The sequence below is a fragment of the Solenopsis invicta genome, chromosome 6, assembly GCF_016802725.1.
Source record: "Solenopsis invicta isolate M01_SB chromosome 6, UNIL_Sinv_3.0, whole genome shotgun sequence".
NCBI lineage: Eukaryota > Metazoa > Arthropoda > Insecta > Hymenoptera > Formicidae > Solenopsis > Solenopsis invicta.
Genome location: NC_052669.1, coordinates 10,380,556 through 10,524,734, shown reverse-complemented (window position 1 = coordinate 10,524,734; position 144,179 = coordinate 10,380,556). Strand labels below are relative to the sequence as shown.

At 30.8% G+C, this 144,179-nt stretch overlaps 11 protein-coding genes, 2 long non-coding RNA genes and 1 pseudogene across 24 annotated transcripts; 9 read left to right on the top strand and 5 right to left on the bottom strand.

The window, feature by feature from the left end:
* Positions 1 to 13,221: 13,221 nt before the first annotated feature.
* On the top strand, positions 13,222 to 15,265 carry LOC105206117. 2 transcript variants are annotated; one of them, XR_005575071.1, is made up of 5 exons: positions 13,222 to 13,339; positions 13,452 to 13,726; positions 14,273 to 14,504; positions 14,576 to 14,764; positions 14,873 to 15,265. It is a non-coding gene; the product is annotated as an uncharacterized LOC105206117 (long non-coding RNA). The 2 variants fall into 2 exon arrangements; XR_005575070.1 differs by having other exon boundaries at positions 14,241 to 14,504.
* On the bottom strand, positions 14,574 to 15,958 carry LOC120358138. Its single transcript, XR_005575072.1, has 2 exons — positions 15,911 to 15,958; positions 14,574 to 15,480 (listed from the first exon to the last, which is right to left on the bottom strand). It is a non-coding gene; the product is annotated as an uncharacterized LOC120358138 (long non-coding RNA).
* A 6,474-nt stretch (positions 15,959 to 22,432) lies between these two features.
* LOC105194504 (ATP-binding cassette sub-family B member 6, mitochondrial) lies at positions 22,433 to 30,595 on the top strand. Of its 2 annotated transcripts, XM_026140636.2 has the most exons (12): positions 22,433 to 22,810; positions 22,978 to 23,477; positions 23,721 to 23,920; positions 24,051 to 24,213; positions 25,688 to 25,896; positions 25,977 to 26,123; positions 26,325 to 26,548; positions 26,672 to 26,952; positions 27,050 to 27,150; positions 27,664 to 28,007; positions 28,503 to 28,660; positions 29,382 to 29,783. In XM_026140636.2, exons 2-12 carry the CDS (start codon positions 23,172 to 23,174, stop codon positions 29,781 to 29,783), a joined length of 2,535 nt encoding a protein of 844 aa, XP_025996421.1. In that variant the 5' UTR covers positions 22,433 to 22,810; positions 22,978 to 23,171. The 2 variants fall into 2 exon arrangements, with proteins under 2 accessions (XP_025996421.1, XP_039306201.1); XM_039450267.1 differs by lacking the exon at positions 22,433 to 22,810 and having other exon boundaries at positions 23,172 to 23,477; positions 29,382 to 30,595.
* A 1,198-nt stretch (positions 30,596 to 31,793) lies between these two features.
* LOC105194503 (26S proteasome non-ATPase regulatory subunit 12) lies at positions 31,794 to 37,150 on the top strand. Of its 2 annotated transcripts, none has more exons than XM_011159447.3 (8): positions 31,794 to 31,917; positions 32,318 to 32,504; positions 33,608 to 33,844; positions 34,490 to 34,594; positions 34,717 to 34,898; positions 35,120 to 35,344; positions 35,426 to 35,582; positions 36,635 to 37,150. In XM_011159447.3, exons 2-8 carry the CDS (start codon positions 32,340 to 32,342, stop codon positions 36,923 to 36,925), a joined length of 1,362 nt encoding a protein of 453 aa, XP_011157749.1. In that variant the 5' UTR covers positions 31,794 to 31,917; positions 32,318 to 32,339; the 3' UTR covers positions 36,926 to 37,150. The 2 variants fall into 2 exon arrangements, with proteins under 2 accessions (XP_011157749.1, XP_039306200.1); XM_039450266.1 differs by lacking the exon at positions 31,794 to 31,917 and adding an exon at positions 32,064 to 32,083.
* Positions 37,151 to 37,295: 145 nt separating this feature from the next.
* LOC105193679 (kinesin-like protein KIF20B) lies at positions 37,296 to 45,038 on the top strand. The gene is made up of 4 exons (XM_026140635.2): positions 37,296 to 38,059; positions 38,810 to 39,311; positions 40,033 to 40,651; positions 41,248 to 45,038. Exons 2-4 carry the CDS (start codon positions 38,810 to 38,812, stop codon positions 44,525 to 44,527), a joined length of 4,401 nt encoding a protein of 1,466 aa, XP_025996420.1. The 5' UTR covers positions 37,296 to 38,059; the 3' UTR covers positions 44,528 to 45,038.
* A 254-nt stretch (positions 45,039 to 45,292) lies between these two features.
* On the top strand, positions 45,293 to 54,961 carry LOC105194502 (calcium channel flower). 3 transcript variants are annotated; one of them, XR_003269422.2, is made up of 7 exons: positions 45,293 to 45,427; positions 45,526 to 45,646; positions 46,796 to 47,003; positions 47,122 to 47,229; positions 49,291 to 49,450; positions 51,506 to 51,576; positions 51,754 to 51,894. XR_003269422.2 is itself a non-coding variant. In XM_011159446.3 (6 exons), the coding sequence occupies exons 1-5, from the start codon at positions 45,425 to 45,427 to the stop codon at positions 49,412 to 49,414; spliced, it is 564 nt and encodes a 187-aa protein (XP_011157748.1). In that variant the 5' UTR covers positions 45,293 to 45,424; the 3' UTR covers positions 49,415 to 49,450; positions 51,754 to 54,961. The 3 variants fall into 3 exon arrangements, 2 of the variants coding, with proteins under 2 accessions (XP_011157748.1, XP_011157747.1); XM_011159446.3 differs by lacking the exon at positions 51,506 to 51,576 and having other exon boundaries at positions 51,754 to 54,961; XM_011159445.3 differs by lacking the exons at positions 49,291 to 49,450; positions 51,506 to 51,576 and having other exon boundaries at positions 51,754 to 54,961.
* Positions 54,962 to 63,784: 8,823 nt separating this feature from the next.
* Positions 63,785 to 74,101, top strand: LOC105194500 (cullin-1). 3 transcript variants are annotated; one of them, XM_011159444.3, is made up of 13 exons: positions 63,785 to 64,088; positions 65,085 to 65,299; positions 65,956 to 66,118; positions 66,268 to 66,486; positions 66,952 to 67,206; positions 67,298 to 67,591; positions 67,674 to 67,937; positions 68,024 to 68,203; positions 68,961 to 69,110; positions 69,447 to 69,686; positions 69,751 to 69,854; positions 70,488 to 70,707; positions 71,759 to 71,839. In XM_011159444.3, the coding sequence occupies exons 2-13, from the start codon at positions 65,136 to 65,138 to the stop codon at positions 71,837 to 71,839; spliced, it is 2,334 nt and encodes a 777-aa protein (XP_011157746.1). In that variant the 5' UTR covers positions 63,785 to 64,088; positions 65,085 to 65,135. The 3 variants fall into 3 exon arrangements, with proteins under 3 accessions (XP_011157746.1, XP_039306262.1, XP_039306261.1); XM_039450328.1 differs by having other exon boundaries at positions 63,785 to 64,540; XM_039450327.1 differs by lacking the exon at positions 63,785 to 64,088 and having other exon boundaries at positions 65,136 to 65,299; positions 71,759 to 74,101.
* A 1,291-nt stretch (positions 74,102 to 75,392) lies between these two features.
* LOC105194498 (testis-expressed protein 9) lies at positions 75,393 to 78,644 on the bottom strand. Its single transcript, XM_026140634.2, has 7 exons — positions 78,424 to 78,644; positions 77,698 to 78,097; positions 76,950 to 77,123; positions 76,128 to 76,262; positions 75,920 to 76,054; positions 75,735 to 75,834; positions 75,393 to 75,639 (listed from the first exon to the last, which is right to left on the bottom strand). Exons 2-6 carry the CDS (start codon positions 78,091 to 78,093, stop codon positions 75,739 to 75,741), a joined length of 936 nt encoding a protein of 311 aa, XP_025996419.1. The 5' UTR covers positions 78,094 to 78,097; positions 78,424 to 78,644; the 3' UTR covers positions 75,393 to 75,639; positions 75,735 to 75,738.
* A 352-nt stretch (positions 78,645 to 78,996) lies between these two features.
* LOC105194499 (NAD-dependent protein deacetylase sirtuin-7) lies at positions 78,997 to 84,975 on the top strand. Its single transcript, XM_011159443.3, has 4 exons — positions 78,997 to 79,183; positions 79,346 to 79,443; positions 79,934 to 80,149; positions 81,047 to 84,975. The coding sequence occupies exons 1-4, from the start codon at positions 79,085 to 79,087 to the stop codon at positions 82,200 to 82,202; spliced, it is 1,569 nt and encodes a 522-aa protein (XP_011157745.1). The 5' UTR covers positions 78,997 to 79,084; the 3' UTR covers positions 82,203 to 84,975.
* A 1,904-nt stretch (positions 84,976 to 86,879) lies between these two features.
* On the bottom strand, positions 86,880 to 88,314 carry LOC120357994. 2 transcript variants are annotated; one of them, XM_039450253.1, is made up of 2 exons: positions 87,923 to 88,314; positions 86,880 to 87,614 (listed from the first exon to the last, which is right to left on the bottom strand). In XM_039450253.1, exon 2 carries the CDS (start codon positions 87,310 to 87,312, stop codon positions 86,917 to 86,919), a length of 396 nt encoding a protein of 131 aa, XP_039306187.1. In that variant the 5' UTR covers positions 87,313 to 87,614; positions 87,923 to 88,314; the 3' UTR covers positions 86,880 to 86,916. The 2 variants fall into 2 exon arrangements, with proteins under 2 accessions (XP_039306187.1, XP_039306188.1); XM_039450254.1 differs by having other exon boundaries at positions 88,006 to 88,314.
* Positions 87,121 to 104,731, top strand: LOC105194497 (caskin-1). Of its 4 annotated transcripts, none has more exons than XM_011159441.3 (7): positions 87,121 to 87,314; positions 96,527 to 96,805; positions 97,892 to 98,215; positions 98,347 to 98,684; positions 98,794 to 99,180; positions 99,305 to 99,757; positions 100,338 to 104,731. In XM_011159441.3, the coding sequence occupies exons 2-7, from the start codon at positions 96,535 to 96,537 to the stop codon at positions 100,593 to 100,595; spliced, it is 2,031 nt and encodes a 676-aa protein (XP_011157743.1). In that variant the 5' UTR covers positions 87,121 to 87,314; positions 96,527 to 96,534; the 3' UTR covers positions 100,596 to 104,731. The 4 variants fall into 4 exon arrangements, with proteins under 4 accessions (XP_011157743.1, XP_039306184.1, XP_011157742.1 ...); XM_039450250.1 differs by lacking the exon at positions 87,121 to 87,314 and adding an exon at positions 87,352 to 87,400; XM_011159440.3 differs by lacking the exon at positions 87,121 to 87,314 and adding an exon at positions 88,605 to 89,177.
* Positions 104,732 to 106,635: 1,904 nt separating this feature from the next.
* Positions 106,636 to 114,980, top strand: LOC105194496. The gene is made up of 5 exons (XM_039450252.1): positions 106,636 to 108,632; positions 110,733 to 111,082; positions 112,113 to 112,273; positions 113,335 to 113,519; positions 114,173 to 114,980. The coding sequence occupies exons 1-5, from the start codon at positions 108,537 to 108,539 to the stop codon at positions 114,467 to 114,469; spliced, it is 1,089 nt and encodes a 362-aa protein (XP_039306186.1). The 5' UTR covers positions 106,636 to 108,536; the 3' UTR covers positions 114,470 to 114,980.
* On the bottom strand, positions 114,970 to 119,445 carry LOC105197933 (general transcription factor 3C polypeptide 5). The gene is made up of 7 exons (XM_011164539.3): positions 118,399 to 119,445; positions 117,629 to 117,784; positions 116,976 to 117,549; positions 116,311 to 116,886; positions 116,002 to 116,210; positions 115,223 to 115,406; positions 114,970 to 115,151 (listed from the first exon to the last, which is right to left on the bottom strand). The coding sequence occupies exons 1-7, from the start codon at positions 118,543 to 118,545 to the stop codon at positions 114,994 to 114,996; spliced, it is 2,004 nt and encodes a 667-aa protein (XP_011162841.1). The 5' UTR covers positions 118,546 to 119,445; the 3' UTR covers positions 114,970 to 114,993.
* Positions 119,446 to 125,789: 6,344 nt separating this feature from the next.
* Positions 125,790 to 136,873, bottom strand: LOC113002807 (annotated as a pseudogene).
* Positions 136,874 to 144,179: the final 7,306 nt, after the last annotated feature.

Genomic DNA, 144,179 nt, shown 5'->3' with positions numbered 1-144,179 from the left:
AATATCAAAATGTCCGCGAAAACGAATCACAGTAATATTACTGTGATATTTCATAGTAATATTACTGTGATATTTCACAATATTTCTGTGATGTTTATGTGATATTTAAATAATATTGCAAAAAATTAAATAAATAAATTATTTCAATTTATTTTATTTTTATTGTTATTCTTAATATTATTTTCATATCGTTACATGTAATATATATTAAACATAAAAAAAATAATTATATTTATTAAAACAAAATACAATAATGTAAACGTAATAAATGTTTAATTTACAAAAAAAATCTCTTGTATCCTTTTTCATTTTTGTTAAAAAAGATTCAATTTGAATTATAATTTTAATTTATGTTCAAGATTAAATAACAATACAAAATATTATTTACATGTAAAAATATAAAATTTTATATGGAACAGCATTCCACACGTACCCCTTAAAAAAAAATTGATAAACTTGTTTCAATAAACTGATTACTGATCAGTAACTGACAAAATATAATCAGTTACTGATCAGTAATCAGTTTATTGAAACAAGTTTATCAACTTTTTTTTCAAGGGACGTTACATTGGAAAAAAATTAGAACAAGTATTCGTTTCCAAATTACAAGAAGCAACAATTTTCTTTAAAATCTCACTGAAGTGTGAGCTAGTGAGTGAGTCGGTCCGGTCGGCCGCAGTGGCGTCTAGATATAACACCTGAGGCTGCACTTGACTCACGAGAAAATCTCCAGCGGCGCGGCTACCTAGCGGTGGTGCCAGCACTCACTTGTTTGCGTGGAGTCTTATACACACGGCGGGACCGCATAGCGGCTGTGTACGCGCTCGCTTGTTTCGTCGTATGTTGTGACGGTCGGTGACCGAGCCGCAACATTATATACATACATATAATTAATGAACATTGTAAAATACCTAATTAATGATAGAATATATATAATCATATTTTTTAATAGAGTTGAAAAAAAGTGAAATCTAAAGAAAAATTTGTTGGAAATTTAATATTTTAATTAACTTGAAAAACCTTTTACTGTGGTGTATAATAGTCTAATCAATATTAATGAATAAACTATTTCACAAAATAATGTACCGAGCAGTAAATATTAAATGACGTAAAAATGTATATTTTTTTAAAAACTTCTTAATATACTTTGAAATATTTATTGCCAAGTGAATAATAAATGTGTATTAACAAAACTTTTTGTAAACATTTTTTTTTAAATTCCTCATGATAAAAATGTTTAAAAATTAAAATCAATTTTGTGCTCCTGTAAAAATTATAAATGACAATAAGATAAATACAAAGGTTTTTCTGTAATTTTTTAATAAAATCATTATTGATCGAGTTGTAAAGCAACAATTAAATTGATAGATTACATAGAAGAGCGTACATTATAGTTTATACATATATACAGTTTAAGGAATAAACTAAGTAAATATCTGAACTAATAATAAAGTTAATTAATTTTTTTTCTTAACATTTACTTTTATTCCACGAAAGGGGAAAGACATAATTATTTTATTTGTAAGTTGATTTCTTCTACAGGATACCGAAATTACCAAGAATATTAAGGATACTAAAAATATCGAAATTAATCAAAGAGATAGTGACGTTGCATTAATAAGACATAATAAAAACGTGGTTTGACATTACCTTGTTCTTTGAAATTAAATATTGCAACAATATATTGCAATGATATCATTGGAATATTTTAATGTTATTATCACCGTGTAATATCACAATAATATTTCTGTGATATTTCTGTGATATCAGTGGAATATTTCAATGTCATTATCACTGTGTAATATCACAGTAATATTTCTGTGATATTTCACAGTAATATGTAATATTTCTGTGATATTGCAATGATTCTGTGATATCACAGAAATATTACGTGCTATGTGGGAAGTTATCGAAAAAATGAAATATTTATAATTAAAGCACAATATTTATATAAACAAATATAAAATTATAGTTTTTTTTACTAATTTTGCAAATGCAGAATAGCATCTGAAATAACTTTTCTGTTATTTGTTTAAATAAGATGCAATTAGAAAATATATATTAATATAATACAATAATTAAATTAAATAAAAAAAATTTTATTAAAAAAACAATTAAAAAATATTATTTGTTCATTGGGCTGTAGATCGAGATTTCTTCATATATGGACCTATTTCATCTATTGATATAAATATTTATATTTCTTAACAATACTATGATGCACACAGCACCACGGAACCGCATGCCTTTTTCTAGACGTCTTAGGCTGGTATTCATAGTCGAGTCTTATTTTGAGATTGTCTTAAGCAACGTCCTAAGATGCTAATACGGCTCTCTGATTGGTTTATGGCATCTTAAGGTGATACTTAAGACGATCTTAAATATAAGAATCGACTATGAATACCGGCCTTAGAGTCAACATTTGAAAGGTGTCTGCAGACGTCTATGTAAAGTCGATTTGAAAGCCTGACTTGGATGAGTCGATCTACAGTCGATATATGGACGGTTGTATTCTTAGGGAATGTTGAGATTCAGCGGAAAATTTAGTAACGTCGCCCGACCTTAGTTTTCTAAATACGGATGAATAATTATGGATGAATTAAATTAATATATTATTATACGCAAATATTTTACTTTGGCTTTTTATTGCCACTACTTTATTAAAAAATTATGATATTGCAATGTTTCCAGAATATTACTGGCATATGCCATGCGATGTTGCAGGCATATTGTTAATTTATGTTTTTGCAATGTCTTTGTAATATTGCATTGCAATCTGCAACATTGCAACGTTGCTGCAATGTTGCTGGAATTTTCTGTGCTGTATGGGTATATCACACATTTCTGTTCTGTACAAAACTATGTTTGATAAATTATGTTATTTGACTTAAAATTGTCATTTAGGTTTCAATATTTTCTACTTATTTGCGGTGCAAACTTTGCAAACTGTGTTTGTGAAACAAACTCTGCAAACTGAGTTTGGGGTGCAAACCCTGTAAATTGAGTTTGCGAAACAAACTTTGCAAACTCAATTGGCAAAGCAAACTCTGCAAATAAGTTTGCAATGCAAATTCTGTAAACAGATTTTTTGAAGCAAACTCTGCAAACTAAGTTTGCGATGCAAACTCTGCAAACTGAGTTTCCGATGCAAACTCTGCAAACTGTGTTTGCAATGCAAACTTTGCAAACTGTGTTTGCAAAGCAAACTGAACCCATACAACACAAAAAATTCCAGCAACATTGCAGCAACGTTGCAATATTGCAGATTGCAACGCAATATTACGGAGACATTGCAGAAACATAAATTAACAATATGCCTGCAACATCGCATGGCATATGTCAGTAATATTCTGGAAACATTGCAATATCATAATTTTTTAATAAAGTAGTGGCAATAAAGAGCCAAAGCAGAATATTTGTGTATAATAATATATTAATTTAACTCATCCATAATTATTTATCCGCATTTAGCAAACTGAAGTCAGGCGACGTTACTAAATTTTCCGCTGAATCTCTACATTCCCTAACAGTACAACCGTCCATATATTGACCGTAAGTCGACTCATTCAAGTCAGGTTTTCAAAGTTGACTGCAATTGACTTTACATAGACGTCTACAGACATCTTTTGACTCTAAAACGTCTAGAAAAAGGCATGCAGTCCCATAGTGCTGTGTGCATCATAGTATTGTTAGGAAACATAAACATTTATATCAATAGATGAAATAGGTCCATATATGAAGAAACCTCGATCTACAGCCCAAACAATATTTTTTAATTGTTTTTTTAATAAAAATTTTTTCATATTTAATTTAATTATTGTATTATATTAATATACATTTTCTAATTGCATCTTATTTAAACAAATAACAGAAAAGTTATTTCAGATGCTATTCTGCATTTGCAAAATTAGTAAAAAGAAATTATAATTTTATATTTGTTTATATAAATATTGTGCTTTAATTATACATATTTCATTTTTTATAACGTATATTGACCTGATCTACCAGTTATATACACATATCAGCATAAAGGGTGTTTACGATAACTGATCGGATCTCGGATTGAATTGAAAAATGGTACTCAACCTAAGTATAGAAAACTTCCCTAGACTAATCGGATTGACAATCGCTGTCTCAAATGTAATCCGATTGATAACGAAAACGTGGAGACACAGAAGCACGCTTGAAAAGTAAATCTCTTTAGCTTTTTAAATAATAACACGAAAGATACAAGATAAAGTTAAAAGGAATGATTTAAATTTAGATTTATTGCAATATTTTTTGTCTAAACACCGGATTTTGTTTAAATTTCTGTTCGTAAAAATTAATTACCTCAGTGAAGTTAGCCGGGCAACTTCAACGTATCGAACTTTAATTAATTGCATTTGTTTGGTGGTCGTTTGGTGGTCTTTGGTAGTCTAGTCCGATCGTTTGGTGGTTAGTCGTTTTCCTGTAAAATAAAGAAGTAATTTTCGGTGTGAAGTTAACCGGACAATTTTTATTTTTCAACCGATTTAACTCAAACAAGACTCATTTGACGCGGAATCGTTTGGTGGTCAACTGTTTTGTTGAAAAATATATGTACAAAACCCATATGCCCACTTTTTTGTTCAAATCGTTTATGAACAAAAAAGTGGACATATGGGTTTTGTACATATATTTTTCAACAAAACAGTTGACCACCAAACGATTCCGCGTCGAATGAGCCCCGTTTGAGTTAAATCGGTTGAAAAATAATATTTATCCACCAAATTACACAGCTTAGGTCACGTTTTCATGCAACCCATGGCGTGAGCGTACGGTTTTTTCTATTTTCCGGGAAAACGATTGACCACCAAACGTTTTCATCGCGATATTCGTGACCACCAAACGCTTCCGCGTCGAAGGAGCCCTGTTTGAGTTAAATCGGTTGAAAAATAATATTTATCCACCAAATTAGACAGCTTAGGTCACGTTTTCATGCAACCCATGGCATGAGCGTGCGGTTTTTTCTATTTTCCGGGAAAATGATTGACCACCAAACGTTTTCATCGCGATATTCGTGACCACCAAACGATTCCGCATCGAATGAGCCCTGTTTGAGTTAAATCGGTTGAAAAATAAAAATTGTCCGGCTAATTTCACACCGAAAATTACTTCTTTATTTTACAGGAAAACGACTAACCACCAAACGATCGGACTAGACTACCAAAGACCACCAAACGACCACCAAACGAATGCAATTAATTAAAGTTCGATACGTTGAAATTGCCCGGCTAACTTCACTGAGGTTAATTAATTAATCTATTCTTAAATTTGTGGTTATATCAGAAACGAATCAAAATTAATTAAACAATTATTAATTGTTAGATATAAATTAAAGCGTATCATATAATATTTCAAGCATATTATATGGAATTCCTGTTTACTCTTACGAAACGTCTTTACGCACGGACTGGAAATTGTAATCTAAAGCCTGCCGCAGACGATACGTTTTTTCTTACTGGATTTCTAACTGGATTTTCTTACTTACTACCGTACGGGCAATGGTACTGGCAGTGCTACTGGCCGTGGCTTCACACGGTGTGAGTTTTCGTACGGGCTGAGCAACTGAAATTTGTTTCATAGAAGCGGCACGCTTAAATATGGATGAGATAGATGTGATGGATGAAATTATTGCAACAGTTGTACAGTCGCTTTCATTATAGTTGCGACACTTTTTTTTAGATGCATTTCTGAACGCGCAACTATAACGAGAGATGAGAACGACTGTAATTGCGGAGGTTAGCGCGAAATGTCAAACGTTGATATACAAGGTGTCACAAAGAAAATTTGGGCACCTTGGAGGAAATATAAGATAAGTATACTTGCAAATATTTTTCAAATAGAGTTTATAAAAAAATATTCGCACATTTTTCGTATAGGATCGGCTTTGGTCTAATTGAGCTTTATATATTCGTCATTACAGCAACGATGAGCTGAGATGCTTAGATGTAGTTAAATAAATTATAACTACAATAAATATAAAAAATTAAAATTTTAAATATTTGTTACAGTTATAATTATAATTTATTTAACTACATCTAAGCATCTCAGATCATCGTTGTTGTAACAACGAATTTATAAAGCTCAATTAGACCAAAGTCGATACGGAAAATGTGTTATTTATTAATTAAAGCTAACTTTTTCTTATTTTTAGAAGAAGTAGAAGATACAAGGATGATATTGAAAGAAAGGTAAATAAGATTTTAGTTTAATTACGTAAGACGTAAGAAAAATTTTGTAATAAATATACAATTTATTATTTGCATAGGTATCACTTTAATTCTGGTCCATTGATGCAACAAGCACGCAACATTTTGAAACAGATGGATGGTAAAGTGATGAAGAATGAATTTGATATTCAAATTCTTGATTTATTGGCGAGTTCTTGGCCAGACAGACCACCAGTTGAGAAAAGCTGGAACTATTGAAGGTAATATTATTTTAAAGTATGCGGCTCTTTATATTTTATTATAATATTTATCTATTGCATTATTTCTTAAAAGGATATGAAGACTGGTTTATTAGAAGAAGAGAAAGCTATCTTACTCACGAAAATGTCTTTGGAAGAAGGGAAGCCAGATCCTGTCACATAGAGGATAAAATATTCGTTGCACCACCGAACTTATGACAAGTGATTTATTTATTCCAATTATGTTTGTACCCATTGCTTGTGCGACAGCATTGAAAATATTACATTCTCCATGGAGGTAAAAAATGATTATTTCAGTGTAATTTTTAGCTTTATATATGTATACATAAATCTTTTCCATAACAATAACTGTATTACGTCCATTTGGTATTAAATCTCGCACATTGTTGAAGCCAAATTAATTCATCTAGAAACAACGCATGTATTAAGTTAGAAAAATATATATAAACCAGTCTTCATATCCTTTTAAGAAATAATGCAATAGATAAATATTATAATAAAATATAAAGAGCCGCATACTTTAAAATAATATTACCTTCAATAGTTCCAGCTTTTCTCAACTGGTGGTCTGTCTGGCCAAGAACTCGCCAATAAATCAAGAATTTGAATATCAAATTCATTCTTCATCACTTTACCATCCATCTGTTTCAAAATGTTGCGTGCTTGTTGCATCAATGGACCAGAAAGTGATACCTATGCAAATAATAAATTGTATATTTATTACAAAATTTTTCTTACGTCTTACGTAATTAAACTAAAATCTTATTTACCTTTCTTACAATATCATCCTTGTATCTTCTACTTCTTCTAAAAATAAGAAAAAGTTAGCTTTAATTAATAAATACATTTCCGTATCGACTTTGGTCTAATTGAGCTTTATAAATTCGTTGTTACAACAACGATGATCTGAGATGCTTAGATGTAGTTAAATAAATTATAATTATAACTGTAACAAATATTTAAAATTTTAATTTTTTATATTTATTGTAGTTATAATTTATTTAACTACATCTAAGCATCTCAGCTCATCGTTGCTGTAATGACGAATATGTAAAGCTCAATTAGACCAAAGCCGATCCTATACGAAAAATGTGCGAATATTTTTTTATAAACTCTATTTGAAAAATATTTGCGAGTATACTTATCTTATATTTCCTCCAAGGTGCCCAAATTTTCTTTGTGACACCTTGTATATCAACATTTGACATTTCGCGCTAACCTCCGCAATTACAGTCGTTCTCATCTCTTGTTATAGTTGTGCGTTCAGAAATGCATCCAAAAAAAAGTGTCGCAACTATAATGAAAACGACTGTACATTATCGTAAAATTGCTGTTGCATTATTTTTAATTATTGAAAAATTGCGACAACAAAATAAATATCGCCGACGTTTATGGAGTCGACAGTCAATACATTCTTTAATGCCTTACTTTTACTGTGCTTATTATGGTAATTTGGTGTGTTTATCGCATATAAACATGGTTCCTATTAGTAGGCCTCTATTAAACATAAAATACTTTTTTTGGACTATTTTGAAGTTTTTTCATTTTTGCACGACGTCATGTTTGCGAAGTGAATTCACGTTTGAACTTTGACAACACTTCGACAGTATAACCTGGTATAACCCAGTATAATCTATACAGACTGCGTCCTGATTGACTTTCACAATAAACCAGTACAGAATCACGTAAGAAAAATAGGACATGATCTATTACGAAAATCCAGTACGCGAGCCAGTAGCGTAGCCCGTAAGCTACCCATTTCCAGTACGGGAGCACGTAAGACTGCCAGTATAGGAGCACGTAAGCAATCCCGTAAGAAAAAACGTATCGTCTGCGGCAGGCTTTATATTACAATGACTACAGAAAAATACTACAATAACCACACACAAATATTACAATAACGTGTTAATATTACAATAAACTTGTGTGGTTTTTTCGTATTACGAATGGATCACAGGAAAATATTACAATAATCACAGAGATTACAATTTCTAGTCCGTGCGTCTTTTTTGTAAGGGTAAACTTAGTAAAAATAACTTTGAAATCATTCAACTACATTAATCAATATTAATTCAACTACACATTAATCAATATTAATTTATATGTTAAAAATCACCCACATAGCACGTAATATTTCTGTGATATCACAGAATCATTGCAATATCATAGAAATATTACATATTACTAAAATATCACAGAAATATTATTGTGATATTACACAGTGATAATGACATTGAAATATTCCACTGATATCACAGAAATATCACAGAAATATTATTGTGATATTACACAGTGATAATAACATTAAAATATTCCAATGATATCATTGCAATATATTGTTGCAATATTTAATTTCAAAGAACAAGGTAATGTCAAACCACGTTTTTATTATGTCTTATTAATGCAACGTCACTATCTCTTTGATTAATTTCGATATTTTTAGTATCCTTAATATTCTTGGTAATTTCGGTATCCTATAGAAGAAATCAACTTACAAATAAAATAATTATGTCTTTGCCCTTTCGTGGAATAAAAGTAAATGTTAAGAAAAAAAATTAATTAACTTTATTATTAGTTCAGATATTTACTTAGTTTATTCCTTAAACTGTATATATGTATAAACTATAATGTACGCTCTTCTATGTAATCTATCAATTTAATTGTTGCTTTACAACTCGATTAATAACGATTTTATTAAAAAATTATAGAAAAACCTTTGTATTTATCTTATTGTCATTTATAATTTTTACAGGAGCACAAAATTGATTTTAATTTTTAAAAATTTTTATCATGAGGAATTTAAAAAAAAAATGTTTACAAAAAGTTTTGTTAATACACATTTATTATTCACTTGGCAATAAATATTTCAAAGTATATTAAGATGTTTTTAAAAAAATATACATTTTTACGTCATTTAATATTTACTGCTTGGTACATTATTTTGTGAAATAGTTTATTCATTAATATTGATTAGACTATTATACACCACAGTAAAAGGTTTTTCAAGTTAATTAAAATATTAAATTTCCAACAAATTTTTCTTTAGATTTCACTTTTTTTCAACTCTATTAAAAAATATGATTATATATATTCTATCATTAATTAGGTATTTTACAATGTTCATTAATTATATGTATGTATATAATGTTGCGGCTCGGTCACCGACCGTCACAACATACGACGAAACAAGCAAGCGCGTACACAGCCGCTATGCGGTCCCGCCGTGTGTATAAGACTCCACGCAAACAAGTGAGTGCTGGCACCACCGCTAGGTGGCCGCGCCGCTGGAGACCTTCTCGTGAGTCAAGTGCAGCCTCAGGTGTTATATCTAGACGCCACTGCGGCCGACCGGGCCGACTCACCACGACTTACTAGCTCACACTTCAGTGAGATTTTAAAGAAAATTGTTGCTTGTTGTAATTTGGAAACGAGTAACTTGTTCTAATTTTTTTCCAATGTAACGTCCCTTGAAAAAAAAGTTGATAAACATGTTTCAATAAACTGATTACTGATCAGTAACTGATTATATTTTGTCAGTTACTGATCAGTAATCAGTTTATTGAAACAAGTTTATCAATTTTTTTTTAAGGGGCACGTGTGGAACGCTGTTCCATATAAAATTTTATATTTTTACATGTAAATAATATTTTGTATTGTTATTTAATCTTGAACATAAATTAAAATTATAATTCAAATTGAATCTTTTTTAACAAAAATGAAAAAGGATACAAGAGATTTTTTTTGTAAATTAAACATTTATTACGTTTACATTATTGTATTCTGTTTTAATAAATATAATTATTTTTTTTATGTTTAATATATATTACATGTGACGATATGAAAATAATATTAAGAATAATAATAAAAATAAAATAAATTGAAATAATTTATTTATTTAATTTTTTGCAATATTATTTAAATATCACATAAACATCACAGAAATATTGTGAAATATCACAGTAATATTACTATGAAATATCACAGTAATATTTCTGTGATGCGTTTTCGCGGACATTTTGATATTACTGTGATATCACAGTAATATTTCGTGATATTTCTGCAATATTTCATTTGTAATATTGCAATGTAAAAATGATATTGCTACGATATCACTACAATATTACGTGCTATGTGGGCAATAACGTTTCTGGAAATGTTCTTTTTATTCTTTTGCAGATTGTAAATAAACTTCAATTCCATGAATAAATAAAAATTACTGGAAAATGGATTTATATGAAGAGCGCAATATTGAACAATATCAATTTATGCTAACTTAAAATTTGTAAAATCTGCTTTTCTTTGTTAGCTGTTTATTAGAAAGTAATAATATAAAAACGGAATATACACAAATAAAATTCAAATAATTGTATATGACTTTTATTGTAACCATAACATATCAGTCATTCATAACAAAAATAAAAATTTTATGTAAATTTTAACATTAATATTGATTAATGTGTAATGTAGTTGAATAATTTCAAAGTTATTTTTACTAAGTTTATAATAAACAGGAATTCTATATGATATGCTTGAAATATTATATCCTTAATATGTTGTACCTAACAATTAATAATTGTTTTATTAATTTTGATTTGTTTCCACAAACCATAATATATGGATATAACCACAAACTTTAGAAAAGATTAATTAATTTTTACAAACAGAAATTTAAACGAAATCCAGTATTTAGACAAAAAAAAATTACAATAAATCTAAATTCAAATCATTCTTTTTAACTTTATCTTTGATTTTTTGTGTTATTATTTAAAAAAATAAAGAGACTTACTTTTCAAGCATGCTTCTTGGTCTCCACGCTTTCGTCATCAATCGGATTACATTTGAGACAGCAATCGTCAATCCGATTAGTCTAGGGAAATTTTCTATACCTACGTTGAGTACCATTGTTCAATCCAATCCGAGATCCGATTAGTTATCGTAAAGACCCAAAGTGTTCACAGGTCATCATGAGGGATCAGTTCGGCAGCGATGGCAGCGATCACGGAGGTCAAGCAACGTTCACCGGAGTCGCGACTTGAATGGGTGACCACTTGGAAATTTCCAAAAAAATATTTCCGAGATTTTTTTTTGCGAAAAATATTTTTTTTTAATGTTACACAAATATTATTTTGTTCATTGGAATTATGTGATGCAATAATATTTATGTAAATATTTTGGAAAAATGGAACGTTTCAATGCAATATTTCAAAAACCGCACATCTTTATGTTGCTGCAATCTTCCAGCAATGTTGCAGCAATGTTTTGCAATTAAAATGCAATATTACAATGTTTCAATGAAATCATTCTGCAATGTTCCTGCAATCTCTCTGTGCTGTATGGAAATTTGGAATGCAAACCCTGCAAACTGAGTTTGCGATGCAAACTGAGTTTGCGAAGCAAACTCTGCAAACTGAGTTTGCGATGCAATTTCTGCAAACTGAGTTTGCGATGCAATTTCTGCAACCAACTTTGCAATGCAAACTCTGTAAACAAGTTTGTAATGCAAACTTTGCAAACTCTGAAAACTGCGGGTACGCTCATATGGGATGCAGAATTGCAGAACTGCGGAACTACGGAACGTTCGTAATTGGTATGTATGCATGTACAGTCGCTTTCATTATAGTTGCGACACTTTTTTTTAGATGCATTTCTGAACACGCAACTATAACGAGAGATGAGAACGACTGCAGTTGTGGAGGTTAGCGCGAAATGTCAAATGTTGATATACAAGGTGTCACAAAGAAAATTTGGACACCTTGGAGGAAATATAAAATATGTATACTCGCAAATATTTTTCAAATAGAGTTTATAAAAAAATATTCGCACATTTTTCGTATAGGATCGGCTTTGGTCTAATTGAGCTTTATATATTCGTCATTACAGCAACGATGAGCTGAGATGCTTAGATGTAGTTAAATAAATTATAACTACAATAAATATAAAAAATTAAAATTTTAAATATTTGTTACAGTTATAATTATAATTTATTTAACTACATCTAAGCATCTCAGATCATCGTTGTTGTAACAACGAATTTATAAAGCTCAATTAGACCAAAGTCGATACGGAAAATGTGTTATTTATTAATTAAAGCTAACTTTTTCTTATTTTTAGAAGAAGTAGAAGACACAAGGATGATATTGAAAGAAAGGTAAATAAGATTTTAGTTTAATTACATAAGACGTAAGAAAAATTTTTTAATAAATATACAATTTATTATTTGCATAGGTATCACTTTAATTCTGGTCCATTGATGCAACAAGCACGCAACATTTTGAAACAGATGGATGGTAAAGTGATGAAGAATGAATTTGATATTCAAATTCTTGATTTATTGGCAAGTTCTTGGCCAGACAGACCACCAGTTGAGAAAAGCTGGAACTATTGAAGGTAATATTATTTTAAAGTATGCGGCTCTTTATATTTTATTATAATATTTATCTATTGCATTATTTCTTAAAAGGATATGAAGACTGGTTTATTAGAAGAAGGGAAAGTTACCTTACTCACGAAAATGTCTTTGGAAGAAGGGAAGCCAGATCCTGTCACATAGAGAATAAAATATTCGTTGCACCACCGAACTTATGACAAGTGATTTATTTATTCCAATTATATTTGCACCCATTGCTTGTGCGACAGCATTGAAAATATTACATTCTCCATGGAGGTAAAAAATGATTATTTCAGTGTAATCTTTAGCTTTATATATATTTGTTTTTTTTTCCTAACTTAATACATGCGTTGTTTCTAGGTGAATTAATTTGGCGTCAACAATGTGCGAGATTTAATACCAAATGGACGTAATACAGTTATTGTTATGGAAAAGACCAAACTTGAATATATTAGCCTTATGTGTCAAATGAAAATGACTGGAGCAATTTGTAAGCAGTAAGTAAATTTTCCAAAATTAAGTAGAAAGATATTGTTTGCTTTAACTATTGGTTTAATTACGTTTTCACATTCTACTTTATTTTTATATTTTAAATCTTTCTAACTACAGGTCTATTCTTGAAAGGATTTTATGATATTATGCTTAACCCTTACGAGGTAACGTCGGGTCACTCGTGCCTCGGCAAAAGTGACTCTCATTGGTAGCTCGGGGAGGAGGAAAGGGAGCCCGACAGAACTGTGCTGGAAAAAATTGTATAGTAGTAGGCTACTAGATTTCCAAGTGCCGACTCCGCAGTACCTTACCAGCAGTCGTGAGAGCCAGACATATTTTGGAAAAGGCACGAGTGATCCGACGTTACCGACAACGAGTGCAAATAGTGCAAGGTAAGAAATTTAGTTTTTTCGATTTTTTGCTATTTTTTGACTACAAAAGTGTGTTTTTACAAAAGGATACATAAATCTAAACGAAAAGAGTTATCTAAACGAAAGAGAAACATTGAGTATTCTAATGTAATTCATTGTGTGTAATTGTAATATTTTATATTTTTATACTTAATAACATAAAATTACACATAAATGTTATTTTCATTAATACATTAATTAAAAAATAAGGAAATGTCTACTTTATTGTAAATTTTATACATTTACGCATTTTCTAAAAAATCGATTTTTCATGCTCAAAACTTAAGCATTCTCTAAATTTGTTGAGCAATTTGAGTTTTTCTTCTTCAAAGTACAACTCTTAAGCTTTCATTTTCCGTTAAAATCATTACAAAATATTAATTTTATCAAAAGTTATTTAAAAAAAAAAATTTTTTAAACATTTTCATTTGTTTATTTAATTATACAAAAAAAAAAAATAATAAATTGCCAAAATGGTTAATCGTCTTCATTCTAGGATAGTAAATGAGTCACCAAGAATTTTTTCAGATTTTTTAAAGCATTTTTAAGCAAAATTTTAATCATCGGACACGAGTGACCCGACGTTACCGTGTAAAGGTAGTAAAAATTACGTTACCTCGTAAGGGTTAAACGACCAATTTTCATATTTAATGAACAAGAACTTGAACTATTGATCAGTGGCTTGCCTACTGTAAATATCTTAAAGGAGGATCTTAAAGCAAATATTGAGTATCATAAATACACTGCTACGTTTTTATAGGTACATTTTGATATTTTGTATTAGCTCAAGTTTGAAAGATTTGAATTATACCATCTTTTTTCCACTCACAGATTCAATGGTTCTGCTGCATTGCGAGGTTTTAATCAAGCGGATTGTTCGAAGTTCTTACAATTCATCACTAGTACATCTAAAGTGTCGTTACAAGGTTTTGCTGCGTTAAAAGGCATGAACGGCATACAAAAGTTCCAAATTCACAGAAAAGACAAGTTGACAGACAGGCTTTCATTTGCACATATTTGGTAAATATATGAAAAAAGAAATTGTTTTAATACCTTGTCATATGTGTGTATAAGTTAAAATTAAATTGATATAAAATTACAAGACTAAAATTGTATTTTTTAATTTAGTTTCAATCAACTGGATTTGCCAGTGTACGAGACGTTTGATAAACTCTGAACAAATCTACTCAAGGCGACTTACGAATGCACCAAAGAATTTGGATTTGCATAAGCTTACCAGAATTTGCTCCTGTACAATTTCCTGCGTTCAATCGATGATATTCTAGAGACCAAACTTATGGTTGGATCTTTACAGCCAGTGATAACATTCCGGACGTGCAATGGCCTATTGCTTGCAAAATTTTTAACGTACATACAAAAATTGTTATACGCAATGCTATATGTAAAACTATCTTGTGAACGTAGCGAATCACAGTGCTCTAATTGCTATAATATGTATTATTACACTTATACGACTTTATAAATACGAAATATATATTTTCATTTTATCATACACATTAACTCTCATGTAATTAATGGACAATAATTTATTTGTTAATATATACGCTAATAAATACGCTGATTTTAAAATGCAGTATATTACATTTCTTTTCATCCTTTTTATTTCTTACAATAAATTAATTAACTATTACAGTTATGTGTATGAATCTTATCTTTAAAAGAAATCGGAGCTACCTTGTGCATCAAAGTGACTTTGGAAGAAGAGAAGCAAGATCCTGCAAACACAAATATTAAATTACATGGTTCCTATTTATGAATCATGTATGATGAATTAATAGGTAGAAAATGATAATCTTTTTTTAAGGTGCTTGAAATATTATATGCTTTAATATGTACCTAATAATTAATAATTGTTTTATTAATTTTGATTTGTTTCCGATATAACCACAAACTTTAGAATAGATTAATTAATTTTTACAAACAGAAATTTAAACGAAATCCAGTGTTTAGACAAAAAAAATTACAATAAATCTAAATTCAAATCATTCTTTTTAACTTTATCTTTGATTTTTTGTGTTATTATTTAAAAAAATAAAGAAACTTTTCAAGCATGCTTCTCGGTCTCCACGCTTTCGTCATCAATCGGATTACATTTGAGACAGCAATCGTCAATCCGATTAGCCTAGGGAACTTTTCTATACCTACGTTGAGTACCATTGTTCAATCCAATCCGAGATACGATTAGTTATCGTAAACACCCACGGTATGTATGAATAATGCGCGGAAGTTTATTTTGCGTTCCGAAATTCACCATTAAAGGCTCTGTCATTGCAACTATCAAGCGATCGTGAAAAAGGTTTCTACCTGCTTTTACAGTATAAAGCCTGCCGCAGACGATACGTTTTTTCTTACGGGATTGCTTACGTGCTCCTATACTGGCAGTCTTACGTGCTCCCGTACTGGAAATGGGTAGCTTACGGGCTACGCTACTGGCTCGCGTACTGGATTTTCGTAATAGATCATGTCCTATTTTTCTTACGTGATTCTGTACTGGTTTATTGTGAAAGCCAATCAGGACGCAGTCTGTATAGATTATACTGGGTTATACCAGGTTATACTGTCGAAGTGTTGTCAAAGTTCAAACGTGAATTCACTTCGCAAACATGACGTCGTGCAAAAATGAAAAAACTTCAAAATAGTCCAAAAAAAGTATTTTATGTTTAATAGAGGCCTACTAATAGGAACCATGTTTATATGCGATAAACACACCAAATTACCATAATAAGCACAGTAAAAGTAAGGCATTAAAGAATGTATTGACTGTCGACTCCATAAACGTCGGCGATATTTATTTTGTTGTCGCAATTTTTCAATAATTAAAAATAATGCAATAGCAATTTTACGACAATGTACAACTGTTGCAATAATTTCATCCATCTCATCTATCTCATCCATATTTAAGCGTGCCGCTTCTATGAAACAAATTTCAGTTGCTCAGCCCGTACGAAAACTCACACCGTGTGAAGCCACGGCCAGTAGCACTGCCAGTACCATTGCCCGTACGGTAGCAAGTAAGAAAATCCAGTTAGAAATCCAGTAAGAAAAAACGTATCGTCTGCGGCAGGCTTAACTTTTACTGTAAAAATTTTATTATATAAAAAAAATTGTAAAAAATTCATAAATAAATAGCAATATTTCTTAGTTATATTGCATAAACTTAATTTACAAATATAATATATATTACATTTATTTTTAATAATCCATATATTGTAACAACTATTTTATTATGTAGTAATCTAATACTCAAAATTACATTGTAATTTAATTCAAACATTGTTTTTCAAAATTAATTTTAATTAGTTTTTTATGTGTGCAAATTTTAAAGTAAATTAATTTTATTAGTCATTAAATTTAACTTTGTTTAATTAAAAAATATTGAATAATTTAGAATACGGACCTTGATCAAAACTGAATTCTCCGCTCACACATGTATTTTCCAAATTTATAAGTTATAAACACTTACATGATTGATTAATATTCTATTTCACAAGACGCACCTTTCTTATATCATTGTGTATCAAAACGCGTTTAAAGTATATTTTTATCTAAATTTGCATTTGATGAAACCTCATTCTATATAATTATCAAAATATCAATTTGTCAAATATAAATATCAAACCTAATTACATCACAAAAGCATTATTTTTATTTATGTATGTATTACTTTATCCTATCAACGCAATGCAATACCAAAAAGGTTAACCTCGTCAATAATACCTCTTCAAACTTACCACACTGTTACCACACTTTCATTCTTATTTCAAAATACATACAATTTATTAATTCCCTAAATTTTCACCTTTTCGCCATCACGGCTGATGGCGAAAAAGTTCACGTGAAAAAGTTCATATTTCCGCTCATGAGTGAGTTACATGATTCCGTGGAATCGTACACCCAAGGACTTTGATTCTGTCCATGGGGAAATTTTCTAAACTAAAAAGTCGCTATCTTTCTACATACTTACAGTTTATGATTAACGTAACGACCAATAAGCTCTAGTCATTTTATTAATCATGAACTGCAAGTATGTAGAAAGTGGTGACTTCTCAGTTTGAAAAATTTTCCCATGGACAGAATCAAAGTCCTTGGGTGTACAGTCGTGTTCATTATAGTTGCGACACTTTTTCTTCGATGGTTTTTGGAATGTAGCCTTGCTCATCAAGCGGCGAACGTAATTGGCTGGATTCACAAATAAGAACCAATCAAGTCCTCAGCTCTTGTTATAGTTGCGTGTTCAGAGACGCATCTAAGAAAAAGTGTCGCAACTATAATGAACACGACTGTACAGTCACTTTCATTATAGTTGCGACACTTTTTTTTAGATGCATTTCTGAACGCGCAACTATAACGAGAGATGAGAACGACTGCAGTTGTGGAGGTTAGCGCGAAATGTCAAACGTTGATATACAAGGTGTCACAAAGAAAATTTGGGCACCTTGGAGGAAATATAAGATAAGTATACTCGCAAATATTTTTCAAATAGAGTTTATAAAAAAATATTCGCACATTTTTCGTATAGGATCGGCTTTGGTCTAATTGAGCTTTATATATTCGTCATTACAGCAACGATGAGCTGAGATGCTTAGATGTAGTTAAATAAATTATAACTACAATAAATATAAAAAATTAAAATTTTAAATATTTGTTACAGTTATAATTATAATTTATTTAACTACATCTAAGCATCTCAGATCATCGTTGTTGTAACAACGAATTTATAAAGCTCAATTAGACCAAAGTCGATACGGAAAATGTGTTATTTATTAATTAAAGCTAACTTTTTCTTATTTTTAGAAGAAGTAGAAGATACAAGGATGATATTGAAAGAAAGGTAAATAAGATGTTAGTTTAATTACGTAAGACGTAAGAAAAATTTTGTAATAAATATACAATTTATTATTTGCATAGGTATCACTTTCTGGTCCATTGATGCAACAAGCACGCAACATTTTGAAACAGATGGATGGTAAAGTGATGAAGAATGAATTTGATATTCAAATTCTTGATTTATTGGCGAGTTCTTGGCCAGACAGACCACCAGTTGAGAAAAGCTGGAACTATTGAAGGTAATATTATTTTAAAGTATGCGGCTCTTTATATTTTATTATAATATTTATCTATTGCATTATTTCTTAAAAGGATATGAAGACTGGTTTATTAGAAGAAGGGAAAGCTACCTTACTCACGAAAATGTCTTTGGAAGAAGGGAAGCCAGATCCTGTCACATAGAGGATAAAATATTCGTTGCACCACCGAACTTATGACAAGTGATTTATTTATTCCAAATATGTTTGCACCCATTGCTTGTGCGACAGCATTGAAAATATTACATTCTCCATGGAGGTAAAAAATGATTATTTCAGTGTAATCTTTAGCTTTATATATGTATACATAAATCTTTTCCATAACAATAACTGTATTACGTCCATTTGGTATTAAATCTCGCACATTGTTGACGCCAAATTAATTCACCTAGAAACAACGCATGTATTAAGTTAGAAAAAAAATATATATATATATATATTTTTCTAACTTAATATTTAAAGATTTATGCATACATATATAAAGCTAAAGTTATTAAAAGATTTATGTATACATATATAAAGCTAAAGATTACACTGAAATAATCATTTTTTACCTCCATGGAGAATGTAATATTTTCAATGCTGTCGCACAAGCAATGGGTGCAAACATAATTGGAATAAATATATCACTTGTCATAAGTTCGGTGGTGCAACGAATATTTTATCCTCTATGTGACAGGATCTGGCTTCCCTTCTTCCAAAGACATTTTCGTGAGTAAGGTAGCTTTCCCTTCTTCTAATAAACCAGTCTTCATATCCTTTTAAGAAATAATGCAATAGATAAATATTATAATAAAATATAAAGAGCCGCATACTTTAAAATAATATTACCTTCAATAGTTCCAGCTTTTCTCAACTGGTGGTCTGTCTGGCCAAGAACTCGCCAATAAATCAAGAATTTGAATATCAAATTCATTCTTCATCACTTTACCATCCATCTGTTTCAAAATGTTGCGTGCTTGTTGCATCAATGGACCAGAAAGTGATACCTATGCAAATAATAAATTGTATATTACAAAATTTTTCTTACGTCTTACGTAATTAAACTAACATCTTATTTACCTTTCTTTCAATATCATCCTTGTATCTTCTACTTCTTCTAAAAATAAGAAAAAGTTAGCTTTAATTAATAAATAACACATTTTCCGTATCGACTTTGGTCTAATTGAGCTTTATAAATTCGTTGTTACAACAACGATGATCTGAGATGCTTAGATGTAGTTAAATAAATTATAATTATAACTGTAACAAATATTTAAAATTTTAATTTTTTATATTTATTGTAGTTATAATTTATTTAACTACATCTAAGCATCTCAGCTCATCGTTGCTGTAATGACGAATATGTAAAGCTCAATTAGACCAAAGCCGATCCTATACGAAAAATGTGCGAATATTTTTTTATAAACTCTATTTGAAAAATATTTGCGAGTATACTTATCTTATATTTCCTCCAAGGTGCCCAAATTTTCTTTGTGACACCTTGTATATCAACATTTGACATTTCGCGCTAACCTCCGCAATTACAGTCGTTCTCATCTCTCGTTATAGTTGCGCGTTCAGAAATGCATCCAAAAAAAAGTGTCGCAACTATAATGAAAACGACTGTACATGCCGTTTGTTTTCTGTTCCTGAACTCCCTGAATTAGTGTGCACTTAAAATGAAATAGATATATATTTGAAAGTTAGTGAAAGCAAGAAGAAACGTTCCAGTGCAGTTTAGTGCAGGAATAGAAAACAAGCCTATGATCGTGCAGTTCACATGAAACTTTTCACTTTTCACGTTTCCGCCCTAGAGGAAATGTTACATGATAGACCCCCTGGCCAATCTTCTAGTTCAATTAATAATGGAGTGTTAGTTACTATAGTTACTACATAAAACAATAACTCGATTTATCAAATTTCAACTAAGAAAAAGTTGTCAGCCAGGACGATTAAATAAACCCATTTTTAACAACAAAACTATAGCTACGCACTCATTGATTTAATAGACATTTTATTTATATTATTTCATTTTATTGAAAGATATGTCACATCATATTACATTTCATAAAGTAAATATATTTATGTTTATTATTTATCAATATATTGAATGTTTATGTTGAATGTTTATTTGTACGAGTCTGTTGAATGTTCATGAATAGTTTAATGATTAATGTAATATTATTGTATGTTTTGTATTATTGTATATTGTTAATGTAATATAGTTCAATAAATCATACTATATTTTATTTGTTTTTAATTTTTCATTTTATCAATAAATGTTATCTTCTTATTACGTATTTTGCATATTTAATGATTAATCTTTCTTATAATTCTTTTATTTTTTTTTTAATAATCTTTTTTCCTATTTTAATTAATGGCTCATGATATTGTTTTCAATTTATTTTCTTGACCGAAAATACAAACCACTCGTCATATGTAGAGTCCTATATAAAGAGAGAAGCGACATTGATGTCCGAAGCTCTGATTGGTAATCTGATTGATACTTGATTGGCTAAGCGAGCAGCCATTTTGTGACCACAGCTATTTGTAGAATGATACGAATGGTGTTTGATGACGTTAGAGCGGTCCCAAAATGGTGGTGGAGGACTCATTTGGATACTGAAGGTTGTGGTGGGGGTTCGATGTCGCTTCTCTCTTTATATAGGACTCTACTTGGGCTGTGTTCCGATATAACTGCCAGTACTGGCAGTGGTGAAAAATCCGTTCCGTTATTGGTACGCAGCGCACTGCGACAGCATCTAGTAACATCAATGACGTCATGAATGGTAGCCATATTGCCACTGTGACTACTGCAGCTTCCAAGGTGAGGTAGCTACAGTGCAATATGGCTACTATGCTGTTCCGAAATACGATGCTATAGCAGTGCTGGCAGTAATGCAGTAATATTGGAACAGTTGTGACAGTGTACTGTCATGACGTCACATTTACTGCACTGCCAGTAAAAACGGAACACAGCCTTGATACACGTACTAACTAGTAATTTTCTATTAAGACCTAGTTTACACCAAACACTTGACACGCATACTAACAAGTAACTTTCTATTAAATTGTCTTAATTTCGACAATACGTGTAAATGCATACGTGATATCTATATTTAATTAATTATCTTGATTCATATTGTACCAGCTTAATATAATATTCATTAAATTCATTACTGAAATTAAGATAATTGAATAGAAAGTTACTAAATATTACGAGTATCAAGTATTCGGTGTAAACAAAGCCATATATGATTAATTTTTGCTTCTGTGAGCAAATAACTTGCCTATCTTCGCTAGGTTGTAACAAAATATATTCTTATATTTATTTTTCACTCTTCGGCTTTTAAATTGTTCCGCGTACTCAGTCATCACTCATTGGTTCCACCATTTTTTATCGAACCAATTAAAAACAGGACAAGATTGACCAGACTCTTACTTCTAGGGACTCTAAACGCTCGCTCTAACTGCACTCTTACGTGATCTACTTTAAATTCTGATTGGATGATTTTCACATAAGCGTCATTTAACCCGATTCAGATTGGGTTAAAATCTACTACCCTCGAAACTCTTGAAAGCGCTATTAAGGCTACGGTCCACTTGATGCTACAAATGCTTCTAAGTTTTTTCGATTGGTCAATTTGTAAAATTCATTGTTCCGATTGGTTAATCAAACGCTTCGAAGCATTTGTAGCGTTAAGTGGACCGCAGCCTAAATAAGTTTGGAGAGGAGTGGAGGAGACCAATAAGCAATTAAGAATGACAGTACAATTTCTTTACAAAAAAATCCGAACCATAAAATTGAGATTAGTATAAATCGATAAATTTTTACGTAATCAACATTGTTATTGAACCTTTATAATTTCTCTTTTTTTTATACCTATTGCGATTGTATCAAACTTGCGATAAATACCAAATGTTCTTTACATGTGTGTGACACAGGCATCAGTTAATCGTAAATAACACCGGAATTAAGGTAAATGTATAATTTCGATCGAATCTTAAATTTACAAATTTAATAATTTGCTAAAGCATGCACACCATGCACACAAATGGCTTCTTATTGTAAATTTATATAAATTTTAAATACAGTATGTAGATATTAATATGTATTTACCAATGATTACCAATGCTATGTTTCAGATGTGTTAATTTAAATTCTGTTAAGTATATGAGCTTTGATGCATACATATATTATACATATATATATATATATATATATATATGTAGCATCTTTGAACTATACAAAGACTCATGATGCATGTTGTGGGAGAAAAAAGTGCTGAATGATGCAACGATATTAAATACTTGAGACTGGTAACAAAATATTCATCAATATGGATACAATGAGATATTGCCCACCAAATATAACTTTCAACGATATCTGGATTAATCATGGTGTGTCCAAATGTTTCATGGATACTGTTTGCACCACTATAATTTCTTTGTACTTGATTATATTTGGGTCTGTCCAACTTTGGATATACCGCAAGTATGGAACAGAAACTGATGAGAGCACATTGCCAAGAAGCAATTTGTATAATTTACAAAAGTTTGTGTTGTATCTCGTTCCTGTTTTAAGTGTGATCAGAATAATTTTACAAGCCACAGTTTTGGACGATGGAATGGTCTATGGGTATATGGTAAGAATTGTTGTACATTATAAGTCTTTATTTCAAATTGAGTTTTCCATTTATTATGTATAGGGTAATTTTGAGTCATTTACTTTTCCAACTTTTGCTTATTATAAAAAATATTTGAACAAACATTTTTTTAATGAAAGATTTTTTTTATTTATGCTTTTACTTCATTAAAAATAAAAAATAGTTGACAATAAATTTGTTTTATAAATTATTACAATAGCGTGAAAGTTAATATTTTTGCAGATACTAACAACAGTATTGACAGTGATTGTTTATCCATACTCAATCTATATACTGAAAATTGAAAGACACAAATTGTTACCAAGTGTGCCACCGCATGGTCATGGATTGGTGCTACTTGGTTTTTGGACATTAGCGTTTGTTGCTGAAAATCTTGTTTTAATTAATATTGGAAAACTTGAATGGTGGTTTCACTTGAATTCGTAAGTTTCTATTAAAAATAAAAGGATTTTACAAAATGTGTGAACAAAAAAACTTTTTTTTAATCAATCTTTTCAAAATAATTACTTATAATTCCAAAATTAATTTATTTAATTCTGATATTTTTTGTAGCTTGACAGATCAAATTGAAATGGCTCTATTCATTTTGCGATATGTTAGTAACTTGTTGATTTTTGCGCTTGGTTTACGAGCTCCCGGCATTGCTAGCAATTTTGACTCCGATTATCGCACACTTCATGATGACACAATTATACGATCACGATATTATCAAAGAGTAAGTAATATATAAAAGTAAACTATTTCTACCTGGCAGAAAAAATTTGATAAAATCTCAATGAACTTGATTTTTCATTAAATTTGATGAAATTTATTGAAATTTATTAATGAAATGGATGACAGATTTTCTGCCTTTAATAAAACATAGATGATATTTTAATAAGAATTTAATGAAAATGTAATAAAATTTTAATGAAAAATTATTATTGAGTATTTAATAGAAAAGTAAGATTTTATAAAAATTGAGAATTTTTAAAGAAATTGCAATAAAAAATTCAGATATTTTGTAATGATAATGACATTTTATTGAAACTAATGAATTTATGATAAAATTTTGATGAAATTACTGGTCAAAATGTTCTAAAATAAACATGAAATTTAACAAAATGTCATCAAGATTTTATCAAAAGAGCATCAGTAAATTTGGTCTATTTCTTGGACCTCAAATTTCAAACTTTTTTTTATGCCAAATAGTACTATATAATGGAACATTAATCCCAAAGAAATTTTAAGATGAGCATAAGCATGATTTCGGAGATATAAAGGGTTGAAAGTGATGGTTTCTTATAATACAGGGCACCGTTTGTAGATCTCTTTTTTGTTGTTTGAATAAAAGTTACCATTTCCCATTATATTTTTGAACGCTGAACATGAATGTGGTACGCAAATTGTTCTATCATGTCAGATTTCTTAGAAAAGTATCAAAAATGATCACTTTTACTTCACCATGGAGTTAAAAAAAAATCTATTTCTATCTATCTAAAAATCTATCACTTACATTAAAAAAGCACCCCAATCTGTGAGAGACAAGGGGACTCTCAGTAGAAAAGCATCTCAATCCATGAAAGGCAGTGTCACGTGTCACTTCAACTCCATCTATCTCAAGGAGTTTTCATATTAGATGAAAACTAAGGTCATATTTCAATCCGAGATAAAAATTCATAAGAAACAGTGTTTCACTTTGTTATATATATATATATATATATATATATGTGTGTGTGTGTATATATATATATATATATATATATATATATTAGATTGATTTTTAGATAGAAATAGATTTTTTTTAAAGCCATGGTGAAGTAAAAATGATCATTTTTGACACTTTTTTAAGAAATTGACATGGTAGAGCAATTTACTTACCAGATTCGTATTCAGCGCGCAAAAATACAATGGGAAATAGTAATTTTTATTTAAACAATAGAAAAGAAATCTAAAAATGGTGTTCTATGTTATGAAAAACCATCACTTTTAATTCTTTATATCTCCGGAACCGCGCTTATACTCATCTTAAAACTTCTCTGGGATTAATGTTCCATTATATAGTACTATTTGGCATAAAGAAAAGTTTAAAATTCAAGATCCAAGAAATGGGCCAAAAAAAAGGTCTTTTTACTGATGTTCTTTATTAAAATTTTTCTACCAAGGATGCTGCAGTGAGAAAATGTTAATTTATACAAAAATATTTGTAGAGATCAGATAATGTTTCCACGTGGGCAAATTTGTGGTACAAGACTAAGATTTTAGCACCATTTTTATGGCCAAAGTCAGATTTCCTACTTCAATTAAGAGTGATATTTTGCTTTATGTTGCTGCTGTGTGGACGTTTGATAAATCTTTATGTACCAATTTACAATAAAAAAATTGTGGACAGTGTAACGATTGCTCCTGTAGAATTTAGGTGCGCGTGGATGAGTATCTCGTCGTTTATTCATCACATGTCACAAAAACATTGCCAATAATTGCAATTTCTTGTTGTAGATGGGATATAGTATTGATATATGTAACATTTAAATTTCTGCAAGGCGGTGGTACAGGAGGTATGGGTTTGTTAAATAATTTAAGATCCTTTCTCTGGATCCGTATACAACAATACACCACTCGTGAGGTAGAAATAGAATTATTCAGGTGAGTTAAAGTTACATCACTTCTCAAATATCAAGATTATTTACTTTGAAAAAAAAAATCTGCCATTGCATTATTTTTGCCATTGCAGTACTTATTAAACAGAGAATTTGTTTTTATAGAATTTTATTTAATAGAATTTCTTTTTATAATTATAACAATTATAATTATATTATGATAATTATTATTATATTCTTTCTCTAGACATTTGCATGGATTGAGTTTGCGTTGGCATCTTGGAAGAAAAACTGGCGAAGTATTAAGAGTCATGGATCGTGGTACAGATTCCATCAATAATTTACTTAATTATATCCTCTTTTCAATTGTACCAACCATTATTGATATTCTCGTAGCAGTTTTGTTTTTTGTCAGCGCATTTAACAAATGGTTTGGTCTGATTGTTTTTACAACTATGGTTCTTTATATTGGTAAGCATAATAACAATAATAATATTGATAATAACAATAACTTATATTAATATGTAGTCAGAATTGTGTTCAAATCTTTCAATTCAAGTCTTTGCCTGTTTAACATTTTGTCTATTGATGTAGCTGCTACGATTGCGGTCACGGAATGGCGTACAAAATTCCAAAGACGAATGAACTTGGCCGACAATGCACAGAAAGCACGTAGCGTCGATAGTTTACTGAACTTTGAAACGGTCAAGTATTACAATGCCGAAGCGTATGAGGTGGAAAGCTATAGAAAGGCAATTTTAGAGTTCCAAATACAAGAGTGGAAGTCTATGATTACACTGAATATCTTGAATACTTTGCAAAACATAATTGTCTGTGGTGGTCTATTATCTGGATCGCTACTGTGTTTACACATGGTTAGTGCTTTCATAAAAATTATGTAGCTATTATAAACACAATAATTTTTATTTGCAGTGACGAATTATATACAATGATAAATTCATTTTCTTGTAGGTTGTCTCCCATCAAGGTTTAACAATTGGCGATTACGTCTTGTTCGCTAGTTATATAATACAACTTTATGTTCCATTGAATTGGTTTGGTACATATTACAGGTAATATCAATCATTTACTACACTTTGCTCAACAATGACATAACTAAAAAAAAAAGTAACAAGGTTTGAATGTAACACTTTGATTTGGTCTAACAATTATAAAGAAATTAAAATATCATTAGCTATTTACTCAGTGTATTAAATTCTTATCAGAATTCTCTTTTTTGCAAACTTATAAATGACACTTAAAATAACAATTTTTAAGTTATGCTATTATAGCAAAGAGATATTTAAAAACAGACGTATTTATAGTATATATGAACAATAAAAAATGTACAAAAATGTTTACACAAAGTGTCCTAGAAATAATGAATAATCTTATGAGTATGCAGATTAAGTAAAAATAACCTGGTGGAAAATTTGATTGAAAATGAGTGTTAAAATTTATTAAGCGAAACAAAGATTGTCCACTTTCTCTGGGACACTATACATACATGTTATCGATTGACCATTGCTTTGTAAGTTGTTAAACAACTTTATTTCTTTTATTTACATGATTTTTTTTGTCTAAAGGGCTATTCAAAAAAATTTTGTCGATATGGAAAATATGTTCGACCTACTTAGAGAAGAGCAAGAGGTGATAGATGCACCAGGAGCTGAATTATTGGACGTCAAGCGTGGACAAGTGGAATTTTCGAATGTTTCATTTGGCTATACTCCCGAGAAACTCGTGCTTAGAAATGTCAGCTTTGTCGCACCCGCGGGAAAAACTATAGCGCTAGTTGGTCCGTCCGGTGCTGGAAAAAGTACCGTAATGCGACTACTATTTCGCTTTTACGACGTTGAGCAAGGCGCAGTTTTAATTGATGGACAAAATGTAAAGACCGTTAAACAGGAGTCTCTAAGAAATAGCATTGGTAACTTGAGGCATTTTGTTTCTGGTGGAAAATTTTTTAATGAAATGTTGATGAAATTTCGATGACATTTTGTATTTTACGCTCATTTTAGAATAATAATAATTTTAATCAATGATTTTATTAAAATTTTATTAAAAATTGTATGTATTACTTTCGATAAAATATTTGTTTTTACGAAACATCTGCGATTTTTTATTGCAATTTTGTTAAATTTACTATAATTTCAATGAAACTTACTTTTTCATTAAATAGTATTAATAATTTTTAGAATTTTATTACATTGTCATTGAATTACAATCTCATTAAAATATCTGTCTTTTACTAAATGCAGAAAATAATTTTTTTAGCGAAAAATAATTAACACTTGCATATTCATTAAAATTATATCAAATTTAATTAAACGTTAAGTTCATCAAAATTTCATTATAATTTTTTTACTTTATCAAACTGAATGTTCAATAAACAGTTATTTTGAGAAAATTTTACGATTTGTAGGTGTTGTACCGCAAGATACAGTCCTGTTTAACAACACTATAAAATATAATATTCAGTACGGTCGTATCGATGCGCCAGAGGCGGATGTAATTGCTGCTGCGAAATACGCGGATATTCATGAGAAGATTCTCACATTTCCAAATGGTTACGAAACACAGGTTTGTAAAAATATTACTACCTTATGTAAATTTGATTCTTTTTAAGATAATTTTAGTGTAATTTTTAAATTTAGTTAGACTCTAGGTACCCCTTTTGTTATTATTTTTCTTGCTGGCTGGTTTCATAAACTTCAATATTTTACACATAAATACTGCAAGTATAAGTTTATTTGCAGTATTTATGTGTAAAATATTGCTACTACAAAAAGAATAAATTTGTCTTACAATTATGTTTGTATTAATATTACATGAAGGATTGAATAGTAATTGATTAAAAAGTAATTGATTAACTTTTAACTTAGTTTAATTAATTTTAAAAGACTTAGCGTTTAATTTCAACTAATTATGTGAAGCACTTAGACTTATTAGCTTACTAAATTATTAACTTTTTTTTTAAGTTTACTTATGTAAAAAAATACATTTCCATATAAATGATAAAATCTTTCTTATTTTGTGTAAACTTTATTTAATAAATAAAATATTAAATTTTGTTGGTAATCCATATTATAACTGTTTTATTATTTAGAATAATGTTTAAGAATTATCATATTCTAATTAAATATAAATATATTTTTTAGCATTAATTTTTAATTTGACTTTAACACGACACTTTTAACATAGTTAAATTAATTTTATAAGTCATTAACTTTAACTTGGTTTAAAAAATATTAACGTATTCAGTCCTGATTATTTGTTTGCTTATATATAATTTTATTTTTAGGTTGGCGAAAGAGGACTTAGGCTAAGCGGTGGTGAGAAGCAACGCGTAGCAATTGCACGTACAATATTAAAGGCGCCAAAAATAGTATTGCTCGATGAAGCCACGAGTGCTTTAGACACACAGACAGAGCGTAATATACAAGCGGCATTGAACAGGGTGTGTGCTGGACGAACGACTATCATTATAGCGCATAGATTATCCACGATAATTCACGCAGATGAAATCCTTGTTTTGAAAGACGGTGAGATAATTGAGAGAGGTAAACACGAAGAATTAATTTCGCATGGTACCGTTTATCATACAATGTGGCAAGCGCAGCTTCAAAATAATCAAGAAAACATCAAGAATGAACAAAATTTTATCCACGAAAATGATGTTTTAATTAATAGTAAAACTGAATAATAGAATTGTGTGCGTGTGCGTGTGCGTGTGCGTGTGCGTGTGCGTGTGCGTGTGCGTGTGCGTGCGTGTGCGTGTATGTATCTCTGTACAAATATATACAATGTATCCATAAATATATAAATAGTTATTAATGAAATTATTCATTTCGCGTGCGTGCGTGTGCGTGTATAGGATTACTGCATCAATCGTCATTAAAAGCTTACTATCTCACTATCTCTGATTAACTTAATAAGCTGATTAAATTAAAAATGGCCAACTGTAAAATTTAAAATTGATTGTTACTTTGTATTTCTTGACTATTTTCTATAAATTAGAATTTATTTATGTAAAATATAATACTTTTATAAGTAATTGGCTAATCAAGCTAATCGGAAATGATGAGATCTTAAATATGAATCTTTTTAAACTGTTTAAGAAAAACAATAAAACAATAAAGCTTTAAAATAATAAATAGAAAAATGTTTTTTTAGATCTGATTTTTATACAGATTTGATTAAAATATTATTTTTTTTACTTGTAAAATGTAATTATGTTAAGTTGTTATTTGTTCATTGGTGCAGCGATTCTATTGTCTTTGATGAAAGAAAAATGTAAAAAGGAAAATGAAATGATAGTTGTGTATTAATATATAATTATTGTACATTACATGGTTGAGGACTGCATAGAAGTATTTATTTATATATTAGATTTTATGCGAGAATCCTTATTGAAATTATAATTAATCTCTGTTACCATAAGTGATTGGAAATGGAAAACAAATACACAATAAAGTTATCATATAAAATTTAATTTAGTTTCCAACTATAAAAAGATATAATGTTTTTTGAAAGTTTTTTAATCCTTTCTCTCATTGTAGTGTTGTTCCTTGACGTGTTATCTCGTTAGCCAAAATTTCATCCGTAATCCAACCAGATTCGTCTATAGACACAACAGCTACGCTTGGCTCATTACTACCCCATGCAAAATAATAGCTCGCGACAAACATCCATGCTAATATATAAAATACCTATATAAATAGTTTTTATTAGTATTAATTCACGTATTTTTATATTTTTATAATGTCATAAAAACCCTTTAAGTTTTTTTTTACATTTTTTACATTTTCCAGATCTATATATCTTCTGAATAATTTAATAAAAATAATTTTAAGATATAATTGTATAAGGAAATAATTTTACCTTGGCTGCAATTGTACCTTGTGCATCCATATGTATAATTTATATATTTTTATTTTTGATCAAATCTTTTTTTATGATTTCTTAAAACAATGCATTAATTTATTTTTTGTTTTTAAACGCTTACATTCAATAAAATAGTGATTTTTGAATTTTGTAATTTTTTTCTTAGAAAACAAAAAATGTCAATTTTGTAAGTTTGACAATTTTATAATGGTTTTGTATGTGTATGTGTGTGTGTGTGTGTGTGAGTGTGTGTATGTATGTGTACATAGGAAGTTCATCATAATGTTGTTCTTTTTTTTTTTCAATTTATGATACGACAATTTTCACTGAAAATTAATCAATTTTCAGCTGATGATAAAACGCAGTAATAACAATTTTTAGCTTTCTTTTTCTCAGATTAAGATTGCATTGACTTTTTTAAATGGAACTACGTGGTTTCTTTCACATAATATAATTTCTCTTATTATTCTGTATATAAGTTTTTATATAATTGGCTTTTATAATTTTTTTTATTATTTAAAGTTACAACATCAAACGATTATTTCAAAATAACTTAACTAGGATGTATTAATTGCACTTATTTTTCTTTTTAAAACTGAGTTACGATTAAAATTTTGTAACAAATCTATAAAAATACTTTTGGAAAAATTGCGTGATTATAGAATTTGTAGTTAATGTTTTATATCAATATTTTTAAAATATAATTTAAGAAACGGGCGCTAATTCTATGTTAATTCCATGGTGGAAAAATATATTTTTCCACCATAGTTAATTCTATCTTGAAATTTGGCGCTTTTCTAAATCAATATGGCGCTTTTTGCAACCAATATGGCGATATGTCACGTGATCGTAAAAAAGCTCACAAGTGTGAATTCTCCTTACTCCATTCTCATTGATTCTCATCCATGTCATCCATTCTCATTGTGGCTGATCGTGACCGACAATTTAGCTGGGTATATTTCATTATACTTCAACCTAAATTATTCAGTTAACAATACCTACACAAAGCAATAATAAAAATTATATTGTGACGTATATATAATTTATTTTATAAATATTTTTTTCTTTAAAATGAGAAATAATGTGTTTGATTTTTTAATGTGTCATTTACTATTGTAGGTTAGTTATCAAACACAAATGTTTTTGTTAGTTATTTTGTGATTAAATTCTTGCATTTTTATATCTTTGATTATTTATCTTTTACCTGTACTTAATACCTGCATCTACAATTGTGTTTTTCAAATCTGACGTTTTAACCTCAAAATATATTAAAATATAAAATATTAATATGTATTTATAAATAACGATAGTTTCTTATCGTGTCTGTTTCCACGTGAAATTAAACATTGTTAGGTACATTGCATAAACGGTTGAAATGGCAGAGGCAGCAATGGATAACTCTGGCAAGCTAATAAAGATGGAGGTGGATTACAGCAGCACTTGTGATGTAAAGATTCCAGAATGCAAGAAACTGGCTACCGAAGGAAAGCTACACGACGCTTTGGATCAATTATTAGCTTTAGAGAAACTTACGAGAACCGTTAAGTATCAATACTGTAAAATAAGAAATGTTTACATCCTACTATACAGGCTGTGCAAAAAGTGTGGAAACCCCTAAATATTTTCGTTCCTTTGCATTTCACAAGAAAATGTTTCAGACAAAAGTTGTAATGTTTCAAAAGATCTGTTTACTGATTTTATCAATTTGACCTTGGATGGCGTCGCCAAGGTCAGATTGAAATCACATTAACTTTTTTAAATGGAACATCCTATTTTTGATTCCAGAATCTAATAGCTGGTGTCAAGACCTTTCCAAAACATTACAAGAAAATGTATTTTTGTTGAATACTTTCCTAGTTGTGAGGCTTGAAAGCTACGATGTACTGTAACTTTCAAGCGTCATAACTCTGAAAGTCCTTAACGAAAATAAACTTATTTATAGTGTTTTGGAAAGCTTTTGAAATCGACTACAAGAAAATGCAATAAAAAATATAGAATGTTAGGGAAGTACCGATACCCTTTAATTAGAAAACTATCGATACTCTAACATTATATCTTTTATTGCATTTTCTTGTAGCTTATTTTAAGATTTTTCCAAAAACTACAAGAATGTTTATTTTTATTAAGTACTTCCGAGTTGTAACGTTTGAAATTTACAGTACACCATAGCTTTCAAGCCTCACAACTCGGAAAGTACTCAACGAAAATAAACTTTCTTGTAGTGTTTTGGAAAGGTCTTGACACCAGCTAGTAGATTATTGAATCAAAAATAGGGTGTTTTATTTAAAAAAGTTAATGTGATTTCGATCTGACCTTGGCGACGCCATCCAAGGTCAAACTGATAAGATCAGTAAATAGATCTTTTGAAACACTACAACTTTTGTCTGAAACATTTTTTTATGAAATGCAAGGAAATGGAAATATTTAAGGGTTTCCACACTTTTTGCATACCCTGTATAAGTGATTATTTTTTATCTTGTAAAAAGAAAGATAGACCTAATGAATCTTGTGTTAAATGGTTAAAAAATAAATTTTATTTTGAGTATAATAACATGCAAAAATGATGTATGTTAAAGAACAGAGTGGTACACATGATTTTTTTCACAATAACATGGATAATCCTTTAAACTTTTTTTTTTACAGGCTGCTGATATGCCATCAACTTCTAGACTTCTTATAGCCATAGTTGAAATTTGTTTGGAGGCAAAAAATTGGTCAGCACTTAACGAACATATAATTTTATTGTCTAAGAGACGCTCTCAACTTAAGCAAGCTGTTACAAAGATGGTTCAAGAATGCTGTACTTACATAGACAAAATGCCTAATAAAGAAACCATGGTTAAGCTAATAGAAACTCTTCGTTCGGTTACAGAAGGAAAGGTATGCATGTGTGCGCGCAAAGTGTGTGTGATGTGTGTATACATTTATGCTACACACACACACACACACACAAACGCATTTTTTAACAAAAGAGGTTTTGACATTGCCATCTTCGAAATAATCAAGAAAACTTATGCAATAAAAATAATAATTTATTATTTAACAATATTGTCTTTGTAATACTGATGAAGAAAGAATCGAAGATTGTTTATAATAATAATTTAAATATAATAATACAAGCGCTGTTGTCACACTTTCACTCATTAATGAATTATTTAAATATAACGTTACATTTAATGTTATATTAAAATAGTACATAAAATTTATTTTTTTAAATTTAATAATATTCTTTAAACTCTATTTTTTTTATAAATATAATTTTTCGAAATTCTTACACTTTGTTTGCATTTAAATTGTTAAAATCTCTTCTATAACACTCAATATTATTTTAGAAAATTATTTAAAGAAAACTATGATGAAACAATTTTAATGAAATTCAGGAATGTTTATATGGATTTATAGCAATCAAAAGTTTATTCTCAAAATCAAGTTTTTATGTTTATGTGAAAAGATGAGAAGAGACTCATTAATGTATATTAATTAAAAATTTTATGATTTACACTAAATGAGATTTTTTTTACACAGATATATGTGGAAGTGGAAAGAGCAAGGCTTACACATCGTTTAGCCAAAATAAAAGAAGCAGAGGGAGACATTGCAGGCGCTGCAACTGTAATGCTTGAATTACAGGTATTTGTAATTTATAATTTATTTATAGTTTAAAGCAATAATAAACGCGTTACTTCAGTAAAACTTAATTATATTATATAAATTTATAAAGAGAATAATACTAACTAGAGCACATTGCATAGGTGGAAACATATGGCAGTATGTCACGTCGAGAGAAAGCTTCACTTATTTTAGAACAAATGCGACTTTGTTTGGCAAAACAAGATTTTATGAGAACTCAAATTATAGCGAAGAAAATTAACGTTAAATTTTTCAGCGATGAAAATGATGAAGAAACTCAGACGTTGAAATTAAAGTATTATGAGTACGTATATACCTATATTTTATACCTCAATTTATTATAAGAGTTTTAAGAGAGTAATTGATAAGTTGATATTTTTTAAACTAAATTAAGTTAAAGGCTTATGAAATTAAGTTGATTATGTCAAAAGTTGCATTAAGATTAAATCAAGTTAAATTAAAAGTTAATTTTAAAAAAATATTAAAATGTAATTTTTTTTTTAATTAATCATATTTTATATTTAGTTTGATGATGGAACTTGCACGTCATGAGGGTTGGCATTTGGAGTTGTGTCGACATAATCGAGCGGTATTGGAAACTCCGGCAATTCGAGACGATTCAGAGAAAAGACATATCGCGCTTTCTCGAGCAGTACTTTACCTTGTACTCGCACCACACGAACCTGAGCAGGCTGATTTAACTCATAGGTTACTTGCTGATAAGCTCCTCGACGAGATACCGACTTACAAGTAATGATTGATTATTTTAAAAGTATTTAAAGTATCTGTTTATGATTCTCTGTGAAAGTAATGAACTAAAACAATCCGTAGAGAATTATTGCGCTTATTTGTCAATCCCGAATTGATAAAGTGGTCAGGATTATGCGAAATTTATGAGAGAGATCTCAGATTAACTGAGGTTTTTTCGTCTTCGACTGAAGAAGGATGCAAACGATGGGCAGATCTGCGAAATCGCGTTGTAGAACATGTAAGTTTATATCATTCAAAACATGTATATTTATAGGATAACTAGAACATAAGCATATTGAAACTTTTAAACGATAGTGTATAATAGGTTGTACCATACAAAATTGCTAATATTTGAACAATGGAATTAGAAATTGAGTGTAATTATTAAAATTGAAATAAAACATTCTTCAGTTTGTGTTATTCCAATTTATAATAATATTGTGCTTTTAAATTTTTTAAATTATTTTCTGAAATTATAAATGTAAGCTAGCATAGCACAACTAGGTCAAGCAGGAATATTAATTTGATTTTTAGAGAAAGTTGTATTACTGAAAGAATTATGTTCAATGTCCAGAAAATTTTATTCTGCATCTTTAAAAAATGAACATAGAGGCTTTAATATTGTCAGTACAAATTATGATTGAAATAATACTTTTTTTCCAAAAAAATATTTTATTTTAATTTATATAAATGACTTTGTATGGTACAACTTGATAATGACATACTTTCATTAGGTTCTTTTTTATTATGAATGTTTTGTCTATTTTAAGTTTATCTTCCTTCAGCAATGTAAATTATTGCTATATTTTAGTTTTCAAAATTATAAATATTTACTACTATTTCACTAGATAAGATCTATTTAAAATTAATCAGAGCTTCTTTGTTTAATCTGTTTTTCTAATATTTAATTATAAAAAAAAATTTTTAATTTTTGAGCATTCAAGGATTTTACTTCAAAAGATGCTTTGATAGTTTCTTAACAAAAATTGAATCCAAAGTCATCATGTTTGCAATATGTTTATTCACAATACTAACATTTATAAGAATAGGATTTTTAAAAATAAAACTGACTTAATTTTTTTATCTTCTTTATTTCTTTCTATTAATTTCTTTTTTAGAATATTTCAAACTTTTTTTCCAAAAATTTTCTGTATAAAAGAAAATCTACATCATAAAATTTATGAAATATTTTACACTAGACATGTTTTATAAAATTTGTCGATAATTTTGTTTTACTTGTTTGTGTATGAAATGTATATACAAAGAACTTGGTTTTTTTTTTATTTTTAGAATATAAGGATTATGGCTAAATATTACACCAAAATTACATTAACTCGCATGGCTGAGTTACTGGATCTTTCGACCGAAGAAACAGAATCCTGTCTTTGCAATTTAGTAGAGACTGGAGTAATTAGTGCACGTACGGATCGTCCAGCTGGTGTAGTTCGTTTTACTGGTACACAAGAACCAGCTGCTCTTTTAGATACATGGGCTGCATCATTGTCGAAATTGATGGGCCTCGTGAATCATACTACACATTTAATTCATCAAGAAGAGATGTTGGCTGTTGCGCAATCTTAAAATTAACACATGTACACACGCGCGCGCGCGCGCGCGCACGTACACACACACACACACACATACACACAGAGCTACTGTAAGTAAACAATGATTGAAAATGTAATTCATTTAACATTGAATTCACATTCTCTCTATGGAAATGTAATTTATATGCATTGCAAATAATTTTTTCTATTCATTCATTTTAATGTAATACAATAAAAATAGAAAATTTATATGTATATACTAAATAACTCTTTACACTATATTCTAATTTGGATAATATAAATTAAAAAAATACTAGAATTTTAATTTTATTAAAAATCCAATAAATTTAACATTTTATTAAATTTGATGAAATTCCATAAATGCAACGAAATTTTAATTATTAATCCTCTTTCTATCTCTGAACTCTAATAATACTGGAACGTGTACTGCAATGTACTGACAGTCAGAATGCGAATGACGGAAAAGGGTAAATCTGGAGGATCACTTCTTTTTTCCCCGGCGGACAAATTTTACTGAAATTTTGCAAAAATTTTGCTGAAAGTGATATTTTAATTACTACGTTTATACGTCACCATGTTAATCGGGTTTAATAATATTCATAGTTATGAAACTAGTCAATCACAATCGGAGGACCAATTTTTTTGTTATGTAGCAGAATGATTTTTCAAGGTCCTTTTTTTACAATGCATCGTTGAAATTAATTTTGATCAAACTGAATTACTGCTAAACTTTTTGGACAAAGAATATTTTATTGAATATGGCGACATTATGCTGGATGCTCATTGGTCGAGAACATGTCACGACTATGTTGTATGTATTTTATGGTTATCTTTTCATTGATCCATTGCGATTCGTCTACGTTGAATGACGTTGCTAAACTATCGAGCCAATCAACGACATGGGTAGGTTGACAACCAATCCGACGAAAGTTTCATCTCCAAACAAAATTCAAGAATTAAATGACCGTTTGTCGTGAGAGAACAAGTATACAGTACGGACAAGTGTACGAAATATTGTTTTTGTGTTTTTACATCCAACTTTTTATATGTTAATCATTGAACTCTGCTGGGCTCGCACGTTCGGTGACACATTAATCACTTGTGTTCCCTTTTAGCGAGGAAAGTGTCTTCTAGTTGATCTAACAAGGTATGTATTTGAATGAGAGTAAGCTATAAATATTTGTTTTAAACTGGATTAAAAACTCGAGAACTTTTGAATTAGATGCGTATTTCTCTAAAAATGTGTATTATAAGTGCATAAATAGTAAGTTTACTGATTAATTTATTTTCTTATAAAATCATTTATGAATATGTGATATGAAAAGCTTATTAAAACTTACATGTTTTACTTATTTTGAGACATGAAAATAGAAGGTTTAAAAGAAAATTTAATAGCAAAATTTCCACCACTTACGACTTATGTCTATATATACATATGTGAATAAATATTTGAAACACTTTATTTAAAAACAATAAGAAGAGAGAAAAAGGAAGAGGCTGACACTCAAGCATATATAAATCTTAAGATGCCAAATAAAAAATAGTAATGTAAAAAATTTATTTAAAATATATTAATATTTGAGCATACTTGAACATTTTGAGTTGAATTTGACCTATCTTTAAAAAAATAATAATTATTAGAAATGGAGAAATATAAATAGTTTATATTATTAATTTATTTGGTACATTAAGATTCAGGTTTAACTTTTAGTAGCTCTCTTGTCTTATTACTGTCTTTTGAAAGCTTAAAAATTCTGTGTACTATTATTATAATTTATCAATTGTTTTATAATACTTTGAATGACGTTATCATTTGTATTAGTATAAAAATTATATTGTCAATTGTTAAATTAAGGAATGTAATATTATAATTATATACTTATTTGAATTTGTGTAGATGGAGAATACATTGGATTCAATTCGTCCATCGGAAAATCCACGAGAAGACATGTCATATCTATTTGGTAGAGATCCAAGTATTCTGGCATATAGTCAAAGACCATTTCCCTCAAAGGATACGAAGAAGAATTTGCTTTCATTATATGAAACAGAAGAAAATTCCACTAATGAGAATGTATCTGAACATTCAGACTTGCAGACTTTACAAACTATCAAGGTGTATCTTAGACTTAAGCCATTTCCCAAAAAACTAAAGTTGACTGAGGAACAGCAAGAAGCGTACAATATCATAAATTCCACTACATTGGTCACGAAGCTACCAATACTGGATAATAGTGGAAGTATCAAGCAGTCCAAAAGTAATGAAATAGTATGTCGTAAATTTACTTTTTCACAAACGTTTAGACCAGAGACCACTCAATTGGAATTATTTGAGCAAACGGTACAGCAGCAGATGATAGATTTTTTAGCTGGACAAAATTGTACTATAATGACATACGGTAAGAAAAATTCTTTAGTACTGGTTATTAAAAAAAATATATATTAAAAACTTTTGGAATTTATAATATTTATTTAAATAAACAAAATAATTAACACATTGATAAAAATTAATGTTTGACAAAGTATTTATATTTATAAATTAATATCTATTAAAATTCATAGATATTTATTGAGATATAGAGACATTTTCTATATTATTTCTATAATAATAATTCTAGACAATTATTCTTTTTAATATATATATTTCAATTTTTTGTTTCAAAAAAATGTATAACTTTTCAAAAATTCTTAAATTTATCCATGTCTTGTAACTCTATTTATAAATATTGCAAATCAATTATTAATCTAAATGTATTAAATATTTTAGATGTGCTTAAAATAAAAAAATGTTGCAATAAATCTTAACGATTGATAAAAAAATATAATAGTAAATACTACAAGGTTACATGTTACTATACTATATCATAGTAAATCAAATACAAATAAAAAGATACAAATATAATGATTTTTAATTTTTTCCCAATTTTTGTTTATAAATGTTGATATGCTAATAATACAGAAATTCTTTACTGTTTTATATATATATATATATATATATATATATATATATATATATGTATATGTATAAATATATATATATATATATATAAAACGCGCGCACATGTACACACACACACACACACACACAAAATGTTTAGTGGCAATAATTTAATTTTATAGGTACTACAAATTCAGGAAAGTCATACACATTGCAAGGGACTACTACTTCTCCTGGACTTATACCACGTGCCCTGGAGTTTGTGTTTAACAATATTACAACGAGACCAAATCCATTTTACAAACCCTTACATTATAACGATGTAGTCAATCTCAACGCCCTCGAACGTGCGCAGGAACTTGAGGCAAAGTCCAAACTACTAACATTTATTTCCGTGGATAAACATCAGTACATGAACACTTACAAACAAATGCAGAAATTGTTGCAAGAGGAATCAATTCGCCCCAGTCAATGCTACGATGCTCATTATTCAGTTTGGATCTCGTTTGCAGAAATCTATAACGAAATCGTATATGATTTACTATCGAGTGAATGCCAGAAAAAAAGAATACCCTTAAAGTTGGGAGCAGATTCCAATGGCAGAGCGTTTATCAAAGGTTTAAAAACTATCTGTGTTAATTCAGCAGCGGAAGCTTATCAGATCTTGATGGCGGGACAATACAATTTAAAAGTAGCCGCAACTGCGTTAAACGCAAAAAGTTCGAGGTCTCATTGTATATTCACAATAATATTGTTGAAATATTATGCGGAAAATGTACCCGATACAGTTGAACTGAGCACGTATGTATTTTTTTTCAACTTTTAATTAATATAAGATATTTTCTTTGTTTTTGTTCTGAACAAAATATTAAAGTTTAACAATATATTTTATATAATTACATAAAATTATGGATAGTAACTAGTTAAAAAGTTAAATAAAGTTTGAAGAGTTAATAACTTTGTTAAATTTAAATTAATTAATTTTTAACTAATCATTTTTAAAACAAACTTCTCATTATTTTTTTCTCAAGTTAAAAATTTACTTGAGTGTGCGTGTGGGTGTGTAAAAGAAAAAATAATTTTAATATAAAAAACTATTTTTTATTGTTCAGTAAATAATTTCCAAATAAAGTATTAAATTTATTTGATGATCCATATTGCCATTGTTTTGCTATTTAAAATAATGTAAATTTAAAAAGTTACATCCTAATTATTTATATACATATAATGCTTTTCAAAATTAACTTCTAATTAATTTTATAAGTTATTAACTTTAACTTGATTTAGTTTTTAAAAAATATAATATGCAATTTTGTATGATTATTTAAAAAAAGCTCAGATTTATTATATTAATTTTTCTACATCATCAGAATACTGATACTTAAATATTTGTATAGGTTTTCCTTTTGTGATTTGGCGGGTTCGGAACGTTTAAAGAAGACATTGAATATTGGGGACAGATTAAAAGAAGCGCAAAATATTAACACTAGTCTACTGGTCTTAGGCAGATGCTTGAAATCCATTCACGAAGGACAATTAACTAGAACAAAGACAGATACCGTGGGACCATTTAGAGAATCCAAGTTAACCAGATTATTCCAACGAGCGTTATCGGGAAAGGAGCATCTAGCTTTGATAGTTAATGTTAATCCTCTACCAAATCTTTATGTAGAGACTCAGAATGTTCTAAATTTTGCCGCTATTGCAAAGAAAATTGTTATAGAGAGGAAAAAGCAAATACAGAAGAAATTGAAATCGAGATTTTCGCAAATAGTCACGCAGAGTATACAAACGGTGACCGATTGGGACACAGAATTGGAAAGTGTGGATTGGCAACGTACAAATAGCGTGGAAGAGAACGAATCTGACTACATTACTTCGGAAGAATATATGGATATTGCAAATGAAAATGAAAAACTGAAAAAGGAGATTGCTCTTTTAAAGAATTCAGCGTTAATTCGAGATTTTCAAACTCGGCAAGAAATGGCTGAGAAATACATTGCGATGATCAATGAGCTTGAAGTTGATTGGAAGCAACGTATAAACGATGTTGAAACCCAACACGAAGACGCTCTGGAATGGACTGTGAAACAAGTTGAAGAATATTACAAAAAACAGTTAAATCAACTGAATAAGAAGAGGAGAAGATATAGTGAGTGCACTGATAGCGATGAAGAAGATGACAATCTTAATGTAACTGTGAAAGAATTAATTAAAGAAAATACACAGTTGAGAGAGAAAAATGAAAGTTTAAAGAAAACGTTAACTGAAGTGAAAGTAACGAACGAAACTTTAATTGTGGAAAAAAACAAAGCTTCTTTCGAGTTGGGTTTGTCTAAGGAGGATTTGAAAGTTGCAAGAGGTCTTCTAGAAACTGCTCAAAAAGATATTTGCTCTACTCAAGACGGTAAAATTTATATAAAAGAATTGACATCGCAATTACTTGTTAAAGATGAACAGATCAAAACTCTAAAAGAGATTCTCAATGAAGCAAAAGAAGAATATATTACAATTACGTCTGATTTGAAAAAAAGGGAACTTGAGATTGACGAGCAGGCAAAAGTTATAGTAGAAAATGAAGAAAAAATTGAAGATTTAGAATTGCAGCTCGAGGATGTTAATATTTGTTTGATGGAAAAAACGAGAATGGTAGAGCTTTTGGAAGAAAAATTGGAACACCACAATGAAAACCAAATTTTACAATTGCAAGAAGAAATTAATAAATTAAAGAACGAAAACTTAGCGTTGATTAAATCTCGTGAGGTAGAATCGACCAGTCAAAATGAATATGAAGAGGTTATTATAAAAGAAGAACTGATTTCCGATGAGACATCAGAAGATTCAAGAACAGATAATGCAAAAGCATCTAATGATACTAATTTTAATGAAATTAAAGAGATCAATTTGAATAATTTGAATCCCGTAGAAAAGACACTTCTTAAACAGGTGGACACAGGTTGTCAGGTAGATATAAAAAATGATAAGGATTACAACGATGTTAAAGATAAGTTGGAAGAAAATACTCAGGCGACTGTAACAATATCAAAAGATATTCAAACTAGTAACGAGTTGTTGAAAGAAGAAGCTGTTCAGACTGACGAGGTTGTGGATGCCAATGCAAAATTACAATTGGACACATTGACTAAGCAACTTGATGATATTCAAGTACAATACGAACAGAAATGTTCACAAATTAACAAATTAACTGAAGAATTGAACGATATGAAAAAGACACTACAGATTTTAAAGAAAGAAAATTGTTCGCATAAAACTATCGTAGACGAATATAAGAATTCTACGGAGGTACTTAAGAAACAACTAGAACTTGCTGCGGAAGAGAAACAAAGGATGGAAGAAATTTTACTGAGCTCCGATATGACTTCCAAACAGAAAATTGCAGACTATGAATGTGAAATTGATCGATTGGAAAAGAATCTCTTAGGTGCAAAGGATAACGCCCAACAGTATTTAGAGAAACTGGAAACGGCTCAAAAAGACTTAGATGATTATAAGTTAAAGTATAAAAAAGAAGAAGAAGAAGCGACAAACAAATTAGACAACGTTTTTGTTTCAGTGAAAACAGAAGATGACGATACAAATAATGCGAGTGTAAATCAGTTAGATGAGCACGCGGAAAAGATATCGCAGTTGGAAAGCAATTTTGAAACTATAGAGAAGCTGAAACGTGATATCGATCAATTGAACAGAAACTTGGAAACGTGTCAGGTAGAGAAGAATTCTATACAAGAGATGCTCAATGAGAATAACAAGAAATTGTTGGAACTTGAGAATCGATTGGAAGAAACAACTCTTAAGGAGCAAGAGAAAGATACTGAAATTACGACCTTGCAAAAAGAACTGAAGCGTATGATACAGATTAATGAAGCTGCCGAGAGAAACGACAACATGATGGAAGCAGAATTGAAAAGTTCTATAAGTGAATTAACGCAGACGAAGGAATCGCTTCTTCAACAGCAGCAGCATATAAAAGAATTGAAGATACGTTTGGAGAACTCCGAGAGAAGTGCGAAGATATTTAACTTGCTCGAGCAGAACGCGAAGGAGCGGCAAGTCGAAAACGAGCGCCTGCGAAATATTAATGACGAGCTGAGAACCAACTTAACGCAGAAGGAACGCGAGATGGACGCGTTTATGAAGAATCGAGACGAGACGGTGACCAAGTACGAAAGTCTGGTTAAAAATCAGCAGGAAGAGCTGGACATGCAGAAAAGGGAAGTGATGAGGTACCAAGAATTATTTCGTCGGCAAATCACACCGACGCCAAACAAGGACGATACGAAGAAGTTGCAGAATCGCATAGAGGTGCTTCAAAACAAACTGCGCAAGTACGAAGGCAATGCAAAGGGTAAAAACGATTACGACAGCACATCGGAGGAAGAGGAGGAGGTCTCGTCGGCTCCGCGTCAACCTAAACGCCGCGGAAAGAAGGCAATCTTGTCCGCCAAGCAGGAAAATATACCGGTCATCGAATTGTCTGGGTCCGAGTCGAAGCGCAGCACGAGAAATAATACCACTTTGCCACCACCGGAAACATCGACCGAGAAGAGGCGCACTCGTAGGAAAAAACTATTTCTCGAGAACGATTCATTTGCGGAGGTCGAACCTATCGCAACGCCGCTTCTACCAACTCGAAATTTGAGGAATCGAAAAAAATGAACAAAATACAAGACACAAATACTTTGTAAATACTTTGTAAGAAACTCTGACAAGAGATAAGATACAGAAACGTGTAATGTAAATCACAAAACGAGTGATTCACACAGCTTTTTCTGTGATACTCATCGATAAATTCCCTCTTTTTTTTTTTTTAATATCATGCATTGTATTTTATATTAAAGACTTGTTACACTAATAATATTAAAGTGATTTACATACACATTTAATTGGAATTAAAGGACAGTACAATCTGTATTATTAATGTTACGTTATCATTATACAATCACAAAAATCGATCAGAATTTGAGGACACTTCTGTATATTTATCTTCGCAATCTTCAAACGCAATTTATTTTGCATTTTACGTGTTTATATTTTTTAATGATTTATATCGAATAATCTCAAATAATAAATTCGCGCTTAAACATCAATTTATCAATTGAATTGAAATTGTATGTGTGTGCGTGTGTGTAATACCTAAAATAAAATTTTTACCAATAGAAGAACAATATATTCCAATTTTGATGCTTTGATCTATCCTTTGTTAATTAATATTTAAATAAATTTTCTGTGTAAGTACGAAAAAGCCAAAGATTCAAAATTAGCGCCAAAAAATGAAAGTATAGTATTAAAACAAAAGAGATTGATTCGCCTCATTTTATTATCTCTAATCACTAAATTTTCTGCCACCTTATTGCCGAACACCATGTATGCAGATTTATTTACCGGAACTTATGAATTTTTTTAAACATCCTGTATGTAAGGCGTACGATGCGCCCTCATGGTCGCACAGACGAAAGCAGTGGGTCGATTTTCCAATTCCGTACATCAACAGAGATATATCAGTGACTGTCAGCGTTCTCAGCTGACGTACGAAAGGATAATAAAATATCGAAAATGGTAAAAAATACACGCCTTTAAATATACATCGATTAACAATGCGCGTTACCATTAACGTATTCGCGATATCGAGCGTGCATATTTTTCTTTTTTTTTAGTCGTTCGGCGAAAAAATAGCATCGATCATGCAGAGACCTGGACAAGATCCTGTTGCCAAGGACGATGTGCCCTGGTGGATGAAGTACGGGGGTCGCGGGCTCGGCACCGTTGGTAGCATAAGTAAGTTTACGAGAATAATAATACTATTTCGCTCTCGTAGCTCTTCTACATCGTACGCTTTTGCGCTCTCTTTCTGTCTCCTTTTTGCGCGCGCGCGCGCGCGCGCATGTATATATGTTTCTGCTTGCCTGTTAAATATTTTTTTATCATCCAACTCGCAATCTAAAAATCATCATTTTACCTGATTTCCAGGCAATTAGTCTTTTGTCATTTTATATGTACGTATATATAGGAATACATACCGAGTAATTGAAAAGGTTATTACCAATAACTCAAACTTCCAATTGCAGTAGCTTTGTGTTGACAAGTACTAAGACCCTTATAATTCAAGGCGAAGATTGGTTTCTGGAAAGTGCAATCTTTCGATAATTTAGCTTCTAGAAGAAAAAAGCATGTGATTAATGAGTTTTTGCATGAAATCTACTCTGGAGCTAATTCGTGTTGTCAAAGTCGAGGAGCGCATAGAAGGATCAAAGTGGAACAATTTTTGAGTAGGACATCTTTAAGGCTTTAAAGTAATTTTGAAACAGTACTAGCTTTTGAATATAAAAAACTCTAATAATATATTACTAAAGTAATCATACTTTGAGCAGAAGCACGTGGTTATTTATGAATCGACGTAATGATCTTTGCTCATTACTATATCACTTTTACATATTCTTGTTATTCGTGAACTTGAGAGATTGTGGATGATTTATGTTTTTTAAGTTAAAAGTAATTGATGTTTTGGTTGCTTTTATAATTTGTTTAACCCTCGAGTGCGATTGTTGATAAATTTTTACTCAGAGTAGTATTAATATAAGAAAAATTTTTAATATTTCTTGTATCTTAATAAAAACAAACTAAATTAAGTACAAGAGTAGCAAACTACTTTTGCATTGTTTCATTATTGTTCCAGATTTTCTCCATTCAAAGACTTGAATCAGGATTACTTTAAACAGCACAGATTTCTATTCAAAAGTTGTTCTATTACAATTATACATTTTTTAACTTTAATAATAATCTTTTGAATTATACTCTATATACATGTGTGTGTATAATTTATATATGATCTTATAATACTAGGTATTGAAGTCAATTATGATTTCAGAATATAAGTCTTTTCAAATGAAATGTAATTTATATAGAAATTGTTTCTTTTACTTGCAGTTGCAATTTTTCTCGGAGCATGGAATTGCGCGTCGATAATTCTCGGTAATATCGATTGCTTAATTAGCGGTATGTGGCAGATGATAATTGGTTTTGTGGTTGTAATGATCGAAGCGCCTTGCTGCTGTTTGTTCATCGATTTTGTACAGAATTTAAGCGATTGGGTGGAGAAGAAGCCATATTGGAATAGAGCCGCTGCTTATTGTTTGTAAGTTTTATTTCTTCTCTATAGTTTATATAAATTGTAGATCATAGAAGACTCGTATACCTTTGTACATGTATATGTTACAATAAATTAAATTATGTCATGTTTTTTTTTTATTTAGAATGGCATTGCCATCAGTCTTCCTATGTCCAGGAATGGGTAGTATATTTGGCAATGGTTTAATATTTACAACGGGTATAATATATGGATTGATGTCCCTAGGCAAAAAGTAAGTATATCTCTCGAAAATTTAACGAGATGTGTCTATAAAATAACCCAATATGAGTTTTAGTGACAATAAATATCTGAACCAATTAGAAATGTAGATATTTATACATTTATGTTCTATTTATGATCAGTATAATTAGGTTTCCTACAAAAACCAAACAAGTTCAACAAGTTAAATTTTATAGAAGCACAAAACTTTTATTTATTTAACAAACCATTCATTGCATAAATATAGTAATTTTTCTAGACATATAACAAGTATACGAACAAAATTGTAAGTTTTAATTGATATTTGGAGAATCCATTTAAAAGAAAAAAATCCCTAGATCTGCTCGGTTTTTGCGAAAATTTTATATTTACTATGCACCTATATTTACATTTTTCGATCTTTGTTCTTGTTGAAACAAAATTCTTCACGATGTAATGCTATTGATAGAGAACGATTTGGCGACAAAATTTATATTATATATATATATACATATATATTTTTTTTATAGAAAAAGCAATCGAAATGAATTGTTGCAAATATGAAAAAATTAATTGGTATTGTTTCTTCGTATAAAATCTTTTGCATTATTAATTGTATTTTTCCCTATTTTTCCAGCTTTGGTAATTGGTAATTGGTAATTGATGTATTTTTAATAATTCCATGGTTTTTTTGAACACATCAGTTTGATGGAAAGTTGAAAGTGCATGTTACAAAGTTACGATCGATTCAATTGTAATTTTGTAGACGAAAAGTCGCTAATGTGCTGAAAATCGCAAGAAAGTTTAACCATTTATTATTTCATTCTTATCGAAATTGTAATTTTTAATGAAGTTAGAGTTATGAACCAATTACCTATTTATTCATTTCATCTATTTCTATTTTTGATTAACAGAATACTTGTGATAGTCTCACATCTGGATAACATTGCTTGTAATTAATGTAAAACTACATAACTTGTGCTTTTTCCCTTGCCTTTTGTTTTCTTTTTTCGCTTTAAGGTGGAAGGGCGATTTTTATGTGATATTGTATTTGTATATTTAATCCTCTTGTGCTTTGGTTTACGAGAAAATATTTTTACAAGATAATCTTACGAGAAATTACATTTATTACGAGACAATATATTAGAAGCGCCGGAATATTTTGAAGAGAACTTCATGTTGGCTCGAGATAGAAACAACAGTTTGGAAAATAATAACATTTTGTTTTGTTTTTAATTATATACGTTACGTATCGTTACGACCGTCATTAAATATCTGTTTGTAGAGTTAAGGCGGATTTTTTACTTTGTTTGTCGCATTGATTTCTCTTTTTAGGAATTTTTTTAGGGAAAGTAGGTAAATGTTTTTCAAAATTATTTTTTGTCTTTTATCATTGTTTGAAGATTAGTTTTTTCTTTTTTTTTCAAATAAAATGTATGGACAATAATTTATTAACAATAAATCTATTTAATTTCTGCACTGTTTATCGGTAACTATGGATCTGAATTTCCCAGTAGATTGAAATTAAAAACCTTAAACGTCATTTTCAATATCAGAACACTTGCAGCTATTGTCGGAATTAAAATTATTTTAATAACTTAGTTGTTTATATTTTTTAAGACTAAAATGTAAAAAATTAAATAAAAATCAAATTTTCTTTTAAACAAATGCAATTTATTTATTGGGCGAAATAAAAATTCCAATTTTGAGGATAACCGGATTTTGATTAAAATAATGTTTTACTTTCTAATTTTTATTCCATTCGGATTAAATCACATATAATCTAGAATTATGGTCACCAACGAACCGGGCAGAGGTTAATGGCTCTAATGGATGTATTATTAATAAATTATTTCTATATTTTAATAAAAAAAAGAAAATTGATCTTAATTAATAATAAAAAGTAGTTTTGAAAAAAAATTTATAATTATTTTCTCTTAAAAATTTTTAAGAGATTTTAAAAAAAATCCAGTGTGACAAAGTATAAAATCTTCTTAATATGAGATTGGAGAATAATTGTGTGGCGTAAAATGACTTTATCTTGTTTTTAATATGATCTCTGCAAAGTGTTTACTAATATATAACATAATAACAGAGGATCCAGGCCCGACCCAGCAGGAATGACGTCGGGCATGGGTTCCCCACAGGGTACAATGCCTCCTACTACAGATCACCATACTACTCTCATGGAGGATCCTGACGTCTGGAGGCCTACATAAATCATCAAACATTCATTGCACCACTTCACTAACCAGGCAATAATATACAAGATTCAATGTTACTATAACATCTAAGTGCAATGCTTTGCTGCAAATATTCATTTGTGTTCTCAACATACACCTTTTATTGTTATTTTTTCATTATATACTTGCTTTGATTCGATATATTTTTGAATATAATACAGTTGGAGAAACTTTGATAATTTTAATAAGATTTGATATAAAATGATCTGATATTGATATAAAATAAGACCTTACCCACAATGGAGAATTATTAGATATTAGGAATAAGAATTAAAATTTTTTAATCAGTTACTTCAATAAATGTAACGCACAATGGATATTTAGAAGATATAATATATAAATGTGTTATACGAAACACAATATAACTGATTATTTATTTATAATGTTTATTAAGAAAACTGATTTTAAAACTCTAATTCTTATTCCTAATATCTAATATTCTTTTATTGTGCATAAGACCCAACATTTTTCATTAATAAATAGCTAGTTTTTTTATTAAAATATCTTTAAATAACAAGATTTTGAAAATATTTCAAATCTAAATTTAATTTCTTTTTTTTTTCTAAAAGAAATTTTTAGATTTGAAATATTTCAAAATTCTGTTATTTAAAGACATAATATTGAATTAGAGTGACTTTGTCCGTTTAATTGTTATATAGTTATTTACATTTCAACTTTCTGTTACAAGCATTTTTTAGTTGCAAATATTATGTATACTGTATATCCACATTCAATTATGTTTCAATTAATTCCCCGATTATCATGCGATTAATACATCTATATTTCATTGTGTTGAAATTTTTATTATTATCTCATCACAAAATTATGACAATGGAATTTTTGCTTTTATTTACACTTTGGATATAAATCGATGCTAAGTGTGCGGTGGTAAATTAATTAATTAAGAACTCGAATGAGCTTTCAATCGGTTTACTATTTAATGTTAAGTTTAATTTCAAGATACCCGAGTTAGAAGATACGATACGTGTTGAGGCTAGAGAATACTTGGCGAGAGAGTGCGTTTCTTTTCTCGCCCGCTTTATATAAGCTCCGAATGACCGTTTGGTCCGCAAATTTGAAGCTGTTTATTATTTCTCTTGTTTACGAATCTTCTCTACTTTGTATATTCTTCTGCCGTGTTGCTTGCTATCTAAGCATGTTTATCTTAACTGCCGAATAAGTTATTTGTTTCGGTGAATAATATGATTTTCGAATTTTCGGTTGGGCATGTGGCAAACGGTCGCCACAACACTTCTAATTTATTTGTCTACATCTACATTAATTAGCAATAAGTAGTTATTAAATATAATTGTGTTTTTCTGCACTTGCCTGCATGCAGTTTTGCGGAAAGGAATTAATTGCGAAATGCAGTCATCAAAAATAAAATTGTCTTTTTACGTAAACAGTGTGATGTAATACGTATATGACAATTGGTTCCATCATGCACTACATTTCATAATACACTAGAAATATTCAGCTTAGCAATAGCGAAAAATCAAACGATTGGCAATTGATTTCTTTCCATAGTTATACCCAATTAATTAAAAGTCATACAGCTATTTTATGTTAATTTTGAAAGAAAGGTTTAGTAATGAAAAATCGCCAATATTGGCGGTACCCCAGTTTGTTTTTGGATAATATTTCTTAAACGAAAACTAAAAATAAAAACTTTAAAAACATAAATACAAATTAGAGAGTGTCTTCTATCAGATGATACAGTAATTTTTATAATACTATTTCGTATTTTGTAATAATTAATGTTTTTGCACAATAATCCGAAAAGAACGTCTGAGAAATTGGGCCCTAAAACTGATACCTTAGGCAGTAATAATGAAATTCAAACACGACTCTGTAGGGGAGAAGTTAACTATAAAATAATTTAAAATAATAAAATATATTTTTATATAATAAATAGCAAAATTTATAAAATTAAAAGGCTAGAGTTGACCTTTCTCCCTTTAGTCTCCATTTTTTGGGAGGGAGTTTTTATTTCTTTAATTATCTAAGCAGATCTTGTTTTTATCGTAATATTAATACAGTGCAATGTTTAATTTCCAAAAAATACAGTATGCCGCTTTAGAAAAAGTAAACCAATATTGGCAACTTTCCTCTGAGCGCATATCAACATTATGAATTATGTAAGATATTACAAACTTAATAATACTCTAGATACTTTATAAATGGAAACACTCTTTATACATATATAGAGAGCAATAAGCTGAAAACAATAAATACAAACTTATATCTAAACGTTTCATCTTCTTGATAGTAAAAGACATACATTTCTGAAAAGATCAATATGACTTTTTTTTTAGGGCACCTTTTGGCGAAATGAGAACATCAGCAATGGATATTCAAGCTCCATCATCGAGCATGCGATCCACACTAGTTGAAAATACTCAGCCAATCGGTGTTAGCAGTACCCCAGCTAGTATTGTTTGATCATTAGGATTTAATTGGGTGAGCAATCGAATTTTTTTGTACGAATGATCACAAGTGATAATTAATCGTTTAAATGATCAAGTAGCTCGAATAAGTACGTCGAATGAGCGTACGCGCCTCGTTTTACTTTAGCTCTGTCGCTGATACAGATACATTAAAGTGTCCCAGTAGTGTCTCTAATAAATGTTTATTAGAGCTTTGGGACAAAGCCGAATGCAAATCCTTGTATCACAGATCTACAAAACAGATCTGTAAACCTGTTATGATCTAAAAAGAAATCTAGAGAAAAATTTCTTGAATGCAATACTTAATGGGATTTTTTTATTTTAATCTATTTTCGTTTTACTGTTTGTGAGATACATTATCATAAGATTCGTATGCGCTTGTTATATCTTACGTTTGTATGAAATGTGTATGTAAAGTGGAGTGGAATATATTGCGAAGACAGACACTAGAATGACACTAGAAAGTAAGTGAAAAGAAGGATTTGTTGCTTTATTTTAATAATGCCAAAGTTAAAGACTGTCATAGAAGTGAATGTTCTTATGGGCCTAGCTATTCATAGGTCCATTTGTCCATTGTACGTCGTGAAATGTTAACAAGCGGAACGGTAGAAAATTGTACATGATGTCACTTGTTTTAACATAGTAATATTAAAGCGCTTTTATTTTGCAAGCAATTAGTTAATAAGTACTCAACACAGATAAAACTGAATAATACTTCCGCGATAATTTCGCATTTGAATTGTAAAATACATTGTTTTCATAATATCATGTAAGAAGCGAGAGAGTCATAATATATTAATTTGCTATTTTTTTTATATATATTATATCTATAGATAAGTTCTCTCTGCCAAATAAACTATATGCATAAAATTTAAATGTGTATTTGAAACAGCGCGTTATTTGTATATTTATATAGTATTATAATTTTTACTGTAACACTCTAAATTTAATCATATAGTAATCTGCTAAAGTCATGAATACGTACGCAGTGAGTTAATTACTTTAGAATTTAGTTTCCATAATTGTAATGTGAGAGAGAGAGGGGGGGGGGGAGATGGAGAATTAAGATGAAAAATTCTATTTTATTTTATTTTGTTGCATATGTATTGAAGTACTTTTACTTTTTTGCAGCGAAATAAACAGAAGAACAAATGTATTATATTTATATTAAAGACAGTGTGTGTGTGTGGTGTGTGTGTATATATATACACACACACACACACACAGGGTGTTTTGCAATCACCGAGCAATATTTATATTTACACACGCACGTGCGCGCGCACACACAACACACACACACACACACACATATGTGCGCGCGCGTGCACACACACACACACGTATATATGTATAAATTAACTATCTTATTGTGCGATATGGCAGAGGGATATAATAATGTTTATTACTGACACATTTTTTCATATCAAAAGAAATCTGTATAATCGTAAATATATTACATACATGTAGATTGTGTCATTTGTTGTATTAAATTTTAATAATGAGCTTTTTTATCTTTCTTTTTATTAAGATAAAATCAGATTAAAGCGCTAGAATGAAATTAAAAGAGAAGTAGATTTCAAGATATCTACATGACTATGTGACACATATCTTATGTATACACATATATTCTTACAGATTTACCTGCTGCATTTCTAGTTTATAAACGATTAAACGATTAAAAATGTAAATTTCATAAGTATAATTTTAAACCATGCAAATGTTAAAACTTATGAGAGCAAGACACTTAGGGCACTTAGTATGAATATTTTATTTCAATATTGTTCTATTTGCATTGTTTTTTCACTAAATTACTGATATTAGATGTGCCAAAAGTGCTTGTTAATCATAGTCGTTCCGCTAAATCTTTATTCGTATTTGCGACGATATATAAACTTTTTCGATATCGTATACATTTTTTTTGTACGCTAAACATTTAAATTTCTATTACAAATTGTTCTCTCATTGTTCTCTCCCACACATTCCAATATGTTACTTAATTTATTTAAGGAGAATAACTTGTTTTATTATTGTCTGGCTCTTGCTCGATAATTTATAATGATTTATATTTAGAAAAATGATTGCTCATAATAAAATAAATTCTTGTGATTGACGCAGTCATGTGTGTGTATGTGTATGTGTTTGTGCGCGCGTGCGCTTGTGTGGATGTGTGTACATATACACATAATAGAAGAATATCAACAACTCGAAAGCATGTACGTGCATGTCTGGTGTGTTGTTTAATTATACAAGATATTTCACTTTTACGGAATGAACTGTTAAAACAATAGATCTTTTAATTTAAAAATTGAAAACGTTAAATTAAATTTTAATGTTAAAATATCGAAGCATCAATAGCTTTTAAATGATAAGTAATTAAAAGTAAATTTTTTTCTAGGTAAGAAATTAGGAAGATAGAACAGTTTTAATCTATATTTAATTTTAAATAGATGATCATTGAAGATTTTTTTTTATTTAGTTTTAATGTTAGAAGATTTTTAACGTTAAAGTTTAAATAATTTTATGTTGAACTAAAAAATATGTTTATCGATATCTTTTATTCGAAGAAAAGTCGATCAAATTCATTACAGATTTTGTTATTAATGATTGTTTTGGCGAAAGTGGAATATTTTGTATATGCTACGTATTTACATTTGCTGAGTATTTTTGACTTAAATTCTCAAGATTAATCATCGTATATTAGAATAATCGAATGTAATGTCCTCGCAATTAACAAATATATGGAAAGTAAAAATGTCCTAGCTTTGATGCAATGATTAGAATTGCACTTGTATCAAATTTTTTCGTCTAGCGCAATTCTTGTAGCGCCTGTTTTTCAGTAGTTCGTCGGATGATCGACAGCGTTAGAAGCGAGGGCAAAACTTTGTGCAAATATATTTCGACCACATTATACTCGAGCAGGATATTTTTGCTCTCCATTTGTAATAATTGAAGGATATATGATTATTATTCTATTAATGATTCCGCAATTGCTGTATTTGCTGAGAAAAAGGAATGATTATGTTCTTTAAGTAAATATAACTCCTTTAAAATATAGAAAACAATATTCTCTGTGCAAGTAAAAATTGAAGATATATATTACATAGCAATGTATGTGGGTTTAATTCAAATGGTTAAAAGCGGCAAACACATACTTGTATTGCTGTATAACCATATGTATAAGGAAATTGATTGGTCCATTTCCTTAAGCATGTGCTAATGGACCAATCAATTTCCTTATGCACACACATGGTTATGCAGATATGCAAAAATATGTGCTTTCGCCTTTAATAGGCTTTCTACAATAAGCTATTAGTCGGTATCATAAGTCATAAGCCATAAAAATTGACCAATCACAATCAAATATGAAGAGACTATTCGACTGGGATTGATCAATTCTTATGACTTGTGATACCGACTAAAGCCTATTCTACAATGACCTAGTTTACATCGTTAGGGGCCAGTTTCACAACTTAGTTTAACCGGAGTTTAAACCTTTAAACTTGGTTTACGGTAAATATTGTGTCCCACAACTGTCTTAAACCTCGGTTAACGTTGTTAAACTGCGGTTAAAGTTGAACGGCGAAATTCGGGCGTTTAAGGTAGATAACCGAGGTTTAATACTGCAGCGCCACTGCTTTCAGTAATCTTTCGAGTATTGTACTTCATGGCTGATATCTCCACGGAATCGTAAAAAGGTTATGTTGCAAGATATGGCTCTGGAATATATGTTATCGTCATCTGACGATGAAGATTTTGTGCAAATAATAAATCGACGCCCGAGAATAATTAGAAGACGACCGTCATATTTTGAAGAATTTGATGACATTGATTTTTATGCTCGATTTCGCTTAACCAAGGAATCTGTTACTGCAGTCTTAAGAAAAAATCAAAGAAGAAATTTCTTATAAAACAGAACAGTAAAAATAGTTTTGTAATATTATTAAATTAGTACTTATAGATTACATACTATAATTACGATGACCATATATGTGTTTTTCCAAAGAACAGTTTTTTTTTATTTCGAGTGGCTGTCTTTTAGATTTATTTATTTTTTTCAAAACTCAATTTTGTCTTTCGTTCTAATCTGTTGTTCTTTATTTTATGAGAAATTTTTTTCTAATTAGTGTTCCAATGTTTAATGTACTTAATAAAGTGTAAATTTTTACAGTAACAATTGAATTTAATTGTTTAGTTCAAACTGATTTGGAAACATGTAAGAAGAAAACTTTAAAACTTTTAAATTTGTTCATTATTTTTTGCCTTGGTGTATAGAACCTGTAATATCTCATTCCCTACTCTTCGATAACAACCAATCACACTACTTGTTCTAGAAGAAAGATAAGTCTGTTGAAGTTTCTTCGCATAGATTATAGGTTTACGTAACCTAGAGTTAAAATCTGGTTGTGAAACGCGATAGAAGTTTAACCGTGGCGTTAAACTTGACGGTAGTTCAACTAAGCTCGGGTTAAACCCAAAGTTGTGAAACTGGGCCTAAAACTTTGGTATTCGTATTAAGTTTGGTGTGCACCAATGCTTTAATACAGGCTCGTTTACATCGAACGTACTAAACGTTTCTTACACATTTTTTAATATGTTATCGTTTCAGAAAGACCAAATAAGATTACTTATCATAAGACCGGTCAATTAAGGTTATATTCAATAGGCCTAATCCGCTACGAAATACGTTTCAGTGTTTACATCGCCATTTGTATCATTTGGTGCGCGTATCAGTTTGGTACAGTGTGTTGCATTGATGCCTGGGGTACCGATTTTAGGGACCACGTTTCTTTCTTGGTTATTTCTATATTTATGACTGAATGCTGCGGTGATTGTTGACGGCAGCATTCGGTCATAAACGTAAAAATAACTAAGAAAGAAACGTGGTCCTTAAAATCGGTACCCCAGGCATCAATGCAACTCACTGTACACGCAAAAGGCCTGTTCGTGTTGCTGCCCTTTTTGAATTAAATTCTTTGTCGTCTCTCTCTTTCTTACATCAAATATGTATTTATCTCATCTTGAGTGCAAAAATTTTTGGGGATTTCAAGCAACTCGAACAAACCTAAGGACTTTGATTCTGTCCATGGGGAAATTTTCCAAACTGAGAAGTCGCTATCTTTCTACATACAGTTCATGATTAACGTAACGACCAATAAGCTCTAGTCGTTTCATTAATCATGAACTGCGAGTATGTAGAAAGATAGCGACTTTTCAGTTTGGAAAATTTCCCCATGGATAGAATCAAAGGGTGTTTACGATAACTAATCGGATCTCGGATTGGATTGAACAATGGTACTCAACGTAGGTATAGAAAATTTCCCTAGGCTAATCGGATTGACAATTGCTGTCTCAAATGTAATCCGATTAATGACGAAAGCGTGGAGACCGATAAGCATGCTTGAAAAGTAAGTCTCTTTATTTTTTTAAATAATAACACAAAAAATCAAAGATAAAGTTAAAAAGAATGATTTGAATTTAGATTTATTGTAATTTTTTTTGTCTAAACACTGGATTTCATTTAAATTTCTTTGTAAAAATTAATTAATCTATTCTAAAGTTTGTGGTTATATCGGAAACAAATCAAAATTAATAAAACAATTATTAATTGTTAGGTACATATTAAAGCATATAATATTTCAAGCATGTCATATAGAATTCCTGTTTATTATAAACTTAGTAAAAATAACTTTGAAATTATTCAACTACATTACACATTAATCAATATTAATTTATATGTTAAAAATCAATAATGTTTCTAAAAATGTTCTTTTTATTCTTTTCCAGATCGTAAATAAACTTCAATTCCATGAATAAATAAAAATTACTGGAAAACGGATTTATATGAAGAGGGCATTATTGAACAATATCAATTTATGCTAACTTAAAATTTGTAAAATCTACTTTTCTTTATTAGTTGTTTATTAGAGAGTAATAATATAAAAATGGAATATACGCATCATATATGCATACAATTATTTTAATTTTATTTATGTATATTCCGTTCTTATATTATTACTCTCTAATGAACAACTAACCAAGAATAGCAAATTTTACAAATTTTAAGTTAGCACAAATTGATATTGTTCAATAATGCTCTTTTCATGTCAATCCATTTTCCAGTAATTTTTATTTATTCTTGGAGTTGAAGTTTATTTACGATCTGGAAAAGAATAAAAAAAACATTTTCAGAGACATTATTGATTTTTAACATATAAATTAATATTGATTAATGTATAATGTAGTTGAATAACTTCAAAGTTATTTTTACTGAGTTTATAATAAACAGGAATTCTATATGATATGCTTGAAATATTATATGCTTTAATATGTACCTAATAATTAATAATTGTTTTATTAATTTTGATTTGTTTCCGATATAACCACAAACTTTAGAATAGATTAATTAATTTTTACAAACAGAAATTTAAACGAAATCCAGTGTTTAGACAAAAAAATTACAATAAATCTAAATTCAAATCATTCTTTTTAACTTTATCTTTGATTTTTTGTGTTATTATTTAAAAAAATAAAGAGACTTTTCAAGCATGCTTCTCGGTCTCCACGCTTTCGTCATCAATCGGATTACATTTGAGACAGCAATCGTCAATCCGATTAGCCTAGGGAAATTTTCTATACCTACGTTGAGTACCATTGTTCAATCCAATCCGAGATCCGATTAGTTATCGTAAACACCCTGGTTGTGAAACACGATAGAAGTTTAACCGTGGCGTTAAACTTGACGGTAGTTCAACTAAGCTCGGGTTAAACCCAAAGTTGTGAAACTGGGCCTAAGTGGCACGAGATATTTTGACCGTGCTAATTCAGTGCACTGGATGCATGCAAGCATCAGTGCATTATTGTAAGCAATAACAAAGTTTCAAATTTGAAAAAATGAGCAATCCGGATTTGGATCTTTTTGATATTTTGGAGACATTTTTGGAATCTTCTAGTTCAAGCAAGGAAGGAGAAATAATTGCAATCTTCCAAACTAGAAGAATGATTCCAAAAACTGTAAATTATGTAGCACGTGTAAAAAAAATGGATAATGACACCGTAAGTGTTATATCTTTTATACAAGTATAGTCGTGAGCTAAAAGGTTGCAACACATTTTCTTTGATGGTAGATAGTTTGATGCTTAATTGGTTGGATCCACAGGTAAGAACCAATGACGTTCGCCGTTTGATGAGCAAGTCTACATTTCAAAAACAATCAAAGAAAATGTGTTGCAACCTTTTAGCTCACGACTATACATCAATTTTATACCTTTTTTAAAATATAATTAATTACTTGATGTATTATAATAACATTTTTTTAATGATTATATACTATTTAATTACATATAGTAAAAATCGGAGTGCGTACGATTGGACACCGCACGATTGGACACCACCACTCACAGCGGCCGATGCCTAGAGTTTTTCCTTTGGTTTGGTTAGATAAGTCAAGATGATTGGTTGGTGTCCAATCGTGTTGTGTCCAAAAGAGTGTCACCCGTAAAAATCATTACTTACTGAGCACGAGATTACTTTTTCGAGGTTACTTTTTTCTTTTTTGCGTGATCTATTATAATTAACTTAATAGCGTTTTTTATTGGGAAAACTAGTGCGCACTGAGTGTGTACTCGTCGCTGGCAATTGGATGTTTTGGTTTGCGCGATGACGGTGCCAACAGAAACGCCCAATTACCTGCAGCAAGTGCACGTTCAGTGCGCACTAGAGGCTTGTTTTCTATTCCTGCACTAGACTGCACTGGAACGTTCCTTCTTGCTTTCGCTAACTTTGAAACATCTATCTATTTCATTTTAAGTGTACACTTATTTAGAGAGTTCAGGAACAGAAAACAAACGGTAGTTTTCTCAATGAAAAACGCTATAAGTGACACTTGCACTGAAGATTTGGGCGTGTTCTTTTTCATTTGCACTATTCAGTGCAACTCATAAAACTTGTCCAGTGTTGGCGTGAACTGAGTGCGCACTGGTGCACACTAGAGTCCTATATAAAGCGAGAAGCGACATCGAACCCCCACCACAACCTTCAGTATCCAATTGAGTCCTCCACCACCATTTTGGGACCGCTCTAACGTCATCAAACACCATTCGTATCATTCTACAAACAGCTGTGGTCACAATATGGTTGCTCGCTTAGCCAATCAAGTATCAATCAGATTACCAATCAGAGCTTTGGACATCAATGTCGCTTCTCTCTTTATATAGGACTCTAGTGCACACTAATAGCGTTTTCGATTGAGATGCACTGACTGCACTCAGTGTCAGGCGCGTTTTCGATTGGCAGTGCCAATGCGCACTTGGCTAGTGTCACGTGTTCGTTTGAACGCACGACACTCGCATAGTGCGCACTCAGTGCGCACTAAGTGGCACAAGATATTTTGACCGTGCCAGTTCAGGGCACGTATTACGCATTTGTTCGGAATCGATTCCGATCGGAATGATTCCGTTTTCCCTAGAAAACACAATAGAAATTTAGGGAAAAACGGAATAATTCCGATCGGAATCGATTCCGAACAAATGCATAATACGTACCCAGTGCACTGGATGCATGCAAGCGTCAGTGCATTATTGTAAGCAATAACGAACGAAGTTTCAAATTTGAAAAAATGAGCAATCCGGATTTAGATCTTTTTAATATTTTGGAGACATATTTGGAATCTTCTTCTAATTCAAGCGAGGAAGAAGAAATAATTGCAATCTTCCGAACTAGAAGAATGATTCCAAAAACTGTAAATCATGTAGCATGTGTGAAAAAAATGGATAATGACACCGTAAGTGTTATATCTTTTATACAAGTACATCGATTTTATACCTTTTTTAAAATATAATTAATTACTTGATGTAATAAAATAGCATTTTTTTAATGATTATATACTATTTAATTACATATAGTAAGAATCATTACTTACCGAGCACGAGATTACTTTTTCGAGGTTACTTTTTTCTTTTTCGCATGATCTTTATAATTAAAGCCTGCCGCAGACGATACATTTTTTCTTACGGGATTGCTTACGTGCTCCTATACTGGCAGTCTTACGTGTTCCCGTACTGGAAATGGGTAGCTTACGGGCTACGCTACTGGCTCGCGTACTGGATTTTCGTAATAGATCATGGGGTCAATTGTGTATCATGTAACTAGAGTGAAAATTACAAAAGTGAGCGAATTCACTAGGTATTGACCAATAAAATAATAAATACTCTAGTAAATTTGTTCACTTTTGTCATTTTCACTCTAGTTACATGATACACAATCGACTCCCATGTCCTATTTTTCTTACGTGATTCTGTACTGGTTTATTGTGAAAGCCAATCAGGACGCAGTCTTATAGGTTATACTGGGTTATACCAGGTTATACTGGCTGTGTTCCGTTTTTACTGGCAGTGCAGTAAATGTGACGTCATGACAGTACACTGTCACAACTGTTCCAATATTACTGCATTACTGCCAGCACTGCTATAGCATCGTATTTCGGAACAGCATTGCAGTAGCCATATTGCACTGTAGCTACCTCACCTTGGGCTGCGTTCAGATTCCCCACCCGAGTGCACCCAGGCACCTAAAGAGCGTTCAGATTCCTTTAGAGTGCCCCTACCGGACATTAGGTGGGTCGTTCACTTTATCACTCTGTCTATCCCGAGAGAGTGGAAAAACCACATGGGTCCTTGAGCCGGGTGAAACGGGTGGGTGACGTAAAGGTGCGTTCCAAAATGTATTGCTATAAAAATTTCTATATATTTGTGATAAAGCTCGTATATTTAAAACAAATTTAAAATAAAAAAATAAATTTAATTTAAAACATTATAGTAAATAAAAATTAAAATGTATAAATATAATAAAGAAAAACGTTAATAACCAAGTAAAGTTTAAACGTTTTGTTTATTATTCTGTTTATGTAATTACAGATTAATAAATATTAATCTTTTATTCTATTAATGTAAGGTTTCTTGGTCTACAGTCTCACAAAATCGTTATATAAATATTTATATTTGAGATTAGTATGTTAAAGATTTTTAGTATTATTAAATATTTTCTGATACTAATAAAATATACTGTTTGTTTTCTGTTCCTGAACTCCCTGAATTAGTGTGCACTTAAAGTGAAATAGATATATATTTGAAAGTTAGTGAAAACAAGAAGGAACGTTCCAGTGCAGTCTAGTGCAGGAATAGAAAACAAGCCTATACATATAATAGATGATATGCGCAATATATATCTTCATCTAATTTGTTAAAATAAAAATTTATTTTCATTGTTTAAATTGATTCGTCCTATTCTACTAACATTTAATTTTCATCTACTTTAGTTATATTGATAAAAATATTCATAGTAAAATATTTATGTATTATCTTTATCGTTTATCTTAATTTATTATGTAATTTATTCTGAATCTGAGATATTTATGTTACTATTTCTCAGCGTTATTTGCTAAACACACCCAATGTTTGAGAGTGCGTTCAGATTCCATAAACCACTAGGGAGCTTTTCATTAGCTCCGCCCATTTACCCAGTCACCCAGAGATCACTCACCGGGTGGAGAATCTGAACGCAGCCTTGGAAGCTGCAGTAGTCACAGTGGCAATATGGCTACCATTCATGACGTCATTGATGTTACTAGATGCTGTCGCAGTGCGCTGCGTACAGTCATGTTCATTATAGTTGCGACACTTTTTCTTTGATGGTTTTTGGAATGTAGCCTTGCTCATCGAGCGGCAAACGTAATTGGTTGGATCTATAAGTAAGAACCAATCATGTTCTCAGCTCTCGTTATAGTTCCGCGTTCAGAAACGCATCGAAAAAAAAGTGTCGCAACTATAATGCAGGCGACTGTACCAATAACGGAACGGATTTTTCACCACTGCCAGTACTGGCAGTTATATCGGAACACAGCCACTGTCGAAGTGTTGCCAAAGTTCAAACGTGAATTCACTTCGCAAACATGACGTCGTGCAAAAATGAAAAGACTTCAAAATAGTCCAAAAAAAATATTTTATGTTTAATAGAGGCCTACTAATAGGAACCATGTTTATATGCGATAAACACACCAAATTACCATAATAAGCACAGTAAAAGTAAGGCATTAAAGAATGTATTGACTGTCGACTCCATAAACGTCGGCGATACTTATTTTGTTGTCGCAATTTTTCAATAATTAAAAATAATGCAATAGCAATTTTACGACAATGTACAACTGTTGCAATAATTTCATCCATCTCATCTATCTCATCCATATTTAAGCGTGCCGCTTCTATGAAACAAATTTCAGTTGCTCAGCCCGTACGAAAACTCACACCGTGTGAAGCCACGGCCAGTAGCACTGCCAGTACCATTGCCCGTACGGTAGCAAGTAAGAAAATCCAGTAAGAAAAAACGTATCGTCTGCGGCAGGCTTAAGAAAATCCAATTAGAAATCCAGGGGGTCGATCATGAAACTTTTTCCCTAAGGCGGAAACGTGAAAAGTGAAAAATTTCTCCATTAACTTCAATGGTAAAGATTTTCACTTTTCACGTTTCCGCCCTAGGGAAAAAGTTTCATGATTGTCCCCCAGTAAGAAAAAACGTATCGTCTGCGGCAGGCTTAACTCAACTTGACACTTGCACTGAAAATTTGGGCGTGTTCTTTTGCATTTGCACTATTCAGTGCAACTCATGGAACTTGTCCAGTATTGGCGTAAACTGAGTGCGCACTGGTGCGCACTAACTTTTTCCCAATCGAAAACGCTATAACTTTTTCCCAATCGAAAACGCTATAACTTTTTCCCAATCGAAAACGCTATAAACTGTGTCGTGGCTGTATTCGTATATAGAAGGCTTAAAAGAATTCACGCTCGGCTCTCTATGTATTCCTATGTTCACGGAATACGTTGGTTAAATTATGCGTTGCAGTTGGTAATATCGCAGCCTAACCTGTCAGAACCGAAGCAGCGGATCCGCGGTCGTAAGTAATTTTTGGAGCACACGTACGTTGGTTTGCTCCACAGTGGTATTGCCGCGCTCGTTGTCGCACAGGACAGATTGTACGTGTAGGCTCGTGCGGAGAATTTCATCGATAAATTTCCTGTGAGAAAAAGTTTAACTTCGACATCGTCCATCTCGACGCATTCACGGGACAAAGCGGGCCAGCTAGCGCCGCGTTTTCATATACGAAAATCGTCCCTTGGTCGTTGTTCCTGTTATGCAGTGGTGAACGTGAACAGGTGAGCGCGTGTTTCACTCGAGGCGACGACGCTTTTTCCTCCTTCTCCTCCTCCTCTCTTTCTCTTGACGGAATCGTTTTTTTACTACGAAAGAGAAAAAAATATGGTGTACACGAACGCGAGTAAATCTCTGTTTCGACATCTCTCTCTTTTCATCACACTCGCTCGCTCTTTCTTCGTGCGTCTATGTGTCTCTCTCTCTCTCTCTCTCTCTCTCTCTCTATCTATCTCTATCTATCTTAGTCTCTTCAAAGGAATGAATCGTGCATCACACAATGTAACGGAATACCCATCGTCGATTAACCTTTCCCTTTCACAAAGTTCTTTTCTCCGAAGAATCTCGAATTTGTACGACCAGTCCGACTTGGGACACGTTGTGATAATGCCTTTCAATTATCTGGGCTTGTTTCGTTTTTTATATCTCGAATTAAAAGATATACTCCATTTAAAAGGTATACTCCACGTAAATAATTCAGAAATATTTGGATTTCGTAATTGCTCTTTATCTGGATATACGATATTGGAGTAAACAAATATTTTTTTTCAACTTAAATTTTATTGTATTATACTTTAATAATCATTCCTTTGCATTGCAACGTATGATTCTAGTATTCAACTGCGTGCCTTATTCTTGGTCAACTAGTTGTATCGTAACATATCACTCATTTGCTGTAACACTGACAAAAATTTTAAAAACCAAAGTTCGAATAATTTAAATTATTAAAATTTTGTAATATACGCATTATTTTTAAATATGATTTTGATGCAACAATTTTGTGTGCTGTGGAGGAATAAGAGTATTATTAGCTCTTCAATATAATAAATTCTTATCAAAATTTAATATACTAAATGAAAATTTCTCTTTTTTTGCAGGCAACTCAATAGTGACAATTTTTTAGTTATTTTGTTATTGTAGCAAATATGTCATATAAGTGTATTTAATTAAATATTGTTGGGAGAAGATATCCAATGTTAATTTCATGTTTATTCCTATAGAAATAGCTTATAGGAACGGTGACGCTCACTTGACAGGCACATAGAAACAGAATGTCGGGGCACAGGGGTGGTGGAGGGGCTGGGAGTCATCAAGGTGGTCCCCCAGGCCTCAAGCAGATCGATTTGGATCAAATTTGGGGTGACTTGCGTGAGGGTATAGAACAAGTTTACAACAGGCAGTGCATGTCGAAGCCTAGATACATCGAGTTGTACACGTATCCTTTATATGGAAGATGCACACACCAATCTTCGTTTTCACTTTTTCTTTTTGGTAAAGATTGCTCAGTCTTTTCACACAATAGAACTTGATCAAATTTTAAGAATGAGCTTATGATTAATACATAGACATTTTTGAATTTTTTCTATTTTTTTGGCCACAGTTTTCAAATAATACTTTAAAATCAATCAAGTTTTGTGAGAAAAAGAATTTTAACTATGAAAGCTTAAATTGTAAACAATATATAATAATTTTGAAAAACTTGATAAGAAAAAATGGAATTTAAAGAATATTTTAGAATTACAAAAATAAAGTTTTACTGTATCATTTTAGTGTAAGCGTATCAAATGTTTGTGAATTATACAATTCTGTTTACTCTTTATGTCACTTGTTACATTTCAATTATTATTGTAAATAACAATTAGTATACATTTTTTTTTTACTTTTTTCATCAATATTTATTGTTAACATAAAGAAAATACTTTGAAATTTTATTTATTATTAATCATTTTTATGACAGTAGTGCTAAAAACTTCTATGTTAAAAGATATATATGAATAAAAAATCATGTAACTCTTCTATATTTTTTAAAACTAAAGAACCTCTTTAAATCAATCGTCACATATTTCCTTACTACATTGTAAATTTCTATAGACATGTATATAATTATTGTACAAGCGTTCATCAACAACTGACCAGAACGTCAACCAAAAGTAAAAAAGGTCAAATTCAACAAGGAGGCGCACAGCTAGTGGGTTTGGAGCTATACAAACGTCTACGCGATTTTCTTAGGACTTACCTTATTAATTTACTCAAAGTAAATATGTGTGTGTGTGCGTGCGTGCGTGCGTGCGTGCGTGCGTGTGTGTGTGTGTGTGTGCGCGCGCGCGCGCGCGTGTGTATGTGTATGTGTGTACACATTGCAAATATAAGTAAAAGTGTTGCAATATATGTATAATATTACAGCATGGTATTGACTTGATGGACGAGGATGTGCTGCAATTCTACACGAGACAATGGGAGGAATATCAATTCAGTAGTAAAGTGTTAAATGGTGTATGTGCATATCTCAATCGCCATTGGGTACGGAGAGAGTGCGAGGAAGGCCGCAAAGGAATTTATGAAATTTATCAATTAGCTCTGGTTACCTGGCGAGATAATTTATTTAAACATTTAAATAGACAGGTAAATAATATTCTTGCAAGTATCATATATATTTAAAAGGATTTTCTACAAGAACTAAACAAATCCACAAAGTATTTTATATATAAATTTTTACGAAAAACTTCTTATCTTTAAAGTGCTTATTGTAGACATATAATAATTTTTCTCCGGATATATAATAGAAATAAGAGTAAAATTTTAGGTTTTGATTAATATTTTTAGGATTATTAAAAATAAAACTCTGGATTTATTTTGGTTCTTGCAAAATTTTATATTTACTATTTATTTATATTTTTCGTTTTTTGCTTCTTGAGTCTTGCCGAAACAAAATTGTTTACAATCTAGCGTTACTGATAGTAATGATTTAGCGCCATAACATCGAGTTTTATTAAAAAAACGAAAACCTGCTAGTTTTTTGTGAACTTGCTAATGAAGGAAACCCTTCATTTGTCATGTGATCGATGTAAAATCTATGCTTTCTTCCAGGTTACTAATGCGGTGCTTAAATTAATTGAAAGAGAACGTAACGGTGAAACGATAAATACCCGATTAGTTAGCGGTGTCATCAATTGTTACGTAGAATTGGGTTTAAACGAAGAAGACCCAGGTGCAAAAGGACAAAACCTAACAGTGTATAAAGATTCATTTGAAAATATCTTTCTCGAGGATACGGAACGATTCTACAATCGCGAAAGTTCCGAATTTCTTAGACAAAATCCTGTAACGGAATATATGAAAAAAGTATATATCCCTGAAAAATAATATCAATAAATATACATCTAAAGAATAAATAATATACTTTATTTTCTTTTACATTTTTTTCTATGTGCAGGCGGAACAGAGATTATTGGAAGAGCAGAAGCGAGTACGTGTTTATCTGCATCAAACGACTCACGAGCGACTGGCAAAAACATGCGAGAGAGTACTTATCGAAAAGCATCTGGACATATTCCATGCTGAATTTCAAAATCTTCTGGATTCTGATAAGAATACAGATCTGGGTAGAATGTATCAGTTAGTAGCAAGAATACCAAATGGTCTTGGAGAATTGAGAAATCTTTTAGAGAGTCATATCGCTAATCAAGGTCTCGCAGCTATAGATAAATGCGGAGACTCGGCAGCTAATGTATGACTTTTTTTAGTGTAATTATAGTTGCGTATCAAATATTGCGAATTGATTGAGCATTGACAGTCCATTTTATTTACAGGATCCGAAAATTTATGTGAACACAATTTTAGAAGTACATAAAAAATATAACGCTTTAGTGTTGGTTGCATTCAATAACGACAGCGGCTTTGTCGCTGCCTTGGATAAGGCTTGCGGACGATTTATTAATAGCAATTCCGTCACGAGGGCGGCAAATAGCAGCAGCAAGTCACCGGAATTATTAGCAAAATATTGCGATTTACTGCTTAAAAAGAGTAGTAAAAATCCGGAAGAGGCGGAACTTGAAGATACTCTTAATCAAGTTGTAAGTATATTTACGATAAATTTATTTCTTTCATCTGAATCTCGTGAAGAAATTACATTAATTATATTTATTATTTTTTTTTACAGATGGTAGTGTTTAAATATATTGAAGACAAAGATGTATTTCAAAAGTTCTATAGTAAGATGTTAGCGAAACGATTGGTGCAGCATATGTCTGCTAGCGACGACGCTGAGGCTTCCATGATCTCTAAGTTGAAACAAGCTTGTGGATTTGAATATACTTCGAAGTTACAACGCATGTTTCAGGTAATATAATTTATTATTTAATTACACTATCATTCAAAAGTTTCAACACGTTTGCTATTTTCTCGCATTTCACGAAAAATTTAGTATAAAAGAAGTTTTAAAAAATTTTTGAAAAATGAAGCATATAAAATATATTTTTCTTTTTTTTTTATTCCATAAATTCTTTACTTTCAAAGTTAGAACACCCATTTTATAAGAAATGAATTTTTATACAAAAAGTCCTCGCGATATCGCGAGAAATCATCATACCGTTTTTAATTTAAATTTTAAAACTTGGACTATTTTTTAATAATTTTTTCTTAACTTTTACTTAATGATATTTCATGAAGCTACAGCGTTTCAAAATAAAAAAAACATTAAAAAAAATTTTTAATTTTTATTTTTCTAGAGGTTTTTTTTGAGGAGATATTTAATTTTCCGTGAAATGCGTGCTAAAACTTTTCCATTCTACACGCTGCACTGATTAAAAATTGTGTAAACAGTATGATGTACATACATGCCTGCAAATAGTTAATATTAGCTAAAATATTTTTATAAATTTTACATTAAAGAAATTATTTAAAATGTTTTTTCCAAGTAAGAATGAGCTTTGCAGAAACATACTTTTGTAATTTATCAAAAGTTGTTTCTTTATTTTAAGAATATTCTATAGATTGCATGTAACTTTATTAGAAATTTTATCAATAAGTAACATATTTTGTTATTAAAAATCAGAAAAATATAATAGTAATATATAATTGCAACAATTTTTCTCCAGGACATTGGCGTATCGAAAGATCTAAATGAACAGTTCAGGAGGCACCTGACAAATTCTGCCGAGCCTTTAGATATAGATTTCAGTATACAAGTTTTATCCTCTGGTTCATGGCCATTCCAACAATCCTTCACGTTTTCTTTGCCAACCGAGGTAGAGCATACCAAAAATATCAAATCTTAACCCTTCGGAGCTGACCGCAAAATTTATAATTATAGCTACCGACGTTAGATTTATGGAACTCATTCAATTTACATTGACTAAAAGACATTAATTAATTTCAAAGAATCATAACGTATAATTCGTATAAAAAAAAATGAATACTAAATTTGTTTTAATAACAATAGTTCAAGATTCATAATTGATAATAGATCCAATAGATTTATCAACTGATCAGATCCAACAGACCGTCAGCTCTAAAGTATTAATTTTCTTTTGAGAAAATTCTTTTTTGCTCATCGATTACTTACTCGTAATTTTTATTTGCAGCTAGAAAGATCTGTACATAGATTTACAACTTTCTATAGTTCACAGCATAGTGGCAGAAAGTTAAATTGGCTGTATAATATGTCTAAGGGGGAGCTGCATACAAATTGTTTTAAAAACAGATACACGTTGCAAGCGTCGACCTTCCAAATGGCAGTTTTATTGGCGTACAATGGATCTACGTCGTGGACAATACAACAACTGCAATATGCAACACAAATAAAGATGGATTTTTTACTACAGGTAATTGATATAATGGTGGTGAGTGTGATTTCGCAATATGAAATACTAAAAGTTTTTTCTCTAGGTTATTCAAATACTTTTGAAGGCAAAGCTTTTAACTGCAGCTAGCGACGATGTAACTGAACTGACCCCGTTATCAACGGTAGAACTTTTTACAGGCTACAAAAAGTATGCCATTTTTATGTTTAATTTACGTATATCTAACTACGATTTATACCGCTCAAAAGTTTCAGCTTGAGATTTTCTTGTATCTTACAAAAAGTTAAATATCTCGATGAAAAAGTATCGTTGAGAAGTTTTCAAATACATTTTAAAGAGGAAAGATAGAACTTTGAATATATCTTTTAGTATTATCTCTATGATATTTTGTTTTTAAATTATATGAAATAAATTAATACTTAAAAAATTTTTTTTTACTTTGAAACACTGTAGCTTGATGAAACATTAACGGAAATTAACAAAAAGTTATTTTAAAATAGACTTTCTAAGTTTTAAATATATCGAAAAATTCGTGCATTGATTTCTCGTGATAATATCGAACGTTTCGCGTAAAAACTCATTTCTTATAAAATATATATTTTTTTTATTTTGATATTAAAGAATTTACAGAAAAAAAGTGAAAAAAATGTATATTATAATATGCATGAATCTCATAAATTTAAAAAAAAATTTTCAGACTTTTTATTCTAAACTCTTAAAATTTTTCGTGAGACGGGAGACGTGAAAAACTTTCATGTTGAAACTTTGAGCAGCAATGTATAATAATTGTATGATATAATAATATATTTACTCGTTTAACAGCAAAAAATTAAGGGTAAATATTAATATACCGATGAAGACGGAATTGAAAGTTGAACAAGAGACTACGCACAAACACATAGAGGAAGATAGGAAACTTTTAATTCAAGCAGCAATTGTCAGAATTATGAAAATGCGGAAAGTATTAAAACATCAACAGTTGGTAGCCGAAGTATTGAATCAATTGAGCTCTAGATTCAAACCGAGAGTACATGTCATTAAGGTAAGTTTTTAAAAAAATTATTACAAAAAGGATCCTATTTTTAATATTATCTTTTATATAAAAATTATTTAAAAATCTATTTACATACACACACGCGCGCGCGCGCACACACACACACACACATATTTGTACATATATACATACACTCACACAACACGCATACACACACTCACACAACACGCATACACACACTCACACAACACGCATACACACACTCACACAACATGCATACACACACACTCACACAACACGCATACACACATGTATATAGGGTGTTCATTAATGGTTGTCCCCACGTCTTACCATAGGAGCACGCATGTGTTATTTCTAATATAAGAATAAGTTAGAAATACATATCCGTCGGTAAATCATGCTCCTATAATAAAAAGTGAGTACAACCATTAATGAACATCCTGTATATGCATGTATCAGTATTAGGTAATATTTAGTTAAAATAGTTAAATAAAATAAATTAAAAGCGTTTATATAACTTTTTAACTAATTTTTAACCTCAATTATTTTGAAAACACATAAATTTTATTAATTTTTTAAAGTTAAATTAAAAATTTAACTTTATGTAAAAGAAAAAAATTTGCATATAAAAATATTTCTTTTGGTTTCATATAAATTTACAACTAAAGTTTACAGCTAAATTTACAAATAAAATATTAAATTTTTTTTTTTACGATCTATATTGTAATTGCTTTGTTAAAAGAATCTTATTTGTAAAAATTACGATTACATATTCTATTTTAATAGAAATTTTATATTAATATATATATTTTTTTTTAATTAACTTTTAATTTAATTTGATCTTATCGCGATTTTTAATCGAGTTTATATAACAACTTTTAATGTATCCAAATTAATTTTGTAAGCTAACTTTAATTTAGTTTTGAAGGAATATTAAGTTATTCAACTCTGATATAAATATACATATATATTGCCATATTTTTTAAAAATTTATAAGCAAAATATTATTAATTTAAGCAAGTATAAAAATTATGCAATAATACCAATATTTCAATAAGACTTAACACTTTTCTTGCAGAAATGTATAGATATTTTAATTGAAAAAGAATATTTGGAGCGCACGGAAGGTCAAAAGGACACTTATAGCTACCTGGCATGATCAGGGCAACGATACAGCAAGAAAAACAAAATAAAAAACATACACACACTCTCATTTTCATTGATATATATATATAATATACGTATCAGACTATTTATTTAAGGTCTTGAATGTAATTCCCTATTTTTATTCTGTACATGAATACCTTTGTACCATACTGTCATTCTGGTCGCATTTAGAGAGTCCAGCTTTTTATATATCTTTTAAAAGATATATGGATATAGCATAAAAGATGTTAATAAAATTATTTCGTAATCATTAGCCAATGCTAGATGTGTTACTGTCTGTGTTGGTTTTTAAGACGAGGTATGTCGCCTCGGTATAATAAACATCATTTAAGATATTAGATAATCTATAGAGAATTATATAAAATGATAAAAACAAAAGTACGTATTTTCATTGCATTATTGATATCGCCAATAGTTTATGTCTTGTAACTGAAAATATTAAGAACAATTTATTTTTTACAAACTAAAGGAAATATTGTAAATGTGAAGGAAGTAAAAGATATATTATGTCCACTATATTATATATAGAAAAAGATCATTATAAATTGTAATTGGTTATGCAAAAAGAAATGAATTTTGCACACATATACGCGACAAGATGTATTGTATAATAAAAAGCAGAATGTACAAAATTTTTGAGCACATAGATAGTAATGCATTTTAGCAAACATTTAACTTTTACAGTAGAATACATATATAAGTCAGAAAATTTTATAACAATACATGTAAAATTCTATCATAATCATAGCAATTCAAGTGTTTTTGCGCGATAACATAATTATGTCAACTCTGCGTGTTCTAGGTAGAATATTTAAAATTACAAAAAATTATAAAATTTACTGATTTCTTTTTGAGACTAACACCAATTTGCGCGATTAACGACGCTAAAAAAAATCAATATTTTACAAGATTAAATTTAATAGTATAATTTTTTCTATGCAAAATCTAGAGGCTTTGACCTCGACGGTCTTTGTGCTTGTGCAGGATTTAAAGATTCACATACTGATTAACTTAATGATGTTTAATTAATTGAATAAATTTGTTTATGTTTGTAAAATTTTTTGCTGTGGTAAAAAAGTCGAGAGAGAGAGAGAGAGAGAGAGAGTGAGTGAGTGAGTGAGTGAGTGAGTGAGGGAGAAGTGGGTGTGTGTGAGAGAGAGACACTTGATGTTCGTGCAATACGGAAGCAGTAAGAATGTTTATGGTAATAGGATTTATAAAATATATATACACACGCATACACACACGCACACACACATACATACATACATACACACAAATGAATAATAAGCGTAAGCTCTAAAAGTGGTGCTTATGTGAATCTTAATTTTAGCGCCCTTGACAGGAGTCAGGAGTTGTAAATCCTGTAATTGTAAGCGCTCACAAAGGTCATCTTAATAATCATCTTGAAATTGAGTTTTAAACTCAATATGTATAAAAATGAATGAGAGAGAGAGAGAGAGCAAGGCAGAAAGAAGTTTAGAATTTTTAAGTATATGTATGATTCTAGGTACTCGAATATTAATTACATTTTTTCATGGCATATTGTCGATGATAAAATCTAAAGAGCGAGAAAAATAAACTGCGAATTATTGTAATTAAATCTTATTAACGTATTTGCCCACGTAGGGTAACAACAAATCTACATTTAACTACAGAAACGTTAACTTAATTTTATTAAAGTGTACTGTGCAAATTTTTTTTTTCTTTTTCAAATTATAACAGCGTTAACATGTTTGAGCTGTAGGTTGTGCAGAGGGATACTGACTATATCATACAGTCTTTATCCATATACTTGTGATATTTGCTATTATTTAATATTTCTATGTAAAAGAAGTAATTTCGACGAATTGTTTACGAAAACAAGTTTGTTTGCTTTTTGTAAGTTTAGATATGTATTATGGCTATACATCATTTAGGTCAAGGATTTACAATCCTTTACTGTGAAAGAAATGCTAATATTCATTCTACATCACCCAGTGAAATATCATTGATGTTTTTGATGAGCAACATTTTTTTATATCCATATGGCTCGTCACACGTGACACAATTTCTGATTGTCGCGATTATAAAGGTAAATAATGAATATTTATATTCGCGCGCGTTGATACGCGGCAAAATCTAATGCTTCGAATTTTTGTATACTCAGAGTTTGTTATTGTCAGTTATTATTCCTTGCACTAAATGCAGAAGTTATGTAAATAAACTGAACGAGACATTTGACATTGTCAAATATAAAATGATTTGAACTTGATACGAGTCACTATGAAAATCACATTTTTTTAACAGCGATTTTTTTATTATTACTGTTTACTTTCTGAAGGAGATTCTCCACTTTAAAAAAACTAATTTGAGGAGAGTAATTTTATTTATATGTATATATTCTTTTAACATAGAAACCTTTATCATTGCCATCTTTAAAGTACTAAATAAATATATAATGAACAAACTTTAAGCAATAAGAATGATAACATATTATTTAAAAATATTTCCTTTTTAATATTGATACATGTTATAAACATTTTGTACTGTTATAAGAAGATGGCGCAAACTCTAATTTTTTTTTAATACAAAAATGTCTTTAATTGTTATAAATATTCTTATATATTTTCAAAATTCTTTCATTTTGTTTGCGGTAACTCTTCCATAAGAATCAATGTTATTTTAGAAAGTTATTTAACCTTTGGTGAACTAGATGGGATGACATACTCCAACAAGATTTAAACTCATTAACTTTTCATTTTTTTTTTGTTTTAAGCATGAGTAGCCTGGGGTATGAGATATCCTACATGATTTGCAGTAGAAAAAGCTACATAATTATAATATAAAAAGTAAAAGAGCTATATAGTAAAATAGTTTGAAAAAATTCAGGGGAGGATGGGAAAATGCATATGCATATACATATATGTATGTATGTATATATATTTCAAACTTGATCTTAAAATTTGATCAAGTTCTTATATATATCATGTGAAAAAACTGGAAAATCTCCTTGAATATGCAGAAAAAATTGAAAAATAATTATCAAGCATTAAATATATTCGAAAAAGGTATGATTTTCATAGCGATTGCAAACGTCGTTTTTTTTTTTCCTGGATAACCGAGATCGTCGACAACAGATTTTACAAAGTGTTCACTACACATTTGTAAATTTAAGGCTGCAGATTTACAGGACTTGTACGCAATGTTGTTGGTATCATAGTACATTAGCAAAATTTGCAAAATATAACAACAGCCAAATAAAATCTGTGGCATGCGGATGTATCGTTATTATTCGTAAAAAATATTTAATGCGAATACATTTGATATCTATCTGCTGCAATTTCTTACCTGAATCTGCTGCCTATCTACCGATATACTATTAATTTATTGGATATATTAAAAAAAACTGTAAATCCTTTTAAAATCTATTTAGTCAGATGTGCATTTGCTATTTTATATAAAATTAATAGAGTGCTACAAACACACACATATGCATATGGAATGAAACAAAAACAAAATATAAATATTCGCAAAATGATTAATAAAAAAATAACAATATCCGATGAATCACACATGTAAATCTTTATTGGAAAGGTATGGAATATTTTAATTCGCTAATGCTTGATTTTGATATATAAATACACAAAAAGGTTTCTGTGAAAAGATATATATCAAATATAATTTTTTTGTGCTGTAATATATAATACTGTAAAATATAAATAACTATAAAATGGAATTACTTTTATCTTTTATACAATACATAAATTACACAAGTTACACCATTCAACAAATGTTTTATACGAAATGCCCCTGAAAAAGATATTTTTCTTAAGAAAGGTTTAGACGATTAAATGTGGAAAAATAATCCTGGAAATACAGATTTATTAGAAATACTATTATCTTACGCTATTATGATACGTCAGAGATATTTTGAGGTTTCCATTCTAATAATTTTGCAAAATCTTCTTTCGTTAAACTGATTTGTCCATTTGCCATCAAATGTATCTGCAAAATTATAAAGTTGTATAAAAATTCATATTATGTAATGCTGCACAAATAGAAGAAATTAATGATGAGATACAATGCATACGTTTTGTTTCTTCAAATTATCTACGAGTAACGTCTGTTTTTTGAACGCTTGCACTAATTCTGATCGCTGTTTTTCCAAACTTTTTATTATTAATTTCTTATCTTCTTGTAATTTTCTAATTTGATTTCTTAATTCCTACAAAGTATGGATAATACAACAAGTGTTACAGACTTGAACTATATTTCGATTTAAGTACACTTTATTAAACCTTTTCTTCTGTATGACTACATTTTAACGCATTTCTAAGTTTCTCGTTACTTTCCAGAGATCTATTTAATCTTATGTCAAGATTAGTTGATTGTTGATTTAATATCCTAATCTCTTTTCGAAGACCTTCTGAGTCCTAAAACAGAATATTTTAAATAAAAACTAATGTTATTATAAGATGTATACTATAATTAGGATTACCAAATATCACAGCAACAAAAAGACAATTTCTATAAACGAATAAAGGACACACCTAAAAAAGATTAAATCTCTTACGCTAAAATTTTAATCATGTAATTGTTTTTATTAAAATATATAGATAACATTTCTTTCATTTACTTGTCAAATTTCCTTCATATAAAATGTGTTTAATTATTTTACTCTTATCCTAATTTTATATAACAAAACAGACTGAACTGCTAACATATTAATGACATTTTATTGAAAATAATAAATTTTTGAAGAAATTTTAACGAAATTGGTCAAAATGTACAAGATAAACGTGCAATTCATCAAAATTTATAATAATTTGTCTACCAGAGTTAAGTTTCTTTTCTAAAATTACAAAAATTGAATTTTACAATTATGAAACTTTTTACAGTTTCAATCAATATTTTGTTTTGTTCATCGTAAACTGATGATCAGATACTGTGTTCTACCTCACACAAAACTGAAAGTTAAAATTAAAAATTGTAAAAATAGGACATTTACGTTTTTGTTCAAAAAAGAAGGCTGGAGGACCAAAGATCAAATTGTGAAACGTGTTCTGTTAAAGTAAAGACGTTTGGTAATTCTAATTATAACAAAACGAATTTAAAAGTACCTTCTTCAAAACAATATTTTCATTGCTTAGAGCTTGAAAATCTGAGAGTGTATCTGAATTTGCACGTTCCAACTTTGTAATTGTATCGTTTAACGCTTCTATCTGGTTCCATAATTTAATTTGAGTATCATCAAGTTTCTTCTTTTCCCCCTCTAATTCTTTACAGTAATCGTTCTATTTATAAATACAATTACTTTATAGATTTTTTTTCACTATTTAATAATTTTTCATAAAAGCACTTTTTCCAAATGCTCCTAACTGGAGCAAATATTGTGGAAAAAAAATATACCAGTTTCGTTAAGAGAAGGTTGTTCAGCTTAAAAAAACTGAAAACAAGACTCGCGACTTTTTCATTTACAGAAAATGATATGATAAAACTTCGTTTTTTTTTTAATTTTAAAATATTCTTCAATATAAACTTCACTCTTTCTTATGAATATAATTTTACAAAATTTTCACATATCTTATTTGCTATTAAATTAAAATTTTAAATTAATTTTAAATTAATTTTAAATAAATTTTAAATTAACTAAATTTTAAATTAAAATTATTTTAACTTCTTTCCTTCATTAGACTCAATGTTACTTTAGAAAATTGTTTAAAGAAAAAAATGTATGTAAAAAAATTTCAAGAAATTTAAGATTGCCTATATATATTAATCACAAATTTGTAGTCTCCAAATTTGATCAAATTCTTATGTTATGTGAAAACACTGAAGAACCTTCTTAAACAAATGAGAAAACATTACTTTATTATTAAACTCGAGTTGCATTGCTTGTAACTTTTTGTACAGCATATCAATCTTGCCCTGCAGTAAAATAATAACAGCTTTATTTCCCACAGTATTATCTTTCTTTGGAATCTCAATATCATCGGTACATTCCACTGAAGTTTCAGATACTTTAATTAACGATGTCCTTAATTGTTTATTTATCATTGGCGCAATATCTTCCGAGTGTATAGCTTTTGCATCTTCCGTTTTAAAATTGATTCGAAGCGATTGATTCGCATCGCTAAATAAACTTTTGCTGTCATGGGCATGTATAATTGAATCAACAGTCTTTATTACATCACGTGTCTTTAGTTGAAGATCACGATTCAACCTGTGAAACTCTTTTTCCTTCGCCAATAGATCGTCGGACATGTCTCTAACAAAATATTAATGAATCAATTATATGAATGTAATCATGATGAAAATTTTTTATTAAAAATCTTTGTGAAATATTTTTCATTATTTTTGTAAGTTCCAGAAGTTTTCAAAATTTTTATATAATTTTATAACTATTCTAAAACTCTTCATATGTGAATAATTCTAAAATATTTTAAGATTTTTTATCTTATAATTTTTCTTATAAAAGAAAATCTGAACCAGTTGAGGGCATTTTATCTAAAACTTTGATAAATTTAGAATATAAGAAATTATTAAAAGTACAAGACGTGAGAATTTTTTTCAGGAATTAATAATCGTTCTTACATGTATAAGTGGTACAAGTCTCCGTTGAAGGCTACTCTGATCTAACATAACCTAACATCGCATAACACCTGGAAACACCTTGCCGTATCGAATATGATCGAATACGAGCGTTATCAACGGACATCTACGCGAGCATCGATCGCGAGAAAACTTTGAAATACACAAGTATCACTGATCCAGATTACCCGTCTCTCATCCTTGTGTATCTATCATTGTATATACCTGTTATCAATAATATCAAGGTGAAGGAAGCTATACGTGAGAATATCTCGTAAAGTATATCAACGCATCACCATACCATCACGGTTCACACTTGATCACTCTCACACACATTCGCACAGTCGCGCACAGTCGCGCATGGTCGCGCAGTGTCTGGCAGTGTCGCGCGTCGTTGCGCGTCGTCGACGAGACAGGAGATTGTGCGGCTTGGGCGAGACGCGAGCGGCGAGACGCGAGACGCGAGACGCGAGAGCGCGAACGAGAGCGAGAGTGGCGAGCAGCGAGAGTCGCGAGACCAGCGAGACGAGACGCGAGAGACGCGCGTCCATCCTTTAAACAATCGCTGATCGCGATCGCGATCGAGAGTCGAGACGTGAGTGACGTGACGTATTTTCCAAGCATGGGCAATGGTACGTCACTGCGCGCACCGTTTTGATTAAAGATGGAGGAGGCGAGAGACGAGAGATTCCTGTCGCGAAGACGTTCCGCCGCTTTGAAGGCTTTTAAAGTCAAAGACGAGAGGGTGGCTACTTTTAAGAAGGTACGTGCGTGCCAATATCACGCGTATAATCCTCCGCTCGCGTTGAATTGTCACTCCCGCGATAAATTGCCCGAACCTTAAAAACCCCCCCATCCGGCGATATCTTCCCAAATAGATGCATCGTAAACAAATCTCATTGAAGCGTGATGACATTTTTATCAGGTGGCGGCGATTTTACAAAAGTCCGAGATAGACAGGACAGCGGAGGAAACTGGAATACTCGCCTCGTGCAGCGAAGTGGTGAAAGAGGTTAACCTACGGTAATGGCTGTTACAAGCGGATATTTTTAACAATTAAAATGCAGCTACTCGTCATTCCATAGTCAAATCTGCCTTAGGACAGAGTAAAATAACCCTATTTTCAATATACGTTAATAATCCATGTAATCTTGAATCCGTGGTATAAAGTCAAATTAGTACTACGTAAAATTGATGCTATGTAAAATAATATTAGTTATTAGTAATAGAACGATGCTGCTGCATCTGTGTGATGAACAAATAAATATAAAAGTTATTTGTAAATACATATATTTTATATGTCAAAATATATTCATTTTGGCTTAGATTATGATATACAGAATGATACATTATCAATGTATTACATATATCAATATATAATGTGAATTATTAGTGGCTACATTTACCAATTTAAAACTATGCAATTAATATAGTCTTCAATTTTAAATAAAATATAAAATTATATTGATCTTTTTATAAAATATGTAATTTATTTGAATTACTATATATACAGACAAGAAAAACGAGATAGAATAAAAGCAAGATTGGAAGAGATTGAGGATGCACCCGAAATCTTGGAGGAAAAATGCATACGCTTAGCAGCGGCGATCAGTAGAGCGACATCACTTGCGGTATATACTGGTGCAGGTATTAGTACAGCAGCATCTATTCCAGACTATAGAGGAACTAATGGAGTTTGGACTCGTATGCAACAGGGAAAGGACATTGGGTAGGAGTCATTTTAATTGAAACTTATAATCTTTTATGATAATTCTCTTTTACTTTTTTTTATTTTGTTTTATTAATCTTTATCATTTGACGAAAGACTATAATAAAATTTATGAAAAATTATATACAATATGATGTAAATTTTTCTATTTAATGTTTAACCCATATGTTTAATCTTTTTATTTAATTTTTTGAAACTAAAAGATCCCACATATACACATGTACACATTTTTATTTTTATTTATAATTTTAATTACTTTATGTTAATTATATTTTTTGACTGCACATTTTATTATTTACTATTTTGCATCTCACTCGAATAATTGAAAACGATTCGAATGTAAGATCTCTTTAGTATATTGTATTGTGAATTATTAATGGTAATAATAGCATAATAACATGTCACATTTCAACATTTTAAATGTGATAAAATATTTATATAAAATAAAATTTATTTACTTGAGCTTATTTTTTCCAAAAAGAGACTTGGTTTATAATATTTCTTAATCATGCACATCTACCGACATTTAAAATTTATTAATCTATCAGCTATCACAACTATCGTGATCCTGTTTCCATTCATAGTTTTATTTTATTAGTTTTTAATATCCGTACTTTGACTATATGTATTATATTTTCTTATATTATTATAATACTTTTGGTAAAAGCTTCTTATTTCTTATTTCCTTTTTCTTCTTCAATTTCTCTCTCTCTCTCTCTCTCTCTCTCTCTCTCATACACATCTATCTCTACAGTTTTCTCAGTACATACTCTTCACTATGTCTAGATCCTCATTCCATTACCATAATGGTTCATATGATCCATTCCATCTTGTAAGGAATTTGATATTATATTTATAATTCACACATATATATTATTATGTTATTTATATTTTTAGGAATCATGATTTGAGCCAAGCTGAGCCAACTTTGACGCACATGGCTCTTTATGCATTGTACAAGGCTCGAGTCCTCAAGCATATAGTTTCTCAAAACTGTGACGGATTACACTTGCGCAGTGGTATCCCACGTAATCTCCTGTCCGAAGTGCACGGCAATATGTATGTGGAAGTTTGTCGAACGTGCAAGCCGTCTAGAGAATATTGGAGACTTTTCGATGTCACTGAAAAAACTGCGCGATATCAACACGGTACAGGAAGATTATGTCACAGATGTAATTCGATGTTGCAAGATTCTATTGTGCATTTCGGCGAGAGGGGCAATCTTCCTTGGCCGATCAATTGGAACGGCGCAACTAGGGCTGCGAAGCAAGCGGACGTTATATTGTGTTTGGGTTCTAGTCTCAAAGTTCTTAAAAAATATCCATGGTTGTGGCAAATGGACAAGCCCGTTCCGAAAAGAGCATCTCTGTACGTCGTCAACTTGCAGTGGACTCCGAAAGACGAGAATGCAGTTTTAAAGATAAACGGTAAATGTGACGAAGTGATGAAGAGAGTCATGAACCACTTGGGACTGGAGGTACCGCGGTACAATCGTACAAAAGATCCAATTTTCTTTCACGCGGTGAAACTTCAGAACGGCGAACAACTCACCAAGACTCAACCGTGCCTCGAGGAGCCAGCGGTTAAGGAGCCTTTAAGCCAAAGTAGTGATGAGAACGTTGAATGCACAGTGCAAGAAACTGACAAAGAAGACTGTATATCGTCCATAGCAGTAGCTGACATAACAACTGCCTATCCGGCGCCTTTTTTCGCCGCGTTACCATTTCTCTCTATGGGCTTGCCATTTCCCCCCATGTACATGTATCCTCAATTGACGCCATTATTTTACTATCCTTTTATACAAATACCAAACATGCCGGCAGAAACGCCGAAACCTAAACCGGCTTGTTCGTTTTGTATGGAGCACGAGGGCTCCCTCACCTGTTTGTATTATCAACGTGACGGGGACTGTCCGGCGCCATTAAAGACCGAGAACGAGCAAAAACAAGAGGAAGGTGCGCTAGTGATTCGCGCGGACACTCCCGTAGCATCTCCAAAGAATCCAGGCTGGTTTGGTAAAGGATATCGCAAGGGTATGAAGAGGAAGCGGTAGCATCCACTCTACTTAAATCTATGCAGTATGTTTGGCCGACTATTTACCAGGAATATAATCTTATACTATACGATATATTTACATACATAAGTATTTAAAACCTCCATATCATAACTAAACTGCGTATTTTGTAGATTTATAGCAATTTGATTCCAGTATTCAAAGCTTTAAAACAAAAAGTAGACTGAAATTCTGCAAGTATTTCGTAATGATGCAAAGATGGTCCATTAGTTTTGCCCACTTCGAAATAGACTTGCTTTATCGAACTATGCCATGGTCTGAACTCGCCTCCAAGACAGGCAAACGAGTGCACGTTTTAATTAGAAATAGTCTTGAAGATAGTTTTGAACAACAATCATTGATTTTTTGCAATATTTATCTTTAGAGGAAAGGAGAAGGTTGTAGAATATCAGGGAGATCATGGAATACTAATAACTAATGTCACGAAAAGCACTTTTATTCGTTAAAAAAAAACTAATCATTCCTAGCTTTTACACACAAATAAGTGCTACAAAACAAGATTTTACAAACATGAAATATATTTTATTTAAAAAAAAGTTAAATAATATTTTTGACTTAAAAACATTTTTAAAAATAAAACTTGAAACTTTAAAATAATTTCTTTTCTTCTAATAGACATACAACGTCTGCAATGAGATTGTCAAATTGTAAGAAAAATGCACATAGCGGACCATATTTCACAACCACAGCTCACATACCATGACTTTATTTGCAGAATTCATGCACACATTACAACATACATTAAATTCAGTAAATTATTAAAAATTTATATTCAAGGCCTTCAAGTTAGACTAAAGTTGAAAAAAAAAAATACGTAACATGCTTCTCAAAATTATGTAGAGACAACTGTAAAAATTTCTGCTACCTGCAAAACTGAAATTCAACTTTTATAAAAAGCGAACACTAATGACCAGTAACTCTAAAATATCTAAGTAAACTGTGACAAAGAAATTTTAACGGTTGCTCCTAGAATTTAACGCGAATTATACGAGTTATCCTGATATTCCACGGCCGCCGTCTTTCCTCTATCTACAAGAATTTTTTTTGTTTCTCAGCTGTGATTTGTTTTTTTACTCGTTGTATTATTTGTATGACGATGTGAAAAATATTTTGACAGCTTGTGCAAAAGATCAAAATATTCAAAATTTAAATTCTTTTTTGAAACCTGTTTACCTCGTATTGAAAAATTTGAATTTATCAATAAATAAATATCTTTGCAAATAAAAATTGGATTGCAATCAATTAAATCGTTTAATACTAATTTTGTTATTGCGTCATATATACATATATGACAATGAACAAAGCAAGCAAGCAAGAAATATGAATGCCAAGTTAAAATTGCTATAGCGATACTTGGTCTGATATGACTTATTTATATAACAAAATAAAATCATGTATTTATTATTATTTCCAGTAAATATCATCACAAATATAAAAAGAGTATGTAACATATACAAGATGATTCTTGAGTATTTTAAAAGATTTTAAGGAGAGTGATTCCTCACATTAATTCAAGACAAAGTTTCATATGTCAGAAACAGCTTAGTTTTAGAGATAATACAGAGTGTCGAAATTAAAGGAAAAAATTTGAAAACCATTTGAATTATCTTGATAAAACTTGATGTAAGTTTCAAGGACACAAAAGTTAATTAAAAATTGATTTCTCCTTAATGAAAACGCACACATACACAAATACATACATCAATATTTGTGGCATTTACTGGAAATAATTTTATTATTTTATTTCATATTTTTATATAAAAAAAATAAGAAGGTAAAACGTTTCTCAAATGTGCTCCCTATTGCCTGATTTTGTAAAGTACTTGACATTATTTTATTCAAGAGAATTGTCGATTTTTAAATACTATTTTATTGATTTTATTGTACAGTACAATAATTATTAATATATAAAATATGATATGTGATGTGGTCTAAAAGAAAATTAAATTATGTTCTTATTTGAATTATGTTAAAATTATATCAAAACATTATTTTATTCAAACGTATTTCAACATAAAATTCTCTGGTTTATATTCTGTGTTTCGAAATTAATAATTTTAATATATTTATTATTATTAATATATGTAAAAAATGATGAAAAAGTATCTATTTTTGCAATCTAATTTTATATGTTAGTATTTTAAAGAATTTGTCATTCTTCCTACATATTTACAATTAAGTTCTAAAACAATTTGGGGCAAGTGTAAAAACAATATAAATTTTGTTCGATATTTAATTAGAACAAATATAAATTTATTATACACCGATGTTGTAAACTTATTAAAAGTTCTTTCAATTATTTATAGAAACATTATTCCACTTCTTTATTTATTGCTTTATTCAGCATCTTTATTGGTATTATTTAAAAAAAAGTGGCTTGATACTCTTGCCCTAGTCGATTATACTCATTCCTGTATATCGAGCTATTATAATAGATAAGAATGAATATGCAGATATTTTATTATAATTATGTGTATCTCTTTTAGGATGTGTTTTATTAGCATACGTGAATATTAGCAAATATTATCGTCATTAAACATATTTTTATAAAGTAGTTAAAAACAAATTATCTTTTTAAGAGCTTCCTAATTTAAATTATCATCACCGCACATTATTTCTGTTATTTATGTAATAATATGTATTTCATAGGCATGTAAAGATAGATCAGACATTGGCCTAAAATGTACCTGTCTTTAATGTACTGTAGGTTATTTTCTTAATTTGTGAATATATAATTTTACAGTTAGAATTATACACTGGTGCAGTTTATTTTCGCAAGATATGTACAAACTTCCGTATAAAAAGAGATTTATTTATTTAACATGTCAATTCATTATTTTATAATACATGTATTATTTCATAACATGCACGCATTGTATGCACAAGTATATATGTATACAATTAATTTTACTCATTTCACTCATGCTCATAAAAGTCCAATATTTTGTTTCTCTTTCTCTTTTTCCCATGTTATATTTCAATCTTGAACTGTATGAAAATATGGTACATTGCCTTGTGTTTATCTTTATATGTTTATGTTTAATTTGCTTTTTAATGATTTTGCATGATATATTTGTGATTATATTTATTCAAATTACACTTTTCACACAGAAATATTCTTTATATGTTTATGTATATGTGTACGTGTACATATATATATATATATATATATATATATATATATATATATATATGTATGTGTGTGTGTGTGTGTGTGTGTGTGTGTGTGTGTTTCTATTATTTAATTATTATAGTTATTAAAATTATTAAAATTATTTGTTCATATATGTGATTGTGGATTAATTGTTGTCTAAATTATTTCCTATAAATTAAAAATCTTTAATGTATGAAAATAAATTATGCAAGAGAAATAATGAATTTACCTTTTTAATAAAGACAGATTCTCGAAATAAGGTTCCTTAATTATAATTTGAAAGTTATTGATGATAATAAAAGAGGAGCACAAAAAATAAATGGAGCAATAATAAAACTAATATACTGACTAATATAAATGATAATTTAGAAATTATATTGATTGGAGAATTAAATGTCTTATAAGTATACTATCGGCAATTCTCAAAGCAATATATATTATAAAATGTATAATTATAAAATATATATTGAATGACCTGGTGCAATATGACAATTATAATTCTTCCAGGTTATTCTATATGCATATATAATATATATATATGCAAGTATTGTATACTTAAAAAAATGAATGCTTTCCCTAGGAATTATAACGCGATCATCATTGTGTGTGCTATGTATCATGTTTTTTATAAAAAAAAACTTAAATTTTGTCGAAATTTCAACTTCCTGATATTGGTATATAAGAAAGTTAGAATTTATAGTATAATGTAAATTAGAAATGTATGTTAGTCAAAAACATGTTTATTTGAAATCTGTTTTCGATAATATAAAATAAATGATTTGTTTTGCGAAAAAATTGGAATACTTGTTATGTCATTACGTTTCTGTCGTTTTATTTTTACTGTTTCTTTTTATTGCGAGAGAATGTGTTTCTTGGTTTTACAAGCTTTTATAATAAAGTATCTCTCATACAATCTTATATATGTGTTTTTATTAGACATCCTAATAAATTCTTTAGAATCATTAAAGATTATAATTGAAAGATATTAATTATTCGTTATATTTACATTTTTTAAATTAAAGGTAAAATTGTTAATTATTAATCAATTTGTAAAAGGTAAGAAATTTTTTATGCGCCAAGCGGATAAAAAAATTAAAAAATGTATTCATTAAATAAAAAAATTATTTGTTTAAAAATAGATGTAAAATAAATTAGCCAAGAATTATTGAGACAAATATAAATTTTAAAAAAGTATTTTTTTAGCGGTTTCTGGCATATTTTGACAAATTAAAAATGTGTTATTAACAGAACAGAAAATAAATAAAAATGTGAAGAAAGGCGTTAAATGGGAAGATACAAAGGACCCTTTATATGTATATATGAGCGGTGGATCTGACAAGAGAGAGAGAGAGAGGGGGGGGGGAAGTCGCTCTCATCTCTCGCGTTTATGAGCACGGATCGACGAAGGCGCCCCGGCCTTTGTCCCTCTTTATCACTCCCATATTGTTAGCCGGTGCAAAACCTAACCGGCTACGAATTTTATTGTACAAATCATTGATTGAATAGCTTTTTTGACATAGGGTAAAATAACATAGAATATCACATTGCAGCTTTTCCAGGAGAGCTCTCTTGTGTCGTCGTCGCGTACACACAATATGTATCGACGCTCTCGATCGCGAGGTTCATCGCCGCTGCAGTGTTCGGCGCGTGACAGCTGTCTTTAAATGGACGAGCGGTGGTGAGCATGTAACACGTGCGTGACGAAAAAAAACTACAGCCACACGAGAGCGGCGACGGGGAAGGGCGACACAAGGAGCACGCAAGATTATCACCGAGAGTATATGGCTGGCCTATCTTCGTGAATGCCGTGAACGCGCTACGTCTGCCGCAGGCAGGATCCGTCATTCCGACGGGAGGTGCATGGTGGTAGCGGCAAGTGGTGACATTTGGAGCAGCGGAGCCTGCTGCTGCTGCTGCTACTGCTACTGCTGACATTGGTGAGTCGAAACACGTAGTCGGGGAAAAAGCTCTGTGCGGGGATGACACGGGATGGTAGGTGGTGGCAGGACGACGACGGAGGCAGGTATAGTGCTATATATGTATACATATCTATATATACAGGAGGAATCGGGAGAAGAAACGCTAGAGAAAGGCTAGAGAGAGCCGTGAAAGAGAGAGGGAGATCATTTGTCGCCATGGTGATGAGTGATCCCGTACAGCGCATCGCTGATGCTGTATCGTCCCACTAAATTTATATCCTTCGACTGTTCTCTCTTATTGTTAGCTGTCTGTATACGCTGTAAAAATTATGTCACATTACTCGCATCTGGAATTAAATTAATTAATTTTTTATTCAATGTTTTCAATTCTACTTTTCTCGCAGGCAACTCAAACATGACAATTTTCAGTTACGTCGTTATGAAAAGTAAGCAATAATTTCACATATACGCATGTTGCATTTAATTCTTTCCCGAATAATTAGAACATGTTTTTTTGCAAGTTTCGAGATATCATCGATTATCGAATAATCGATTTAAAAAATCGACGAAGATCTCGAAGTTTATAGAAAAATAGAAAAAATTTTTTAAATTATTTTCCAACATACCGTAAATTTAAATTTGAATTTATTCTTTGAAACATAGTTTTTTGAAACTCCCTATTTAGATTGGTCATTGGTGGTGTGATTACCGTCAGCTCGTACACCCTGGTGGCGATTCGAAGCATTAATCGGCGATCCTACTTTAAGCCTTGTGTACACGATACTAGAAATCGGTCCGAGAGAGAGAATTGACCAATCGCATTAATCAATTGGCCTAATTGTTCAAATGCGATTGGTCAATTCTCTCTCCGTTCGAGATCTCGGATCAATTTCTAGCATCGTGTACACAAGGCTTTAGGCTACTGCGTGTGGTGTGTGCACTTGTATGTGCGCACGCGCGCGCGCGAGGAGAAAGTAGGCTTGTTTTCTATTCCTGCACTAGACTGCACTGGAACGTTCCATCTTGCTTTCACTAACTTTCAAATATATATATATCTATTTCATTTTAAGTGCACACTAATTCAGGGAGTTCAGGAACAGAAAACAAACGGAGTGAGTGAGCCTAGCGCGGCGATCCGCCGTCGCAGCAGCAGGGTCGCATGGTGTTCGCGTTTGGTGATTCGCCCGCCAGGCACCGCTAGTCGCGCCACGCCGCGCCGCGCGTCGTTGGTCGCGTCGCGTCGTTTCTCCTTCTCTTTCTACGTACTCTACGTGCGCGAGATTGCGCGAGACGCACGAACCGTTCGTAATTAGACAAGTTTCGCGTGTTGTGTTCCTCGTCTCGGCGGTGGTGCTGGATGCCAGCGATCTAGAGAGTACTACGGGGAACGGGAGGAAAACGCGAACGGCGACGGTGACGAGCGTCACGGGTGGAAAACGCGTGTCGTTGAAACGACGTGTGTACGACGTGCTTCCGATGAGAAGGAAATTTTCGACAAAGGTGAAACGATAGTGAGAGGTACGCTCGCCGCTCGCCGCTCGCCGCCACTAACTCGCTAGTCTCGCTACTCGCGTGAGCAATGGCGCGAGCGCCTCGACGCGCCGCGGGACCAACGACGACATCGACGACGAAGACGAAGACCACGATGATGACGATGACGACGACGACAACGACGACGACGGTGACGACGTGTGCAGCACGGTGCGGCAGATGATATTTCGGCGCCCGACGGTCACCGCGTGCCGCCGCGTGTATGTTGTTTACGTTGCGCGCGAGGATCTACCGCTGTTCGCGTTACGACACGGCGGCAGCGCACCGCACGGCCCTCGGAAGGACCTTGGACGCGAGCCGCGTCGTCAGCCGCCATGAGACGCATTAGCGGTAAGCCATCGTCGCGAATGTCGCGATCTCTTCGACAAATGTTATGTACCCCTTCGCCCCGCCCTTCCTCTCTCACCCGCTTCTCTTTTCCACCCTTCTTTTCCCTTTGAGAATGACCGTTCTAAAACTTTCGCGTTTCTATTCCCTATCGAGATCGATCGTCTTACATTGCTCGCTGCTTCTCGTATATACTTTGTGCATGTGTGTCGTGCATACGCGCATACACGCGTGCTGTTTCTATACGCGCGTGTGTACGTGTGTACACACTAGCTCTTAAGTCTCTGTAATCTTATTTTTAAGTGAAATTCCACAGTTGCCAGATTGGGCAATTTTTTCTCAAGATCACATTTTCTTATTACCATAATAAATTTTAAGTCTATCGGCATCATAAAATATTCTCCAGATTAATGTCTTTTATACTTTTAAATTTACTTTATCATATTTTAATGGTTTTTCATCTAATTGCTTTAGCAAAACATTTTTTTTTTTAATAATTAGATTTTATTTATAACTTTGAAAGTTTTTGTGCTAAAATTTTGTGAATTATATACTTTATTATTTTGGAATAACATATGTTAAAACAACACTTGTATAATTTGTTTTTTATAATGACAGGTTTTTTTCATCTAATGGCATAATATGATGGTATGTTGTTTTTTCTAGCGAAAATTCAGAATTTTCTTTATTTAGAACTAACACACATAAATGTTAGATAATTTTAATATTAATTTTAATGATATGACAAAATGTTGTCTTATCATATGTACATGAAGATAAATAAATATTCCAAGTACGTAACATTGCTATTATTATTATCTTGTAATATTTGTATATATCGATTCTCACATTTAAGATCAAGGTCATTGATGTTTGTAGGAGTTAAGGTCAACCACGTTGACCTCAAGTTGTATTAAAATGGTTAAATTGTTAAAATGTTATTTAAATTATTACCTGTTTAATTTGTTATTTGTTTTTAATTTAAACTTTGAAAAGTTTTAATTACGTCTTTAATTTATGAAATTTTTAAACAATTTGTATATTGGTGTAGTCGGCATTTTCCATTTCTGTAGTATTTCTCATTTTACAATAATGTTTTAGTTTTAGCATAAAATTATAGGCAATTGTATCTACAAGTTTAAAAAGTAACACAGCTCTTCATTTTTGCTATCTTTTCAAGATAGCAAGAAATATTTAACAATATTTGGAAAAAGTTATCAAAGATACATATCTGCATTGGCGTAATTTATATGTATATTAACTAATTTTATGCTTATGTCATTCTCGTTTCATAAAATGAGCATGTCTTTTTCTTTTCACCTAATAAATATTCTGCCATTTTTTCTATTCAATGTTAAACTCCAATATTTTTGTTTCGCGATTATATCATTTAAATATCTTTTTAAAATAAATTATATTTTTCTCATGAAGTGCATACATGATTTTTTGTATGCTATAATCTTTTTCGGTATTGAAATTTTTGAAGTGATTGAGTAAAATTATTGAAAACATGTGCGGCTATTTGTAATTTTATTTTTTGATTGTTTAATTGAATCAGCAGTGCATAAACAGGGGGAAGATTAAATCTCTTTATTATTATGCAGCTCCAATATAAATATTAATTAATGTAAAATAAAATTAAGGGCTACGTTTGCCTCACTTTATTCTTTTCTCTATACGATTTCTCTCTCTCTCTCTCCCCCCCCTCCTCTCTCTTTTTTTTTACACCATATACGTGTTGTGCAAAATCAGCGTTTTCGATGTACGAGTGCACTTGGATTGTATCCAGCACCGAATAAAATTGCTGATGAACTCGGTGAGTTTGCAACTCACGTTCGTCAGAATGTAGAGGAACTATCCTCCAGTATCGATTCTCACAATCGTTACTCGATTCGTAAAAAGTATATGATATAGTATTACTCTATCGATAGGAGCTCTACGAAACTATAAAAACATTGGAAGTGTATCAAGTACAAATATATTTTGTATTTTAAACTTTTGTATTATAACGCTGCATTACTATCTGCAAATTTATAAAAAAGAGATTTTTATAATAAGAATTTGCATAATTCCACGAGCGGAGCTAACTTCACGATAGTATTGTGTAATTTTGAAATATCAATTCGATAAATTATTTATCTACCATTCGATTTTCTAAGAATTCGCATTACCACTTTGACCGCGTAATCCAACAAGTTTTTACCAAATGATTTAAATGTTTTTAAAAGCATTTAGTTAATGTCTAATTACCGCTCGCTTAATTTTGTGACAAGTTGGAATTCATTCACGACTATGTAAGGATGACTTAATAGAAGTTTATGATTTTTTTTATAAGACAAGTATATTCAATCTTTTTACCATCGTTCTCTACAAAGATTATTATTTTTCGATATCAGCGTTTAGAATATTTGTGATAAGAATTATAGGTAGTACTATTTTTGAACGAGGATCCGATATACGATTTGTTATCTATATGAGTTCTTTCCCATTTTGCGATAAGAAATCTCGTTTCATACATCGTATCACACAACGAATGTATGGAAGCACTTTTGTCTTTCGACCCAGTCGCAAGAAATTAATATATGTGTATACGTAAGATGGGATGTTGACTTTACCTATTGCTATTACTTTCGAAAAATACGTATACGGTACTGTAGAAGAAGTACAGAAAGAATCATATGCCAGAATTTTTGTTAATGTTTTGCCCTAAAATAGTGTAAACATTGTGAGAAACAGAAAAAGTTTCGAACGATTATATGTGAACGTCCCAATGTCAGTTTTTATCATAACTATTCCGAGAATCAAAAATGAGAAATTAATCATATATAAATTTAGAAGAGTAATTCTGGTTAACTACTTGTGGTTTAGGCTTAGAGATTTATTCAGACAAATTTGTACAGCTGCATAAAGAAGATTATCCAGTCATATTTTACGCACGTTCTTACGATTGAAGTGCGGACGGATTGATCCTTAAACCTAAACCACAAGTTAATCAGAAAGTCAGGCCTAATGGCAAGCTAACTTCTACACTTGTACGTGATTTCTTGCTAAATGGTTTAAACGACAAAATTGGGAATAGAGCAACAACAAATTAGCATCAATGACGCCATGAAATTTTTAATAAATATCAACTGATATGATTTTCGATGGTGGGGTGGGTTTCAGTTTATACAGGTAATATATAATCAAAATGAATGATTAATTATTTGATAGAATAAAAAAGAAAAGAAAAATAAATTATTGTCACTCTTGATATAATTATTTTATAAATTATAGGAGTTGACATCTTTTAAGACGACTTGTTGTTATTATTTTCTTGAAAATTTCATTAATGTATGCTTCAAAAGTTGTTTAAGGAAGCTTGTATCTCTTGTATCTCTTGAATCAATTTATAACTATAGATGACTAATTATAACTTAATTAACTATTGAACTACAGAGTTATCTGGAAATAGAAAAAAATCAAGTTTCTTGTACACAATAAAGCGCATTCTATTGATATTCGATTTCAATGGAAACATCAAGGAAAATCAATATGCGGTAATATAATGTACGATTTTATCAAGGTGATGATATTCTCGTTGACATACTTTTTCAGTAACCACGGAGAACATTTTATTGATGATGATGCTCTTATTCGCAATTATCCGCTGCATCACTGAAGTATTGATCTTGATGCTTTAGTTGCGAGTAACATATAAAAACAAATGACTCGAGAATTCTCGATATTGTTAAAACGTGACGACAACAATACGTGCCATTGTTGTGAAACGTCGATTTCATTTTCGTCGTAATCTTTTAATCGCGTCAGAAACCAAACGGAAATCAATCGCGGAGGACAGTTTTGTTACAATTTGATATTGTAAACGTGCCTCAGTTTTTGGCAGCTGCGGTTCTTTTCGACTTTCCGCATCGTCGAAACGAGGAACAATGTAAAAAAAAAAAAAAAAAAAAAAGAATGAAAAAATGAAAATTGGTAAAACGATTAAGTTATCGATCGTAATTGCGGAGCAAGGCAACTCGTTTCCGTCCGTCCTTGACGAGGATCCACTTCAGCGATCGTCCACCCCGGTACATTATGCAAATTGCTCGGTCCGGTCGTGGGCAGTCGCGAGTCTTTTCTGTCTCTTCTTTTTCGTTTCTTGCGCTTTTAAACATCTAGCCTGCTTAAAGTTTAACATGCACTCACATTAACGATTCCATCATCGTAACTTTTGCCACATGTACCATTGATGGTGATAAAGCTGGTTTTTTTTGTTTTTTTTGTTTTTTTTTTTTTGTTTGTTTAATGGACTAATTGAATCCAACGAACTTATTGTCAGTTGTTGTATAAAAAGTTTTATTTCTCAAATATTTTGGTCTAGTTTTGCAATAGAAACATCTGTATTATTAATGAAGAAGAATGCACGTTATCCGCCGCAAACTGCGGACCATTCTTGCACTTGTGAAATGAGATATTCTTGTTTTTTTTCCTTTCTTTTTTTTTTTTTTTTTTTTGTTTGTCACGTCAGGCAACTCAGCCCTTCCTTCTGCTGCCCTCATTCAATATTTCCATGTATCGCATCGATTCAGAGACTGTGCTTTTCACACCACCTACTCGTACCCTGGCACAACCGCGGCGGCCCACGTCGCGATCTCCGGAACCCGTTCACCCACCTTCGATCTCCATTCGCGTTTGTCACCATCAATGTGCCGTTTCACCGATTCACATGTGCGCCTGCGCGCTTTATCTAAACCACACTTTCCAACAGTTGTATTTGGAACTGTCACGGTGCTTTTCCTTTACGAGACTACTGCCGACGAACGAGTTGTTTAATCGATCGAATTCGATTATTTATCGAATACATTTATTGTGCATTTTTGTAAACTTTTTTTTTTTTTAGGATAAACACTGACTTTTAAGTGCTTTAAACGAAATTACTGCATTATTAAAAAGTGATTAAACCAGTTAGTGTTTGAATAATTTGTTTTATGTGCAAGATTACTTATTAAATCTCCAAGTATTGCCTAAACAAGTATTTCTGTTCGGTCTTCTATATAATGGTTGACTTAACAAGTCCGCTTAATCGAATCGAGATTCGATTCACGTAACGCAGTGGTTCTAATATTGAACAAGACTGTTTAATTAAATCAAATGATAAATCACTTTATATTAAAAAAAAAAAGCTCAAATGGTGAATTTAATAGATGTTGTAACAGAACAATAATTTGTTGCGTCAAGCATCAGAAAACATTCGTTAAATTTTGTTTGGCTTATACAGTTTCGTTTAGAGACAAATAGTCTCTGAATTGGGGATACTTCTGAATGACGCAGAAAAATTACTTAACATATTTAATATATGTTTCGATAACTGTTTCTTGAGCTGAAATTGAAAAAATTAAACGGTAGGATTTGGATAATTTTTGTTTTTGTTTTAATAACTTTATGAAATAAAAATCAGTAGCATAATTGAAGTGATAAAAAAATGTATTTAAGATTATATATCTACTTAAATATCTCGACTTATCGATAATTGCAACTACGGAGATAAAAGGAAACTATTGTGACATCACTAATTCATGGAATTTTGAAAAATCATCTACGCTCGAAAGAAATCTTAAAGGATCACAAATGGCGATCACTGCCGTAACAAATTGTCTGGGTCCTCCGCCCTTGCCACCTGGAAAACGATATTCGCAAAAGTCTTCGAAAAAGTTATCGTCCACTTACAAAAGTTTTCGCGATCCCGCTTTGGAGACCTGGCTCTCTCGTGGAATTCCAGAAAATTTTATGACGAAATTACACTTGTGCGAAATGCCTGTGAACAAGATAGGTACCAATCAGAGCCTGTTTAGAAGTTGTTCCGAAGGCAACTTGCGCGTGCACGAGACAACGGTGCTGCCAAGTAATACACCCCTGAACAAATGCATCAAAGCCATTTACGGCAGTTGGAAAAACCTCTTACATCGTAAGTGCGCGGATGTTGCATATTATACGAGATCTAAAGCAAATCTCTCGTCATCTCAAGATCAAATGGAAAAGAGTAACACCAAAAAAGACCTGTTTTTTTTTGTCCATTTCTTGGACCTCGAATTTCAAACTTTTTTTTTATGCCAAATAGTACTATATAATGGAACATTAATCCCAAAGAAATTTTAAGATGAGCATAAGCGTGGTTGCGGAGATATAAAGGGTTTAAAGTAATGGTTTCTCATAACACAGGGCGCCGTTTTTAGACTTCTTTTCTGTTGTGTGAATCAAAGTTACCATTTCCTATGCATTTTTGCGCGCTGAACACGAATCTGGTACGCAAATTGCTTTATCTCGTCAGATTTCTTAGAAAAGTGTCAAAAATGATCATTTTTACTTCACCATGACGTTAAAAAGAAATCTATTTTGTATCCATCTAAAAATCTATCTAATTTTATATATATATATATATAACGAAGTGAAACATTGTTTCTTATGGATTTTTATCCCGGATTAAAATATGATCTTAGTTTTCGTCTAGTATGAAAATTCACCGAGATAGATGGAGTTGAAGTGACACGTGACACCGCCTTTCACGGATCGAGATGCTTTTCTAGCATATAATAAGAGTCCCCTTGCCTCTCACAGATTGGGGTGCTTTTCTAATGTGAGTGATAGATAGAAATAGATTTTTTAAACGCTTTGGTGAAATAAAAATGATCATTTTTGACACTTTTCTAAGAAATCTGACGAGATAAAGCAATTTGCTTACCAGACTCGTGTTCAGCGCAAAAATACAATGGAAAATGGTAACTTTGTTCAAACAACAGAAAAGAAGTCTGAAAACGGCGCCCTGTGTTATGAGAAACCATCACTTTAAACCCTTTATGTCTCCGGAACCACGCTTATGCTTATCTTAAAATTTCTTTGGGATTAATGTTCCATTATATAATACTATTTGGCATAAAAGAAAGTTTGAAATTCAAGGTGCAAGAAATGGGCAAAATTTGGTGTTACTCTTTGATTTTCAGCAAAAAAATCAATCTTAAACATTGCTATTCTAATTTCGTACTAAAATGTTTTCAAGTGAGATAATGAGATAATTTTCTAAAACTATATAAAATTGTTTTCGTCGGGAAGTCAGATCCGTTTAACGCGCTATATAATTTTATTTCAATATTTAGCATTTTGAAAATAAAGATATTTTCAAAACAAGAACGGTCTTTTTTTTGTGTAGCATCATTAGAAAATCACAGTGAAAAATGTATGTTTCTCTTAAATTTCTTTTGCATTATTTTGAAGATAAATATCAATTCCCAATTACAACCTGATGCCCTGATTAGAGAGTCCACTCTGTGGATTGCGACACTTGAATGATTGAAAATTCTTTTTCAATGTTACAGTTGGCGGTATGAGCCGGCCGTCCAAAGCCGTGACTCAAGCGAAGAAAGTAGCGCCACCGGCTGTACCAGACGTGTTTCGACACTCCGGCTCCTCTTTTGGCTCGGCTGGATATGCCAGCAGCGAGGATAGCTGTTTTCTATCTGGAAGCGGCCCCGGAGGCACGGCGGACGATGGTTCCTACGGGATGCCATCTGGAAAGAGTCCGGGACCTATTTTTACGCATTCGGGCTTTGCCTTTCCGCCGGTGATCGGCAAATATGCCCACGCCGAGGATCAAGGTGCGAGTTACTAGTTAATGCGATGTTATTAGTCTGGTTCTTTCTTAACGCCAAGAGTTCGAGAGACGTTGCTTTCGAATAATAGTGTGCTACTATTATACTATCATATACTGATGTATAAATGACAATTGGATATTAACATTTGTTTTATTCTAATTGCTGTCATAAAAATTACAATTGCAAATTCAAACTAAATTTTCTGTTGAATAAATCGATTAAAGAAATATTTCATAATTATTTTGTAATAGCTTTCAAGGATGACTATTTTTATAACAATTCTTCTAAACTCAAATTATGTAATTGTAGATTTTTGCTATATAATTGTTTTTATATTACAGTATTATATAATATTTGAAAAACAGTTTTGCGCGCGCGTGTGTGCGTGTGTTGAAATAGAAAATAATTTATGCATCTTGTTGCAATATTTAAATTTTGTCATTTTAAATGTACCATTGTATATTATATATTTTACATGGATGTAGAAAAAAAGTTAATTTTTATTCTCGATACAGCGATAAACTTCTACTTATTTTTATCAGTTATTGTGTAACTTATATAACAACATATTTTAGTAAATGCTGACTTATTTATATAAACAAATTAACGGAAACAAAGATAACAATACATAAAGATCTGAATCTTCACTGTATTTAAAACAAAACAAAAGATAAATGAAAAAAAACGTCAAGTTTAATGTATGTTAAGAGAAGCATAACGTAACTGTTCAAAAATTACTTTGCGTTCCAAAAATTACTGCCAATACTGAAAATCTACAGTATATACGTAACATGAACTATAGATTTTTAGTACTGGTAATGTATATCGGAACTCAACCTTTATAAAAAGATAGAAAATGGCGCCTAGTACATGCATCAGTTGAAAAAAAAAGTATTGCTATAGATAAAGACATAAGAATATTAGATAACGCGTTTTCCAAGCGCGTCTGTCGGAGATAAAAAAATAATAACATGTGATAAAAAATATTTAAAACTTGACGCTTTTTTTCTTTTTTTATAAGTACAATACTAATTTGAAACTATTATGAATAATGTGGTTGTAAAATATGAAGGTTTTGATATTTTGTAGGTATCGATATGACCCAGAGTCCTGGTAGAGATAGTCCTGGTAGTTCCGGATCAGGTTCCGGTTCTAGGCATTCTACCGCATCATTGGATTCCGGAAGAGCATCTGGATATCACTTGGGACCTAGAGGACCCGGTGCTCTCGCTTCGTCTCCTAGATGCTCCATTAGTTCTCTTGGGAGTCATCCTGACCGACCGGCAGACCTCGACGTCGTTCATGCTTGGTTAACCGAGCTCCAATTTGAGGAGTACTTTCCTTTGTTCGCTTCCGCAGGTTATGATCTTGCTACCATAACGCGCATGACACCGGAGGATCTCACGGCTATAGGTGAGGCACATATCTAAGCATTTATCTAATTTATAGATATACATACATATGTATGGGCGCTTTTTCAGAAACACCCTGTATATGGTAACATTCGAACAAGTACATATTCTTTCTTGTACATTATAATACAGGTATCAAGAAACCTAATCATAGGAAAAGACTAAAAGCGGAAATAGACAACTTGAATATTGGAGATGGATTACCAGAACATGTACCCGGATCGCTGGAAGAGTGGCTTAGACTTCTCAGGCTTGAGGAGTATCTTGGTGCTCTTCATCAACAGGGTATGCGATCCGTCGAGGACGTGACGACTCTCACTTGGGAGGACCTTGAAGACATTGGTATCGTACGATTAGGGCATCAAAAAAAATTATTGTTAGCAATTAAGAGAGTCAAGGATATTCGCGCTGGCAAGCGTATACAACCACTTGACCTTGCGCGTCTGCCGCCACATCCTGGACATACGCAGGTAAACGATATCCTTAATAATTTTAATCAACATCGAACTTATTAAAAGACAAATCTTTGTTCAATATATTATTGAATTGAGAATTATCTCATAATTTGTGACTTTTTAGGACGTTGTTATTCAACGAGGTGGACCTGATTTGCCATCGCCTGATGAAGATTGTTCCTCGCCTGTACTTAGATCTTTTCAAAGAGGTGGAAGTGACACTACTTCTGGTGTCGCTTGGAAAAGTATGTACGCCGCATTTCCAACTGATTACAATACAGTCGGTCGTACTAGCTCCCGAGGAAAATCGTTGGAAAGTTTAGAAGATGCGCCTCTCGGTTATCCTCCATCGCCGGCGCCAATATCGCATCCGCAACCCCTCGATTGGCGTCCACGTAGCTTCGAAGATGGCGATCTTACGCCCACAAATGACGCTTCCGTTATCGATGCCGGTGGCGGCACTCTTCCACGACCAAGACATTGCCTCGTTCGTCCACGGCCCGTAGCCAAGGTATTTCTGTTTTGAATGTATCGACAAGTAATCAAAAAAGTCGGTCAAAATGCAAAAAAATCCGATTGATTCACGTCATTGTTTTGGACACAGCTTTAGTCTTAGTGGTGATATGTAATTTCAGGTCACTGCAACACCAGGACAATATAAATCCTTGCCGAGAGACTTGGATAATAAGTATCAATTAACGTATGGGCTCGAAAGTAGTCCACATCTTCCGAAACGATGTCCTCCATCACCTCCAAGACGACAAAGCTCCAGAGACACTAGTTCTTCCGTTGGTAGTTCAGCGGTCGGTGACGTCGTGATAGACTGCAGCGGACCAGTGCCAACCGCTTCTTGCGACGATCATCACATTCATCAACATCATCATCAGCATCATCATCCTTTGCTTCATCATCCACCGCCACCACCGCCGGCGCCCACGCCAGCACCTTCCACACCGTCACAACTAAATCGACCGTCTTCTTCCATGTCACGTTCGTGGGGTAGCGTTAGCGTTAATATTAACGAAGAACACGAACTAATCGCGACTCTCGCCCTACAGCATCGCAATGGATCAGATGCTAGTTTTAAAGTACGTTGATCTCAAGTGTTTTAATATATTTATGTAATTTTTTATAATGTACATAATTTCTAATTTTTAAGAGACAGACTCTCCATTTAAAACAGTGGAGAAACTTACGTAACTTTTTCATTCCTATATATTTTTTAACAAAAGAACTTTTGGCATTGCCATCTTTGAAAGAATAAGTAATGAATAATATTTAAGCAATTAAAAGGATGATTGTTATTTAAAAATATTTTCTTTATGATATTGATAAATATTGATCTGAAAAGAATTAAAAAAATTTTTTAAATAATGACTTATAAATAGTATGACTAAATTAGTAATAATTTAAAGAGAACCCGTAAATATTTCTTATACGAAATTGAAAATTAATTCTTTTAATTCCAAAATGTTCTTTAAACTTCAATCTTTTTTATAAATATCATTTTTCAAAATTCTATCGTTTGCGATTAAATTACCTAAAACTCTCCTTTCTGTAAGAATTATTATGCATATTTATTCTTCTATATTAAATTACTTGTAACATTAAAAAAATTAATATTTGTGTATAATATATATTACATTTGTTTCCCTTTTATATTTACAGTCGAGTTCTAGTACGGAATCAGATTCATTGCCATTTGCCAATGAGAATGCTGGTACGATAAAACAAAGGACCAGTCGAGCACAAGAGTACATGGCGGGCGGTCCTAACAGTAGTATCGGTGGTCATATAGTGAATCATCATTCCAACGGCGGTGAACCTGCGGATGTTTTGAACGATATTGGAAATATGCTTGCCAATCTTACAGACGAGCTCGACGCAATGCTCGAAGAGGAAAAACGCCAGGGCCTGAACTCATAATCGTCACTGCCTTCGTTTGCATTTTTCTATTTGACATAAAGTTGCCATAGGAATGCAGGCTTTGATATATGAAGTAAATATATTTGATTAGTGCATCGTACACAATTAGACACGAGTGAATGCAGTTCGCGACAGAATAAACTGGTATGAATCGTGTTGATACTCGAGAGAGTATCTCGAATTCTAAGATTCTTATAAAGACAGAAATATTTACCGATATAAATCTATATATCTTCGTTGCAAAAAGAACAAAATCTTCTATTTCACAAAAAAAGAAAACAAACGATATATTACCGCTCTCGATGAGAATATATTATTTCGTATTATGTAGATTAATGCATATCCAAAATGTATTTTTGCGTGATTTATATTTTACTTTGATCTTTTTTTGTTTCTCTAACAAAAGAGAAATACTTTTTACTCTTGTATGGAAACATTGAATGTTTCCAGCAAGTTTTCAAACGCAGCTGTGGTATTGTATCTATTAGTGGTATTACACATTTTTTTTCCATTTCCATTTAATGTAGTTATAGGCTTGTATTTTTTTATTATCCTCTTTTTCTTTTACAATGGACAATATTAGAGATGAGTGATAATATAATAAAATTGTCGCTCTATTCTATATAATAAATTAGGGCAACCCAGTATTCGAAGAAATATGAAATACTGATGTGGCAGGGGGAGGGGAAAGGAAAGAAATGTTTTTAATAAAAACAGATATATGTATACAAGTATGATTTATGCCACAGATGGTGCTGCAAAAAATTCGAAGAGAACACATGTGTTTTCTGTAGCCATTTTATATCTGTAACAAATTTGTAACTAATCAAACCTAACCCCTCTTCTCGACAAATTTGGTTTTTGTTAATAGACGTACATTCCAATTAATATTTTTCCATTTCCGTCCTTCGTTAAATCGATAATACGATAGAGAAAATTTTGTACTCATAGTTGACTTGTATAAAAGCAAGGTGCAAAGAAAGATAATCATGTGTTCCATCGCCCGAATAAAGCAGCTCCAAACAGCTTTAGAGACATATTCACATAGGGAGGGAGATTGTTACAATGGTAAAAAAAACAAAAAAACAAAAAAAACAGCCTTGGCTGAACCCTGGCGAGTTTATAGGCTTTTGTACAATGTTAATTTTTTTTTAAGGAGATTAAACAAGACATTCTGACGATACTTCAACGAGAGTTCTATAAGAGATGCTATCGATAGTGTACTTAGAGTTTCAAGGCAATATGGTTTAGTACAGAAGTATAAGTAATGTATGCCAATTAACAATTTTATATTTATTATCTGTATTAATGAACATAGAAACGTACATAGCTTACCATTATTGTACGACACATCCAGAAATGCAAAGCGGTTGGAGAGTATTCGTACATATTGAATCAAAGTGGTAGCTGTGGGGACATTTTTAAGATAGAAGAGAGATCGAGACGGTCTTCTGAAAATGCGTATTACTGGTACGTTTTTGCGATCTGGATGTAACATTTTGCGAGAAATTTTTATAAGGTACTATATATGACGTATAGTATTGGAAGAGAGAGAGAGGGAGTTAATATTATATTGAAAACATTTTTTTATCTGTCTTTGCAATAACTCGCTGCAAATAAAAGAGATATTAAGAGTTCCTCGAGACAACAAAAATGTAAAAATATTACATTAAACACTCTTAATATTTCGACACAAAAAATGTTTTTGTACTATGTCCATGCGCGAGTAAATTTATATTTATAATTTGATACTTATACGTGTATATTAATACATGTTACATATTATTAATATTTGCTTCAAAAGTTATTTATATGCCCATTTCTATAAAGAAGGATCACTTTACGTACCAGTTTTGGTGACTTAAAATGCAAAATGCATGATTTATGATAAAATGTATATTATTGTAATACTATTTTTGCGTGACGCATTCTATTTTTAGTTCTAACGATTGTTGTTTGTAACGAAATTTACAATCGCGCTCCACAAATAAGGGAAGAACACCTGGTAAAACGTATATAGAGTTTCAAAGTATATCATTATTACTTAGAATTAATTAATGAAAGATGAAGACTGCCCAGTGCAGAATTAGAGATTTGTCTTGTTAATTACTGTAGATGTATTATAATTCTATATAATATATGTATGTGTATACATATGTGTATGTATTTTTTGTGAGCATATACAAGGTGTTCAATTTCAATTGTCTGGGACAATTAAAACGGAACATCCAGTATATATGTATAAATACACACATACATACACACATACATACAAAATATCCAATCACCTTTTTAATAATATTCTTTGACCAATTTGTAATTTTTTTTAACAAGATTGAGGAATCATAACTTATCCCCCCCCCCTTTTTTTTAATCACAATGTATATGTTTATAATTAAGCCGTAAATTCAAATTCTGTGAAAGTAAGTTTCATTTTATATAAGAAAAGTAGTTTTGTTTCTATCTACCTTTTTGAAATTTAATTTACGATAAATTTGCTTTTCAATGACTAATTCGTAAATTGTTAATTGAAAATTATTGACGACTGTAGATTTGCAATTTGGTATTATCCTTATAATATATAAAGAAAATTTGATTAGTTACGTTGGTCAAAGAATCTATTATTAGAAATTCAAGTTTTTTTTTAGGATATGTATATACATATATGTATGTATATACACCATTAGCAAGCAGTGACTTTATAAGGGTATATTCTCCACAATACATCGTCTTCGAGAGATATGGCTAAACTGTTGTTTATACAGGGAAATCGCACTAAATGGTTATACAATTGACATGCGATTTAACGCGAATAAGTTATGGCAGATTGTAGATTTGTATTGTAATTTGATATTTATAATAATATAGAAATGCGCAATTATACGATCAAATCATATCTAATAATTTTGCGCCATGAAAACTACAACATTATCATATACACATAATGATTGTTTTTTCGTAATCAAATTATCACGTCTTGTTTACATTTTATCCTATATACTTTGTACCCCGATAAATATTTAAGTTGTTTAAAATTTATGTTACAAGTGTTATAAATCAATAAAAGAGTTATATCATTGCATATCGTAATAGCAGACTTGCAATTGATTGTGTTAAAAGATGTGTAAATTAAATTTCGGAAGAAGGCACACATTATTTTACTTCATTTTTTAAATATCTTGGCAAATATATATAATCGCGTAATAATAAATATTTTTTCTACACTTTCACTACACAGTAATGTGAAATACTAATGTTCCCGCTTTTCTTGTTAATGTCAAACAGTCATTTAAATATATAAAGGTGTACTGATTTTAAATGTTATGTGTGTTATAAGAGAGCGTATAACAGAAAGCACCATAACGATACCATATTATCAATTATTATCGAGCTATTTATTACATGAATTTATTTTTTAATTGCGTTCCAGCTACAGACAGTGTACTTGTACAATATACAATAGTTTATACATGATGTTTCTTACTAACGATAAAACATAAATTATACTTTTATGATAGTTATATCTATTTATCTGTTATATGAAGAAATAAGCAGAGAAAAAGGGAAAGAGAAGAAGAAACAAGACATAAGCGAAAATTATTTTACACACTTGCATTAACGCAAAAAATTGCAAAAGATTGAAGTAATATTCGATTACTGAGTTGATAAAAAGCAGCGAATACTGGTTCTTCCGTAGATGGAAAAAGTGATTTGTATCATTTGAGAGAAATATTGTTATTTTTCACGCAGACATAAATTGCAACTTCTTTGGTATAGTACCTAACAAAAACGGGGAGGAAATTGTTTCGTCCTCTAATTTGTTTTTCCAATTTCAAATATTCAGCAATACGAAATTAATTTATGCTGGTTTAGGTAGGCTAAGCAAATTAATTGACTTCAACACATTGCTTCTATATGGTGTATAAACAGACATGTACATTATATTAATTAGTTTTTTTTTTAGTAATTTTTGTACAAGCATGTGTTGCATGTTACAGTCTTATTATAATCTCGCTTATAGCCCGCCTAACTCGCATTGTATAATCTCTCTTCCATATTAATTTATAGTATATTATTTGGTTTATCGATTAAAAGAAAGGTGGTTGATCTTCAAATAAAGTTAATAGACACATTTATTTCTTATTTTTCGATTGCTACATAAATTATTTCCCCTAGCTTAAGAGATCAAGACAAATGTAAAAAGGAAAAAATTGAAAAACAAAATTTTAAAAGATGTACTTACATACAAAAAAAATCACCTCTTTATTATACGTCTTGACCGATTTGAAATGTTTTTCTCGATAAGAGTATTAAAATATATTTTTCGAATAAATAACACAAAAAAAATGTACGAATAAACATTATCGTAAAATTTTCTTATTTTATGTTAATTTTAAATTTATAAAGATTTTCGAAAAAACTTTGCCTTTTACAAGTTTTCTTAAAAAATTGTGGAATGAGAAATCTTGGAATATTTAGAATTTATTTGTGTGTGTAAAAAGTTTTAATATTGCATAAAAAATTTTGGAAACTCTAAAAAATTAGATTATATAATTTTTATAGAAATTGTGAAAAAACTTTTGAAACGTATATAATAATTCCGAAAAATGACATAAAAAGTATTAAGAACAATTTTTTAAAGTTAAAATCTCGACTACACGTGTTTATATATACACATCACACACATATACGTGCATACATGCACGTGGTCGAGATATTTACTTGGAAAAATTACATCAGTTTCAATTCTTGGTGTTGCGACAAATACATTGGACATGTATCACGCTTCAGAGATAAAATCGACGTGCCTCGGGCTCATCGTGTAACACATGTTCTGTTTTGTGTTGCGCTTTATGTTCCTAGTACGTGGAATGCCATTCAATCACAAAGGCGTTCGAAGAGATAAATCTGAAAGAATTCGTGGACGAGTCCGCTCGTTAAAAACACGCCTTCTATTCCGTCTTTTGTTCCGTCGCGGCGTCGTTCTTTATATTCACCGTTCATTCCCTCTTCTTTTTACACGGTCACCCCTTTCTCTCGTATAGTGTCACAGTGGTGCCGAGATGGACAAAATTTCAACTTGAATAAATTTGCACAAATCTTTATTAAATGTGACAAATGTGATTTAATTTGCAATTTTATTTCCTCATCAATTTGCAAATAAGTACTACAAATCTTTTTATCTGTCGAGCTAATTGAGCAGTTTTTGAAACTCGAAGTGTAGATGGTTTGTTAAATGGGAGGTATATTTGAGAAAAAAATAAATAATTTTTATCACATGAAAAAAATGTGAGAAAGTGTTGTGTTGATAAATTTGCATAATTTTTTTAGTGAAAGTGACAAAGCGCGCAGTGATTTCGATTGCCATGGTAGATGTGGTAGAGTCCCTAGCTCCTCGGCACCATTGGGCGTTCGCTTTTCCGTCCATCTCGCACGTTCAGCAGGTAGCAGATCTCGGTCCTCGTCGCGCCAAGAAGACCTGAAAAGACAGACCGAGTTACGATTGTGTAGGTACTGTAGGTGCGGCGGTGGTGGTGGGATGGTGGCGATAGTGATGGTGGTGGTGGTGGCTAGTGGCACTAGTGGCAGCGGTAGCGAGACCGCGAGCCCCCCGAGTCGTGTGTTGTGTACGCGCGCGGCGCGACTATTGGCGACTATGCGTTTCGTCCAGCGAGCGACCACTGCGCGACCAGCGAGGGCAGCGAGGACGGAGTCAGTAGAGCCGGAGCCGCTATTCTGGTGTGGAGGAGCATTCTCGTGGCCGCGTGCGCGCGTTCTGGCGCGTTCCTTCCAGCTCCGCTCTGACGGATAACGCACGCGACTTGGACGCTCCCGCCGCTCGCCGCCCGCCACCCGCCACCCGCGTAATACTGCAGGCAGACAGTGCAGACTGCAGGATCGATCGGGCCGCGCGCAGAGACCACAAAGGAGAGATCGTGGAGCCCGATGAGTCTGATCTCGAGTCGAGTCGCAGGCGCATCGCGTCGTTGCGACGAGCGACGGGAGCGACGAGTCTCCAGTTGTCTCTAGTAGCGTTAGCGGTCAGACTCGTCATCTCCGCGCGCGCGAGTGATTTTTTTCTTTTTCTTTCGAGCACGGACACGACCGTGGTCCGTTGGGAAATCTGCCGCGACCCCAATCAAGTTAAAAGGCTCTCTCTCCCTCTCCCTCTCTCTTAAAGGCTTGATTTACCGTTTGTTGTCGCGAACAAACGTACGTACGTACGTACGCGCGAGGAGTACACCTTTGGCTCGCGTTCGCTTCCACGCAGGACACTTGTCGATAATCCGAATGTACGTCGTGGTGTACCCTAGTCGGATCCAGTCTCTTCTCGCGCGATGCAGCTTCACGCCGCATGTACACGCGTATTCTCGCCATGCTAAAAGTATGCTGCAAGGACGCACTTCTCGCGTCTGACAACGCGGAGAGACGCAATAAGTTTCTTTCGATTCGTATTCGATCGAAATTCATTGCCAACATTGCGTACACGCGGAACAGCGAAAGGAAAACTGCTTTCTCACACCGTACTTTTTAATCGGCAATTAGCGTATTATTCGACATGTGCAGTATACGCGGATTGTAGACGATAGATATCTCTTGCTGTGCTTGCGAATAATGCGAATCGTTTGAATAAAAAGATTATCTTCATATTTTAGAAATCATTTTCCGTCGTCTCTGAACATAAAATATTAAAACTTTCAATATTTATAGAATATGTTTTTTGTTTCGTCTTTTTGTCTTTTATATGATGAATGAATAATGAATGAAATAAGAAGCAAAGAAGGTTAATAATATGTATTATTGTCATTATACACGTTATTTATGTTTACAGATAGAAATTTGTGGAAATGTATAGCGCGCGATATACGATTGTTGTCACACAGCAATATTTTTACGAAATCTACGCGGGGCGTAGAATGAAGTAAAAAGACATATTCTTCTCATGTTGAAACGTTGGACAAAATGTGCAGTTGCCAGTGGGAGAAGAAACGAAGCAATAACTTGGAGACGATTCGAAAAGTCGGAATCACTTTCCCCCAGGTGGACTCTTGAGCTTTCAATTGGCGCGATTAGTAAATAAGGACAATACAAGCATCTCTGTCCAAATAAAAAAAAAAAAAAAAAAGGAAAAATAGAAATTTTTCTCTTATGCCGCAGACGTAAAACTTTATGCCGCGTCGAAAGTAACGAAGAAGCAAAAGGAAGTTTTCGAGATCACGAGATTTCTAAAGATCGTACAAGTGTGGATTCGAGGAGCGCTATTGGGAACGTGTGCGGGTGATTACGTTACTAGAGAGAGAGATTTACGTCTCGCGATGGCAAGAACTAACGCGTTACCCTTGCACGATGCCGCTCCCATGCGAGTTAGCGGAATACTGTGCAGTCTGTGCAGAGTGTGGAACCGGAGGCTGTGCTAGGAGTGCGTTAAGGAGTGTACGCACAGTGATATTCGGCGCGGAGAAAGGATCTAGTTTCGTGACGGACTGGCCTCTGCCGTATGGTTCGATAGACGATAACGGTCCTACGAGCGTGTCGCTATTGTGTTGATATTTATCTCTCTCTCTCTCTCTCTCTCTTTCTCGAAATTTATTGTACTTCATCGTTACATCTTCCAATTGTAAGGGCCTCCTTACGCCTTACGCTTTGCGCCTTACATGATCAGTGAAAGAAAAGTGGGATAAGGATAAAGAAGAGTCGTGAGAGAAAAGAACGCCGCGCGGCATCCTCTCGCCTCTCGCCTCTCGGCCTCTCGGCCTCTCGGCCTCGCGCGGGATAATAGAAGGAGAGAAGTCGACGCGAAGACGATAAATACGATTCGGAGCAAGAAGGAACGAGAAAGAAGATCCGAGTGAACGAGATCGCATTGCGAAACGGATAAGTATCTCTCTACGAGTTGTGACGAGCGCGGAGAGATTGGTCCAATGCGCTCAGGATCGTACAATGGCCGAGGCCCTGTCCGACCCGAGACCCGTGAGCGTCGTTGCCGTCGATGGTGCTGCTGTGGATAATGTCAGGAGCAACGCGGACCAAATACAGGTACCGTTTCGTTTCTTCTTTTGACAGGTCATCAGTCAAGCGACGGACATTTTTTAAGAGGAGGATACACTTGTGCGTTGAAAATACGGATCTGTAAAGTTGGCACATTCTGTTAATAAAAAATAAAAAAATACATAGAGTTCTGGTAGCACTTTTCATGGTTCCAGAATTCTTTATAAAAATAACAATGAGTTCTGGATTTTTTACTTTAAAGAAACGAAAATAAAAAAATGTGTTAACTTCGCGGAATTTAGAACGACACCTCCTCCTCTAAAGTACAAGGAAACATTAAATATTAGCACGTTTGACAAGAGTTCCAATTAGTGCTATCAGAGTTCTATCGCCGATTACAATTTCAAAAAGAAATTCACACGATTAACATTTCTTTTACAATAAAATATTGAACGTATCGCGACACTTTTCGTCCAAGTGTCGTGTTGACCATTTAACGTAGTTCCAGCGCCAGTTCTCGCCAGTTCTAGCAGAGTTCTATGCTGTACAATCATTTTCGAAAATAGTTCTGGTGACTGCAATTTTTTTAATAAATTTTTAATAAATGATCCAGCACGACACTTGGACGAAAAGTGTCGCGATACGTTCAATATTTTATTGTAAAGAAAATGTTAATCGTGTGAATTTCTTTTTGAAATTGCAATCAGTGATAGAACTCTGATAGCATTAATTGGAACTCTTGTCAAATGTACTAATATTTTATGTTTTCTTGTATTTTAGAGAAGGAGGTGTCGTGCTAGATTAGCACATTTTTTTCATTTTTGTTTTTTTAAGGTAAAAAAATACAGAACTCTTCCTTATTTTTATAAAAAACTCCGGAACTGTGAAAAGTGCTATTGGAACTCTATGTATTTTTCTTTATATCAACAGAATGTCGTGCCAACTTTACAGATCCAAAAATTTTTTTTTTTCTTTTATTGAAAAGTGTAGTTTTTTTTGCTCATTTTCAGTTTTGCGCATTGTACACTGATACGATGTTTTTGATACATTCAATGTTGTGTAGAAAAGGAGATTGAACATATAATCCTTGCGCGAATCAGAATAATACATCTGCGATCATGCAAGTGTCAAATGAGTTTTCTAATAATTGTATACTTAAATTCGATTATTTATGTGCATCCGCGCATTATATTCTTTCCGATTTATTTATCTTGACGTCTAAGAAAATTATATACATATTCTACAGTTCCATAATTTATAAAATGTTTGTGTTCTAGTTCTAACAGCTTATAACATTTTATAACATTTTATGAAGAGTAAATTCTGACGACAAGCATTTTCTTTTATTTCTTCTATAATTTTTATCCATCAGAAAAGATATTCTTATTTAATACGCAAAATGCTGGTCGATTTTTAAAAACTCGGTATATATTTTAAAATAGCTATTGCTAATAGTAAACTCGATTACATTTTATTATATTTTGATGATGAACGTTCTTTTTTATGTTTTAGAAATAATTTTTATCGTGCGAAAAAAAAGAGCGTGAGAAAATCTGGATATAATGATGAATCATTAATCGATTGTCAAAAGCTGTGCAGGTTTTAAAATAAAATAAACTCTTTTAAAAAACAACTCGTGTGCATTTTAAAATAATTCTTGGAAATATTGAGTATTCCTGCACCATTACATTCGTAAGTAGTGGGCATTCCCTTTTACTGGATGATAAAAATTACTTGAAAATAAAAAAGAGCGCGTTTATTATAACAAACTTTTAAACAAGTTTAACACAATATGGGAGTTTTTAGAAAATTTGCAACTAAAAAATTGTACAAGTGTGTACAAATATAACTTTTAATGTACAAAGATGATCAAAGAGTAAAATTAATCATTTGTAAACTAATTTTTTTATGTATATAAAAAGATTATATGTTCAAAGATGTTTGAATTTTACAATTAAGCGAGTAAGTTTACATGCTTCAAGCAAAAAAAAGTTCTACATTAATAAGGATGATAATCAAAATATAGGATCTTGCAGTTTAATTAATTAATACTATTTAAGAAACTTTAACAAGAAAAGGAAGTTGACAGTTGGTAATAAAATCACATTGCTAGCTCAAACTCAAATTCATAACTTGTTTACATTTTAGGAAACGCGAGATAGTGCTCGGTCCTTCACTTCGACAGAGGCGCAGACGGAGCTGGCGTTTCACAATGGACCGATGGGCCCTCAAACTGAGGAGGTTTCCAACGGCATACGAGACGCGCGTAGACGAGAGCGACGGATACGTAGACAGCACCGTCGCGCTCTGAGATCTTGCTCCATACCGACATATCCCGCCGCCACACCAGGTTGCCAGACGGTTTCAACCGCACCAGGAGTGCCGCTGGTACCACCCGCTCGAGGTTTCCTTCACCCTCCGCCCCCGCACTTGAGTCTCAGAGGTCTTAGTCTTGGCTTACCCTTTCCTGTACCCACTAGTGTGTCTGCCTTCAGCAGGTAAGCCTCGATTTCTTTTTTCTGTATAGATGACATGCTTCCAAAATGCCATTTTTTTTTTTTATCAAATTCATGCGGCATCTGAATGTCCACAATTTGTTTATAAATAATTGAGGGACTGGATTCTATAAGGGGATACGCGCGTGGGATAAGTATTGTTTACTGGATTAATTTCAGTTAAACACAAAGAGATGCGTTATGAATTAACTGAAGTTAGTCTTGTGGACAATACTTATTCCGCGAAATCCGCGCGTTTCCCTTTATAGAATCCAGCTTCTCAATTACTCTGTGAAAAAAATTACAAACAAAAAATGTATATATTTCTTGTAAAACATTTTTAGAGTTTAATTCAATTATTTCGAATTTAAATTAAAATGAAAAAAAAAAGATTTGAATTAAATTAGCATGATCTACGATTTAAAGAAATGTTTAAATTTAGATTAAAAATCAGATTAAAATATAGAAGTAAAAACATACAAACTAAAGTTTATTTTCTATTTGCCGTGATTATTATTCCTACTCAATTTTACTTGATGTCGGAACTATCCGATTTCGATCCAATTGATTTGATTGAATAAGTAGATCGATCTCTGTCCGAATTGTTCAAATATGAAACACAAAAATTTCTACTTAACGTATATTATAATTTGTACGAATTTTTTATGTCAATCTTATGACTACAAATTATTTAAAAATTATTTAGAGTAGTAATACGAAATACGTGGTACAATCAGGAACGAGTGATTTTAAAGCTCAAAATAAGTTGCAGTGATAATATAAATTTTTTTCGTATAAGGAAAGATGTTGTTTTTAAGGACTTTGAGGATTTTAAACAATAAAATAGAAAAATGATTTGTGTGTTTGAAGATATAAAGGGATGATTGTACTATGTATTTTGTCCACTCTGTATAACTATATATAGCTTTACAATTGTCTCTATGTTGTAACGATGCAGTAATCGCACCACATCATTGGGTGACGAGTATTGTGTTGTTCAACCAATGTGTATCTTTCGTTTCTTACATTGCAGGGACACAGTGCCAAAACAGTGCTGCGGTTTGGGTTCTCCACCAGTACGTTGGTCTATATTAGGTGTCGGTTTCGTAGGTCTAGTCTGCGCCGGTGCAGGCACTCTTCTTGGCGCTCTCAAAGCTTCCGGTCGTGATCATCTTTTGGGAATATTTATGTCGGGTAAACATTTTTTCTTCATTTATTCGTATTAATCAGAAAACGTAGTAATTAAGTACCGAAAGTAATTTTATATTGAAGAAAGTTTCAATATTTTATACGATCGTACGAAGAAAGAAAAATTTTTACATAATTTATATAATAAATCTATTTATTAACATATAAATTTGTTAACTGTATGTTAACCTTCATGTTCTTTTTTTAAAGTTGTAATGTATTTTCGAAATGAATCGAATCGACAATCATTTCGATTTTTTATTCGAAAAGACATAATGTATGCTTCTATAATTCTTGTTCCATTCACTTAATTTGTCTGGATTCCTTCTTATTATTGAGATTCAAATAATTTTTATACAGAGAAAAAATTACGAAAGAGAAATATAAATGCTTTATTTATTAATATGCGCAGGAAGAACGAACTTTTTTAATTACGGTATTATGATAAATTTTTGAAATCCAAAACTGCTAAAGAATAGGTAGACATAACATGTAGATTGTCGTGGCAATCGACTGCACGTGGAGCAAGATCGTATAAGAGAGAGGAGAGAATAGGGAAACTCGAGCTCGCAACAGTTACTTTCTAAACGTGGGCATGTAAGCTGCGACCCGCTCAGAATGCTTCTCACACTGAGAAAACGCTACTTACAGAGATTGACGTTGTGTACTTACACACGCAAAAACCGTGAGATCGAGGGAATAATAGCTCGAGGAACAAATGAAGGAATAAATAGACAAATGGATAGATGCCGCTGTCTTTTTGGCTATTTGGAATTTATTTATTCTTTTTTTTTCTATTTTGTTTTTTTTAAGCAATCTATAACATGTATTTTAAATTGAATCGGTTATTTGAGAAACAGCACAAGTGAAAAAATCTCGTATGGAGAATCGAAAAGTGACTAATTGTTACAAAACAGTAATTAAAAATTTGTAAATGTATTGTATTACGTATCTCTCCTTACTTTGAATTTTGTAATATTTCAATTTTGACAAAAATTGACTTATATATTATTTTTCAAATGACCGCGCGCGAGCAATTCAATTTATAGTATACATTTTTATTACAGGTATAGGAGTGCTTCTGGTATTGGTGAGTGCAGTAGCGTGGCGACTAACTAATCAAGATTATTGTGGCAACTTATTCGGCTTCACAAGCATTTCCGGTAGAATACCCCCTGCGAGACCGATACATCCATATGCCGCTATGATTTATCCAGAATTTCAATTTAGAACACCGCCACCGAGTTATCAGGTATATATTTATTTAAAGCAACATTTTATTAAATATTTTATTATAATTTTATTTGATCCCTTCCACTAAATAACGTGACTGCTTTCATAAGCCGATTTATTAGTTGCTTTGAAGTCAAGTTTTCCATGAGGCATCAATAATTTTCGAGGTGTAAACAATTGAACAAGAGAGATAGAGGGGGGAGGGACTTTTTGTGAATTTTATTTTAAAAACTGTAATATGTCACAAAACTACATTTTTCGATTAATTTTGGGTAAACTTCACTTCAATAGAAATTTAATTTGCTTAATTACAAAGATATATATTATAAATAACTTAAAGATTGATATAATGGTTCTTTTATTAAGAATTTTAAATTATTCAAAAATTTGTTATTAAAAAAAATTCAATGATTTTGGAATATTTTATAGATAAAATTTATCATATATGCGCGCGCACACATCTACAACTTATATAATATAACATTATCTGTTTTAAAGATTCTAATAAAATGAGAGTCTAAATAGATTATATTTTTTAAAGATTATAAAATAGAATAAACTTCTGACAATTTCATGTCAAATATCTATAATAAAATACTCCATATCTCTTGGAAATTAATCATTTTATCTACATCTCTAAAATTTATATAACACGTAAACCGTATTTTACAGGCTAGTATGCAAGACTATAGACTTCGATTGTTATTATTGGACCGATTGCAGCCTACATCATCGCCGCCGCCGACTTACAGATCAAATGCGGGAAGTATCGTAGCACCGGGTACAGCGAGAGAGAGTCGACCGCCGAGTTATTGCGCCGAGTCCAATGTCACGCCTAACATCACTTTAGTATCCTCGAAGAAGGATGCGAATCTTGTTAGGATTGTCCAAACTGAATCCGAACCGGTTATTCTCAGTGGCGATCAAACGCCACCGGTAGCCGCTGTCGAAGTACTGGCGCATCTTTAGATTAAGCGACAGATTTATTTACTGGCCATTTCTTTCAAGGTTTAAAACGACGATGTACCTAAAGTAGATAGTGTTTTTATGTAAATTACTTTTTGACATGAGAGAAAATACGGAGACAAAGTTCATAGACGCCATGTATGCCTTCACACCTCAATTCTCAGATCGAACGCATCGTATGTAGATATTCGTTTATTATAATTCGCAGCTGTGTACAGTTGGGTAGACAATGAATATAAGTCTACATGTAATACGAAGAAATTCTATGATTATTAGTTGAGAATAATTGTATTTTATATTTATTTTAATATATGTGTATATACATATATATATATATATATATATATATATATATATATATATATATATAAATTTATTTGTAACACTTCTTATATCCAATGCTTTGTAAACAAATGTTAAGTATTGGAATATTACATTTTAATACTTTCAAAGAGACAAACAAAAATATGTAATCGAAATTTCTTGTCCACACAATTATATTTTTGATCATTTGGATTCAAGTTTCGTTATTGATCGTGTTCTGTTGTTAATTTTGAAGTAGAAGGAACATCCGTTTGAATTTCTGTAGAATTTGTTGTAATTTTTTTTGTTTTTTTATTAATCATTTTATTATATTTTAATCTAATGCCATGTCTTTTTCGTTTCCGTGGAAGCGATGTTGGGTCTGTAATAAAGATATAAGTTTAGCCTCAATAAATGATTTTATTTTTAAGAAAGTGTAGAATCGATACATACGATCCTCAGGTATATTCATCTTTTTTCTCAAAACAGCCCGTACTTGTTTATTTAAAATTTCTCTGCATTGTACGTCAAAACCAGGTGGCAACCATCCTCTCTTTTCATGACATCTTACACCAGGTAAAGGGTCGGGAAGCTTTGCCAACATTTCCTGTATTTCTGTCACTAAGACGTCGCAATACTAATAACAAAATGAACAATTTATAATAGTGTTGAGTAATTGAACAAATGGAATTAGACGAATTTCAAGATTATATTTTAAATCAGAATTGCTTCACAGATCATTTAAGTTATATTTGAATAGCTCAAGTATTCATCACATAACATGGTGAAAATTATAAAAGTAAATGAATGTATTGCAATATTTATAATTTCATTGGTCAGCATCTAATGAATTTGCTTACTTTTGTAATGTTCACGATGTTGCGTGATTACACAATCGAATTCCAGATCTATCTCTGTTCGATTTGACTTCAGATTTCGAAAAACGAGAAAAATAAGAAAACGAAAAATATTCATTTTTTATTTGTATATTGAAGGAGTGCATCAGCAATTGCATATCTGGATACATTCGTTCCTATTTAAATTTTCCTTGAAATTCAAACCATTAGAACAATTGAAGTTAATTGATTTATCCAAATTTGAAGATATAATGTTTTTCCTTCCAACTATTCAATCACATAATTTATTCGAATCTTTCATATTTTAATATTTAATGTCATTTTAATCAATACTTTTAAAATATACTAATTTTATAAAGTGAACTATTGACAAACCTGATAAAACATTTGCCGAGAAGGAGGTACCATACCCTCGCGATATATATACACATTCTCATACAAATGTCGCTCTTTCTTCGAATGCTGTTCTTGACTCAATGTAGCGGTAAGTACTGCAGGTTTCTGTTTAGAAACTGGTGCTGATTTATATGGTAATGTATAATTTGAATAATTTCTCTTACACCTGACTGTTGAACCTAATCCATCTACAGATCACAGAAATTAATTTTAATTTTGTAGAACATTTTTTATGTTAAACAAAATACTTAAATATACTTTTAATATTTGAAAATAATTTTAACTTACGCATAGCTTTTAATCTGTAATCCAATGTTTGATATTTCCTCGCATTAATATCCTTTCTTGGATCGTAACCCAGTTTCACCCACATAATTCTCCATGGTCCAGTCATAAAATAGTATGCTACCGATGGCAATAATATCTTGAGCTGTTCGGACGAAAATTGTGTCTTATACATAATAGCATTTTTCGACCAAATTGGGCGCTCCTCGAAGAGCTGATGTACACGTTCCAAGTGCGTATTTCGAAGAAATTTCACTTTCATAGCACTTTCAATGCCTTTTGGCGCCACGGCGGGTACTTCAGACGTAGAGAAGTATATGTAATTGGGAAAACCTCCATGGCCCTTCTTGTTTCTACCAATCACATTCTCCGGATTTGAGTCAATTTCAGTTTTCGGTATGTACTGTTGTATAGTGTCCATTCTGCTAAAGACAGCTGGTGGTAGGAAGTAAGGTACATCATTCTTTAACCAAGATTTTAATGGAATGCCTGTTGGATAAATCAAGTCGTATATGCATTCCAATCTTTTTGGATCTGATCTGCTCTGTGTCATTGGTACATATTGAAAATCACATAAATCTGAAAGACATTAATTATAATATTTAGTCCTAAAATTAAGAGAAACATTAATATACATAAAGATTTTGAATAATTTCTTTGGAACATACTAGTAAATTTGAATTCAGTCTCTATTCTGCCTAATATTTTTAGTTGCGGTACTTGATAATCTGTTTCTTGAGATAAATTTTCATATTTATTGTTATCAAAAGTAGATACAATTTTTTTCTTTTTTGATAAATTGTTGTCTATGCATGTATCATGTGAACCTGTATTATCTACAGCACATTTTTTCTCAGCTGTTTCTTGACTACTACAATGTGGAGAGTTAACGTCGCAATTTTTTTTCTGATTAATCAAATCATCGACACTAGCAGTGCCTTCAAAATTAGTCTCTTTTCTTACAATATTAAATGTTGCATTAATCTGTTCATTTTTTGAATGTGATGTATTCAGATCCTCTTTACTAACGCAAAAGGTAACAGTTTTTAAGTTTGTATTATCCACAGACTTTGGTTGTATAAACTCCACAGTAGCACTTTTGACTTGTGTTACCTTATTCCTTTTTATTCTAACTCTGAGTAAAAAACCATTTGTATTATGTCTATCCCCACAAGTAGGTTTACTATAACCATCGTCAGGTCTAAATCGTAGTTCCAATCTTCTGTTAGGAACATCCACAGTCTATTAAATAATACAACACATTAATTAATCAGATAATATGTTAAACTAATTGGATATAGTATTTATCATTGTATTATACCATGGAAATAGAACTAATGCCACCTAATGTTTCAATAGCTTTATCGACATTGATTACATTTCCTGGATATTTAACACATATCAGTTTCTTGTCGAGTCTATGCCCAAAAATTACTGGGCCTGCATATTTGCCATCTTGTGGATTACTTGTCTTTACCTGTAACAGATTCTACATATAATCTGTACATAATACTACATACAAATCTAATTTTAAGAATTAGAAAAATAGAAAAAAAGTTAATGAGATCAAAAAATTAATCTACATTGTTAGAAAAGGCGCAAGTTGTAAAAAATAAATTTATTATTAATGTGTATAGAGATTAATGTTTATTTCCACCAATGTAAATTAATTTAAATCTGAGTTTAGATCTTAAAAAAATAAAGAATAAATTAAACCAAGATCAAAACTAATCTGCATCAATGGAAATAGAAATAAATGCTTACTTAAATTTACATTTAATTTTCATGAAAATATATTTATTCAATTCAATTGTATAAAAATAAAGATTTGAAAAGTAGAAATTGTTTTGATAGGTCTTCTAATGATCAAAAACGTTATATATTTAACTCTCAAATATTTCTTTCTCTCAATGTAAAGCGACAACCTTTATTTCATAAAATTTTTGTTTTTTTTACAAAATAGAATCAAACTCAAAATATAAATTTGTAATAAAATCTAGATGACATCAAAGAAATAATAAATAATTTTTATTAAAATTTAATATGAAAAGATCAAAGCAAATGTTCACCGTATGAAGCATTTAGACATACATTATCATTATTGTTTTCTGGCAATTCAGTAAAGGAATCATCGCTGTCCATTTCATGACAATAATCATCCACATTAAAATCCGTATCCTTGTCGTCTTGCTTAGCAGACATTTCGGTGTCACTTGGATCATTCCCTTCGCTCATCATATTGTTATGGTAATTATCCAGAATATTACCACTACCACCTTCGATTTTTTACGAAATTAGGCTCATTCAACGCGTTTTCCCATGAAACGAACGAATCTGGCAGAAAAAAGTGTCGCTCTGCCTCACGAATCGAGATATTAAGCATTAAAGTTGACGACTATTGAGGTTAGGAAACCTGTCGTACCGACATCATTTAACGAGCTAATCAGAACGATTCAGAACCTAATCGTGCGCTGTGATCACTTGCATCTTCCACATGCAAAAAGTGTACGAATTTGAAATGTGTGAATTATAAATATTCTCTAATTATACAAATTCTCTGTTTTAAAACACAAATTATCTGCTTTAAAAACACAAATTTTCTTTTAAAATTTTAGCAGAGAACTTTTTCGAACCATGATAGATGGTACAGCTGTACCGCGCGCGAGCGACATCGTCGACATCGTCGTACTGGGCCTGCGCGCCCATGGCCGTGGCCGCGACCTTCGGCAAGGCCGCGCCAACGCGTAAACAAAACGGATTCCGAATCCGAAAAAATTCGTGTCGGAATCGCCTACTGTTGTTAATAGCCGCAATCGTTTCCGCGTATCTGATTCTTTTCGTCCGAGCGTCGCGATTATTTTCCGTAGCCGTCCGTCCGCGCGTTTTACTTATCGGCCGTTTGTTTCTGTCCGTCCGTCCGAGCGTTCGCGTTTATTTTTCATCATCCGTCCGTCCGCGCATGATTATAAATTATCTATGCGTCTGTCCGAGCGTCATATCCGTATCTTGTCCGTTCGCGTGCCGCTTTTTGTAAACATCTTCGCGTACATTTCTTTTACTTTCAATAAACGGCTTTACTTTGTAACACCGAAAAACTGTCTAATTCTTACGACGACCTACCCGCGTCCTCGTCTTTCGATATACTACCGCCCGTACGCAGAAGTCAAGTCGTTACAATTAAAAAAAAAAAATTTAGACAAAATGTTGTAGTTTATGAAGCTTTATTTGAATTGTTCGAAAAAAATTCATTTGTCGAGCTGCAAAGTGTCAAAAATACGAAATTTTTAGGAACAAAACAAGCCCACCAAACACAACGTTACATGTAACGTAAATGTTAGTTGTAATTTTCCACTCAACAATATAACTGTTATATAACAAGTGTGTTATATAACAGTTACATTGTTGAGTGGGAAATTACAACTAACATTTACGTTACATGTAACGTGGTGTTTGCTGGGAGGTGTGCTTTTTTACTGCATAAGATAAGGAAGTTAAAAGAACTTTGAAAATCTATTGATAGAGCGTTAAAGTTGAAACTTCAAGCTTCAAAATGCTTTTTTTATTTTTTATTTACGATTTTCGCCGAGTTACAGCCATTTGAAAATAGTCTAATTTTTGGTGTTTGGCAAGTGTTTCCTGTTTTCTATTTTTTTTTTATTTTTATTGAGTAGTGTATATATCATTGTAAGATGATTCGTCAAATCGTTATAGTTTTATCAAAGTACTATTTCAAAATTAATTAAACAAATAATTATCAATATTTTATAAAAGATCAATATTTCTCTATTTTTGGAAGTGTATATATGTTCTCACATAATTGCTGATTATAATTTTTGTGCAAGAATTCGTCATATAAATTAAATTGTTTTATTGAGATAATTATGTATCTTTATCATTACATAAGCAAGTAAGCAAATATAATACCGTATAACAAAATAATTATTGTATTTTCGGATTATTGACACTTTATATATTATTCGCAAAATTACAATTTGGAAAGAAATTGTTTAATAATTAAAAAAGATATTTTTAACTGTGTTAAATGTATAAAACATTTAGAAATATAATCCAAATAAGTGTTTACAAAAATGCACAATTATTCTTAAATTATAAATGTAGAAATGTTGTATGAAATATTATACATTGAACATGGTGACATTTTAAATAAAGAATCAAACAGTTTTTGCAATAATTGTAAAATATTAAAATTTTTTTTTAAAGTTAGAAGACCACGATAAAAAATTGGAACACTTAGGAAAAAAGTTCGGGATCTTCAAGGATCAATTTTTGCAATTGTAAATCAGATTGTTCAACGTATAATGCACAGGTATTGGTGCGTCGGGGGCAGAGTGAGAGAGAAAGCTGCGAACTGCCTCGAAATCGAACTCTGGGCCGATAGAAAATACGCCAGGAGGCAGAGGGTCGGAAGATAAACGCGGGACAAGGGAAACGATTCTCGTCCTCGAGATCATGAGATCCGAGGATCGGAGGGCCTGAGCAAAGTTCCTCCTCCTCTTCGAGATCGTGGGCCCTTACGATAGAAGAATCCGTAGAAGATTGCTCTTCCTCCAGATCATGGAAGACCTCAGAAGTCGAAGATCCAGGAGAAGAGAGTGAGACGGGAGAATCCGAGAAGATCCTATATGTTAATTGACCTTTGAGTCTGGCGAATCGGCGCGAGAATCGCTCTTCTTCTGGTGCGACTGACGAATATGAGATAGGCGGGTAGATTAAATTGACTTGCGCGGCAATGCTTTTAATTTTTTCTTCTATAGCTTTAATTCCTACTTATGTACATTTGGTAATTTTAAAATTAGAGAAGATGATATTAGAGCCATCTATTTTATTCAATAACTTTGATATAATCAACATTTTATATTGAAATTTAAGCGATTGTATTTGTCAAGGTGTTGTTTAATAGATTCTAGAATCAAAGTTATGAAATATTTATTACTTAGGAAGTGATTTATAAAAATGTGACGACACTGCATAATGGGTCGAAGAAAGGGGGGTAACATGACCATTAAAAAAATAAATTTAAAAAATTTGGTTTTGTCTAAAAACACACAGTATTTTGTAACAAAATTGTATATTTTTAAAAATAAAAAGCGTTACATTATAATATAACCGCGTTCCATGACAGAGATAAATATTGATTTACTTCAATTAGAAGATAGATCACAGACAAATTGCCAAAAAATAGATCTTACAAAATAAATCTTTAGACTTGATTCAAATTTTTAGATTTTTAATTATAGAAAAAAATTAAATATTGTACATTTATTAATAAACTTCCTACTGTCGTCATTACAAATTCATCTCAAATAGAACAAAAAGTTGTCACAACATCAAAATGACGTCATAACGATTAGAAAATAATAGATTTCAAATAGATTTTTTAAAATTTATTCAATCAATCAATTATTTTAATGCTATTTTGAGTTTACTGTGAGTTGTTTTGTATGAGTGCGGAGTGCATCAATACACTCGAATACGTTTAATCTTTAATTTTATCCTTCATTTGGTAAACAACAAAGATAAAATGTTATTTATATTTCTGAAAGCAATCTTCTAGAGTGATAATCGGTTTATCGAAAAAATATTTTGACATGCAAATCTCGAGAGTAGTCATATTACGAGCACACTTAAGATGTTATTTTATAAAATGATATGCTAGATATTGAATAATTTTGGATAATTCAAAATGTGGATAGCCGAAAGAGAAATAAAAAAAGAAAACAATAGATTGTATATACATTTGTGTGATACTATGCTCAAGTTTAAAGTTTAAAAACAATGAGAAAATTGTGTAATTAAAAATAAAAATATATATAATAAATATGCCTTGTCTGTTATTGCGTATTGGCATTAACGGCAGGTTATTATACAAATAATTCCAATTATACAAATAAATAGGTCATTACAATAATAACATAATAAGGTCGTCATATAATAACGCAGATAATAAGGATGGATGTAATACGTACAGTAGCCACCTTCTCTTCTAGCACTAAAAGACAGGGATGGGAAGTAACTCGTTACTTGTAACGAAGTTACAGTTAGAGTTACCTGTTTTTGGTAACTGTAACTTAACTTCGTTACTTTTTTTCAACTGTAACTATAAACTTAACTTAGTTACATTATTTGTGTAACTAGTAACTAAATTAATAGTTATTTTTATAGTTACTTTATATATTTCAAACTCATTTGCCAATTTAGATAGCATTTGCAAACATCACCCGAGTGGCGTCGTGTATCATTTTATCTTTATTTAACAATCGGTAAACAACAAGGATAAAATGATATATATGAGGGTACTCAACTGATGTTTTCAAACGCAGCTTTAATGTAATTGGTGATTGGTTAGACCTAAAAGATTACACTAATAGCAGTAAGCGCTCACTCAACCACTGAGTTTGCTGAACGCAGCCACTGTTGCTCGATGCAGTGACAATTCTATGTTCTATGCTTCTTATGTGATCCGAGAGAGATGATATGATGAGAGATGATGTGATCCGAGAAAAAGTTCTGTCTAGAAAGATACACGTGACAATGAACGGTTATATGTTATACATTTGGCAGCCCCGTACCAGTAGTCATAGGTTACAAGTTATTTACATGTAGATACACGATTGTATGTACATACAGTCGTGAGCTAAAAGATTGAAACACATTTTCTTCGATGGTTTTTAAAATATAGACTTGCTCATCGAACGGCGAACGTAATTGGTTCTTACTTGTGGATTCAACCAATTATGTTCGCCGATCGAGGAGCAAGTCTACATTCTAAAAACCATCCAAGAAAACGTGTTGCAACCTTTTAGCTCACGACTGTACTTGTAGGGCCCGGATATTCAAGTACGATTCCGGGATGCTCGCGAAGAATCACTGCGTGTTGTGTGATCGTCTGGCTGGTCTATCGTGTACATACGTGTGATAATCAGCCAGCAGAGAATTGGTTACTAAGAATGCCTTTGAGTCTAAATTCTATACTTAGTCTTAAAGTTAGTTTATAATAGCCGTTACCATAAGAAATTGATCAATCATAGTCAATTATTCTTTTATAAATCAACTATGATTGACCAATTTCTTACGATTACGGCTATTATAAACCAACCTTTATCCTCAAAAAATTTAGAACATAATTCACATAGTTTTCATCTGTACATATAGGTAATTAATATTTAATATATGTAAACATGTCACATGCAAATTATGCGTCGTCAATAAAGACTATAATAAAGACTTAAGCCTTTAGCCTTAAGAAATTGGCCAAACACAATCGATTATTCTTCTATAAATCAATTATTATTGGTTAATTTCTTAAGGTTAAAGGCTTAAGTCTCTATTGTAGATAACGCTTTACACAATTAAAGATAGAAAAGACTTTACGTGGATGCTCTTCAGTAAAAGTCTCGTATTTAAATTATTAATGTTTTATAATATTACCAAAAAAAAACAGAAAAGTAACTGAAAAGTAACTTTAAGTTACTTTTTCAATAACTGTAACTGTAACGAGTTATTTTTTAAAGTCAGTAACTTGTAACGGTAACTAGTTATTTTTTGGAAGACAGAAACTGTAACTGTAACTAGTTATTTTTACAAAGTAACTTTCCCAAGCCTGCTAAAAGATTACACATTTGTTTTAAAAACGTTTTTAATATTGTGAATACTTTTATAGTATGTTAATAATATATGCAAGTAACGTTAGACTATTCAAATAATATTATTGAATTTAATGTATACTTTAATCTGTGTGCGTATGAATTCGACAAATAAAGTGGCAAATAAAAATTATATTATTATATACGGTTTGTGGATTGCAGTTTGAAATATGATCGTTCGTCATGTGCATCACTCTTACGACTTTATAATCTCATTGTAGACGTTGTATAATGTTCGTCAGAAGCAAAAAACTTATTTTTAAAAAATTTAAGTTTTGTTTAAAAATATTTTTAAGTCAAAAAGCTTATTAAAAAAAATTTTTTTTTAATAAAACATTTTATAAAATGTTTATAAAATCTTGTTTTGTGGCAGTTATTTATAAAATCTACAAAAGATTATTAATTTGTGCTTCTTTTTAAATAAATAAAAGTGCCTTGCTTATTCCACGATTCTCCTGCTATTCTACAAACGCATCCTTGAAGTGAGAGACATTTAAAACAGTGCTAGTGCTAAAACTTAGAATCTGCATGAAAATCCAGCCTTATGTATCATGAAATAATCATTTACATTTTCCATAGTAATCATTTTATGTAGATCGTAATACAATACGCGCTACTTACTACATTAAAAAATCAATTCAATTCAAGATATTTTCATTAACAGTAGATTGACAATCATAACACAATGCTAATCTAGTATAAAGGCATATAACAGAGTAGTTGCGATCTTTATCTTCGGCTTATACGGATAAAAATATATTTATTATGTTCTTTGTATCTCTTTAATTACCGTGTTTCAATACATGTTTGTATGATGCATTATTTATTAACAGAGTTGGGAATGTTATCTTAAAAAAGTAACGCGCTACCACATTGCTCGTTACTGATTTTAAAAAGTAACGCATTACCGTTATTCGAAAAGTAACTATTCGTTATTTTTTTGTTGCGTTTTTTGTAACATTACAGTAAGTCATTAGATCTTTTTAAAATGTACTATATGATACAATAATTGATAATTAATGTTAAATAATGAATATTATAACTTAAATCTCTCTCTAAGTTATTCTGTATACAGAGCAAGCTTTTTCTTTATTTTAAAATTATCTAATAATTTTTCTATTTCTTTACTTTTTAATATATTGATTTTACAAAAAATTAAATTATTTTAAACATTAACGTAATTTTTAGTCACTGCCAATACTAAAAATTTATTGTACATACATATGCATATTCATATAATATACATACGTATTTATTGTTACGCTCTTGACGGTATCAACTGTGCGTCGATTAAAAAATTAAACAATAATAAATTGTTATTTTGCTGTGTTTTTATCAATTTTAGATTGCCAACGGCGGCTAACTTGATATCCCCTCCTGCATTTCTCACAATAAACTTCTCGTTCAAAGTTCTTCCAAGTATTCATTATACAAATGCGGGAATGCTAGTGGCAAGTGTAACATTCCGAGTCCGCGCCGCGAACACATTAATACACATATAAAATATAAATTATTTAATCACACAATTCGCGCACGATCTAGATATAGAGATAAATCTTAAACAAATATAAAGATAATAAAAAATTTAAGTAATGACTACATTTGTTACCGTTACTGTAATGTGAATATAACGACGTTACAAGGAACTTCTCAACCGTGCTTATTAAATATATTTAAATAAACTTATTAAACTTATAATTGTAAGATAAGATAACAATAATAATATTTGTTAACAAATTAATAAACAAATTGTTAAATATTATCTAATGCAATAGATCTAAGAACTGAAAAAAAAACACAAAATTGAAGAACAGTAGACCTAGTTAAAACTGTCATTATTACGACAAAGATGTTTATTGCATTATTATTAATTATTATTGTTGTATATTTGATGTGTCGTTGTTATGCGCAATATGGACCAAATGATTAATCAATAAAATATCAGGACCACCAGGTTATCCAATTATTGGTAGTTATTGGTAGGTAATAGAAATTATGAATGAGAGGAGCTATCATCGCCTTTAACTCCAATAAAGCAAATCGTTGACCTACAATTGTTGATACGTATTACAATCAATGTTCATATAAAAAGAAATTAAGAAATATTTACCGATGCAATTACGTGGTCCAGCACTGAATGGCAAATACGAGTAAGGATGACGATTTCGAATATTTTCAGGTAAAATCTATCCGGGTCAAATATTTCTGGATTTGGCCAAAAATTAGAATCTCTGTGGGTTATGTAGAAATTAAGAATCACCAATGTTCCGGCAGGTATCAAATATGTTTCTGAAATATCATTTATTAGAATATAACGTACAAATAATAATTAATGAAAGCACAAAAATTTGGAAAAAATGCGTGTGATGTAGAATAAACGCATATAATTGACATGATAAGAAAGTTAAAGAAAGTTACAGTGCCAATCTCAATTGATTGGAGTGTATCAGACGTCGAATCATAAGTTGAATTTTTAAATAAAAATATGCATGTTTTATCACATAACTGTATATATATATATATATATATATATATATATATATATATATATATATATATATATATGTATATATTATATATTAATATATCTATTAATATATAAATAATATAAATATATCATTTATATAAAATGTATTTGTCAGTAACGTACTTAATTGTGTTTCTTCTGAAGTAATCCGTGATATGAAGTAAACACTAGGATATAAACGTAACGCTTCTTTTATACATCTCTCTAAATACTGCAGATCTTGCAGCGATTTCATATTTAGTTTCCCTTGATTCTCTTGCATAACAGCATCAATTTCTTTTCTGACACAATCCTGTATCATTAATGCTAATGAATGCTTTTTTACTATTCAAATATTTCATGTATACAGAAATAAAATTGAATTGTAAACAATGTGCATTTATTTTCCAAAAGTTTTTTGATTAACGTTTTTCAAATAAATAAATAAATTAAGGTAAGCGTACTCTATATGACCTAATACCCAAAATGGCTTACTTAGAGGAGAAGAGGGTATTATGGCTACTGTCGACAATATGGTTACCCCTATTATCTCCGTTATTAGATGACGTATTCTAACAATTGCTTATGGAGTTATTCATTTAGTAGCCTGCCGTTTTTTAGTGATATTAATATGACAATACATAATAAGTGACAATTGTTATAAGGCATTTTTACTTTTGAGCACTTCTAAACTTTTTCAAGGTTCACCTTTAACCTTTAATTACTCATACTTTCTCATTATTCTTAAACTTGAGTGTATTATCACACGAATATACATACACTTGAGTGTTTTTTTTATTATTTACCTTTTTATTCAGCTATAGACATTTTGAGTTATACAAAGTTAAAACAATAACATGGAATTTTATTAATATGGCTTTTTAAGCAAAATTTTTATATTGAAATATTTCTTCAATAAATCGATCGTCATTCTAGAGAGCGGTGTTTAGAAACATTAAAAACATTATTTTATGCTTGTTGTTTAATGTTAAACAGGGATAAAATGACATTTCTAACTAAATTTCTAATGGTATTTTTAAAGTTACTGAACGCAAGAAAATTCTATATTAGAAAAATTCTAAACAATGGAAAATTAAAAATACATAATTTTGTAACAAGATACTGTGTTTCTTTTAAACTAAACTAACTTTTTTAAATTATTCTTATAGATAGCCATATTACAACCACTTTTTTTCTGCCACCGATTATGCAGAGCATTAGATTTTTATAAATCACCTCCTAAATAATAAATATCTCATTATTTTGAGCCTAGAATCTGTCAAACAACATTTTGACGAATGTAATCGTTCAAGTTTCAATAGAAAATATTAATTATAAACAAAATGATTCAATAAAATGAAAATGGGTGCCATATTACCCTCTTCTCCTCTACTGTTTTTAAATAAATACATAGCAAATTGAACAATTAACGCTAATATGTCATACAGATAATCAACGTGACTTGTTTGCCACGGTCGATCAGTTTGTGTATTCTGTTGTTGACAATTAGATCAAAAATAGAATTTTGTAAATTATATGTTTTCCATCTACTTATTTTATAACAAAGTTACTGTATTCTATAATTATCAAGTGATGATTATCAATCTCAGTTCACAGTTTATTGTAACTCTGCTTGTGCTTGACAATGTATTTAATTTATATATTTGTCATGGCTTACTTATATTAAAAAAAAAAAAAGAAAACTAACGTAGAACTAATATAACTTATGTCAATAATGAACACACATACATTAATTATAATATTTTCTTAATATTTTTATTATTTTAGATTAGAAATTTGAATCCACTTACAAAACTTTAATATATAAGTCATGATTTTAAGGCGAGAAAGTTAAGATAAATCAATTGTTTACTTAATGGATTATTGACGCAATTCCTTATATTCTAATATGTCAATAAACATATCAATATTTTAATAAACTTTTAAACTTATAAATGTAACATTGAATCACTTTATTATCCATTTTTCTAATTTGTGTAAAACAGAAAAACATGTAATTAGGCCATACCCAATACAGAAATAGCATTTTTTTTTAAATATTTATTGCACGTATGTAAATATTTAAAATTGTCTAACATTATAAATTAATTTTTAGAAATGGTTTGACCCTGGCCAGTTTTTAATTATGAACTCAGTAAAAAAATTGGAAAAAAAATCACAAATCAGTAGGTAGATCATATTGAATACTATTATCTCTGTTAATTAAAAATAAATGTTTAATATATTTATATAATATATTGATGACAACAATGAAATGAAGAATAATTTAGAAGAAACATTTTCTACATATTTAATAAATAAAAAAAATATATTATACTGGTACATCACCCAACACACGTACGCGAACAATAAAATATATTATTTTTATTACTTTAAGAAAAACGCTGCGTTAAGAAAATTATTTATCTTATCTCAACATAATTCTCATTTCATGAATACCTGAATATCTTTGTGTTCAGCAAGCAATGATAAAATAAAGCACATAGCCATCCCTGTGGTATCAAAACCCTGAAATCAAACGATTTCTTTGGTGATTTATTAGTAGAAAAAAAAATTTTACAAGTACATACCTCGAACATGAAAGTGTCGACTTCCTCTCTAATATTAAAATCAGTTAAAAGACCTTCTTGAGATGCTTTTATTAAGAGGTCCAACATAGCAAGTCGTTTTTTTTCAACTAAATCAAATTATATAAGCATGAAATTACTAATCTAATAATTTTTAATTGTTTTGTTTTTGTTAAACGGCATTCAATTAAAATTTAATTTATATAATAAATTATAAATTAATTTACTTAACATTAATACATTATATCGGAATGACGAAATTAGAACGTGAAAAAAAAAATATATATATACAGAGTGTACTAGTAGAATCCGGACAATTTTCAAATTAAAATTTTTGCCATATATACTTGTGAGCCGGCAACTAGATAGCAATAAGCCTCATCTATTGGGAACAAAAACATAACTTTGTCATGGCCGAGCTGGTTAAGCAGTGTCCAGAATATAATCGGAGAGCCGTGCTTGTTGAAAATCTTCACGCGGGACGTACCGTGTCCGAAATAATAAAGTTCCCCGATTATTCCGGTAGTCCAAAATCGACGATTTACGACATTATTCATCTCTATACGGCAACCAAAGGAAGAAGATTCTTATACGGCCACTTAGTGCAGTATCGGCTCTTCGATGAAAATGTGTTGGAGTAAGGAATTTTGGCCTGCTAACAACCCGGACTTTATCCGCTGAATTATTTCGTGTGCTGCGTGTTTGAGTGACACTCCAACAAGATTCGACATCCTAACGTTGCATCGCTGAAAGCCGCTATTGAGGCATCGTTCGCGATTATGATAAAGGAGTTTTTGACAAAGGCATGCACGCACTTCCGGCCCGAAATTGAAGCGGTTATTGAAGTAGAGGGGGGCCATATAGAATAAAATCGTTTTTTAAGGATGTTCTAACCCAAACATAAAAATATTTTTTATACGATTGTTATTTTCCATCAAAATAAATGGTTCTGAAGACCCACAACAGATTTGTCCAAATTCTACTGGTACACCCTATATATATATATATATATATATATATATATATATATATATATATATTATATAATTATATATATAAAATAATTTTTAATATACGACATTCAAATGTAATTATTTCAGAATATACATACTTCCAATAGTTTCTGTTTCATTTGGCACTACATCTTCGTTAAGGTTTTTTAAGTGTTGTCCATTGGTGCGTTTATGATAGTCTTTCCTTTTTGCTATAACCTACATCCAATATCAATTTATATTTTATTGTTTGTGTTAATGTTGAAGTTGTGTTTGTCAACATTTACGAATTGTCTCAATATTTCTTTATATGAAAATCGAGATCTTTATCCTATTGAAGAATAACCAAGTGGAAATCCACGTAACAAATCCATGTTGGATTATTATATGATTTTTTATAGAAATATAAGCAGAAAATCCAGATTTAATCTAGTAATGTAAATTTTATTCTAATAGTATACATAGTATATAAACAGTTTCCAATAAATAATTTAGGTGTTGATTCAAGACAAAAAATGGATTTTTTTTTAATAGCTTCGTTTAGAGTTTAAATTTTTCGTTTAGTAGTAAGTCGAAATTGGGATAGAAACTTCTAATTCAAAATTTCATTTTTATTCATTTCCCGAAATATTAATTAAAAGTTATGAAACACCCTGTATCCACATGATTTACCACATAGGACCTAAACTTTTATTCCAAATTTTTATCGATAATCATGTGAAATCTGATATGTAGATTACTCATATAGATTTTGAATATTCTGTATGGGTTTTTACATAGAATTTCACATACTACAATGACAAATTTCCGTATAAATTTTGAATATCTTATTTGGATTTTCATGGGTTTCCATGATAATCCACCTGGAAATTTTCAACAGGATAACTTTGGTATCTTTTTTTTTTTAGTAATTTTATGTCATAATATATTCATAGAATTTATGAAAAAAGATTTTGGCATACCTTCTCAGTAAATCCGTGCAATATTTTCAGGAGCTTTTTTTGCTCTCTACCTTTTGATGTTAATGAAAATATCCAGTCATACTTCAACCACGGTCTCGTTCCTCTAAATGGTACATATAATTGTATATTATATACATCTCTAGTCCTTAGCTTTTGTCAGAGCGTTGTGACCCCTCAATGTATTTCTGTGGCATGCACTTTTTACACTTTACACAGAAATACGAGACCTACAGTTTAAACGCTGCGCGCCGGTTTCGAACGGCCTAATTTAGAGAGGTCTCTTGGTAAGATATACTCAGTGATTTGATATTGTCTTCCGAAAGGTAACAATCGAATAAAATCAGATGTTTCTAATATTATATACATATATGCATTTAAAACGTTAGTATTATTTTGTAAAAAATTCCATAAAGATAAGAATGTAATCATATATTAATAAGTAACTTCAAAGAATTGCGTAATTATACTTATGAGAAATTAAAATAAAAGGTATTCTAAAGAATACATGCGGAACTTTCAATAAACATTCAACTAATCTATGTTAAATAATTTTATCTCAAAGATGATATGTCTTTAGTTTTCATATAGTTTTTAGTAAATTATTTTGTAATAATATTCCAGCGTTTAATAAAATTATTAATCAATCTATATATGGAAGTGAGTAACGATTCTGATATTTAGACTGTTGATTGTCGGCTTCAATGTTTTACATTAAATATAATTATTTATTATCGCGTGTTTATTTTATATTAATTTCTATCTAACGATAGACCTAGGTATATTACAATAATTAATGATAAATTACCTATAAAATAGAAGTTCACCCATTCGATGAACCGCTTTTCGATACTGCTGTTGAAATGAACCCATTTCTTGCAGAGAAGTTCCCATAGCAGTTTCTGAAAAAAATTATATTATTATAGCGTAATAACACACTTAAAAAATATTTTTACAAAAATTAAATAACTTTAATTTATATTAATAATCATATTTTGTATAAAAAGAAATTAGACCGTCTCTTATATTATTTATTACAAAATGTATGTATAGATATAAACAAGATATGATACCACATATTGCATTTAGTGTATATTCACTAATAAATGGTACTAAATCTTTTGTAATAGTGCCGCCTGCATTTTTCAAAGATCTGGTCATGCTCTCGCCCTCCTCGATTAAAATCTCAACAAACTGCTGTAATATATTAAAATGGAATGCGGGAGTTAATATTTTTCGCCGTAAATGCCATTTAGAGCCTAAAAAAAATAAATACTCTTATAATAATGCTAGAAGACAAGATGATATTATATATGGGCTTTGTAAATTTTATAGCTACACGTAATATCTTTATTATTAAGAGGCGGATACTATTACCATAAGATTGCATTTATACTCGAGTGATTTCTTTAGTTATATAATTTTGTGTTCGACTGTACACACTTCGAGTAATGCAAAGTTAAACAATAACATGACATTTTGCTAATGTGGACTTATGCGTATTTACGTCACAACAAATTTAATATAGTCTCTTATTCAAAGTTTTCATGTGCAAGTAATCATTCGATAAATTTATCGTAGTTTTACGTGCTACAGTTTACATGTATTATAAATTTTCAGTAGGGTAAACCGAAACTAGTTGAGCCACTTTTTCTTTAAACTGATGTAACTTTTATAATCTTATTGATTTACTGCAATGATCAAGCTGATCCATGTCTCATATTATTGTTGTTTCAAGATTGTGCTGACGTAACTCGAATTGTGTTTAACGTATTTACTTTTTATATTAATTTTTTTTTCTCAACGATCATCTCTATGTGATCTGACAAAAAAAAACTGTGATCACTGATAACCTTGCATTAAAAGTGTGACTTATATGAGCGCGGCGTGGCATTGTCGCAAGAATGTTGATATCCGATTTAGAATTTGTGAGTATTCGGAAACATTATCAGAAATATTATTAAAGATATAATTTTACATTTGTTTAACATTAAAGAACAAGTCTAAAATGATATCTCTAATGTTTCTTAACGCACTCCTCTAAAGTAACAATCGATTTATGGAAGAAACATTTTGATATGAAAATTTGCTTATGGCTTTTAAAACCATATTAACGCTTAAAAAACCACATTAACAAAATTCCATATTATTGTTCAACTTTTGTATAACTCGAAATGTGTACAGCCGAATAAAATAACAAAAAACTCTGAGTGTACATTCGTGTGATAATACGATCAAATTTAAAAATAATGACTAAGAATGTGTAATTAGATACTGAAATGTATCTGGAAAAAATTTTGAAAAATTTCATAAGTAAAAATACCTTATAACAAATATCAGTTATTGACATATTAAAAACGACTACCACTAAACAAAAAATTCTATTCAACCAATAAGGGATTTAGTAATATTTCTTGCAACAACTATATTCAGAGAACGTCTTAAAATCGAATTAGTTAGAATGCCCAAACGGAATGCAGGGAGACAGGGAGGTTCAAACCAAAGTCGAGATAATTTTTTTTTGACATTTTTTTGAGTGAGGTCTTAAAAATGCTATGTTAATATAAAATAGTAATATAAAATTAACTTGTGTCTATTTAATTCTGATATTACATATTCAGGTGCGTTTGAAACCGCACACAGTTTGAATTGAAAGAATAAGAAATTGTATATAAAAATACAAAATAATATTATTTTAGTGTCAAGATTCTTCTGTGACCGTACATAGATTTATCTCGTCTATAATTTTATTTATTTACATTTATCTATATGATTACATTACCTCCACTGGTAAGAAGACCCATGCCAAGCCAAGGATGTAATGTGTCATATAAATTACTCTTGCTGATATGTTTTTTATTGTTTAGAATTATCTAGAAAATAATTACAAGTATTGAGTTAAATGCTTAATAAATATAAAAGAATAAAGTTGCACAATATCAATGTAGCCTATTTAATACAATTTGTGACTGCTATGTAATTTGATAATAGAACTTTTTATAACAAATATTTCGTGATTTATATTATAACTGCTTGCATCTACTGTTTTTTTAAATGTAATGTAAGTGTAAGTAAATGCTACACATTGCGGCAATTGCTTCGCCACATACCCAATTGACAAAATTGAAAATTAACGAGCATAGTAAGAAAACAAAGAGACGAACATTATAGAAAATATTAGTTAGAGTCGAACATTATAGAAAAACATACATGATACACAACAGGAATACATAATACAATAAATTGAAGTTTAAGTAGAGAAATAAATAAGCAGCATCTAACAGCTCGGTACAGAATAACAAACAGGTTTAAAATTGACCGTTGGACACGAATCTCTTGGTCACACCGAGGAGATATAAAACGCGCGAGGAAAAGAAAACGTTTCCTCGTCAAATCGCCGCGATACTTACAGACGCGTAGCATTGTAACTCCGACACTTAGACTTATTTCATATTAAATCGACACAAAGACAACTCGATCTCTCAATTTATTTTCGCACTAACTCGCTTACAATAAATCCCAAAATATTTTATAATATACAAATATGTGATGCTTCAATATATATGCTAGACACAAAATTATTGTGCTTGGGCACAAGTGACCCCATGAGGAAGAATAAGTGTTAATTATTGCAAAATTCAAAACGATATTATAAAAACTACCATTTCATTAAAAAAATACTATTTAATTTTATTTGTGCTTTTAAAGTCTTGTTTTTAATTACTTTGTAAAAAATATAATTCTAAAGCAAAGTGCTATATTATGTCAGTATTGGCAACCCTTTTTTACTGTAATCACTTTACTTGAATCACTTAAAATATTTCGAACATTTTAAATTGTCAGTGTTTTAAAAAGGGTTTTTTTGTAAACCCTTATGTATGTAAACGACAGATTCCTAAGTTTCCGATTTTATAATAATATTATAGAGTTTTTTTTTTTATTATTTATTACCTCCAAATCATCGGGATGACGGATAAATACCAAAGAATTGAAAAAGACTCGCAATCTATAAATAGGATAATATTGCTCATTTAAAATCCTTAAAGTCTCCCACAATTGCTCTGAAAAATACGTATTTATTTAATACACAAATGTCATAAACACAGAAAAAATTATAATTAATTTTTTACTTAATGTCAATATCTGTATTTTATGAAAAGTTTATAGAAAATCGCCTTAATAATTAAAAAAATAAGCGTTAAAGAAATTGCTTGTGTGTATTGAGAATTTATATACGCGGAATGGCTGATAAGTATGCTGCACCCATATGCATTACTTATCAATCGCTTGATACAATTATTAAAAGCATTAAACATGCAATAATATTGATAATTACACAATTTAGAATTAATTAGTTTATTAAAATGTAGAGGAGAAGGTAGTATTATAGACCGTTTAGGTATTATGCCTACTCATATTATCTGCGTTATTATATAGGTAATGATTTCTAGTAACTACTTATGAAGTAATTTGTTTAGTGGCCTTCCATTATGGAATACTGCTAGTATGCCCTACTACACCATAGCCGGTATTTATTATAAAGCATTTTTACTTTTAAACATTTTGAAACTTTTTCGAGATACACATTTAACATTTAACATTTTACATTTAACATTTAATTACACACACTTCCTCATACTTTTTAAATTTGAATGTATTATTCGGGTATAAGAGTTTATACCCGAATGATTTTTTTAATTTAATTTTTGATTCGACTATAAGCACATCAAGTAATGCAAAGTTAAAAAATTTCATAAGAGTTTGCTAATGTGTGCATAATTTATTATACGTGATTACGTCTCAACAGGTTTTCGTCAACTACTGAATCTTTTTCAAAGTTTTTAGTTTTTTCCAAGTAGTTACTCAATAAATTAATTGTAGTTTTACTGTTAATCTATAATTCACATTATATGTATTGTAGTTTTTTAATATTAGCAGTTTACACGCTTATTATGTGTATATTCGTGTATTTACATATATTTCAATACTTTCTTTTTATTTCGAAAAAATGTATAATTTTATAACAAAACACTGTGGTTTTTAATTAAAACCAATTGTATAAATTTATTCTTGTTGTAGGTCGTATGACTACCATTGTTCCTCCATTCGACTATTTATGCAGTGTTGCTACACTTTTATGAATAATAGTTAATATAATAATATATCATAAATTTGAGTCTGGAATCTACTAAAGAACAGTTTAATGAATATAATCGCTTCATTTTCGATTAAAAATACTGATTAAGCAAAGTTATATTATAAAATGTAACAATAATATCACCTTCTCCTCTATTAAAAATTTTAATTTACCTCTAGACTCCAGCAAGTTGAATAAATTACCAATAATTGGATAACCTGGTGGTCCTGGTATCTTATTGATTAATCGTCCACTTGGTCCATATTGCGCATAACAATGACACATCAAATATACAACAATAATAATTAATAATAATGCAATAAACATCTTTGTCGTAATAATGACAGTTTTAACTAGGTCTACTGTTCTTCAATTTTGTATTCTTTTTTCAGTTCTTGGATCTATTGCATTAGACAATATTTAACAATTTGTTTATTAATTTGTTAACAAATATTATTATTGTTATCTTATCTTACAATTATAAGTTTAATAAGTTTATTTAAATATATTTAATAAGCACGGTTGAGAAGTTCCTTGTAACGTCGTTATATTCACATTACAGTAACGGTAACAAATGTAGTCATTACTTAAATTTTTTATTATCTTTATATTTGTTTAAGATTTATCTCTATATCTAGATCGTGCGCGAATTGTGTGATTAAATAATTTATATTTTATATGTGTATTAATGTGTTCGCGGCGCGGACTCGGAATGTTGCACTTGCCACTAGCACTCCCGCATTTGTATAATGAATATTTGGAAGAACTTTGAACGAGAAGATTATTGTGAGAAATGCGGGAGGGGATATCAAGTTAGCCGCCGTTCGCAATCTAAAATTGATAAAAACACAGCAAAATAACAATTTATTATTGTTTAATTTTTTAATCGACGCACAGTTGATATCGTCAAGAGCGTAACAATAAATACGTATGTATATTATATGAATATGCATATGTATGTACAATAAATTTTTAGTATTGGCAGTGACTAAAAATTACGTTAATGTTTAAAATAATTTAATTTTTTGTAAAATCAATATATTAAAAAGTAAAGAAATAGAAAAATTATTAGATAATTTTAAAATAAAGAAAAAGCTTGCTCTGTATACAGAATAACTTAGAGAGAGATTTAAGTTATAATATTCATTATTTAACATTAATTATCAATTATTGTATCATATAGTACATTTTTAAAAAATCTAATGACTTACTATATTGTTACAAAAAACGCAACAAAAAAATAACGAATAGTTACTTTTCGAATAACGGTAATGCGTTACTTTTTAAAATCAGTAACGAGCAATGTGGTAGAGCGTTACTTTTTTTAAGATAACATTCCCAACGCTGTTAATAAATAATGCATCGTACAAACATGTATTGAAACACGGTAATTAAAGAGATACAAAGAACATAATAAATATATTTTTATCAGTATAAGCCGAAGATAAAGAAATTATCAATTAACGTTAAGATCCGCTGTGATGAAGAAGATCGTCTTATATTTATGTTTATTTGAAATATGTATTAGTTAACATGCAGAATTGCCTACTTTGTGACAAACTGATGTTTCCTCACTATGCACTAAAAAATGATTACTCACTCGTTATTTTTTTATCCGCATGGTACGCATCATCCATTGAATACGTATTTTATCTCGACTTAAGATAAACTGAGTTGAGAAGAAATGAGTTGGAAAATAATTTATTATTGATAACATTTGAAATTTCTCACATTAATGTTTGCTGTTTAAGCAAAAACTCATGATGGAGTTTGCATTCATATAATGTTTAATGTTTCCTTGTAAAAAACGTTAATCTTGATAAAAAAATTTTCTATACATACACATATTGATAGTTTTCGAACTTTGTATCAATTAAAGTAATTCCAGTATTTATGTCGCAAAAGTAAGAAAAAAGTGAAAAAGGTGAAGGTAATCTGTTCGCAACTACTCTGTTATATGCCTTTATACTAGATTAGCATTGTGTTATGATTGTCAGTCTACTGTTAATGAAAATATCTTGAATTGAATTGATTTTTCATTGTAGTAAATAGCGCGTATTGTATTACGATCTACATAAAATGATTACTATGGAAAATGTAAATGATTATTTCATGATACATAAGGCTGGATTTTCATGCAGATTCTAAGTTTTAGCACTAGCACTGTTTTAAATGTCTTTCACTTCATAACGTATAATAGGAAAGAAAACGATTGTGGAACATTATTTTGTTTTTTACAATAATTCAGTAAATATTAACGCAATTCTAATCAACGCCAATTTATTAGCTATAGAATTTTCCTAAATACCTTATGGGTAGAAGTTTATCGGATATACCTATAGAATGTACGTAATTTACGATTTATTGAAGATGAAGAAAAGGATGCGTTTGTAGAATAGCAGGAGAATCGTGGAATAAGCAAGGCACTTTTATTTATTTAAAAAGAAGCACAAATTAATAATCTTTTGTAGATTTTATAAATAACTTTCACAAAACAAGGTTTTATAAACATTTTATAAAATGTTTTATTAAAAAAAAATTTTTTTTAATAAGCTTTTTGACTTAAAAATATTTTTAAACAAAACTTAAATTTTTTAAAAATAAGTTTTTTGCTTCTGACGAACATTATACAACGTCTACAATGAGATTATAAAGTCGTAAGAGTGATGCACATGACGAACGATCATATTTCAAACTGCAATCCACAAACCGTATATAATAATATAATTTTTATTTGCCACTTTATTTGTCGAATTCATACGCACACAGATTAAAGTATACATTAAATTCAATAATATTATTTGAATAGTCTAACGTTACTTGCATATATTATTAACATACTATAAAAGTATTCACAATATTAAAAACGTTTTTAAAACAAATGTGTAATCTTTTAGTGCTAGAAGAGAAGGTGGCTACTGTACGTATTACATCCATCCTTATTATCTGCGTTATTATGTGACGACCTTATTATGTTATTATTGTAATGACCTATTTATTTGTATTATTGGAATTATTTGTATAATAACCTGTCGTTAATGCCAATACGCAATAACAGACAAGGCATATTTATTATATATATTTTTATTTTTAATTACACAATTTTCTCATTGTTTTTAAACTTTAAACTTGAGCATAGTATCACACAAATGTATATACAATCTATTGTTTTCTTTTTTTATTTCTCTTTCGGCTATCCACATTTTGAATTATCCAAAATTATTCAATATCTAGCATATCATTTTATAAAATAACATCTTAAGTGTGCTCGTAATATGACTACTCTCGAGATTTGCATGTCAAAATATTTTTTCGATAAACCGATTATCACTCTAGAAGATTGCTTTCAGAAATATAAATAACATTTTATCTTTGTTGTTTACCAAATGAAGGATAAAATTAAAGATTAAACGTATTCGAGTGTATTGATGCACTCCGCACTCATACAAAACAACTCACAGTAAACTCAAAATAGCATTAAAATAATTGATTGATTGAATAAATTTTAAAAAATCTATTTGAAATCTATTATTTTCTAATCGTTATGACGTCATTTTGATGTTGTGACAACTTTTTGTTCTATTTGAGATGAATTTGTAATGACGACAGTAGGAAGTTTATTAATAAATGTACAATATTTAATTTTTTTCTATAATTAAAAATCTAAAAATTTGAATCAAGTCTAAAGATTTATTTTGTAAGATCTATTTTTTGGCAATTTGTCTGTGATCTATCTTCTAATTGAAGTAAATCAATATTTATCTCTGTCATGGAACGCGATTATATTATAATGTAACGCTTTTTATTTTTAAAAATATACAATTTTGTTACAAAATACTGTGTGTTTTTAGACAAAACCAAATTTTTTAAATTTATTTTTTTAATGGTCATGTTACCCCCCTTTCTTCGACCCATTATGCAGTGTCGTCACATTTTTATAAATCACTTCCTAAGTAATAAATATTTCATAACTTTGATTCTAGAATCTATTAAACAACACCTTGACAAATACAATCGCTTAAATTTCAATATAAAATGTTGATTATATCAAAGTTATTGAATAAAATAGATGGCCCTAATATCATCTTCTCTAATTTTAAAATTACCAAATGTACATAAGTAGGAATTAAAGCTATAGAAGAAAAAATTAAAAGCATTGCCGCGCAAGTCAATTTAATCTACCCGCCTATCTCATATTCGTCAGTCGCACCAGAAGAAGAGCGATTCTCGCGCCGATTCGCCAGACTCAAAGGTCAATTAACATATAGGATCTTCTCGGATTCTCCCGTCTCACTCTCTTCTCCTGGATCTTCGACTTCTGAGGTCTTCCATGATCTGGAGGAAGAGCAATCTTCTACGGATTCTTCTATCGTAAGGGCCCACGATCTCGAAGAGGAGGAGGAACTTTGCTCAGGCCCTCCGATCCTCGGATCTCATGATCTCGAGGACGAGAATCGTTTCCCTTGTCCCGCGTTTAGCGTAGACTTTGTAGAGGAGCTCTCACTACTTCCCCCGCGTTCTTATTTTGCCGCCGGTCCCTTTCAAACCTTAGAGTCAGTATTATCAGTCCTTCCTTTATCTTTCGATCCTCTGCCTCCTGGCTCATTTTCTATCGGCCCAGACGAGTTCGATTTCGAGGCAGTTCGCAGCTTTCTCTCTCACTCTGCCCCCGACACACCTATATCTGTGTATCTTTCTCATACGTATCCTAACTATTATTTAGTTCCTAAACTTATAGTTCCTAAACTTATAGATCCTAAACTTATATTTTTGAATCACTTTCGTCCCAAAACTGCGGTCTTACATGAAATTCTAACCTAACTGCATACACATACGCTCACGCACGCAATCGAATTTATCATTTAATTAAAGAATGTTTGACATTTTTAAAGAATATTTTATCATTAGTATTTCCAATTCCCAACAGAATTAACAATATTTTTATAACATATATAACATTTGTTATTAATTGCTATATAATTATGTGTAATAATATATTTGTGTAATATAATGTGTAATAATATATTTTTTATTTCATTCGTGCAATGATCTGTTTATAATTAATTAAATACCGTAAAGAATTTGTATTATAAAATATATACTTTAATTTAAGCGTAAACACTTTTAAGTCGTCTCTAGGCATTGCGCAAGATATTTCGGTTTAAAACTTAACTGATATAAAGTTCAAGAACTATTAATATGTGTTGCGACTCTGACGTTTATCATGAAAAAATTATAAGCAGTAATTAAACAGCAATTATATGTTATAACAAATGTTATTAATATTAAGTTGTTTTTCAGTTTAGTTTATCGAAAGCCGAGATTAAATGTATATGAAGATTAAAGTAGTGAGTGAGTAGTCAGTTTTGAATGAGAAGACAGTTCGCCACAAGTAACTTGACATGTTAACAAAAATATATTTATTACGTTCTGTGTATCTCTCTTACTTATCGTACTTCAATGCATGTTATGTATGTACAATGTATTACTTATCAAATGTATTTAAGTGACCTTATTAATCTTATAACGATAATATAAGATAAGGACAATAATAAAGAGGTTCAGTCTGTCTTCGCTTCGCGTGTCTTTTGGCGCGAGACACAACCGCGCCTCTTAATCAATAATATTTGTCATACATTAATCCACAAATTGTAAAATATTTTTTAGTACAATAGATCCAAGAACTGAAAAAACACAAAACTGAAGAAAAGTAGACCTAGCTAAATCTGTCATTACGACAAAGATGTTTATTACATTATTTGTATTAATTATTGTTGTATATTTGGCATGTCATTATTACGTGCAATATAAACGAAATGGACAATTAATCAATAAAATACCAGGACCACCAAGTTATCCAATTATTGGAAATTTATTGTTAATGTTAGATTCAAAAGGTAAATTAAAATATTTAATAGAGGAGAAGATGGTATCATCACCATCCATTTACATTTTATATAACTATTTTATTAATCAATATTTTTATTTAAAAATTTAACCATTATATTTATCAAATTTTTCTTCAATCTATTCTAGACTCAAAATTATATCATATATTCATTATATTGAATATTATTCATAAAAATATAGTGACATTGCATAAATAATTGAACAGGGACAAGAATATAGTAATATAATTTACAAGAAAAAATTAAAATAATTGATTATACATTTAATTAAACAATTGGTTTTAATTTAACAAATACAGTTTTGTTAAAACTGTATAATTAAAATTTTATATTAAAATAAAAAAAAATAATACAGAATACGTGCAAATGTATGTACGAAAATGTATGTACATACATTGCCTTCTTCATATAGATTGTAATACTAAAAATCTAATAATACATGTAATGTAAAATATAATATATGGTATATAGTAATAAAATTTCAATCAACTACTTATCAATTAACTACTAATGGATAATACGAGTAGGCATAATATCTATGTATACGGTCCATAATATTACCTTCTTCTTTATATTCCAATAAATTAACTAATTTTAAATTATGTAATTATTAATATTATTGTTTAATGTTTTTAATAATTACACGTGAGACAACTGATAAATAATGCATATGAGTGCAACATACTTATCAGTCGCCTCGCGTAAGTAAATTCTTGACATACACACATTTTTTATTACGTTTATCTCCTTAATTAATGTTGTTTATTTTCAATATATCTAAGTTTAAAACGGTGTAAAATACAAATATTAATATTAACTAATCCTTATTACAATTTTTTCTATATTTATGACATTTGTGTATTATATACATATATGTACGTTTTTTAGTACATTTGTGGAAGACTGTAAAAACCACGTCTAATCAGTATTATCCTATTATGAAATGGCAAGCTATCTTTGATTCTGTTGTACTATATGTATCCGTCATCCCGATGATTTAGAGGTAATAAATTTAAAAAATTCTATATCATTATTGATAAACTTGAAATTTATAAAATTTTTCTTTATGCTTTACAAAAAATCCCTCATAAAACCGATATTTTAAAAGTAACAAAATATCTCAAATATGTTAAGTCAACATTATATAATTTCAAAAAACAGAAATATCAAATAATTTTATATTATTTTTTAACAGTATGCAAGTTTTTTGAATTATTTGTACATCTAATAATACAAACTTTTTTTATATTTATTAAAATTAAATTATTAAGATTAATCAAATAGCATTTAATATTCGTTGTAATTCAATACTTATTATAATTTTCTAGATAATACTAAACAATACAAAACACATCAACAAGAATATTTTATACGGTGTATTACGTCCTTGGCTCGGCACTGGTCTTCTTACGAGTAGAGGTAATCATTTAGATAAAATAATTGAATAAATAAATATATATATTTATACATTATATTTAATTATAAATTTATTATTTTAATAAATAAGTAGGATTTTACTATACATTGTTTTAATTCTTCATTGTTATTGTTCGACGAAACAATGTTAATACTCTCATATCAGCGCTGCGCTTACATTTATATTAGTTTTAGTATGACGTTGCCGTATTCTCAGATCGCACGGAGATAATCGAGAAAAAAAAATTAATAAAATAGTGAATATAATAAACACAATCTTAGTTACATCAGTACTGCCTTGTAAAAACAACAAGATAAGACATGAACCGATTTGTCAATTGCAATAAATCAGTAAAGACATGTTGCGTTGATTATTCGTATTTGCTCGTGCCATGAGCAACACACACATTAAATCGAAAGTGCTACAGGAAATGGCTTAAACCGGAAGTGCCACAGAAAATAGCTTAAACCGAAAGCGTCACAGGAAATGGCTTAAACCGAAAGTGCTACAGGAAATGGCTTAACACACATTAACACACACACGTTAATGCTTCCAAAGTCTTTAATGAAAATTGTGCTAAATAAAATTAAGAAAATAAATATAAATACTAGTATACTCTAAGAAATTGTAAATACAAGTAAAAGAATTACAAAGTCAATGTTTATACAGCAATTATGCAATTAAAGAATCAAATGTAAAC

Coding starts and splice junctions, on each gene's coding strand:
- LOC105194498 (XM_026140634.2), bottom strand. CDS start 78,093: ATGTCCGACGATCTATTGGCGAAGGAAAAAGAGTTTCACAGGTTGAAT. Junction 77,124..77,697: donor AACTCGAGTTTAATAATAAA/GTAATGTTTTCT, acceptor ATTTATAAATAG/AACGATTACTGTAAAGAATT. Junction 75,835..75,919: donor ATAATTTGAAGAAACAAAAC/GTATGCATTGTA, acceptor ATAATTTTGCAG/ATACATTTGATGGCAAATGG.
- LOC105194503 (XM_011159447.3), top strand. CDS start 32,340: ATGGCAGAGGCAGCAATGGATAACTCTGGCAAGCTAATAAAGATGGAG. Junction 33,845..34,489: donor GTTCGGTTACAGAAGGAAAG/GTATGCATGTGT, acceptor TTTTTTACACAG/ATATATGTGGAAGTGGAAAG. Junction 35,345..35,425: donor GACGAGATACCGACTTACAA/GTAATGATTGAT, acceptor AACAATCCGTAG/AGAATTATTGCGCTTATTTG.
- LOC105194504 (XM_039450267.1), top strand. CDS start 23,172: ATGGATACAATGAGATATTGCCCACCAAATATAACTTTCAACGATATC. Junction 23,921..24,050: donor TGGTGGTTTCACTTGAATTC/GTAAGTTTCTAT, acceptor TATTTTTTGTAG/CTTGACAGATCAAATTGAAA. Junction 26,953..27,049: donor CGCTACTGTGTTTACACATG/GTTAGTGCTTTC, acceptor ATTTTCTTGTAG/GTTGTCTCCCATCAAGGTTT.
- LOC105194500 (XM_039450327.1), top strand. CDS start 65,136: ATGTCGGGGCACAGGGGTGGTGGAGGGGCTGGGAGTCATCAAGGTGGT. Junction 66,119..66,267: donor ACCTTATTAATTTACTCAAA/GTAAATATGTGT, acceptor ATAATATTACAG/CATGGTATTGACTTGATGGA. Junction 66,487..66,951: donor TTAAACATTTAAATAGACAG/GTAAATAATATT, acceptor GCTTTCTTCCAG/GTTACTAATGCGGTGCTTAA.
- LOC105197933 (XM_011164539.3), bottom strand. CDS start 118,545: ATGATGAGCGAAGGGAATGATCCAAGTGACACCGAAATGTCTGCTAAG. Junction 117,785..118,398: donor CAGAAAACAATAATGATAAT/GTATGTCTAAAT, acceptor AATCTGTTACAG/GTAAAGACAAGTAATCCACA. Junction 116,887..116,975: donor GACTGAATTCAAATTTACTA/GTATGTTCCAAA, acceptor AATGTCTTTCAG/ATTTATGTGATTTTCAATAT.
- LOC105194502 (XM_011159445.3), top strand. Junction 45,647..46,795: donor CGGCACCGTTGGTAGCATAA/GTAAGTTTACGA, acceptor TTTTACTTGCAG/TTGCAATTTTTCTCGGAGCA. Junction 47,230..51,753: donor TTGATGTCCCTAGGCAAAAA/GTAAGTATATCT, acceptor CTTTTTTTTTAG/GGCACCTTTTGGCGAAATGA.
- LOC105193679 (XM_026140635.2), top strand. CDS start 38,810: ATGGAGAATACATTGGATTCAATTCGTCCATCGGAAAATCCACGAGAA. Junction 39,312..40,032: donor TTGTACTATAATGACATACG/GTAAGAAAAATT, acceptor TTAATTTTATAG/GTACTACAAATTCAGGAAAG. Junction 40,652..41,247: donor GATACAGTTGAACTGAGCAC/GTATGTATTTTT, acceptor ATATTTGTATAG/GTTTTCCTTTTGTGATTTGG.
- LOC120357994 (XM_039450253.1), bottom strand. CDS start 87,312: ATGTCAGCAGTAGCAGTAGCAGCAGCAGCAGCAGGCTCCGCTGCTCCA.
- LOC105194499 (XM_011159443.3), top strand. CDS start 79,085: ATGGAGGAGGCGAGAGACGAGAGATTCCTGTCGCGAAGACGTTCCGCC. Junction 79,184..79,345: donor GGGTGGCTACTTTTAAGAAG/GTACGTGCGTGC, acceptor CATTTTTATCAG/GTGGCGGCGATTTTACAAAA. Junction 79,444..79,933: donor GTGAAAGAGGTTAACCTACG/GTAATGGCTGTT, acceptor CTATATATACAG/ACAAGAAAAACGAGATAGAA.
- LOC105194496 (XM_039450252.1), top strand. CDS start 108,537: ATGGCCGAGGCCCTGTCCGACCCGAGACCCGTGAGCGTCGTTGCCGTC. Junction 112,274..113,334: donor TTTGGGAATATTTATGTCGG/GTAAACATTTTT, acceptor TTTTTATTACAG/GTATAGGAGTGCTTCTGGTA. Junction 113,520..114,172: donor CACCGCCACCGAGTTATCAG/GTATATATTTAT, acceptor CGTATTTTACAG/GCTAGTATGCAAGACTATAG.
- LOC105194497 (XM_026140625.2), top strand. CDS start 94,785: ATGGCGATCACTGCCGTAACAAATTGTCTGGGTCCTCCGCCCTTGCCA. Junction 99,181..99,304: donor GTCCACGGCCCGTAGCCAAG/GTATTTCTGTTT, acceptor ATGTAATTTCAG/GTCACTGCAACACCAGGACA. Junction 99,758..100,337: donor GATCAGATGCTAGTTTTAAA/GTACGTTGATCT, acceptor TTATATTTACAG/TCGAGTTCTAGTACGGAATC.